Source organism: Epinephelus lanceolatus, chromosome 11 (assembly GCF_041903045.1).
Source record: "Epinephelus lanceolatus isolate andai-2023 chromosome 11, ASM4190304v1, whole genome shotgun sequence".
In the NCBI taxonomy this organism is placed as follows: Eukaryota; Metazoa; Chordata; class Actinopteri; order Perciformes; family Serranidae; genus Epinephelus; species Epinephelus lanceolatus.
In genome coordinates, this window is record NC_135744.1 from 34,231,736 (window position 1) to 34,353,631 (window position 121,896).

Below are 121,896 nucleotides of genomic sequence, written 5' to 3' on the forward strand. Positions count from 1 at the left end.
GTTCCAGCCCACAGGTTGTATGTTTAACACCTCTGAAATAGGCAAACAAATTAAAACATCATTGTAGCCACGATTAATTCACCCACACAGATTTTCAGGTGTTTATTCACACTGTCCAAGGGTGAAAATCTCTGAGAATTCACTCATGAGACACCATTCCTCATCTTGAAAGAAAAAGTACTTTCTCTTTCAACTCACTGTGCTGCCTAGAGCCTTCTCCTTCAGTAAAGGAGAGGAGATACTTCACTCCTTCAGCCGATTCCCTAACCAACATCTCCACTGCCCACTCTTGATTCCTTCACAGAGTGTGTGTTTGTAGATTCTAGCTTGTACCTCTGGGTTAGTGTGTGGGAAACTTGCTCTCCTCTCCACCAAAGAAGGGTTTCACTGTGGTAAAATAAAGAGTTATGAAGGGATCATGGTAGATTTTGGTAAGATTCCTCCTTAGACAGAAATAAAACCCAAACAGAGGAATAAAAAAAGAGCACCTAAAGCTGAGTGAGCCAAGCAGTGTCTGGTGGATGACAAAGGAATCATTTAAGAACAGTATTACATTATAATTTGTATAATATGGCTGTATTATGTAATGTTTTTACCCGTAACAATTTAGCTTTGACATACATAATGCTAAGTATTCAGTATGAATGACAATAATTCTCCCGTCATTACAGGCCTTTTGTCAGCATTCTCTGTTTCGCCTCTCATTAATCTGCCTGAATGAAAGGATTTTACCATTCACTTTGGGTAGTGAAATTGTGTGCGGCTCCAGATTAGAGCAGCTACAAAGACCGGAAACCCATCTGGTCGTGCTGGGGGCGTTCTTATTCAATATGCATGACATAAGCATAATAATTCAGAACATCAGCATACCACAGCAACTCAGCTGACATCATTCCGTATTTGTGCTTTCATTAAATGTGACTCATCATTCATATTCCATTCTTGTGTTGTTGTTTTTTTCCCTAACTTTTATGATACCTCAACTGATTTGTATGAGAATTAACTGCACATAAAAATGCATCTAACTCCCTAGGCTATATTTTATGCATAATAAACTTCCATCAAAAAAAAAAAAGAATGCTAGCGTGGCTCATCCATATTTTAAGTTTATAAACCACAAATGTTGGCATTATTTATGCCTGCGTCTCTTTTTACTTGCAGTACTCGACATGATAAAATATACATTTACCTAATCATCTTGCCTATTTATTTATTAATGAAAGCCATTGCACCCTATTTATAGGCATGCCTGTGTTTTTCTGTAACTTATGTAACAGCCCCTTACCATTACAGCTGAACGATCAGAATATGCCCTAAGAGAAGAATGAATAGGCTGAATAAGTGTCCTTGCTGAAGTGACACACCCCTGGTGCATAATCACTGCATCCACTGGTATCTCAATGTAGTTTTAAAATCAGTCCTTACATGCTATAATATATTTTCAACATGCAATGCATCACAATATAGTAGTATATATAGTATATAGGCAGTCCTGCGGTTGCAATGCTGTACCTCATCTATGTGTAATATGTAAGCATGCACATCTCATGTTGCTCTGCAGTAGAGAGCACAGCACTTATGTATTCTCTTGGTGAATAACTGATGCCCCAAAGGATTATATTCTACTGTAATGCTTTTTTTCTACCAATATTTTTTTTTATCACAGCCTGCCCAACATATAGCAGTCAAACGTATTCTATACTGCTCAGTGGCGTAAGATTAACATCATGATTATTTCAGGAGTCATCAGCTCAGCAGTTTGAAGTAGCACTTGCAATGGCAGCAGCAGTAGTTTGAACCACCCCCTCCTTCCCTTCAGGATCCTGGAAGTAATTGGCAGCATGTTGGCGAGCTGCAGAGAGATCTATGGACCTTATTGCAACTCAAAAGGATGAGCTCAAACTGAAGAAATAGATCCTGACAGAGCCTTGTGTAACCCTGTGACTTTAAGTATTTATAAGACAGCTGGCAAAAAAACATAATGCTGGGGTTGAAATGCTAGACAGAGACACCCAGTAAGACAAAGATAAACCAGAGGAAAAAGAGACAGAGATTGACGGATGGGAAATCAAGTCTGTGCATCGTCTGCATAGAACAGCAGCTAGAATATTTTCTGCATGTTACCTTTGTTGACGTCAAACATTAATTTAGGGCATCAGCGTGGAAGAGATACAGGGTGCCTCAGGGCCCTGGAAAAAAAATGAAAATAAAATAAAAAATAATAATAATAAAAATTCACCAGTGGGCGCCCATCCTATTTTTTTCCGGAGGTAACAAATGAACAAATACAGAAAAAAAGATAGAAAGAGAGAAAGCAAGCAAGCAAGAAAGAAAGAAATACACTTTGCACCCCTGTTCCTCAAAATTTTTCTTCTGCCCTGCCCCTGCACCTGTACTGTGCACACTGAGAGTGGGGTCTGTGTCAAAATCTGGTCAAGATAGGCAGATATTTACGTTTTACCTGCATTTCATAATAATGAAAAGGTCCAAGCCTTCAGGTGCGGGAGGAGGAAAAGAAAGTCCGATATAGAGGTATGTCGTCTGTCTTATGTTATCTTTAAAATGCCATTCTGTGTGTAATGTCGTTAGATGTTTCATTTGTTGCAGCTAGCTAGCTAAGTAGCAATAAAGCTAATGCTACATAATAATGCTACGATAGCTGTTGGACTCAGATAATGTTACAGATTGAAGGATATGAGACTGAATGGCAAGCCAATAGCTAGCTATCTGGATAACTGCTCCTTCTTGTGCTGAAATTTCGCTGACAAATATCAGTGATAATGGCTAACACGAACTTGTCCACAAAAACAGATTTCTGCACTGGCTTGCACCAGAGATGTGAGCGCCACTTGGCATCGTAGCACATTGTAGTAAGCTTGATTGATACTGAAATATATCAATGAATTAGGTCTACACTGGATTACTGGCTTGCAAATTGGCTAATAGCCTATTAGCAATTAGGCTAAATAAAAAATGCTGTTTTACTACTATTAGTGAGTTCTGTGACATTTTATGATTTACACCTACCCCAGCAGCACTTTTTGTCTTGAAACCATTGTGGTCCCTGATGTTTGTGTCCCCAGTGCCGTCAGGGTAATGTCTCAATCTCGCCTAGGGCACCAAAATGGCTAGGGCTGGCCCTGGGGTGTCTTGAGGGGAGGTGGTGCAATTTGATTTGCTGCAACTCCATTTTGTTATTTAGCCGGATAATATACTTGTACAATAATTCTATAAAGCTTTATCTTATTTGTCACTGCGCTCTGGTTTTCAGTCCAGAGTCTGCTAGGTCTTGTTGGCATATCATGCAGATAGGACCCCTTTACACCTGTCATTAACATGTTCCCCATTTCCAGATTGTTGAAGATATAATAAAACCCCTGCACACCTACAGTGGTTGCATATCTCAGTTATCTAACAAATCACTGTTTCCTTTTCTTTTCTCATTCAGGAAACCTCACAGGGAAATGTATTTATGGCAATAGGCATAAGACATTTAAAGATGACAGCCGATCAAAGTATGTGCTCTGGCTCAGCAGATACCGCACAATGAATGGAGAGTTTCCAGACTTTAGTGGAAACAGCTCACTGTGCCAGGAAGTTGGCATACACCAGACTGCTGGGCACCTCGGTTCAGATAAAGAGTTTGTGAATGAGCTCGCTTTATTTAATCAGTTGATTCTCATGACAAGACATTTTTAAAAAAGTAAGATATAGTGCACAGTATGTACGATATCATTCATGTACACAGAGATCTGCTCCCTGTTGTGTACGTGTGTGTTTGAATATAGACTCATGAAGACTCAGTGGTTAGCTTAATGATACAAATTTATGAAATAAATTGCACTGCTTTCACCTTGCAATGAGTTTGTCCTCCCTGCACCACATTCAGTCCGTCAGAGATTTTGCAAGGTCACTAATTACTGTGGAGAGACGGCACTGAATAAATCACTGATATTTAGTGAGTACTATAATGTACTAAAATGCAAACTAATTATTCTTTCAGTGCAGCGGGTTACATACTTGTCAGGGTCTTGGCAAGTAATGTACTAATCGTTTTGTTTGTTTGTTACACAGATACAACCAACACCTTTCATCTTTTACACCTTTTGCTAATATGACAAATGCCTAATCTGTCAAATGATGTTTACCATACATTTTAGGAAACAGGAGATAGGACAACACAGTTAAATGCTTATAAAGACAACACGGTCGAATGTTTATATAACCTGATAGTCAAGCAAATGGTTCTTTCCAACTTTATCCAACATATACTTCACTTACTTCTTGACAGCATTACACCAGTGCTAGCTTCTAAACTGGCTACCCATCAAATCCAGGATTGGTTTTAAGGCTCTTTTATTTGTTTTTAAAGCCATACATGGCACTGATGGAACCGTTCTGTACCGTCCCCATTTTTGGTCCCCCCTCTGTTGGGGTACCTAGCACACAGATCTGGTACTAAAAGGTGGAGCTGTGAACAATGCAGTCCATTGATTGGTCAATAGTGGGCGGTCACTCTGCTCAGGGCTGAGTTGTGGCTGGTTTTTAAGCTCATGTAACCACTGTTCATACCGTGGAGAGTTTTGTTAGTAGACTGTTACCATAATATGAAAGGATGTTTTGCTGCCTCTCACAGCAGCTGGAGTCTGAGTTAAACATAACTTAATTCACTGGGCCGACTGACAGCAACTTTTAAGGTGGAATGTTAACTTGTAACATTACTCAATGCATGAGGTGACAGCGTGAATCCATCAACACACCTTAAATTTCACTGTGACAACTCTAACCATTACTCTACTTTTACTAGATAAACCAGGTGCAGCCTTCCCTCTGTTTCACCGGTAATGAGGAAATACAGTGACTGCTGGACCAGTGAGTGACGGCAACCCCGCCCCCCACCTACAACAAACTACACCACAGTCAAGAGTTCAAGGTCACTACCACAGCGAGGCTGTAAAGCCATGTTTGCCCCAGTTCGGCATGATGACGTAGTCTCATTTAGCCACTTGTCAGCAACCACCTTTTTTTTAAGACAATAAAGCTTCAAAATTCACAAGTGGGGTGTTTACTGGCATGTTTTATGTCATCCAATAAAAAGTGAAAATCTCTTAAGCTTGTGTTAACCACAGACCTTATTGCAGGCATATGTCCAATATGACCTTAAGAAAACCCAATAACTTTAAGACAAGGAAATCAGAGGTGCAGAAATGCGAACTCATTTCCGGGTTTTAGAACTCATTCCTGCCTCACTCTACTTAGAAAGCTAATCATACTCTATTGTTAGCCCTTACATAAAGACCCTGAAAATGTTTCCTTATATACAGTGGTGGAAAAAAGTTTTTGGACACCCTTAAAATTTTACACAATCTCAAATATTATCATGAAATATTTGTGGAAAAATCTTTTTTGTGTTTCAAAAGGTGTGGCTGCATTAACAGATACAAACAAATACAAATTATATTGTTTTGTTTATTGTTTACAAGAAAAACTAACAAAACTAAATTCTTGACAGTTTCAATATGTCAGTTCTCAACATTGTCGGTATCAAAGTCAACAAATAACAGAGAATGTGTTCAAAACTGAACAAAAAATAAATAAACCATCACATCATCAAATTAATATTTAGTAGTCCTGCCACTGGCACGTAGTAGAGCTCTAATCCTGGCTGGCATGTTCCCCACGAGCCTTTCACACTGTTGAGGGATAATCTTGTCCCATTCTTCTTGAATTACTGCTTTTAATTCTTCTAAATTCTTTGGTTTATGCTTTGAAACAGACCTTTTGATAATCCACCACAGATTTTCAATGGGGCTCATGTCCGGGGATTGAGCTGGCCACTCTAAGACCTGGATACTGTGCTCCTGCAGCCAAGTTCTACTGGCCTTGGATGTGTGGCAAGGGGCATTATCTTGTTGAAACATCCAGTTTTTACCTCGACGTAACAGTGCACGTGCAGAAGGGAGCATGTGGGTTTGAGAATGGTACAATACTTGGTAGAGTTCAATGTGCCATCACAGACAGTGAGATGACCAACACCAGCAGCACTCATGCATCCCCAAACCATGATACTGCCTCCACCATGCTTGACAGTAGGTACTGTACATGCTGGAGATAATGCTTCGCCTGGCCTTCTGCGTACCCTCACATTAGCAGGAGGAAGATAAAGCTGGAAACTGGACTCATCTGACCACAAAATCTTCTTCCAATTCCTGGCTGTCCAGTTCTTGTGTGCCTGGGCCCAACGACGCCGGGCTAACCTCTGTCTCTCATTGATCAGGGGCTTCTTGATAGCCTTGTAGGACCTTAAGCCATGATCTAAAAGTCGGCCACGTACAGTGCGGGTGGAACACTGGACACCAGTTTGGTTTGACCACTGCTGCTGAAGCTCCTGTGATGTCATTCAGCGGTTTTGCCTGCACATGCGGATCAGGATGCGGTCATTTCTTGCTGAAGAAACCCTTGGACGCCCAGATCTTGGTTTGTCTTCCAAGCTGTTGGTTCGTCTGTATTTCTGCAGAGTGTATCCAACTGCTGAAGGACTGCATCTGCACTTCCTGGCTATCTGGCGGCAGCTGTACCCTTCCTGGCTGAGAATCTTTATCTTCAGGCGTGTTTCCTGCTTTAGGTTCCTTGTTTTAGCCATTTTTGTGTCTGAAGAACTTTCAAATGTGCTGGCTTTATGTAGACACGAAGCTTGGCACCAAAAATTGTGTCCTTTAATAAAAAGAACGACCTTCATCACTGGTACCAAAATGACCCAATACTCAAAATTTCTTATGTATTTTTATGGAACCAATCAATTTTAAGTTTTTAATGACTTTTTTAGGATTTATTTAGTATTTTGGCTGTGACTGTACTAAAAGAAATTGCACTTGAAGACCTAAGAGTGATTCTTAATGCAATGTTTCACAAATGCATGGGGTGTCCGAAAACTTTTTTCCACCACTGTATATATATATCTGAGACACACTACATAGAGCATTCACGTTATTATGTGGCTATCTTAGTGATCATATTCACTTTCCAAATTGCAGACTAGTAGTAACCACAATATATTGGCTAATAACACACAAGATAATGAGTTGTTGCACAGGTTTAATTGCACATAGTTTGAAGCTTCAGAAAACATTTAGCACCAGCATTGTGATGTTTGAAGGCTCACTATTGGCATAATGAATGAGACAACAAGCAGTTTAGTTTTGAAGCTGAACTTGATATTCATCACAATATATAAATGCAATTATGGTAATCATTTGACTGTTTCACTTCCTCGTCATTATCCCTGTCTCCCTCATTGCTCTCTCCTCACAGTACTGTACAGGCAGTGCCTCTCTCTGTCTTCAGCCATGCATGCATGATGCACAGCTTAATATCAAATTAGATCATTGTGCTCTGATTGTTAGGGCACTAATTACACAGAGAAAGAGAGCCACTGGTGCTCAAAGAACAAAGTAGGCTATTACATGTGTCATGGTACCAGGGTGATGGAAAGTAGATCACATGATGTACCGTCAATGCATCATCAAACTTTCGGGAAACGGTGAATGTTGAACTTTAATGGGCTCTTTTTTATTGGACGTTTATACTAAAGTGAACATGAATGGAGGGATACCTGGGGGCTCGTTTAGGTTCGCGAGAACAACCTCAGCACATAGCTAGACTCACACATGACCTCCTCTTTTTGTTGTGACATATATCCAACACACCCTTTACCATAAGGCGAGCTGTTGAAGATGTTCATGCCCTGCCAGGTCTGCTGTGGTAGATTAGTTCCGCTGTTATGCTGCTGCTGCTGCTACTGAATACTTGTTGCATTTCATAAGCAAGCTTGCTTGCCAACAGCCTGATGATGTCACCTCAGAGAGGCTTTGTGGAGAATATAGTCTCACTTGTGCGCCACAAATCTGTTCATCATATCAGCTGTTGGCCTCAAATGCCTCTACAAGGAACTTGAAGCAAAGTTTTCCTGCCTGTTCGGCTGTGGGCAGTTACAAAGGCTTTATTGTACATTGAGTTCCTATAGAGACCGCTGCTTCAATTCACCAAGCAGCTGTCAGTGCTGGTTTGTCCTGTTATATATACTGTGAATCTGTCCTGGCTCTGTGTATTTGTTGTTTGTGTTGGTGCTCTTGGCATACTCTTGGTGGCTTTGACTCTTGTGCTGCTGCTTTCCACCTGTGTGTTGTATTTGGAATTAATTCAGTTTCTTCAATAAGCTCATAAGCTTGGTGTCTTGGTGAAATATGAATACTAAAGTCTGAGTATTCTGTGTCATATGGGTTGGAATTTTTTACGACAGCTGTGGCCAAAAGCATTATATTTTTGAGTTGTCTGACCGTAAACGCAGTATCTCAAAAAGGCTTTGAGGGAATTTCTTTAAATGTGGCACAAATGTTGGACTCAATTTAGTGGTCAATGGTCAAGGTCACTTTGGCCTCACACAACATGGCCACAACTCAAGAATTTATACTTTAACTACGACAAAGTTTCACACACACATGTCTATAAGAATACAATAAGGGAGAGATGACATTTTATATTCAAAAGGTCAAAGGTCAGCTTCACTGTGCTCAGCAAAAACACTTTTCTTGCCATTATTCAACACCATAACTCAGGAAGGTTGAGATACTGAAGTGGTAACACTTACCTTGGGTGCCGATCTTGAAACTGTGGTAACTGTGTAGAACTGTGCTGCTGTGTTGAAGATGTGTGTTAAGCGGCCATGTTTTAGAATATGTAGCTTCTTTGTGTCAACATATGAGTCTGGACCGACATGAAAACTGTAACTGCAAATAGACTGGTTCACAGAGACATACAACTTTGAGGCGGTAACTCTAGTTTAAGATTTATCTCCCACTCAATTGTTGCAATTGGTTCATCTGGTTTCTATAAGTGGATAATGTAAAGACTCTGCAGCTCTGAAACAGCCTACCGTTGGGAATCACATATCAGCAACTTCAGTATCCTCTTTAAAACTCTCTGAAGACTAATTTTCATAAAGCTTTTATTTCTCACTTTTTATTCCTTCTTTCTGTTTCTATTTCTTTTCTTGATTGCGCTGTATATTGTCAGTTGTTATGCCTGTCAATCACTTTGTAAGTGCTATATAACTAAAGCATATCATTATAATGCCCCATATTGGCTTTAGAGTGTTATAAACATGACTGTCATCTTGCACACAAGTCATTCATACACTGTAATTTTGCCTTCATGGGAAACATGTATGGCTTTCTTCACACATATGAGAGATAATCACAGTCATACTCAGTGTAACATGACAATGCATAAGAAGAGACTGTCAGCCGTAAGATAAATATGAGAATCCATATGTCATTACCACATTGTATAGCAGATAGGGTGTACCATTGTTTGAGGTGCTTTTTTAAGGGACTGTCCACACCGCGGCTGTGTTCAGCCCACATATAGTACATATACTTGTAACAGCTGTATATGTTTATTGTGTTTTTCAAGACACAAGTTTATAACTGGCATTGTGTGGTTGTTTGCAGAAAGCGACACAGTCCGAGCCAAGACCACGAATGTCAACTCTATATATTATATTCATATAATACATTCAAAACCTTCTCTTTGTTAATATTTGGACTCCGCACTACAATATCCTCTTTGTCCACTTAACACTCAGATTAAAAGCACTCATCCTTCTATCTTGGGGCAAATTGTGCAACACAGCCTTCATAATAGCTGTGTCCAACCTGGAGTAGGCATGGGAACATTCTCTCTGGCTGCATCCTAATGGCAGATTAAAACACTATGGGTCTAATTGATGCTAATCAACACAACTAATTACTCCTCCTAGATAAACAAGCTTCTCATTAGTGCAGCAATTAGACAGGTAATGAAACCCTTGTTTTTGGATGACTTCTCAATGTCATAAATGATAAAAAGGGAAGGGACAGATCAAGATCAAATACTTAGGAAACAGGCACATCTCTGAACAAAGGGTGCATTAGGAAAACTGAGTCTGTGAGGCACTTTTATTTCAAAGAAGGGATTTGTTTGCTGGCATGTGGGGTTCTTTGCACCTTTACGAGCCTTAATTGCAAAGAGTGCTTAATCACACTGGAGATTTTCAAGAAGATTTTAAATAAACTGACATTTCCTATTCCAATTGTTGGACTGTCAATAGACAGTCTCAGATACCTCTGACACAAATACAGCTAAGTCCACAGTCCTTTCAGCATAACTGTTTTTTTGTTTGCTCACTTGCTGGTGATGTGCGCTTAGGCAGGGAGTGTGTTATGAGTGTCCTTCCCATAAGTAATACTATGGTGTCGTAAGTTATTATGTTTCCAGGACTTGCTGCTGCCAAATATATTATATTATTATGGCGGACATTGCATACATTGCCACAGAGTTAGTATAGTTCAGTCAAGAACACTTTCAAAAAAACCTTTATTTCCATTTGCAGTTTTATGGCTCTTTTCTGGGGCCTCTCTGCCTCTCCATGGGCCTAGGCAGAAAGCTTCTTGTACGTGCCTACGTGGAAAGCCTTAAGGCAGAGAGAGCACACATCTCTGCCCTTCCATGTGCAAACAAGGAAAGCCTGAGGCAGAGAGAGCACACCTATCTGCCCTTCCATACGTACATAAAGAAAGCCTGAGGCAGAGAGAGCACACCTCCCTGCCCTTCCATGCGCCTACATGGAAAGCCTAAGGTGGATAGAGCAAACCTCCCTGCCTTTCCATGTGCCTACTTGAAAAGCCGAAGGCAAAGACAAGACACTTCTCCTCCCCTCTGCGTGCCTACGTGGAAAGCCAAAGGCGGCAAGAGCACACCTCTTCATCCTTCCACACACCCACACACACGAGGAAAGCCTGAGGCAGAGAGAGCACACCCCCTGCCCTTCCATGCGCCTACATGGAAAAGCAGCAGTAAAGACCCCTCGGGAACAGGGAGAGCAGCAGTAAAGACCCCTCGGGAACAGAACAGACCCAGAGGAAGCAGCAACAGTAGGCAGACCAGAGCAGTTTAAATAAGGCACCCTGAATGAAATTCACCAATTGGTTGCATAGAAAGAAAATGTGATCTATCAGCTGACTCCCTTCCATCAATATCCTTGATTTGGCATACAATACAGGAAGTCCATGGACGTAAAGCATTATATTGGCCAATAAATGTGTACAAAAAAGAAAAAAACTTTGCCTCTTGGTCAACACAAAGCTTTCTTCTTGTTTATATGGCCCTCAATATTGTTCTTCCCCTTGGTGTCTTTTTTGTCTCTTCACTCACAGTTCATTTACAAGTGCTTTAGGTAATGGTGACTCACTATAAAGAAGGCACCACAGAAAAATGTGAGACATATGTTATTACAGAGAGACAGTCACAGTCTGGACTGACCTGCCCAATGCATAATTAAGACACATTGTAGTGGCCAGTGGCAGAAGCATTTTTTTATTTACATATTGAAATGATGTTCTTCTCTCAAATTCACTTCCTTATTAAGCACAGATGGAACCAGATATGTTCTCCACATATTTTGAGTGCATAAAAAGTATGATTACATATCCTATGTTTACAGTAAAAAAAAAAAAAAAAAAAAAAAAAAAAGACTTACGAAAGACTTAAGTGCTTACTTTTCATCTAAAACCTGAACTCTTTAAGAATATGCCAACGCATTCTGCAGTTTTATGTCATCCATTGCTCAGTAAATTTATGGGACTGATTTACAGAAACTCTTTGAGCTGGTTTTGGATGACCTACAGAACATTTAACATTTATCCCTTACAGCATGTTTCTCTTAGCTGATCCAATGCAACCACGTGCATCAACACACCAAGGCATCACAGAATCCTGCAGGTTCGCCACCACACATTGAACCAATACAATTCTCTTCTTACATGACACCCTGAAGAGATGTTTCTCTGTTCTTCTGGAAATCATTATTGTGGTTGTAACAAAATACTTGTGCCTAATTGTTCAGTGAGCTTAAGGCAAACAATTTGGATACCATGGAATATTTTTTTACTAACGATGCATGCAATCTCTGTGACCCTGTGAAAGGTCACTTCCTTTCTAAGATAAAGGATGCAGCAGGGTGTAACAGTGTTTTGTATTTTGGTTCAATTATGCATTAATGAAAAGATGCATTTGAGGAATATAAAACCATGAAGCACATGTAAGTGAATGAAGTATTAAAGCATACATAGTTAAAATGTGTGACTGTTTTGCCCCCGGGGATGAAGGCTACAGGTAAAAGTGCAGCCTGAATGAAAAGCTTATGCTAGTGGCAGCATGATTGCATTTGAAATTAATTAAGCAAAACCTTTGTGTTTAACTCAAGGCTGTAGGACCAAAATCTGTATACGTACTGAGACAAGAAAAGCTGAACTGTCAACGTGCACTGACACACTGAGGGTCATTATGTACATTGCTAGCAAGCTTACAGCTAACCTCTGTGCAGTTGCTACATTGGCTGTTTGTGGTGAATAAACAAAACAAATACAATCCAGCAGCCAAATTTCCACAACTTACAAAAATAAGAAACACTAAACAAAAAACAAGGGGGAAAAAATCTAAATTGCATTTGAGAGTCAAAGACCAATTTTAATAGTGCACAATAAAGTGCGCTCAAATAGCAGTATGTGATTGTTTCATTTAATTGCAGCATCAGATGAAAAGAATGTGTGAATCTGTTGGGACTGGTGGAGCTGAGTCGGAGAAGCAGTTTGGTCTATGATGGAAATTACGGTGTAAAGTTTCAGTCGGGGTGGTTTAGCCGCTGTGTGACTCATCCCATCGCAACCCAGAATACCATTTTCCCATTTGGGTGTGTGTGTATGTGTAGGTCTGCCTATTTGTGTCATCCCCTCACCACCACCGTCAACCCCTCCCTCCAGCGTCAATCTCACTCACTGACTAATATATGAGATCTGCACATTTATAATGCAACACATAGCACGGACAGAGAGGGGAGAAAAAACGTCAAATACCTCGAAAACTGATATAAGTGTGACTATGCTTTATTTCAGAGTTCATGAAGGTGCATATGAATCAGCATGAGCTCCAGTCCAATAAAAATCAAATCACAAATGTGAAACAAGAATGGAGGTGTGCATATTTCATGCACAATAAATAATGACTGACATATCCTTTGGTTTCTCAAGGTTTTTCTCTTCCGACATTTGAATGCACTGCTGGAATGAAGGCTGACTCATTAATATCTTTTGAAGCAATAAACTGCATGTGAACACCCACCTCATTTATTTCAATGGAACCTTCAATTGCACTGAACTCTTTCAGCTGCCTGTCATCCTCTTTGAATAAGATGTAGGCAGTGATGCAGTGGAGAATTCAGAGCAACATTGGCACTCATCTGAAGTCTTGTCTCTGGACATCTGATAAATGGAAGTCCAACATTCACTTTACTTTTAGCTTGGTTTTGGTATCCACCACCTTCTGTGGGAAATAACTGGCTTTTCAGCTGCCAAATGCTGAGCCTAAATGCTAAAGTTGTGAGAAATAACAGAGCTGGGTGATAATAAGGTTCATTACTACGAGTGACCCCTTTTACATTATCATTTGATCCATTGTTATATTTTTATGTCTATATAAAAAAAATTCAAGCATAACGTTAGTTCAGGCAGGACACAATGTCAAGCTCAGCTCACATCCCAGCTACATCAGCTGATCTCAAACAGCCCAATCAACTGATGGAGCTGATTGATGGAAGGGAGTCAGCCGATACATCAAATGATTCCTTTCTATGCAACCAACTGGTGAATCTCATCCAAGGCACCCTATTTAAACTGCTCTGGCCTGCCTACTGTTGTTGCTTCCTCTGCAAGCTGCTTTGCAACCTGCCTCCACATTGATGTTTGCTCTGTTCTGTTCCCAGGGAGTCTTTGCTGCTGCTCTCCCTGCCTTAGGCTTTCCATGTAGGCGCATGGAAGGGCAGGGAGGTGTGCTCTCTCTGCCTCAGGCTTTCCTCGTGTGCATGTGGAGGGGCAAAGAGGTGTGCTCTTACCGCCTTTGGCTTTCCACATAGGCACGCAGAGGGGAGGAGAGGTGTCTTGTCTTTGCCTTAGGCTTTTCAAGTAGGCACATGGAAGGGCAGGGAGGTTTGCTCTATCCGCCTTAGGCTTTCTGCATAGGCCTTGAAAAGGCAGAGAGGCCCCAGAACAGAGCCATAACACCAAATATAATACTACAAAGGGAAATAAAGTTTTCTTTGCCTAAAGTGGCCCTGACTGAATTTTGGTTACTGGAGCTTGCAAGATGTTCAATATAGCAGAAAAGAAGGAAGCATCTTATTTGTCACGCAGAGCAACTGACACAGTATAAAGAGCAAGAAAGTCAGCACAGGGAGGAGGTCAAGAGGACAGATGGGTCAAACAAACACAGAACTTTCACCTAGGAGACTGCTCTTTGTATCCCACGTAAAACTTAAAGTCAGGGTCATTTTAACCCACACTATCTTTTCCTAAACCCTACTAAACAGGGGTTTATTTTGCCAAAATCAAACCAAGTAGTTTTAGTGACAAAATTAATGTATGGAGTATTATTTTAAAAGATACAGTATGCATGTACTGAGCAGAAATACTGCTTTAGGAGTACCTAAAGCATCATAGTTTGAAGCGAGAGTTAAATGACTAATTATTTAAATCGTTGTTGAATGTTTTTCCATAGATCAGCAAATTTATTCATCATTTCAGCAACATTATTTTAATGCAACTATCAGTATGATCCTACTAACCATGAGCTAAATCATTTATTGGTATCATAGTAGACAGTGTCCAAACCGAGTGCAGGTAGGTTTATCCTCAACTGATCCATGTTTGTGTGCACAATCAGTAGACACTGAGCAGTCCACTCAAAACTCCTCCAAGCATGAGTATTAAAAACAATCCTCTTGCTTCAGTGTTTGCTAACAGTGAGTCAGCTCCTGTGTGCATACACCTCTCCCTCTCCTTATATCACTTATTTTTGTTTCTTTTTTGTTCTTTTGTGAAGCTGTAGGCGCAATTTGGCAACCAGGGTTTTATGATTCAGAATGCGGAGACGAGCGCCTCTGGCAGAATGCAGTCATCTCAGATCCTTTGCTTGGAATGAGTCGCAATCTTTTACGCCTTTTCGTTGCAAAATCTGTCAAATTTAAATTTGTGCTTCTAATCAACATCTGCCGGATTTTCAGTTTACATCCTGTTGCTTCCCACGGTTTTAACAACAGAAACATTTGAGCATGCAGGGATGACAATTTATTGCTGGGACACTGCTGCAGTTTCATGATTTGAATTTGTTAGCGCTGCTAAAACATCACAACGGTTAAAGCCCGGCTTGTCTGTTCATGTGTGTAGCACTTTGGGTGTGTGAGCAAGTGTGTGCTCACGTGTGCTCCTATTGTGTGAACCCAACTCCACACTAAGCCGTGTCCTCAGTGCTTAGCGTACACCAACCACTTAGCACATGATACGTCGACCCCAAAAGGTCACAACACAGCATGTATCCATGGTGACAGTTTTGCCAGGAGAAAAAATGAGCTGGGATCAGAGCTGCAAACTGAACTAAATCAACACGCCAATCTACTTGTGCAACCAAATAAACACATGTGTGCACACGCACCGCTGTCGGGACGATGTTGACAATGAAGGAGGAGAATGAGTTAAGATGGAGATGGAGTAGGAGATGGAGGGAGTGAGGATGAAGGAAAGGTGGATTTAACTGAACACCCTGCTGGGATTTTCTACCCATTCTTCACTTTTATCCTCATTGAGCCACACAGAGCAGAGGGACCAGCCGACATTTTCACTTCATATCCACATGGTTTTTTATAGACTTTGGTAATTGAAAAGACGTGTCAGCTGTTCCCCAAAATGCTCTTATTCAGAAATGATTTTACTCTTCCTCTTAGTGATCTCAGCAACCGGGTGAGCTTAGCCATTAGACCGGATGAATACTAAATGGTTGTAGAGACAGAAAGACTAAGATAGAGACTCATTTTTCAAGCTTGCAGTGAGCGTGCATTATGTTGTCATGGTTACAATTAACTGTTGGGCCTTTAGGGTCCCAATCATTAATACAAACATAATATAAACCAGTTGCACTACAAAAAAAGTGGATCATGTTTAGATTAATTTTAAATCCTGGCCACATGTCCTAATTAAAACTGTATAGACTACATAGAGATATGTCTTCACTTCCTGTGCATTTGCTGTATTTCTTTGCAGATAACTGACAGCAGTTGAACCGTAGCTCACTGGTTATCAACATCTTAACACAATCAATCCCTTCATATCCCCCAGAGGAGATTGCCTCTGTTTATGCAATACTGAAAAAAACCTGACAAGTGTGTTGTATCAAAATACAAGCTCACACAGGAAATACTTTATCTTACGCCAACAAAATCATCCTACCACAAGGACACAAACATCAGCACGAGTTGCTATGCACTTGATTTAACAGTTAGCAGAATCAGTGTTGTTTTGTTTAACCTCAAATTTTTTTTATTTGTACCGAACACAAGCTCTCCTCTAAATCAAGCTGCATAATCTGTAAAACCGTGCATTTGCATCCTAACAAATGTGTCCCTTCTCTATCATTTTTTGAGGTAGGTGTTTTGAAAGGTTCGTCTTTTTTTAGACGCACAGGCTGTGAAACCTCTATAATCCATTTACATCGAACTGAGGATTTGTCACCTGATCCTGTTTCACTCTTTTTCTCTTGCATAAAAGAAGAGAGTGGGATCTGTCTCTCTCTCTGTCTCTCTCTCTCTGATTGCCAGGTGAATGAGTCATCCTGTTAAATAGAACATCTGTGTGCCACATATCAGCTGTGAAAACAACAGCTGGCCAAACCCTAAAAACAAAATAATCACATAACCTTAATGAGGGTTGCACAAATGAGACGCGGGTCACCAAAACTATCAGCAGAGAGCGTTCACACACCTGAATATTTTTACTGCACTCGTAATAGGACACTTGGCTTATTAAACAACAGCTCAGTTAAATGTACGTGCTCCATTTTGTGCTGTTGTGACAGAAAACTTATCATATATATTTGATCTATTTTGAATGCCAGTAATTTGTTTACCAGCAAACCAGAGAATCTAACAACCAAACCTTGGCTGGGATTACCCACGAATGGTTTTCTAAACAAGTTTGTAAAGTAGAGAAAATTAAAATGTATTGTCTTTTATTATTTTACTGTATGAATAGCTTGCCACTGTAGTGCCTTGAGGGTGGCGCGGTGATGCAATGGTTAGCATCGTTGCCTCACAACAAGAGGTTTCCTTGTTCAAACCCCAGCGGGGGAGCCCCTCCCTGTGGAGCATGTATGTTCTCCCTTTGTCAGCATGGGTTTTCCCCGAGTATACTGGCTTCCTCCAGCAATCTAAAGACATGCAGGTTAACTGGTGACTCTAAATGACTGTAGGTGTGAACGTGAGCATGAATGGTTGTCTGTCTCTGTGTGTCAGCCCTGTGATAGTCTGGCGACCTGTCCAGGGTGTACCCCACCTCTCGCCCAGTGTCACTTGGGATAGGCTCCAGCACACTCATGACCCCTAATAGGATAAAAGGTTACAGAAAATGAATGAATGAATGAATGTATCCCCTTAAAGCAACACAATGGAGTTTTTAAGCCCTCAAAATATATATCCAAGATCCTTGTGATGGTACATCAACTAGATATCTTGAAGTTATATTCCCTTCACCTGCACCGCGGCCTCTCTGCTGTTGTCTGACTTCACTCTGTTGAGTTTTTTTGTGTGTGTGTGCGTGCTGTGAGGAAGAGGTCAGCCCTGACATGCAGAGAGCAACTAATTTCTGAGTTTCGAAAATCAATCAATAAATAAAGCAGTCGGCCTAGTCATGTATGTACAAAATGCTATAAGGCTACTTTACCTGTTCTGAAGACATGATGATCGCGCATTACACAGCCTGCTTCAGGAAGTTCACCGGTATCGTTGGCTTGTCAACAAATGCACGCACAGAAAGGTTTTGCGACAGTTGTAACAGACAGTATTGTTTTTTGTCTGTAGGGGGACCTCATGAGGTAAAAAACTCAATCCTCCATTGTGTTGCTTTAAAGCAGCTGTGCGGAACTTTACGTTTTCGTTGATTATAGCGCCCCCTTATGGCCGAAGCGGTATGACACCCACAGCCTGGTGTCGTAAAATTCCGACTGCAGCCTTCGGCTTCATTCGTAAAATCTCGACTGCAACCGGCAATTACCGCATGCATTAGTTTTGGAAAGCGAGAGGAAAATTATAAATGTTCTGGTGTAGCTCTGAATTTCTTATAAACTGAGGACAACTGCCTGCTGTATATTTGTGTTCATGGTCACAGTCACAGATAATTTTGTGGCGTTTGTTGTAACGTTACTAGACAAAAGTGGTTCACATCAGCTGACATTACATTTAGCTTGCTTATAACTTCCATGTCGTCATATATTGAAGTGAAACAACGTCTAACAAGTTGCGGTGTATTCTCTAAATAAAAACAAAAATGACATACCTGTCGATTAGGAAAAGGGCCGACTCAGGATCAGTTTTAAAACCTTTCAAATCTCTCAGCTCTCTCCACTTGGTGAATGCCCGACCGAGTTTTACGTGCGTTTGGGCTCAAGCCCTATCACTGTCCCGTTTAGCCTTCTTCTGTTCTTCTGTTCTTTTTCTTTTAGATGGTGCTCCTTAGTTATCCGCCATGACATCGAAAGTACAACCAAGTCCTTATAGATACATCTGCTAAAACTGTTATGTGTTCAGCCATGCCCATTGCGTACCACTTACTCGAAGAACACTCTCTGTAAACACAGCTCTTCTTCTTCTTCTTCTCTCAATTTATTGGCGGATCGCAAACAACTTCCAGGTGCATACCACCACCTACTGTACAAGAGTGTGCAATGTGTCCGAAATCATTCACTACTCCCTACTGCATGTCATTTAGCCTGTTTCTTAAATGCTACTCGTAAACACGGCTCCTTCTTCTTCTGTGGTTTAATGGCTGCAGGCCGCTGCGGGCGTGCAGGCTTACTTCCGCCTCCTGGTGCCGTATTCTGGTTTGCTGACTTCCGCTGCGTCCGACCCGAGCCAGGCTACGCTAAATAGCCATATAGAGAAAGGCTTTTTTGTCGCTGTTGGGTTCAAATAAATATGCGGATCTTCAAGGGGGGTGATACGAACTAGGGAGAGTTTTATAAATGGTAAAAAGTTCCGTACAGCTGCTTTAACTGTGTGTTGTCCAGTAAATTTCAATAAAGTATATGAATGTTACTTGATATGTTACTTTAATTAACTAATTTAATTGCAACACAGTTACTAATTTTTAACATTTTCATGTCTTGTTATCTAACAATATCCATACTTACATTAATGTACTCATTATCAAAAAATACTTACTGTGTAATTCTGCAGTCTCTCTCTCTCAGGGGGCGGCAGTAGCTCAGTTCACATGAACTTGGATTGGGAAATGGAGGGTCCCCGGCTCAAGCCCCCATCCAGACCAGATGTCAGTTGACCTCCTGGGCACTGCTGAGGTGCCCTTGAGCAAGGCACCAACCCCCAGCTGCCCGGGGCACCTGTCCATGGGCAGCCTCCTCACTCAGACATCTCTCCAAATAATGCATGTATACATCCTGTTTGTGCATGTGTGTGTATTTCGGGCCTGTGTGTGTATGACAACAGAGTGAAAAACTTGAATTTACCCTCAGGGGTTAATAAGGTATATCTTCTTCTTAGTCCCTAACCTCTTTTCTCTTGTACTTGTACATTTGTCCTGGTGTAGGTAATAAGTATTTTATTAATACCCTGTATATACTATTTAAACTGTGATTTGTAGACTATAATCTAAAGCTGTAAGCAGAAACTCATTGTTAGATTTTAATTCCAGTTTTCTTGGAATTATCACTATTACCACATAATGACACAAAAGTCAAATTATTGCCCATCCAAATCCCCCAAGTCACACATTTTTGAAACTAAAAGTTATATTTTAATAGTGAAGGGGGCACCCAGCAGGTTTGGATCTGACTTGAGAGTTTCCATAAAGTGGCCATGTGCACAGTAATTATAACCGCCTATTTACACATCAAACACATAATCTGTTTTGGGTGAGCAGGCTTGCTGGTGTGCCAGTTGCCACAATGTCAAAACCCAACTGTTAGTTTTGTTTTCATGTCATGTTTTGGTCACACATTCACTGAAAAGCCTGTTGAGACTGAAACTGATATATTTAAAAAAAAAAAAAATGGAGACCTGAATTTGTTGGAGCAAAAGCTGCATTACATTAACTGTCTGTGGTTGAAGGCGAAGAACATACAGCTCGTTCACTTGAGTTTGTAAACTGATTTACACCAACTTCACAACAGTTTTTGTTCCTCACAGGATTAGTGTCTCTGGCATTATTGTTGTGTCTCTTCTCTCAGCGCTGACGTTGACAGTTAACAGTTGTGGTTGCTTTGAGATTTATGACACAGCTCTAGATTTCCATTTTTTCTAGATGACTCAAGGGATTTTTGGACAACTAATTTTGTGTTGGCCAAAACATGAATAAATAAAAATGTAAAAGTACTGACAAGGGAACAGTTGACATGACAAAAAAAAATATCTGGTCCAAATAGAATATCAGGTCAAGGAGACATTACAAAAGTATAAAGTTACAGAAGCTCTTGATGGGGCAAAAATTCAAAGAGGGTTAGGGTGACATCAGATTTTATTCATTCATTGTTGATCACCTGGAGCTTGCAGATACAACATAGAAGATCAAATAACCAGTCAGAACATTATGTACACCAGTATGCCCACTATAACCAGGGCATTTAAACTATGCATTCCTGTCATCAAGAGCTCCTTTGGTCAAAAGTGAAGTTTTATGACCTAATTTATGCTTAAATGTAAGTTTGTAGTTCTTTAGATGAACAAAATGCCAAAAACACTTAACTGTGTTTGGAAGCAGCGGACTAGGACTAAATCTAATATGTCTTATTTTTATTTTCTCTGTAGGCCTTAATGGTCATTTGATAGCATGCCAAACTGTGACAATATTATAATGCCTCATCACTGTCCTCAGCAGTTCAGTAAAATGTCTAAAAACCACATGTGCAGGGGCGTAAATATGGACAGCGCAGGCAGGGCGGTTGCACTGGGACCCATGAGGTGAGGGGGCCGATAGAGAGAGCAGGCCACAGCTGTGGCTTAAGAGGTAGAGCGGGTCGTAGACCGGGTAGATCAGCAGTTCGATCGCCAGCTCCTCCAGTCTGTATGTCCTACTGAGCCCCATATTGCTCCTGATGGCTGTTCCATCAGTGTGTGAGTCTGACTGTCGTAGTGTAAAAGCACCTTGGGTGGTTGGAAGACTAGAAAAGCGCTATACAAGTTCAGTCCATTTACCGCTTACCAATACGTAGGGCAGAAAACAGGGCCTTTTGGGTAATTCGGATTGCCAACTTAGATTTATATCTCTGCGCTTGCATGAAATAAAAACTGGTGCCATTTGCTAGGCTATATGCTCTTACAAAGGCAAACTCATCCCCATCATGGTTTTCTTTTGTTTTTGTAAAACAGCCAGTTGCAATCTGTGATTAAATTTGTTATGAAATATATCTGTATTCTACATAAACTTTGAAAAAAAAAAAAGCTGTTCAATTCAATGAGTAATTCCTAATTTTGTTTGGTATTTTTGTCATATATGTATACTAGTCCATACCCATTGGTAGCATTGTCACCTTCTACCTATGCCAATCCTCAATGCCTATGTGCAGTTTCACATAGATTGACCACGTCAGTGAGTAGAAAAACGTGGGACAGACAGAATGACACACTGACAGTTTCCGTGATTTATGTACAGCATACCATACCATGACTTAGTCATGCCAAAAATTAGAAAAAAACCCAAACATTGGTCCACAGGGGGAGCCACAGCGATCGGTCGCATTTTAGCCATTTTTAAGCATTTTTCTGTTGTTATAGCGCCACCCAGTTGCCAATTAGATTTAAATTTCTCCAGTCACCTTGAGGCGTCCTGTTCTACATATCTACCAAGTTTAGTAAAAATCCATATGGCGGTTAGGCCTAGATAAGAAATTAGCTCTCTAGCGCCCCCATTTTGTTTGATGGGGTCAATAATGGAGGGGTCCCCTCAGATTATGTGTGGTCATACGCCTACAAAGTTGCGTGGTGATCGGTGAAACCCTTGAGATGTTATACACCTTTATGTGATGAGCCACGCCCTCCGCAATATTCATTGCCTTATAGAAGCTCAGTTTTAGTAAGTTTTCCAACTTTTGCCAAGAGGGAACTTTAGATATTGGTCCCTAGATTATGTTCACTGAGTTTCATGCAGATCGGTCAAACTTCCTAGGAAGAGATCGATTTTAAGTGTTTTTCAAAAAATTCAAAATGGCAGAAAATCTATATAACCGGAAGTTATGGGTTCTTGAGGCAAATTTGTTCGTCATGAGCGCCCCCCCTTTGGCCAACTGATGTAATATTGCTTCATTCGCATCCTCTCATGACCCTCTACCACTGTGCCACATTTCACATGGATTGACCAAGTCAGTGAGGAGAAAAACGTGGAACAGACGCACAGACAGAGTTTTTGTCATTATATAGTAAGACTGTAAGATGCAATGATTATTTCTGGGTAATATGTATAGTAATGTTATACAGTGTCAAGTTTCTATTTGATCATGTGACGAGACGATAAGATTACACAGTAACTAGTTTATGTACCTAAATAGTGCGCTAGGGCCCATCATCATAGCACAGACTGGGACCTGTTGTAACTACCTTCACATGCGTGCCACAAGTGAAATACACACATTTGAAAACATTTTGAGAAACATTTTATGCTCCCTGATCCTTTAATTACATTTTTTGGTCTCTATTTGACAGTTCAATTGAAAGGGGAAAAAAAGCACAAAAAACAAAAGGATTTAAACAACTGCTCCTGGATTATTAAAGTGACCACATTCTTAAGCGTTGGATTGCCCTGATTGTGTTGGACCAAGCACAAGTAAGCATTTAGAGTCCACTATAGGGATTACAGCATCAAAATAAAACTTTGATTTTAAACATCAAATTCTGTTTACAGGTCTCGGAGCGTACTACTGTGTATGTGAAAATAATATGTTGTGTAAAGCTGCCTGTGGCTCCACAAGGGGCTGTGTAAGGTCTGATAAACTGGCTCCTGATGTCACCTGAGGTAACATCACTTGGGGCCAGATATTCCAAGTTTGAAAAACAAAAGAAAATTAAGCCAAGAGCTTGAGGCTACATTAGCATAATTTGCATAACACACCTGAGTTTCTGTTTGAATTTGCTTTGTGGGTAATTTAAGCGCCAAGTTGTGACCAAAAAAGGAGAATGTGTGGAAAAACAAGAAGATATCTCTGGTTCTGTAGCAGCGAGTTTGGTCTGGTTTGTAAACTTTATAACATGAGTCTCATGTGCTCCTTTAATGACTGAAGAGCAGGGATACTCAACTTGCTTTACCCAAGGGACACTTTTGCAAAATGACAGGGGGCCAGTTAATAAATACACATTTTAACATTATTTATCAGATTAATAAACTTTGAGGGCGGCACGGTGGAGTGGTGGTTAGCACTGTCGCCTCACAGCAAGAGGATTACCGGTCCGATCCCGGGTGTGGGAGCCCTTCTGTGCGGAGTTTGCATGTTCTCCCCGTGTCAGCGTGGGTTCTCTCCGGGCACTCTGGCTTCCTCCCACAATCCAAAGACATGCAGATTGGGGACTAGGTTAATTGATAACTCTAAATTGTCTGTAGGTGTGAATGTGAGCGTGAATGGTTGTCTGTCTCTATGTGTCAGCCCTGTGATAGTCTGGTGACCTGTCCAGGGTGTACCCTGCCTCTCGCCCCATGTCAGGCTCCAGCCCCCCCGCGACCCTCAAGAGGATGAAGCGGTTAGAAGATGAATGAATGAATAAACTTTGAAAGCAAATTCATCTTTCCTTTTGTTATTAAATTGCCTGTTTTCAACCTTTTGACACTTGCTGTCCTCACTCATCTTTGCCAAGAGGCATATCCAGTCACACAGCCCCACACAGGTCAGGTGCACAAAGGGGCCTGTCTAGGATTCTAGGGGTCTGGTGGGGGATTCTCTGCTGGCAGTCTTTTGATAAACAAGCTCTATTTTGATGCTCTTTTCTGCACTCTGCCACTTTGTTTACATTCAAAGTACAAATCAATTTATTTTCATTGTTAGTTAGAAAGTGGTTGACAGGCCATGTGGCTCCCTATCGAAGGCCAGATTTGGCTCACAGCCCTAAGTTGAGTGTCATGCTGCAGTGAAGGTTTTGCCTTCTGCCTGACTTTACCACAACAAGATCCTTTGGGGAAACAACCCTTTCCTCAACACGACTGTTTTGAATGTACAGCAGCAGCGGCAGTTGAGTGTTTTTCCCCTCCAGATGTTTATAATAGTACAGTGAGCATACCAGACTCATTCCTATCTTTTATGTGTTCGCCTGCTCACGTATTTGCTGCTCTGTCTCATCCCCCGGTGGGTGTTTGTGTGTAAACCTTGGGTCACACTTGTGTGTGTGTGTTTGTTGTTCAGATTGATGTCAAGTTGCCAAATGATTGGGTAGATACATGCAGGTGCTACATGCAAGTATAAAGGTGGTTTCAGACTGCCCGTAATTTTCTGCTAAGAACACGAGGAACACACACTTGCTCAATCACATGCAACACATACCATTTTCATTATAACATCAGATATCCAGAAATTCAAATTGAGTTTTCTGGTTTAGGAACAGAATAAGAAGAACAGTCTGTTCTGATCTTGCATTTAATATTAACTTTCAAAAGCTGGCTTCCTGTGCTGAGGAAACAGCTATTACTTGGGATCTTACTTGGAATATCAGCAACATTAGACTTTCCTTCTCTGTCACTGGCATCACAGTGCAGATGCAACACACAGGCCAGGGTACACTGAGAGTAAAGCCTGTTTTTCTTCTTGTCATAACTGCACTTCTCTGACCCTCCTTTAAACTATCAGTGTCTTTGTCTCTTTTTGGCTGTACAATATATCTGATTAAAAGTTACCCTACCGATGAATTCAGCGGTTCACTCACAGGGAATGTAAACAGCAGCTCCACCTCAGCTAACCTAACTCCCTGATGCAGTGAACTCACTGACTGGGTGTCCTGATAAAACACACAGAAAGCAAGTTTTAAGCTCTTCTCTGTTCGTTATGGTAATAGGAGATCTTCTATACATAAAAACCCGCAGATCACTTGAGTCAACAGCACAAACTAAGTGATTAAACATACAGTGAGACACTGTAATTAATAGATTTTATTGCATCTTTTAAATGCCGCTTACACACAGAACTATGTGTTCTGAATACACTGCGGGTCAATACAATTTCTGCACTAACCCGACACTGGCTTGGATTCACTCATTCAGCGAGCACAAATCGTTGAATAAGAACATCTTATAAGATGATTCCCCTTGTGTGGAATCATGAAAAGCAGATGGCAATTTTTTATCATTAGAGCTGAGTTTTGGAGCAGCAAAAAGCAAAGTGCCGGCAATTCAGGCTGCGGATGGTAAATCTGTCCACTCTGCAGCCACTTTGTTGTCAGCTAATTGGTGTTTGTGAGGCTGATCTCTCCTAAAACCCTCTCTCGGCGCTAATAGATCATATTGCCCTGTCAGCTATTGAATCCAAAGGTCACCGCGGTCAGTTGTCTTGAAGGTTAGCTTCACGCCTTGCTCTATGCAAAGCAGATACTGATACTGCAGATCTGAGTCTTTTGGCCTTGTTTTTCTTTCACATATTACCAGAACATCTGTAACTCAGGTGTTGTGGCAGTTTGTGCTGCGCCTGCAGAGAACAAGGTAATTTTACTTGTCATTTCTAACCTGCAAAAACTTGAGTTTGAAGTCAACTGAACAATTAAATATAGAGTTAAGACTAAAAGTTATATTACATACATTTTACAAGGCAATCTGTCTCCTAGATTTTTTTTTTTTTTTTACTTGAGAGATTTTGCAGCGTGTGACATTTCTGCCACAACAACGTCGGACAACAGAACGAACTAGTGGGAGTGAACAAAGTCAGACAAGTTTGCTTTTCGTCTGTGTATTGTATGTAACATGAAGTGTGGTTATGTAATAAGCAGCATGCATTTCTTCAAGAGTATGTTTTCAGCTAAATCTGACAGTTGCTACGCTCCACCATTTCGCTGTACCACTTAATGTACTTTAATAGCACAGCGTGTGCAATGGTTATTGTGAATTTTGAAAGCGTGTGTGCCATTAAGTTAACCATACTGGAGAGGCTGTTGTTTTCCAGTACAGTAGCTCCACAGCTGTAGATTGACCCGAAACATAATTGCAACCAAGAATATAGTCTTTTAAACTGCTTTCTATGCAGCCGTGTGCCTGTGTGATGGATGGCTTTTAAAGAATGTGCTTTTGGCTCAAACACACGTTATAAATCAAACTGATTTATGGTTAAATAAGGTGGGAGAAAAGCTTTTGTTCCCATTTTTGATATTAATACATTTTTAATGGTGACCTGCACATTTTTTAAAGAAGTCACTTAATATGAGAGGGCTCCAAATATGTTACTGCAGCGATCATTTCACAAAACTCTGCTGTAATGACTGAAGTGCAATTTAACACATAATATTAAACACATAACACAACTCATATTTTTAATGTGAAGTAAAATGGCCGTGCATGAAATAACTATCCTTAAACTGCCACAGTGATAATATAAACATCTCCTCCTGCCTTCATTTATTCTTAAACTCCCGATTATCATATTTGACTGTTTCGGTGAATGAACTCCTTCACAGGCGTCATGTTTGCCGCCCACTACTCCCGCCCTCTCCTTTTAATACTCGGTTCCAGTACATTTAAGACATTGGTTTGCGATCTTTCCAGTCAAAATTAGAAACCTTTTATGGTTTGATTCCTCGTAGATTTTGAAGACTTAAAAACATATTCTCCAGATGAAAAGCTGTTAAATGTTCCATGCAGCGACCTCAAATCACAGGAGATCATTTCGTTTCATTGTTTTTGCTCTAACATTTTGAAATAACCTCCCCTTCAGTATCAGGTCAAAACAAAACTTGTGCAGACTGGCATTTTTAAAACATGTTACTCTCTTTATTTCTTACTAAAATGTTTCAGTTTTGCTTTTATGTATCATACTGATTTTAATGGCTCTTATAGTTCCTTACTTTTGACTGAAGCAGGCCACACTGGCTGGGCTGATATGAAACACTGCTTAACCTCCAGGATAAGTTAGCTTGTTATGCAGAGAAGTCTTTCCTAAGGATTTTTATTGAGAGAAATGATTGTGGATTTTCTTTAGAAATTCTTGTAGATTTCTTAGAGGCAGTTGCAATTACTTCCACCTTTATAATCTAACCTATTGGATTAGCATGGCTCTGAATTTTGTTGAAATAGATTTCCGGTGATTGTCCAAACTCTGTGACACTCTATTTACATAACCTCCCTATTTGGCACGCCACCCCCATATTGCACGTTCTCTATCTTTGCAAAACATTATAAAAAGATTTGCAACCACAGTTTAACCCAGAAAAGAAGGAGAGACACTTCCTGCAGACATGAAGGTGTTGACGTAGCCACTTAAATACTTGCACAGGCGTAATTACACTTTCCTTTGTACAGCGAGGCAGAAAGATGGAGGGATGTGCCAAATGCCATCCATGAATGTTAAGTAATCATCCAGACTCATCCAGACAGTATCGCCATGTTTGACTACAGCCTATAGGAACTACAGTCAAGTGTGAGTTTTGATTTAACACTAAGACATTTTTACATGATTTACACATATAAATGACACTTCTTAATGTACAAGTCAGTGTTTTGGAGGAACATGCCTGTGCTTCTGTTTTTAAAGGTGATTTACTGTGTCTATTTCCAAAAAAACCTTGGTAAATTTCTCTATTCACATTACAGTTTATTCTTAAATCAGACATGTGGCTGACAAAATACTTCATCCAGTATAAATAACAGCTCAGTGCATAGATCAGTTCACATAAGGCCTTGATTATATTTGGGTCAGATGAGTTCCAGACATTTTATGTCGGGATGGAACTCTCTTTGGATGACTGCTTCTGCTTCTGGGTTGTTTGGGCAGTTTGCACGCACAGACTCGTGCTCACAGACCCACACGTCATACAGAGCAATAACTTGTTTGTAGTCTGTCTAGCAATCCGTCCTCACCGTGTCATTTTTATCCTTCCTCCCATAGATGTTTCATTGTCCTCTTCAGCGTTTCTCCGTCTCAGAAAAGAAATACCAAAGGGTGTGAACTGCCTGTTCACCTTTAAAAAGAAATCCTTCCTTCCTTTCTGTACTTCCCTCTCAAAAGAAATTCTTCTTCCTCACTGTGCTTCTTCCCCAACATCTGACATAACTCAGATGTGTTAGGTAAGTTCTGCTGTGTGAATATCACCAATCCTGTTAGCAGAGGAGTGTGAATGTTTTAATGTAACACAGAAAGAGGGTAAAAGAAACATGCTATTAATTAATTTAGGTGAGATCTAGTTGCTGTTCTCCTTTGCCCTGAAGCTTGATCTGAAAGTTTACCTCTGTTACACTAGAACATTTTGCTTGTGTAAGTTCATGCACTGATAGAGACTTGCAACTTGATTTGGACTTAACCACCAATGACTTGTGATTTCACTTGGACTTGAGCCTTTTGATTTGAAAAGACTTGATACCGACCCCCAAACCCAAAGATTAAAGGTGGTATTATTTTTAAAGTGTGCCATGACTCAATTAAGTTACCTTAATTTTCTAGATCATCTAACGTTAACACAATTCATTCCCATCAAGTCGACTCTTAATTGCCCAGATTCACTTTGTTTGAAACCAGTCTAACAGTGTAATGAAACATAATTTCATTCACATACAAAAACTACTTGGTGGTCAACAAAAAAACAAATTGCAGTATGCAAAACATGCAGACTGAATATTACAGACGACTTCCATCTTTGTTTGACATTTGAAGTTGCACAAAGAACAGTAAGTCAAGGCTAATATAAACATAGTGAGCTAATGCTAAGCTAACACTATTACTCAGTTGTTAAAATGGCACTACATTTGTTAAAGAGCATGTGATGACTTGTTTGGGACTCAAAACTCAAAGTTTAGGACTTGGGACTTGTCAGTCTTAACTTGGGTTTTGACTTGGGACATGAGTGCGAAGACATGAGACTTACTTGTGACTTCCCACCTCTGCAGATATGAAGCTTCATTTATAACGCTGCTTTAACCTTTGTTTACCACAGTTAACTATAAGACATTTATGATGAAAAGTGTCCCAAAATTTAAGATGAATTGTTTCGGGAGACTGTTCATTTAACGTTAGTTTCGGACAAACATGCAAATGAATGTGAGAAAATCATCTGCTGTATGCCATGATAAAGAAGAACCAAATCAGCTACGAAAAGAAAGGAAAAAAGGGGTGTTGAGAGAGAAACCAAGCTGAGTCACAGAACATTATGAATGCCAACACTGAAGACGTCATTACTGTTCATTAAACGGGTGCCCAGCAGACTTTCCTCACAATTATATACAGAATAACAGCAGCAACAATAATGCTGTTTCTAATACTACAGTAATTACTTCCTAGAGCTGCAATTTCTGTGAGAAAATTGGGGAATAGCTTGAGCCTCAATACTCACCCTGCATGTTGCTGCAGCCCAATTACAAACCAGGACTTGAACAAAAGGCCCGTGGACTCACCAGTAGCTCGTTCATTGGATAGAGTTTGGCAAGTGGGCTGCCTGCGAGGTTAGATTTTGGCAGAGGGAAGAGTAAAATAAATCTGTTTATAGCACACTAATAGAATGGAGTCATCCTCACTCTTTAACTCAGATTACCTTCATTGGCATTAAACTACATACTCAAAGTCTGGAAATGCGCCCCTTTGGATTAAGGACAGGATGCTGGTGGCTGCAGTATCGCCAGTTCAAGGACCTTTGCCTATGTGTCTCTACACTCATTTCCTGTCAACAGTTTAATAAAAAATTTCAAGTTTTACCCAAAACGTGTTCACTTGTAAAAGGTCAGCCCCCACCAATTTACAAAACAGCTTTTTCTCCCCCTAACCTTTGAGAGGTCTGAGGCCGTGCAGACACTTCTGGTTGTATTTGCAAAGAAATTGAGATATTCACAGCTTCCATGATGTAAAGCTTTTACTTAACATGAAATCAGTGTCAATTTCGACAGCTAATTTAAATTCTTATTAGTTTTAGTCACACATTTTAGTCATTTTTATCCTTCATAGTTTTAGACTAGTTTTAGTTGATGAAAAATACAAAATGTTTTAGTCAGCCTTTAGTCATTGTATTTTCTATATGTTTTTTAACCTTCAAACTAATCCAAGGCTAATTCAGGTATCACAAATTGGAATCAGGGTGACAGGTTGTATAAAAAATTCCTTTAGACACTTTTTTCTTCGACTGCAAATAATTTCTTCACAGGATTAAGGAGTGACTTACAAGCACATGCTTACTGATCATCATTTGAAAAGCTCAACATCTCTATTTATGCGCTAGAAAACTTCACACCACAAATTACTAATCTGAGACAACTAGGATTTGTACCTAGGTTCATTGTAAACTCTGACTTATTGATCTCACTGTTAAGAAGCAGAAAAATAACTTAATTAATGCCTGAAATCTTTCTTAATCTGCAACATGTCAGTTTGGAGGTTTAAACTCATCTCCTCTGACAGTTGGTGATTTAAACTAAACTTTCTTCTCTGTCAGAGAAAACTCTGCAGAGGTCAGACTATTTATAGCACAGCTACACTCACAGGTAACCAAGCCTCCTACCTGCCTGTCAAACAGCATCAAACCATAAACCTTCTCCAGTCTGGACTGAGTAGAGTCCTGCGGAGATCAACAGATTTGAAGTCCTGCGGCCGGTGGCTGCTTGCTCTGCTGCCATTCAGCGGCTAAAAAGCAGAGCTAACAGCTAACAGCCACCGCTGCAACTAACAAAATCAACAAATCAATTTAACATGTCCACCATCCACAGTCAGACACACACGGACGATTATTTACTAACAAATTTCAACTCACAACTGGCACCACCGGCTAATGCTGCTCCAGAATGTGAATGTTTTTGCTGGCTAGCTAAACATCCTGGCACAGACTATTTACTGGAGTTTACCAGCCTGTCACTCATGTGGCATTTGAAGGTAATTACAAGCACTGCTGTTCTTGGCTTTCAATGTCAGATAGTCCACCACTAACATTTTCGTTATGTCGACGGCTCGTTAATAAAAATGAAATATAGATTTCGTCTCAGTTTTTGTTATCGAGATCTATTTTTAGCTTGTCGTTGTCTCATTTTTGTCATGAAAAAGGGTTGCTGGCGAAAAATGTTCGTCAAAGTTTTTGTCAATGAAATGAACACTGCATGAAAAAGCTCACAATAAATATTCTTGCCATTGACACTTGAAAATTATTTAGAGTAAATTGGACATTTTATCTGGGACACTTTGCTGTTTAGTTTTTCAAGGGACATTTTTTTTAAATATTGTGAGCACCAGAAACAAAATTCCTTTCACTTTCATTGCATTTGGGTTGTGGCAGAAATCTCAGAGACAGATATTTGAAAACCTCAGCAGATAAAACAACATCCGCTGCATAATCAGATACCGCTGGGTTGACTGAGAAACTCTGTAATTTGAATGACCTTTCAACCATGCCTTTTATCTGTTGTTTAATCAGGTACTTATAAAAGCAACTGGGCAGCCAACTGTGTGTGTGTGTGTGTGTGTGTGTGTGTGTGTGTGTGTGTGTGTGTACAACATGTACCTCTGCTTGGGACCAGTGAGTTTTGAGGCAAAAGTTAAAATCAGGGTTGTGGGTTTTTTTGTCAAAGGTCAAGAACATTTTAAACGCAACCCTCAGCCTCTATTAGTCACCAGCACATCATGTGAGTGTACATTATTCAAGGAATATTCACATGAAGTTGTCTCTGCAGCAGCACATTCATTAAAACGAGTGTAACCTACTGTGCATACAGAACGAGGTGTGTTACACAACCACAGTAACATACTTTTCTCCACGAATTCCCAGTTGCACATACATGCACATGAAGCACCACACGTCCGGGGTTTTTATTATTATTTATCGGTAAATAGGATCGCCCATTGTTACCCAGTATTAAAAACTCACAGTGTTCCCTGTGATGTTTTGAGAACAGTGTGGTTTTCTCAGGCCCTGGGGAGCTCCTGCCTCTCTCCAGCCACGCTAGCTCTTAATGAGACATCCACATGCACAGGACACACTCTGCTCCTTCTAATCGAATGACTTGCATGGAGGGCCACACCTGCCCCCCTCCCCTTTCCCCCCCTCCGCCCATTTTCCTTCTTCTGGCCTGTTGGTTTTGCATCTGCCTATCCTTGTTTCTTTTCTTGCAGATGGAACAGCATGGGCGTCTGCGCCTGTCTGCACAGCCTGGACTGTCCACTTTCTCTCCTCACCCCTCTTCTTCTTCTTTACCCTAGGTGGACTCTGCTGAACACATAACCCAAATTAGTCCCTGTTCTGGTCCGCTGAGGTGCCGTCAGGAAAATGAATTTCCAGCTGAAGAAGACCTTGTCTGGTGAAGGTGACAGACAGAATTGTAAAGTGGTGTTACAGTCACTGAAGGGTCACTCGTCAGTTTGTGTTGGACTCAAGCAGGCCCTTTAAATGTATTAAAAGTACTGGGATATTTTGAACTATCCTAAAAGATCATAACTGAACAATGTTGGACTTCTCATGGCCTCATTTCAAGAAGTGTCATTTGTCTTTGTATCGTATACCCCTGAAATAATTAGTCGATTACATTGGTTGATCAACAGAAAATTACTTTAAAGCAAGGTAGTAGAGTGCCCGAGGACTGTCTTTATCAGTAACTCAAGAAAAAACGCAGGTGCTCTTGAAGAAAGGGTTAGAACTTGGGAAGAAAAAATGAACTTCAGGCACTCACGCCTGGAGCAGGAAATGATGCATTTGAACCAACCGGTTTTTTTCGACCCTGAGGTCTTCGTCAGGGTGCAAAAGTGTGAACAGGGGACAAGCAAAACATTTTTATAAGCTTGGTAGGAGGTGTCACTCAATCTTGATTGATACGTGAGCACAGGTGGGTGACAGCAATAGATTCAATCAAAATATGACACGGGGTTTGGGGTCATCTTCCGGGGAATTTTGAGCACCAAAGACTTAATTCCCTGCCCTCTAGTGGATTTCTATGCATCAGTTTATGGTGAAAGAGTCATCTGCTACGTTCATGTTTTTACTGGGTGGAAGTGCACATGCTCTATTTAGACATCTACGCCTATGGGTGTGCTGCTTGTCTGTGTTTTATGTCCTCTTAAATGTATTATCATTCAAGAAATCAATCCACAAATGATACATGTAAGAGATTAGAAAACAGGCTTCAAGTTCCAGGAGCGCTGCTGGCTGTCAGCCTGCCCTTTGACCCCCCACTCTCTGCTGCAGTGAACAACACCGTGCCCTATATGAGCTCCCCATTTATACCTCTGCTTTGTTAAGAGCGGAGAAGGATCTACTCCGAGGATGATTAATGCCCTTGATCTCCAAGTCCTGAAGGCGGTTTTGTTCGGAGGTTGTTTTGCCTTGACAGGATATATAGTTTAAGTGTACTAGCTGTGTTTCCTCGTTTCTTTAACATCTCCCTGTTTGCTTCTCGTCTCTCAATGTCAGCAAGTTTCTCGGCTTAGGCTATGTCTTTTGGCCTGGAAAGAACTCCAGGTGAGTGACACTGAAATTTTAGTACAAGGTGTCAAAACAAACAGTTTTCAAATGGCTGTTTTACATTAACCATTTACCTTTCCATACACCAAGACCTCATATTGCCAAAAACTTTATTGTGATACATTTTAGAAGTTCATCTCTGAGGTGGACTTTTCTTTTTCCTTTTTTAAGAGCTTCATTTCATTGTTGAGGGTATAACAATGGAGCAGGCCTATGAAACCCTGGCTCCTAGCAGCCTAATCGTGATTACATGCTTTGCGTTGGGGAAAGCCAGACCCCTCCTCTTCGCTCACAACCTCATTTGACCCTAACAAAGGAACATGAACTTTGTCAACTCAGAGCTATAAGGGGATTTGTAGGGCTACTAACCCTGCTCGGTTTGGTGGTTACAGAGAGGCTGTAGCAGAACATTTAAATTACAACTTATAGCTGCTTTCTCAATCCCATTATGCCGTGAGGTTAGCGGTGGCCTACGGAGACAGATTCCCCAGCAGAGAGTTTCAGTAGAGAAAGGGGCGTTCACCGACAAGTGTCAAACTAACAGCTGTGTCAAGTTTTCACACGTGTGCACGAGCTGACCGGAAGTCAAGGTATCTGCCTTAAAAAATATCTCGTTTTGAACCACACAGTGAGTTAAAGAATAAGTTTCGTTCTCTGTTTTGGCAAAAGTGGTCCTTGCTTATATTTTTAGCTGCAGGAAGTTCTATTTTTCATCATGTAGGCTCGTGACAGTTGCATCAGCGCTGCTTTTATTTTTGAAAAACAAACCGGAAGTGCTTCACTCGCTCCATGTAGCTTGACACCGCTTCACTAACTGTCCGCCCTGCCCTGCCTGAGTTTGCAGTTGAGTGCGCCAAGGCTGTATTATATAACTTTAATGTACTCACGGGTTTAATGGCGCAAGAGCAGAACAGCGCTCCGCAGATCTGTGGATTCATTGCGGAATTTTCCTAAAGTCGCAAACGAGTGACGGATCGATCACTTTTTTTTTTTTTTTTTTCCTCCTGCCACCGGCGACGTGCGTTAAAAGTTATCGACAGATCGGCGAAACGGCGCACACGGTGGATCTCTCCAGCTCCGGCTCGGGTCAGCGACGTTGTTGACTTTACTTATAGAATTAGTTGCTATTGCGGACGATGTTTTCCTGCCGTGCGGGGAGAGAGGCGGCAACAAATCCAGCTGACATTTCACCACGCAGCGTTACTGCAAAGAAGGGGGTCTGTTTCTGAGCCTGACTGTGTGGACATTGCGTTATTGCACACATTTTTTTCCTCCAACTTGGACGCACGGGAGATGACCTAACTGGCGGAGCGCATCCTTCTTTCACCACAGGTACGGTCCGCTTCACAATGCACCCGCTTGTCTTGTCATTATTTCGCTGGGGAAATATCGACAGAGGCTGGTTGTTTCCCCGAGGTAGGCCGACGTTGAGCGTCGCCGGCGCTGCGTGGAAGGCGCACTGACACTGACAGCCCCCGCACCGTGCGACCCACTCACAATATCACCACCAGCGCTCACGGGAACTGTTTACTATTGTGAGTAAGAAAGAGAAAATGTTGCACAAAGTTCCACGGAAAAGGCAGCTTTATGTGCGTGTCCGGCTGTAGGCGTGTGAGCGCTGCAATTTCCCATCGCAGCCAACAGGTTGCACTAATGCTGTAATGATGTGTCGCGCTGCTCGGTAGGAAAAGTACAGCATAGCAAGTCAAACTTTTTTTAAACTTTGATATCCTGAGGAGTGTCATTACCTTATTTAAAATGCATTAAACTTGCAATTCAATGAGAGAAGCTTGTGTCCCATATCTGATGCTGTATCGATTACAGTGCAGAGCCGTCTATACTGACCTGTGGGCGGGGGAAAGTGGTGAAACCTATAACCAAAGCAGAAATCTTCATAGGCTAATCCTCCTCATTTTTACTCATTTCATCTCAAGACAAAACAAAACAGAGAGTCCCACATAACCCCTTACAGGAGCTGTATGTGCAAAATACGTATATATACTTTGTGCGCTTTATGCATGCTAGTAAGAATGTCACGACCGCTGCTTGAGGCAACAAACATATAAAATAGAGCCAATCACATTGATCAGATATCCACAGGAAGGTAGTCAGTCGTCTTTAACCGCTCAGCCATGCGTAATTTCAAGCATTTTTATGTGACTTAAATATAGCAGATGAAGTTGAATGCTCTGAGCGGCGGAGGCCCTGTTTTAGTGATATTCAGTCCGAGGCACTGACTTTGAAACAGACTAATTGCCGCAAGTGACACCCCCCCCTTAGTTATTTTCTACCCCTCCAGATAGGCAGCTAACTTTGTTAATGATCAACAGTTAAATAAGTGCGCTGCAACCCCCCCCCCCCCCCCCCCGTGCGCGCAGAGCTTGGCTTTGACAGAGGCTGTTGTCACATGATTTTTACTTGCAGCCATTTCATTTTTATTATTACTTTTATTTAAATTTTAAATGTTATAAATGGAGTTTGGACTGCATTGTTAACTCGCGCTCTCTTGCAAATGGGGATTGACAGTTATTGGTGACTGCTGCAAAATGCCCGGAGGCCCACAGTGGGTTAATCTCTTTCGACAGATGTGTGTTGTTGCACACATGCTCGGCTGTATGTGGGACTGTCATTTGCACTGCGTGTAACACAAGTTATGCCTGGGCATGTTTTCCCAACTCTTGACGCTTGAGTTGAGTGGAGGGCGCAGTTCAAAGAAATAACATGAATATTATAGTCGGTTATCTATATTATGTAATGGCTGTGGTCTCCTTCTTACCCCGCCCCCCGTACTGGTTTTGCTCAGCATTGTTTGTGCCATTTGTGCCTCTGCCATATTGCTCCAGTGTGGCAGAGGCAGATATGGCCTGTTTGCTATGGCTACAGTCATTTCTTGAAAAATAAGATAAAGATAAATTTGGAGAATGGTGACGGCTGTGCATGATAGGAGACATGAGCCTTGCACCATCAGTGCTTTACAACTGTGTCATAACATGTTTTTAACGCAGATCTCACCATGAAAGAAGATTTGTATGTTTTTACTGATATATATCGTCTTACTTCCAGCACCAGTTCTGTTTTTATGGCCTAACTTTGTCTCCTCTTTCTCTCACCCTGTGTGTGTTGTGCGCTCTTTGACTCACGCTCACCGTCCTGTCAGGACAAAGAAATGGATCAGGGTGGACTGAAGCGCAACGGTAATCGAGACGACAGCCTGACATTTGGGGAGATGGGACCTGGAGTAGGTAGAGAAATGGGTGACGCAGCGGGTTCACTGCTCCAGTCTGCAGCACACCTGAGCGTCCCAGGGTCTCTGCCCCTGCCCACAGTGGCCCCAAATGGACGGGGTGGAACCAAAGACCAGGGGGACCTTGGAGGCCTCTTTGAGTCCCCTCAGCATCATGTCCTGTGTGAGGGCTCAGACATGGAGGAGGGTAAAATCATCAGAATGCAGAAACAGCACCAGGATATTGGTGTATTCAACATGGAGGACAACTTGCCGCTGTTAAAACAGAGTATTTCTGATCTCGACCGGACATCCACCTCTGTCATCAGCACCTCAGTCTCCTCCGTCCTGGGTAACCTCCCTCTGCCCGATCTTTTTCCGCAGCACATCAAGCAGGAGGGAAGTTTTTCTCTGGATAAAGACTTGGAAACTTACAGTGGACACACAGTCGCTGGTCCATGTGATTTGGGTGGCAACAGCGGTCGTCTACTCGAGGATACCGAGATTTGGCAGGACTTGGACCTTCCTAATTCTCTGCCAGAAATCAGTGATTTTGAGTTGGATTCAGAAGTGGCACATCTGGATAACATCCTACACAGCGGCACTGGCGGCGGCGGTGGTCCTATCAGCGGCTTGCTAAAGGAAACAAAGCCTCTCGTGGGTAATGGAGTAAATTGTACCAATGTGAATGGCACAGACCAGCAGCACCACCCCATACACCATCAGCACCAGCAGCACCACCTTCTACAACACCAGCAACATCAGCTTCACCATCAGCAGCAGCCTGCGTCACTGCTCTCCAGCGTCATGATCAAGGAGGAGAAGGATCCCGACAACTCTTTCATCCACATCCGCACTCCTGGTGTAGTCAAACAGGAGAAGCAGGACGGCGATGGTTTCTGCCAGTCGCAGTGCCTCCAGAGCAGCATGAGCTCTCTCCATGGAGGAGGCGCCATGTCCTCGCCTATGGGCGTCGGTGCAGGACCTAGCTACCACTACAGAGCCAACCCATCCTCCACAGTGGGCCTACAAGACCAGAAGCCTTTTGGCATGTTCTCAAACATGTCTCTGGGTGGGGAGAGCTGGGCCAGGGGGAACAGGTTTGGAGAGTCATCGGGGTTACAGAGGGCTGATGATGGAATCCCCTCCGCCGCAGCCTTGGCGACTTTTTCTGTCAGCTTCTCCAGGTAGGTCTCACTGGATGATTTTATCTTGCTGTTTACTTTTGTCTCTGTGGCTGATTTGGTGTATGCTTTCTTTCATGGTGTGCATGAATTTGTATGAGTGTTCTCTGAGGCCGGTCTTTTAAAATGTTAAAACATGTTAAAATTCAGTGCAAGATCCAAAGAGGTGTTGATTATTCATGCTGTGCAGCAGTCTTAGCTGAGTTTCTCGGAGTACCCTTAGTGACCTGTTGTTTTGTTGTAAAAAAACAGTCAGATACTCAGAACAGAAGCTGTTAACAGTATGACCCTAAAGGTTGAACACATTAAATTTGGCTTCTGATGTGACGTGTTGAACCTTAAATCATGAGAGTAAATTTTAGCAGGAAAAAATTCTACGAACAGGCATTTAATTGAAAAACATGGCAGTCAAAAGCAAGACCTGACAGCCGAGGAAAAAGGCAGGTTACTTTCTCTCCGGAAGAAAAAAGTCTTTCTGCACTTTGGCTCTTGCAACCACAAAAATATTTGATCTCTATTGATGCGCCTGAAATCAAATCAAGCTCAGTGATGTACCAGGGCACTCCAGTTCCCCGCAGGACACTTTTGAGTGTGCATTTGGGAAATGAATGCAGTCGGTGCATTTCACAGCATTTAGGCTTGAGTCTTCCGGTGTGATTCTTGCAGAAAAGAAACAAGCCATAAAACAGATTGCTCAGGTGTTGCATGTTTGTCTGTGTGTGTGTGTGTGTGTGTGAGACAATTCCTGGCACCCCTGGGGTGGAGGGCATCTGGCACTTATCACCTTCAATAGGCAGACGCAGCAGGACACACATTCCTCCAATTTATCCACATCACATCACATTTTAGGAACGCCATGACGAATGAAATGTAGGATTACATTCTCTTTTTTTTACGTGAGCATTGTCAGAGGAAGTAGATGTAAGGAAAGGTGGTGAATTTGTTGCCAGGATACGATGAGGTAGGGGTGAAAAAGAAATCCTGTTGAATAAGAAAGTTAGATTTGGGGATAGTCACCCTGAAGAGATGGGAGTATTACAACTTTGGTGATTTATATAACCCAGAGCAGTTTCTTTTTTCGTGCTTGCTCTGAGTCAGATTTTGAAAATCAACATTTATTTTGGCACAATTGCGAAATTGTTCTCACACAAAGTAACTCAGCCTAATTTCACCACGATCTGCCCCCTGGTACTTTTCCAAAACTGTGCCGCAACACAACGCTTCTCATAAAGATATCACAGAGTTACGTAAATGTGACATTCCAACAGGAAATGATTCATCGAGAAAATGTGATAATGTGCATTTCTGAGGATGCAATGTGGTCATGGTTTATGTGAGGGAAATAAATTCTGTGAGAAAGTCATGTAAGGTGCAGCACGGTGAGAAGTGTCTCACGCCTCTTGTCGGCTCCCATCTGATAAATGAACTGGCCGCGAGTGGAACTTTGAAAGAGAGAGATTTACTTGCTGTTTTATGAGCGTCTTTGTGACTAGGCTTGAATGGGCAGATCACAAGATGAGTCCGATTAACGAGGGGTAATAATGTGAGGCAGTACTGTCCTCAAAGAGCCATTGAGGTGTTTGGCTCCGGCTGCTTTGTAAACAAGTCAAAGATGAACATGGGTGTCAGCTTGTGTTAATCTCCACTGATATGCTCCTGGGCTGTTGTGTTGTTAACCTGTTTAAACTGTGGAGAACTCTATTTGTCACGGTTCATAAGTGCAAGCTGTTTGTTTTTAAGTCGTCTCTATACATATAATAAACAGCGGTGGACTTGATTGCTCCCATAAACACTGATGACAGAGTTGTGTAGAAACACAAAGATGGCATCCTTAAAAATAACTGCCAGCCACTTCATGAAGTCCTTTATCTGTGTGTGTGTGTGTGTGTGTGTGTGTGTGTGTGTGCGTGCTTCTGCTCAGGCTGATGTGGCAACAGGTGTTTTGTCACTTGTTAATTCATTCCAACAACAAACAATGTTGTTTTTTAAAACCCTGTCTTGTAATGCCAAGAATCTGTGCCACAGTGCTACAGTACCCGAGCTACTTCCTGGTATGTTTATGCACGTTGCACCAGCATGGCATGTGTTTTCACACTGAGTTTCTGTGGTGCAGGGCACAGACACTGCAAGATCTAAACAGTGCCGTGCATAAACCCCCATAAACAAGTTAGCATAAAAAACAAATGATGAAAACAAACTGGCTTACTGATGGACCAACAAACAAGTGTCGTTTGGCAATGATTAAATATTCTGATATCTCAAATGATCAAATTTTTAGATTCCCGAAAATTATTTTTGATGCAATTTTGCACAACACAGAAGAGTGATTTCAAAATAAATTGAATGAATATTATGATACAAAAAGTATGTTTTTTTTTTTATTTTACCTGAAACAGGACAAATGATTACAGATTAATTTTCTTTCAGTTGAATAATTGATTACTTATTCCAGCTCTGCCTGAAACTAAATGTGTGTCTATGTTTCACATGCAGACTGTAAGGCTTCCTGTAGACACAGTACTGTTGTGTCAAAGTGGGTATTACAATGTAACGCAATCTATAACATTATAATACGCTGCTATATTAAATGTACTGTATAAGCTGACAGAGTAATATCCTGCCGCAGTGCTGTTGCATTATTTCATGCATACATACGATGCTGAATATGTCTCAAAAGTAGGAATAAAACCAGGAAAATGACTGGCTGCCTGGTTACCATATGAGTTAGTATAGCAACCAACTCCATGTACTGAACTGTATATCATGGAGCCCACCTAGCTGTTCTGTGGAAATTTTCAGCGCAGTTGGAACACAATTTGGCTCATTCACGTTGCTTGGCTCAAGGCTCTCGTTATGTAACTGATAATCAAATGGACAAATGTTGTTGCTTCATGGGTGAAATGAGGCCTTTGAAACATTGTTTAAGATTTATTGTTTTTGATATACTGCATAATGCTCTTTCCATTGACTAGATTTTTTTTTTTAACTCGTCCTTCATTTTATTCTTTTGTCTGCTGCATCACATTTGTTTGCACGCAGCAGATTGCTCTCTGATATATTACGCCTGTTAATCTTTTCATCTCAATATGTGTGAGTCATGCTGACGCATACTAAAAAAGGCTTTAAAAGTTGATGTAAACTCTTCCCTGTTGCTGAGCTGCATGTGTCTGCGTGCGCCAGAGCAAGACAGACTGTGTCTGTGTGTGTGTCTGTGTGCGTGTGTGTGTGTGTGTGTACACAGGGATGCTGTAAGGCCACGTGTACAGATCTGCTCTTGTATTCTGCTGCTGCCTCTCTCTGCTTAAACTGTCACTCAGCTGCTTTCTTCTTCTCACCTACTCACCCCTGATGGGCCCCTCAGAGCTCTCCATATTTCACATAGGCACGCAAAAGCCGTGCACACGCAGACGTCATGCAAACACACACACACACTCTTATGTTAGAAGTGTGCTGCAGAGTCCTGATGTCAAATGAGGCACTCACCTCACTCATCTCTTTTTTTAGACACGAATATTGTGCTTTTGTCAGAAGTTTTTGAGTTTGTGTTGAGTGCCAAATGCATATTTTTGCTAATGCATCATAAAACAGTATTGTGTTTTGCTAGACTGGGGTTTGCTGATGCTTCATAAAGCTGTGGCGGTTCAGTGGACCTCATGCTTCAATAACTTTTCAGCGTATATCTAATTAACGTGGCAGTTTTGACACTGTTATTAAGACCTGTCTGCTGTTTGATGTCCTTCTGGCGCGAAGGACAACTTTTATTTCCAAGCCTAACCCAGTGCTGATGTAAGCACCCCAGCACATGAGCTACTTTAACGTTAGCATTAACACAACAAAGAGACCTTAACGTGCTCTGCAGCCGTGCTCTGCGTGCAATGTCCTATACCGTAAAATGTGCTCTAAATTTAGACTTGGTAAACAACATATTTTGAGGATATTTGTGTGTCATTTTATTGCAGAATGAAAGGTTTACCATAATTGGAACAACATGACAGCTCATAGAGCGCGGTCACAGTGTAAGTCACATCTGGCCTTACCTTCAATACAGAAGCCTCTGAACAAAGTATAAGGCCTGTCCAAGGGGCTAATAGGTGCAGCTCAAATGTAAACATGATTTCTGGTGAGGCATCTCAGCAATAGTCGGGCGTTTACCATAAATGAGAATGGGCAACTTAATGATGGTGATTATGATGATGCGTTAGGTGATGAGTTGCTATTATAAATGCCCCTAAGATAAATTCAAATCATGGTCTCAGTGGTTGTCTGCCCAGCTTACTTCATAACGGCTGAATTTTTTCATCATGTTGATGCCTGTTGTAACTGTAGCTCACAGTTGATTGTTGTTTTACCGAGCATTGCTACTGTATAATAGAGTTTTGTGGGTAATTTACTGATGTCAACACCCTATCCCAAAATGAGTTAGCTGAATTAGATGGATTTATTGACGACATGTGAGGTCTGGCGGATAATTTAAAACTATTGCATAACCATGATCGTATCACCATCATTTCACCAAACTCGCACAAATGCCGATGTCATGAATAACAGTGGAACACAGACTATTGCGCTAAATCAGTTTGATCATTAACTCTACCAAAGAGGTTAGTTTTTTGGTTGGGTTTGTTTGTTTCTCAGCAGGATTACAGAAAAACTTCTGGCCTGGTTTTTATTAAACTCTATGGAAGGGTGCAACATGGGCCAAGGAAGAATCCGTTACATTTTGGAGAGGATATGTGTATCTGCCCCAATCACAGGGCAGATACACAAATTGTTTTTCACTTTCCTTAGCATTGTGAGATCGGACTTTTGGCCTTAGCAGAGGTCTCCCAGTGCCCTTCTATGTGATTCTGCATGTATTTACTGTATTGTGACACAAAGTCAGTCCTTTTAATGTCCATTATTTTACATCAAGTCTCATAAAATTCTTTTACCATGCCATGCATATACATTATCTAAGATGCATACAGGGAATTTCAAGTCCCATTATAAGTGTCCTCAATAGTCCCTTAACAACAGGCAAGTAAAACAAACTGAAGCCAAACTAGGTCAGACTCTGTTGACTCAGTTTCTTGGATTTGTAATCTCTAAGATTATGCCAACCTCAATCCTCATTGTTTGTTTGAGTTTCTGTTGCTTAATAGGCTTACTGATAACCTTTGCTGTATGCAAGGCTACATACATTGCTCTTTGCCTTTCATGCCATCTTCCTGTTTAATTACCACTTTCTCCCTTTTTTTGCCTGTCACTCACACTCAGGTTACATTTTGCTCTCAGGATCAGCTGGACAGGCCTGAGACGTTCATGTGGGACACAAACAGTGTCCGAATATAACTTGTTTTGCTGTAGAGACTCTCAGCATAGTTTTTTTATTACATGACTATTTTGGTTCAAATATTTACCCATCAGTGTGGTGGATAGCCTTCCAAGATTTACTAGTCGAGCGGAAAATCCATCCGCATTTGGCGCCTGGCGGGTGTTAATTCCGGACCCTGGACACAAACATCCATGCTACATGTTGTTGAGCGTGTGGAAATGTGCTGTTATGCCTCATATTACTCTGCGTGGAGCAGCACTATAATGCTATTATTGTATATCCTGCAGTGAGGAAATCTGACTCTGAAGCCTGCTGAATTGTTCCAAACTGAGTTGGAATCATTTGATGGTCCCCAAAGGCTTGTGCAAAGTCAGATTTTCAAAGGCAGCGTCTGTAACTCGGTCGTCATTGTGCAACCGAATGATCAAACCGATTTCATAGCAGTAGTCTTTCTTAAAGAGGCTTTATACATGCGGCCTGAACAGCCTGAACAGCCTCACAGCGGACATGTCAGCTCTGATCATCAGCCAAGACACGTTTCCCAACAAGATGCTCTTTCACTCACTCTGTCTCATCACTCCTCTTGTGTCTGTCTGCCTTGGTCGCTTTCCCCCTACTGTACAGAGGCTTTGATGTAGGCTTCATTTGAGGTCACTGTAGTGCAGAGAGCCAAAGGAGGTCTAGGCCTCTTAGCAGCCAAGCTGTTTATTTTTTAAGGCAGTTTTGGTGGCTGCTGGTATGTTTACGCGGGTGTTAGGTGTCGTGAACATATCCAAGGTCTGTTTAACTGGCCACATGATGGATTAGACCTCTTTTTGGACGGGACAAAGGTCAGGACAAAGCTGGTCTTTTTAATCACTGCAAATTTTGGAAAGCAGCACAAAGGACAGCAAAGAAAAAGAGATGCTTTCAATATGATGCTGATGGCCCTACAATTTTTGCAACACTTTCAGGAAGTGTTGCATCGTATTAGTTAAATTCTGAGGCTTCGGTTTGTAGTATTACAAAGCAATTGTCCATTAACTTAAAATATCTTTTCCTCATGATTCCCAGGACAGCTACAGTACACAGCAGACTCACACCAGGTTGAATATGCATGATTTGGTCCATATGGTGTGCAGGACATTAGTTGAATGTCATATATTTCTAATTTAAGAGTTCATTTTTGACCTTGAAGAGATTAGTTTTATTCTTTTTAACTCAAGGTCCACACACACAATATTTTTTTCTATAGCTTTTAACCACATCCGAAGTTCTTAAGCAGATGAAATTTGCTCACTTGTCATGATGATAGCTCATCAACTGGATCACTTGATAATGAGTGGTCACGTGTAATCATGTGTGCTGATTTTCAAAACCCACATTAAAAACAGCTGTAATGTAAACTAAACCTCTTGTTTTGCACAACTTCGTCCCTCTGTCAGATCAAAAGAAGAGAAACCCATCTCTAACTCTTCCTGTTCTGCCAGCGTTATTTACTGTCAGCAGCATATCGCTTAGCGTTCTTCAGAAATTCAGTATAATTTGCTCTTGAAATGCAGCCAGTGTTGCCACTTCCGGACACTTACGCTTAGATTTACTTAAATAGTGTATTGTTTCCACACACGCATCTGCTGTATAAATTGTATACACATTACACCCACATATCGTGCACTCTGCACAGACAAACATATGCACTGACAAATGCCTCATTGCACATCATATGATGGCTGCGGATGCTTGGCCAAGCTAGCTGAAGGGCACTTCTTGGTGTAGATTTCCATTACTCAGAATAGAGTATCATATCCTTGGATAACTCCAACAGGATTCTTTCTGAACTCATCCTTGTCTAATAAATAACGTGATGGCCATGAGCACTATGCTTTAAAGTTCCTCTGAGTGCATGTCTGTCCCTATGTCATAAATTTGATGGCCAACGCACCAGTCTAACCTTGCTCAACAACTGGACCAGAAATTGGTTGCATGAAGGCAATGTGTGTCTGTATGTGATGGCAGCAGGTTATTTCTTTCCAACCAGTGCAATCTCAGCTACGTTCACATAAAGACTGGTGAGCAAACTGTGTTCGGATAAGTCAGGAGTGGGCATTAATAGCCCCAACTGAACTGACTCACTGTAGTTCATAAACAGAGGATTGGGTTTGTTATATTTGGCAACCACTCTATCAGGAAACGGGAAGTGCGGTGTCTAGCAGCTAGAATGGCTCAGGCTGCTGCCCCCTTTGCTCTCCCTGGACAAAGCATCATTCAGGGTAAAGGAAACAAAGAAATAATTACTATGGGACTATTGTTGTTTTTACTATTGTGTCTGATTTGTGTGTTTACCTGCAATCACAAAAGTACTGCCGTTCTGATTTTTATTAACTTAATTAGTGCACAGTGCACCATGTGGCGGCTAAATTTATCTTTGGCTTTGTGGTCAGTGTGTTGGAAGTGTTACCTTTCGTGAACAGTCATAATGTGTATCACTGAGGCCGTGTGACAGAGCACCAAATGGCTTTGAGGAAATGTGGTGATTTGCTGATGTATGCAAAAAAGTCTCTGACACAAAAATCCCAAAGAAGTGAAAAGCAACAACTCTCCAGAATCAATAGCTACAGCTTAAAAACAAAACACAGACAAAAAAACCCACAAATCGAAACAAATAGGTGTTGGAAATTTGCATAAACTTCAAACCATACAACACCTTGTGGGGTTTTCCCCTGCGGAGGTGGTTAGCTATGCCCCCACCACCAACGCTAAAAAAAGAGAGAAAACAAAAGGTTATAATCTTCACCATTATCTGCTGCGTGCACAAAATGTCCCCTACATTTGAATATACATAAATAAAACCTTCAATTCTGGTGGTGGTGATGATGATGGTGATCACATTATTTCACTGAATTTGCCACCCATCTGTACATTATAGAGCTTAATCAATGGAGACAGTCTACAGAATTACTATATTATGGGATCTTTCTTTTTCCGATTCAGATGTTGAATCAGGCAGATCCAAGCATTAAAATTCCTTCTGCCTCTGCTGTAATGTACTGCACAAATCTCTGCATCTGACAGTGGTTAATTCAGTTGAGTCTGGTGCTGTTAATCTGGGTATTAAATAGGGGTGTAACGGTACACAAAAATCTCGGTTCGGTACGTACCTCGGTACACAAGTCACGGTTCGGTTTTTTTCGGTACTGTAATGAAAAAATAGACAACTATTAAATATCTTTTACTTATTGGTAACCTTATTAAAACATACCACCACAGCAGTTAACTCTTTTTACACAATTTTTGAATGAAACAAATATATATAAAATCCTGCTTTTTCACATTGTTTGAATGAAAATAGAAATATAAAAGTGAAAAATAAAATCCTGCTGTTTTTTTTAACACATTTTTTGAATGAAAAATATAAATTTCTGCTTAAACAGTTTTACTCAATTAAAATAAAAAGTATAGTGCAGCTGGTCAGCTTTAAAGCCTGCTCAGATTCAGTTTTACTAGGAACTTACTTAGCTTTCCCACTTTGTTAAAGTGCAGTAAACAAAACATGCTTCAATATCTAAAGTGCAGCTTTAACAACACTCCAATGGCGTTGGTTATTTAGCGCGATCAGAATGGTCAGGGAAACGCTCTTTCTTTTTAAACGACGACGATATCGTAGTTTGCACCAGATTGCTTTTTCTAGTCGCGCCGGTTAACGTTCAAACTCGGGTGGTGTCGCTTTAGATGCATTAGCATGTTAGACGTGTTTCCAAGTACATACCCGACCGCTGTTCTGCAGTGTCGGCACACTGCTTTTGTCTTGTGCACTTGTTTATTTCCATCTTCGTATTTTACCCGGAGTGTTCCTGAACGGAGGACTTAAGGTTTGCGGGTGGGTCTTCAGGTTCGTCGGGCTCACTTGCCATGTTGTCAAAATGCGAGAATGCACTGCACAAAGTGAAGGCGGAGATTTACAGTCGGACTTGGTCCATCACTCAATTGTGTCCGTCGGGGAACTAGATATTTTAAATGGTTCGGCTCACAAAAAATGGAATTAAAATAAAACAAAATAAAATAAAATAATATCCTGCGCCCAATAATTCGGTACAGGGTCGTGCCGAACTGATAGTTGCATACCGAACGGTTCGACACAAATGCACGTACCGTTACAGCCCTAATATTAAATCATAGATGAATGCTATTTTATCTCTGTGATTTTATTGTTTCTAATTTTGTCGTAGAAGTTAAATGGAAACAAATCCTTTTTATGTTTTTAAAGATTTTTGGGGGCTTTTTTGCCTTTTATTTGACAGGACAGATATAGCACAAAAGGGGGAGAAAGACTGGGAATGACATGCAGCAAAATCATATTTCTGCCTCTCTTTGCGTGACAGTTGCGTTCCATTATCTGTGCTGTTCGAGTGGATTTAGAAATGAGCATTAAAAACACCCCCTGCAGAAACACAAACAGTTACAGCAGGACTGTGTTGGTGCTGTGCTTCACTGCATGTCCTCTAAAGTTTGGTGTGTCATGACTTGTTTTCTGATCGATGAATCAAGTTGGTGGAATTTCCTGCCTCCGCTGCTTTCCAGTGATTGCCTGTTTCTGTAGAAACCCTCAGAGCAGTTGGGCACTGAGCCATTCTGTGTTTTTCTTTACTCTGTCTACTTTCTCTGTGTCTGTGTGCTCGCTAAAATGTGAGATATTTTCTTGTTTTGTTTGCGCCGCATGTCCCATCTGCCAGAATGTGGGTCGTCGTCATCTAAGACAGATGCGATCATCTTTAAGCCCTCCTTCCCGAGTCAGCAAGGAGGGGAATGCCCTTAATCTGTAGAAGGAATACACACATCTCTCTGGCTGCACGTCCCTTGCCTCTGGAGGGTTACTGATTGGACTGAAGGAAAAGTAGTCTGGGTGTCGCCTGGGTGTGATTGTCAAGGTTCAGGGATCACTGTTAGTTCATTTGTTTACCGTCTCCACAAACAGACGTAGGGTATTTTTAAAGAGTATAGAACATGACGTTTGTGTCAGCTCTTCGTTATTTTACTTGGAAAAAATTTACTGCAATATACAAACCATATTTTAGGGACTTTTAGGAAAATTCTCTACAAATAGGGCTTTGAAGTGGAGTGAATTTCTGAGTCCTGTGCTTCTCTACTGGGTTATTCTTCAAGAGAGTTTGGAGTTTTCCCTCCACCTGATCAGTGTCAGCAGGGTGGCAGAGTAACCAGGGAGACTGTCAGCAGGAGGCCATAGGTTCAGACCCCTCTGGCAGCCAGCAAGCATCCAATCTGTTGAAGTGTGAGCAACTTGATGAATCCCTTTGGTCCCAGAGCGTCACTACTTTTGATTTGCTGAGGGTCATTTAGTTCCGGCTAATGTATAATATCACTGACCTGCCAGCTTTTGAGGCCTGGAGATCATATATCTGAGTGTGGAGGTGCTTGTGTGTGGAATTACTGATCAGCCTGAAATGCAACGAATACTTCCTCAAAGCCATTTTTTCAAAGATAAGGAGTTATTAGAATTCCAAGCTTTTGTCCCCACAAAGTAGAAGAAACCTGAAAGTGATCTTTGGTGCTTCCAAGTGTTAATTGGAAGTTTTTAGACGCATCTGTAATTTAAAGTAATAATCTTGAAGATCATCCACTTTTAAAAAAAATGTTACTGTCTATCGCTGAGTTAGGTAACACACAGTGATTGTGCAGTTGCACGCTGATAAAAGCCTTTGCATTTGCAAAAATCACAAGTGGTGCACAGTCATTAATGATCTGTTCTCATACACACCAAATTACTCATACATACATGTGCAAACACAGACACACACACACACACACCATCTAAGCTGTGGTAACCTTTTCATTTCGCCAGCTGCAGGGCTCATAAAACAAGCCGATATAAATAAATTTACCAGCTTCGTTTCAAGCTTTAATCCATAATTATGCTCTCCACTTGGATGACTGCATAGACATGAGCTGACACGGAATCGTGACGAGGAAACGTTTGGATCTTTTAAACTGTGTGGCTTTCTCCTCACAGTAAATCGTTATTCTCCCAAACTGTAGGGGGAAGTGTACTGGAAACTTGCATCTACAGTACAGCATGGTTCTCCATTTTCTCTATTCATATGCATCGAGAAAATGTCGTATGTGCACGGACAGGCAGAAAATCCAACTCAGGACTCTTGCGAGGGGGCGTGTCTCATTGTATGGTGCCACTTAGATGCTCCCAAAGAGGGTGAAACAGAGATCTCCGAGGATGTAATTTTAAATTGTTTATGGCTCCTGCCGGAGGACACAGTTCAGTCATTTAATGATTAATAGTAGCTATTTATAATTATTTATTTCATATTTGTTATTGAGCTTTACCAGCTGGTGTAAGTTGATGCTTGTCCTTGAAGACTCTGCCAGTGGAGGCTGTCTTTTTTCAGTTGTGAATGCCAATGATGTGAAAGTAGTTGGATTGTTATGTTGCCAAGTTCAGCTGAATAAATTCCCCCTGGGGAAATTACTAGTGTAATGTATTTAATTTGTGTAGTGTTAGACAGAAAGGCATTTTATTGCATCACATCAGATTTGCATCACATTTATTTTTTTTTTGCCCGAGTGTGTGAAGATATGCACCCACATATTCACAGAATAAAACAGTTCTCAGTTTGTATTCGCAGCCTTCGATTGCTGTAAATGTGCAGCTGGCTGTATCGTAGGTTGTCACCAGACAACGCAGAGGACCTTGTGCCATAGACTGGTCAATGATTTACCTGACCAAGGTTGCTGTACATGTGGAGGCAAACATTCACCCCCCGAAGCTGTCGTTCAGACTTACACCTTGTATAATCTTATGATCCCTGCCAGCTGGTTGGAGGGAAAACTTGATAATGGCCTCATTTTGCCTTGGTCAAAACACCATTAATGAGATTCAGTACGGGTTCAGCCTTTATAGTCCTAGGTGACCCACTTCTTGTTGTATGTTTGCTGAGCCACTGGAGCACACTTAAATCATGCTCCATCCAGAAATTGAAATACATTGCTATTTAAAGCTGATGGCAGGGTCTGTTCAGCTCTGTGGAACACATAGTAAACTGTCAGAGTTGTTAACAACGCTGCCAGTAGTCACACATTACCAATGGTGGAATGTAACTAAGTACGTTTACTTAAATACTGTGCATAAGTATAAATTTGAGGCACTTGCACTTTACTTCAGAGCCCAACCTTATATATTAGCCTATCACAGATATACCCTCTTTTACTCATTTAAAACACGCATTGAAACACTATTTGACTGATTTAAATCCCATTTTACTCATTCCACTTCAGTCGGTTACTCTGCAATGTCTGTGTAGCTGCCTACATTTTGTTGTTTTGCCTCTGCTGATTTTATTTTGTATTGTAATATGTTTTGGTTGCATAACAGGAACCAGCTGAAAACACCAATAGGAAAAGTTAATTCAACAGAACATGCTTGAAAAAATGCTTGGAGTAATTTACAAATATTAGATTCACATTGAATTTTACTGTTTTACTGCCATGTCATTTTTTCAATTTTTCAATAGAGTTTATTGTTACACTCTAAAGGTTCAGGTTCAGGTTACTTTATTGATACCCAAGGGTAAACTAGTTTTGCAGTCAAGGGTCAAAACATCCATCACAGTTTGAACAATCAAAACAAAAACATAGAACATAAAATACAAGAAAGAAATTTAAAACGGAAGCAATCCATGAAATAAAAGCAAATAATTAAAAACAATTAAAAACACCAAGAGCAAAATTCCCTACAAGACATAGGTGAAAGGAATAAAAACAGTTCAATAGAATAAGAATAAAACAATGAGATAAAAATCAATCAATAAATAAAAAATAAGATACATGCTCCAAAGTGACTGTCTTGTGCAGTTTGTGCAAAGATTCTGCAGCTTGTTTACCAGTGTGATTGCAGCTGGAACAAAGCTGTGTTTGTGTTGTTTAGTTCTACTGCGACTAAAATATCCTTCCTCCATTACATATCTTTGTCACAAGTGTTTGATTACCATATCTAGAGGAATATATATCAATATTCTTTATATGTATAATTTTTTACTCCACAGTATCAGTTTCAGCATCGGCTGAGTATTTACATTTTATGCTACTTTCTACTTCTACTTCACCTCATCTCAGTAGCACATGTTGTACTTTCACTCCACTACCTTTGTCTGACAGCTTTAGGTCATTTCAGATTACAATTTTCATCCCCTTCCTGTCCAGTGCAAACCATGTATCTCCCGACATTTAAAGTGTTTGTAATAAACTGAAGGATGAAGTGTTCCTGTATGTGGAAAATGCATCGCCACAAAGCTGAAAACAGGCCTGTTTTTCTCACGTGTGTGGTTCTCACAGGATAGTGACACTACAAAAATATGATAGTTGTCTAGAATATGATGCGTTGCTGTCGATGAAACTACCCAACAGTATATAAAGGTGTTTAAATGAGCACAAACTTAAACATCTACAGCTGTAAAATGCAACATACCCATTAATACAGCAGTAATGTTAATCTAAGAACATCTGATAGAGTAGTAAAACCACTGGGGACTTTTAATACTTTGAGTACAATTTGCTGATAATACTTACATACTTATACTTAAGTCAGGTTTTAAATGCAGGGCTTTTACTTGTAGTGGAATATTTTTACAGTGTGGTATTAGTACTTTTACTGCAGTAAAGGGTCTGTTTGCCTCATCCACCACTGCACAGTACGCAATGTCTTTACCGGGCATTTTACTTTCTTTTAAACTCACTCCGCCAAACTTTTATAGAAACATTCAGCAGTTAACGGCTGCCTCCTCTTCGTCAAATGGCAGAGAAAATATACATTAATATTTTTGGCCGTAAGTTCAACAGTTCTGGAAAATTCAAATCATGTCTCTGCTGTTTGGACGGCTTGAATTTGTCATGACTAAGCGCTTGATTTATTCAGCTAAATGTGCTTGCCCATTCCATTGCTTTACATCCAGCGAGCAGTTTGTTGAAAATACAACACTGGTTGTGACTGACATCGAGGGCACATTTTGGTTTTCCAAATTCGACGCTGGGAAGCACTGGAGATGCTGTGGTTTGCTGTGAAAGCACATTCTCATTCTCCCCAGCTTTTAATGTATCATGCTCCTCTGATGACTGTACATTAAAGTGTCCACTTGACCCTGCAGCTATATAAATGCTAACAAAAGAAAGAACACAGATGCAAAGGAAACCATACTACACAATGAAGATGATATATCACTTGAACAGAAGTAGGCGGATTTTATTCTGATTGCTGCCCTTAAAGAAACGGTGAAATAAAAAATACATTTTCACTGTTTCAACTCTGTGTCCCCCCTTTTTTTTTTTTTTTTAAAGATTATTTTTTATTGGCTTTTTTGCCTTTATTGACAGGACAGAGGGTGAAATGGGAAGACAGAGAGAGAGAGTGGGGACTGACATGCAGCAAAGGGCCGCGAGCTGGATTTGAGCAAACAGTCTGCTGTAGCTCTGCAAGGCACTAAACTCTAAGCCCGCCCACTTTTAACATCCCAATCAAATGTAAAGATTTGATTTAAATCCCTCTTGTAACTGTATACTGCTCAGATATTCTGTTTCACTGGGAAATTCATCACAGTAAAGAAGCTAAAGATTAAGGGCCGATACCAATGTTTTTATTTTGTTGTTTATTTTATTTTTGTTCTTTATTCCCCCTTTTGTGCCAGGCTAACAATGAAATCTACAAAATTATTTTTGAATTGAGTTTTGAATAACAAGTGTTTTAAAGTCATTAAGCTCTTCATTACACCATGGACAAAAATTCAGTTATACAAATTTATGAAACATTTAATATAAATTTTCACATTAAATACTACTAATATCTATTCTAGTCGATATAAATATCTATTTCATATTGCTGTGAAAATATCAACAAAATTCTCCTTCTGTATATAGCCGTATTTATTCGATTTTCTCGCCAAAATAAATTTTACAAGAATTCCTTTTAGCACATCATGAGACTGTTATAATTTACCTTCGCCTAGTACTCATTTTTACTGGCTTGAGCTTGAATGCTCCATAATGTAATTCAGTGCACACTCCATGAGCTTTTATTTTAACATGGATTCAGTGTGCACAATTTAGCATTATGAGGGAAACAATAGGGTGCTTTCTCTGACGTGACATTAGTGAGTTTACTGCGTCCTTTCCTCCCGAAGGCGTCCCATGAAAGATCTCTGTTTGTGCCAAATACGTTTTCTATTGTCCCCAGGATGATGGGACACCGACTGATACTAGCCAGTGAGATCACAGAGCCCATTTGCCAAATAGTCACTGTATTCTTCTTCTACCTGCTCATTGATTTAAGTTTGTGGCTGCTTTGTAGCCTGCGCAAAACCGATGTGACACGTTGTGAAGGCTGATAACTTCTGTTTCACTGGCACTGTACAAGTTGATGTGTTTCCAAATGAATCAGCTGCATATGTAAAAGAGGGAATTTTAAGAATACTCAGACCGTGGGTGTAGCAGCAGTATAAGAATGGTTTATAATGCTCCATCTGTCCGGATGGGTGGTGTCCGTATCGACACCGCCTGAGGTAGAACAGGCGTAGACTTTGTTTATCGTCCTCACTAAACAAGGAGCTGGTTGGTGACTGTGTTTATTGCTGACTTGTGTCTCTGTAGGACACACAGGGTGAGCTGCAGGGGTAGATGTGTCTTTCTTGACCCTTTTCTTTTTCTGTCTGTTCATTTTCCTCTCACAGTCGTCCCCTTCCCTCCAGAGTTTGGATCAGCTTACGTTCAGCTGAATCATACAAAAAAAAAGAAACATCAGTTCACCTAACAACAACAAAGGAGCTCTTATTCTGGGCAATCTCACTTACTGATATTATAACTGCAGAAAGATTTTCTTTTCCTTGAAGTGCTTTTCAGTCCCTGCATTGACTGAAGTGAAAGAAAAGTGACCCCAGTCCTTCTTGCTACTTAGAGTCGTTTATTTGTCTGGGGATATTGACCCACCTCTCAGCCACCATGCGGTCATTCTTTAAAATAGAAGCCCCTCTGTGTCTGGAGCTTGTCTATTTTCAGCGCAGCTAGTGCTAAGGCCTAACTACTATTTTTAAAGCCGCTTTAGCTTGTGATGATAATGCCTTGCTCTAAGTTACAGTGTGCCAATTTTTGTCTTGCCAAAGCACTGTTGAATATAAATACAGAGTGCTGGAAGAAGCAACGGGTCAGCAGCAATATTATTTTTATTGCTTAGTTATTGCATGAGATGGCCATAATTCAAATTCAGGGATAGTGATTGTGGCTTTTAAAGCTTGTGCTGCTTTTAAGTAGTTGTTGTTAGGGTTAGGGTTTCCCCTGATAACCTACTGCACACAGTGTAGCTGAGGTCAGAGCTGTTGTTTTTTTTTAGTGAGATAAAACACTCATTGTGAAATGATTCTGTCAGAGCTTCTGTTTAAACCATAATTTTGCTCCGGCACAAATCCATTGAAATCAGCCAAACAAAACGGAAATGTACATCATGTCCTATTTAAGTGGCTGCCACACATGTGTTTAGTCTCATAGCATTGATGTGGCCTTCAGTTGTTCCACGGTATAAAGTCCTTTTATTAAGTGATTAATCTGTGTAACAGAGTAAAATGAATGACTTAAAATTGGATCTGTGGATGGAAACTTTGGTCCAGACTCTAATAAGTCAGCTCCAACTGGGTGGATTGCTGAAAAAAAAATTGTCTGGTCTCCAGAGGATGGATTCCAACTTTGGTTATCTCCACCAGCAGGTCAAAGTTTTCACATATCCAGTGAAATATTGCAACAATGTCGTAAAGACATCCATTTCGCCATCGGGATGCACTGTAATAACTAGTAGTCTGGTGTATGACCATTATCTGACTTTCCCGTTAGCCTCCTTTTATACTTAGTGCTAATTAGCAAAGGTTAGCATGCAACCTTTTAAACTAAGATAGTAAACATAAAAACTGCTACACACATTTATGTGCAATAATTTTAAATTCATTTTATGTTCACGGCATATGTTGGCACTGCTTGTTTGTGCATATGTGTGTGTGTGTGTGTGTGTGCAGTGTGTGTTCAGAGTATGAATTAATGATAGCTTATCCCCCCCTTTATTATTTATTTATTACTTTTATAATGAGTTCTGTTTTATTCTGTGCATTACATTTCATTGTATTTATTCACAATGACAATAAAAGGAATCGAATTAAATTGAATTATTAGATCTGGATGCCAGACTCCAAAAAAAAAAAGTTTCTAACTTCTGGGTTTACGTCGGAGGTATGCGGCCCACTGAATATGCACAGTAGTGTTTCTATCACTGGCTCCGCCCACGAGTTCCTGCTTGCCTCGAAGACTCACCATTAAGATGGTAAGACAATTGCGTTTTCTTGGCTTGAGGAAAGTTTTACAAATATATAACCACCACGGATCAAAAACACACAATAGAAAGAGTCGTTATTGATCTTGTTTGCAGTTTGATGTGTCCTTTGACCATTTCTACAGATGTCTCTTTTACAGTGGTGGTCTATGGGGAAAATGCTTCTTGGTCACGTAGGAACAAGCAAGCACTCTCAAAATAAATACACTCGTGAGGTGCACGGCTAAAAACAGTGAAAAAGGGAAAAACGGCAGCCCTCTCAAATGTCCTTTTAGTAAATTTAATCGACCAGCTTGGATGACAGTACCGGTACACAACAGACGTTTCGACAGAAAGTCTTCTTCAGTGTTCTTCTTTCACACACTGAAGAAGACTTTCTGTCGAAACTTCTGTTGTGTACCGGTACTGCCATCCAAGCTGGTCAATTAAACTTACTAAAAGGACATTTGAGAGGGCTGGCATTTTTCCCTTTTAAAATGCTTCTTCTGGCCACTGGGAGAAATTGTAAGCAAGGCTAATTGGCATTCATCAGGGCACATCTGTATTGTAGTGTTGTCATTGTGAGCATGTTAGCATGTTTGAATTTAGCTCTAAGCATCACTGTGCCTTTAATTATAGCCTCACTGAGCCACTAGCGTGGGTGTAGACTCTTAGTCTTGTTTAATGGTTGTCGGACAAAGACATGTCTCTATTAATGTGCGGTGGGCTTTTGTCATCACGTTCTACGTTTTACAGGCTGGACATTTAATCTATGAATTGAAAAATTATTATTTAATTGAATTAAATAAGGATGGATATTTGTTCCAGCCCTGGTTCCTACTGACTGCAGCTCTAAATGTCACCAACATTCTGCTCCAAGTTGTAGGCAAATTATTGCAGGGCTGTGTAACCAACACCCACCCACACACCTTCTTCCTTTTCCTCCAGACTCTTCCTTCCTTGATACCTTGCTTTTTTGTATTTCTTTCACCTCTCTCCATCTGGTTGTATTCACTCTGTGTCCACACGAAGATATTCTTCAAGTATCTCTCGGGGCTTTACAGATAACCAGTGACAGTATAGTTGCTGGATGTCTGAAATGCCAAGATCTGGCAACACAAGGCAGTGCTGAACTGCAGTCCAAACGAGGAAACCTTTTTCAAAGGAGAAAAAGCAAGAGAGCAAAGAAGAGACCACAGAAGGAGAGAGCTGACACATTGCTGCAGTGTAGTAATTGAATAATTTTAATCACTGTGGCTGAGGCCATTATTCAAGATACTCTTCAAGTATCTCTGCTTTATTGCCTTCGTTCTTTCCTTCCACTCTATAAGTCCTCCATTGCTTGCAGTCAACAGTATAGAATAGTACCAATGTCCTTGTAAGTAAGTAAGTAAGTAAATAAGCTTTATTTGTACAGCGCCTTTCACAGACCAGGGTCACAAAGCGCTTTAACAAAACAATACACAGTTAAGAAGTACATACAAATTTAAATTAGGCCAAGACAACTCAGTGACAATCATAGCAGCCCCAAGACAATTAAGCAAAAGCCTGAACAAATAAATAGGTCTTAAGTTGCCTTTTGAAGCAGTCAGCAGACTCCATCGAACGCAGAGAGAGCGGAAGATCGTTCCAAAGCCTGGGAGCAACAGCCTGGAAGGATCGGTCTCCTCTGGTCCGGAAACGAGTGCGCGGAACCATCAGCAGATTCTGATCCACGGACCTCAGAGCCCGAGCTGGGGTGTAAGGCTGGATCAGATCACTGATGTAAGGTGGAGCCTGACCATGCAAAGCTCTGAAAGTTAAAACCAGAATTTTAAAATTGCCCTTATCAGTCTTCTTGTCCTCAGTAATACAGTGGCGAATTGAAAGGTGGGCAAAAAGTGGTGAAAGCAATCTTGGAAACAAGAGTTCGATGCTCTGCACGAGGCGGTGACAGGGTTATATCATTCACCAGTCACACTTTACTCCTGTCAAACATGCTGAACAGGTTCACTGATTGCCTGCAATAAATCAAGACGCTTGACATTTACTGCAGCAGTAAGGTATGGACAATTTACTCACCCCGCCCTCTATGCTTTTTTTCCTACTAATTTCACATGATAAGAAGACGAGGGCAGGCATGTGTGAGAGAAAGTTGTATGGTGGAGGACTTTTAAGTAGGACACAACTAAAAATGGGATTTTTGGGTCAGATACCGACAGTGAAATGGCCTCATTCCCTTGTCAATATATTTTAATTTATTTTGAATTTGATATAAAAACTTTACTGGTACAGTTGTGCTCTGGTGAAAACGTTGTTGTAGAGGCTGCTGTGTGCATGGTGTGAATCAAAGTGGATATATCCTAAGCTTCTTGAAAGTGGTGTTGAACGACTGCGACATGAAGAACTGCGCATCGTCATGGCTCAGTCTTCACACTAGATCAGTCACCTGTTTAGACCCCACCTTGAATAGTGGCCTCAGTTTCCAAGGCACAGTGATTAAAATTATTCAAGCGGCATTGCATCAACACTCTCTGTCTGTCATCTATGTCTTTTGTTCCCTTGCGTTCTCTCTCTTGAGATAGGTTTCCTAGTTTAGACTGCAGTCCAGCACTGTCTTGTGATGTGAGACCTTGACATTTGAGGCATCCAGCAGCTACATTGGCACTGGTTACCTGTAAAGCCCCATAGCTAACCCCAAAGGACCTCCCCAAGCTACAATGGGAATCATCTAGAATGACAGCCATTCCCTTATGAGTGAATTATAAGACTTTTTTTGTATTTAATTCAATGTTATTTGACTGAATATCTGTTGGCTCATGTTACTTTCATGCAGGACATTGATTAAATGTCTCACTTTTTCTCAGTCTGCAACTGAGCAGCAGCCTGACGATTGATTCAAAGATACTGCAGTTGCACCATGTGTGCCAGCATGTGCTGCAAAAGTGCACTGCACCAGTGTGATTGTAATTCTGAAGCAGTAGCATGTCTGTTTACAGTGGGACTTCAGCTAACTGTTACAGCAGCTTCCTGAACTGTTCCGAGGCTTACGTCTGATCTAACCTCCTTAGCTGGACGGTTGTCACAGAAAGCAACAACTGGAGGAAATATGTTTGGACGTGAGCAGACATTCAGATGTAAAAGTATGCAGAATCTGTGTTTATTCATTCTGTTCTGTTGTGACTGAAACACGTTCACAGAAAGCCCTCTGTCACTGTGGGCTCTTTGATTCAGGATACTAAGAAACGGCATCCTGCCTTACTTACTGATTGGCTAGATGTGTTTGCTAAGGATTTGGTCACAGGCAATTTACAGCTCCTCCATATTTGTTTTTTCATGTCCTTTTGCTCAGGCTTGGAAGCTAGCCAGCAGTGTTATGTAACAACTTTCACAGCTGTATTCAAGCAGACTGCTGCCTCAAATTTTTGGAGGTCTGGCGTCAGCCTGTCAAGAATACCTTGAATGCACCACACACGGCCATTAGTAAGCAGCTTGGATTCATGGGTGGCGCCCTTTAGCACAAAAGGTTACATAGATCATAAATAAACATTAGTAGCTGGGTTATGTACATTGACCAAGAGGCTTGTAGTGAGTTATAGGCTGTAATCACAATAACTGCTGTATGTGTGTCAGTGATTGCTTCCTAATGAGGACTTAGCTTATTTCATGGACAAGGTATACCTATTTTCTACCAAAATGAGTACATATGTGGATATTATAAACATGGGAAACCTGCTAAAAATAGTTAATAGACAACGTTTCCATTGCCTGTAGTCGAATATGCATTTATATTTTGTTTTTATCTGGTGTGTCATGTTCAATGTCATGAATGCACCAGAAAACAGGGTTAGTAAACAGTAGAAAACAGCATGTAAGCACGCAAAATTGTTCCCAGTGGTTATTTCTTTTTCATATCTATTATTTATTTAGTCTCTCTTCCAAACTCGGTGCTAACTAATCTGGAACAATGTTGATTGGACAGATAAGGACAGGATTTGTGGCCAAGATGACAGAGAGTCGCAGAGGCTACTGACAGTCACGCTGGACAAGGGGCAAAAATTAGCACGTCCACCCAGGTGTCATTCATGCATTATTTCTGATCGGAGCTGGAGCCAATGAAAACCGCTGCAGGGTCAATTTCCCGGGAAATAAATGCAGCTTATAACCGTATCCACTGAAGACAAAAGCCAGATATTAGTGGATGGTACTTAAACAATCCTGACAAGTACACAGGGACAAAATTAAATAAAATAATTTTGTGTCATTTCATGGTCGGACCTATACGCACGCTGAAAGCCCCTTGCAGCGGCTCTAATCACACTACTCCTGTTTTTCTCACTAATAGGTTGATGTGGGATTTCTTTTAATTAAAGCAGAGTCCAGAGCTGAGCCTGCAGCTGTTTATCTGACCGAGATCACGCTGTCAGCAGGACAGACTGTAGTGAGTCTGCTGCTGACAACTGGGGAGACTGATACTTGAGCTAGAATTAACCAACTTATTCTTATTTGAATCCATTAAAAAATATCCTTAAGAAAAGTACAACTTCTTGTTTGCTCATGAATAATAATTAAATGTAATTATTATGGTTCATTTTTGATGACTTTTACACTTCTAACACTTTTCAAAACATGCAGTTTCCTGCAGCATTTCCTCTCTAATATGGCTTGAGAAGCAACGGTTAAGTACCCTAAAGTCAGCAGGCTGCAGCCCTTCCATGGTAAATGAAACAGTGTTAGGCTACTGAATTCGCTATTTATTCCATGTGTACTGAAGCAACACTGTAGATTATATAACACCATAGTGTATGTTATTGCGTTAGAAACATACTGTTTTGCTGTGCATGTTCTTATCAGTCACTTTACCATGGTTGATGAAAACGAATCAATAACACGCAAGGAAGTACATCTTCCCATTGTACGGATCATGTGAATTCAGCTTTGTCTGAGAGGTGGATCATGGGACTTGTGTGGGAAATCGCAGTTCTTTAAGAATTAGACATTAGACATTTTTAAAAAGCAGTTAAAAACACATCTGTTTAGGCATGCGTTCCATTAATTGTCCATTGTATCATCTCTGTATTTCGCTGCACTTTACTTTTTATTTGTTTTTGTGTATTTTGCATTGTTTCTGTTATTGTATTTTTTGTATTTTATCTTGTGAAGCACTTTGTGAGTCCTCTCTGTGAGAAGTGCTATATAAATAAAATTTACTTACTTACTTACTTACTTCTTGAGATTGATGATCACAAGCATCTTCACAGTGATGCTGAAGTTTATGCCTCTAAACAAAGACATATTTGTGATGAATTGATGAATTTATTTTTGGATTTATTTGGTCTCTAAGGGGCCGCAGAAGCAAGTGGCGTCAGGAGACGAGTTACTTCAGATGGCGACTTTGATGAAGGCTGCTCCGCCATCGGCCATGTTCTGTTTAGCCTATATTAACATGATAAACGATATTAAGAGATGAAACAGGGATTGCTGAATCATCTCGGGGCTTTGATCTAAGAAGAGAAGCACTAAAAAATGGTCCACCATGAATATCATATGTATAATCATATACTTATAATATGCTTAACGTGTATAATCATGTTTATATATAGATATGATTATATATTTTATATATATGTACATACATACATACACACACATACTGTGACCCAGCCAGCGGTCACAGTTTGCTGACTTTTCTGGCTTCAATGAAGACAAATTCTTCCTTGTTCCTTCTGTGACCGTTGTCGGTCTGGGAAAGGAGGGAAAGGAGGAGGAGGAGCCCGACAAGCTCTGCTTTAAATGGGCCATAACCCAGCTGGGCCAAAGCTTCTCTCTATATCTGTCTCTGTCTGCAGCTTTCTCCCTGATGCTTTCTCTCACTCTCTCCTCTTCCTCGCTCTTTCCCCACCTCGTTCTTTCTTTTTTTTCCCGCTCTCCAGCCCCGTTTAACTCTTTGTTTTTCTCTTTCTCCTCTGTTACTCTGCATTGTTTGCAGCTAGCATCTTTTTCTCTGGAACAACCGTACCCTTTTTATTGGACTTTGTTTTCTCTGTTTCCTCAGTAGCTGAAAGTCGGCCAAACTAAAGCCTGCTTGTGCAAGACTCAGCTTTGTTTGTGTACTATTCTCTCATGTTGTTTTAGAGCACGCTCTAATGTCTGTATTGTTCTAAAGCTGCAGACCTGGGCTGCGCTCACTAAAATTCCTGACAAGCTTTCCTTTCGCCACAGTCGGGTCACAGATTTTCTTCTCAGATTTTGCAAACACAAAAGAAAGATGGTGCACTTTCCCAGGTGATTAATTTCCAAACTGTTGAAAGAAAAAAGTTAAAAGAGAAGCCAAGCATGAGCACTAGTGGTCCAGGAGAAGCAGTTGTACAGTACAAAAAGTATTGATCGTTGACTTTTGTATTGAACTTACATGTGGGAAGCAGTGAGTGTTTTGGAAGCAGCTACAGAAAGATCTATACAAAAATGAATCTGTGTTTTTACAGTTATTGTCCTCTCTAGGACTGCAACACTCTTCTTCTTCTTATATAAATTGTCAGAAAATCGTGAGAAATGTCTGTCGCAAACTCCCTCAGCCCAAGACTGTCATCATAAAATTGCTTGTGTGGTCCAATTAACAGTCCATAACACAAAGATTTTCAATTTTCAATTATATCAACCAAAAGAGCAACAAATCCTCACATTTTGGACGTTGGCACCAGTGAATGTTTGGCATGATTAACTTAAATGATTATTTGATTATCAGCATTGGTGTCTATTCATTTTCGTTTTACTGACTAACTGATCAGCAAGTAACTTTTACATGCTTGGATTCTGAACTCGGTACTTTTAAGCGTATTGCCCAAAATATGTCGCTACTACTGAGAACCAGTTTACATTAAGTCCGTCAGTGCCAAGCATCGGTAGGGATGGGAATCGAGAACCGGTTCCTGGGGCGCTGTTGTTGTTAGCCTCCCTGGAGCTGCTAGCCCACTGTGGAGCTTTGGCGCCTCCCCGCTCCTGTTGTCGGATTTCATGGGAACACCAAGGATGGTAAGATGAGGGCAGTTGAGTTGATTTGCACGCTATTTGTTGTTATAATATGCTGGGCTAGCTGCGTTAGCTGCCTCACCTGAGTTAGCTGCACTAGCTGTGTGGTGTTGACACACTCAGGCTGGGGATGCTTTTTTCCAAATCTTTCTCATCATCTTTCTAAACTAGACCATGGCTTTAAGGTTCATAATAAAACATTATGAAAGCAGATGTATTGGGTTACAAACAACAGGAGGTGATACCATTAATTCACAGGAGGAATCGATAAAGAATCGGATCCATGAGCAGAATCGATAATGGCATTGATATCGATAAAATCCTATCAATTCCCATCCCTATCGGTATCTGAGAGCACATCTGGGTGAGAACGTCAGGTTTAGACAAGAGACCAAAGTGTGGCAAAGCACCCCAAAGCCTGGAAGCCATGTATGGAGCTCCACAGAGCTGCTGAGTTCAATTTCAGACAGGAGGCAGAAGTGCCCCAAAGCCGGGTAGCCATTGACTGCTCTGTTGGCTGCTCCACTGGCTGCTCCACTGGCTGCTCCTTTGGCTTCCCAGCGAGCCAAAACTAAAAATAAGGGTTGAGCTCGGATTAAACGAGTATCCATTACAGGTGATGTACTTTATATGAATACTAGTACTATCAGTGCTCCTGATGAGGGGATTTGGGTTCCTGTAGTAACTTCTGATCAACCCGTATCAATTCAAGGCTTAAAATAACAACTTCCAATTAGGTCCCACCCACTTTCGACCTAAACTCATTTCCCATACAGATATAGATGCAAATAGATTTAGTTGGTTAATCAGATACAGACGATTGTGTACTCCCTCATCACTATGAAAACCGGTACCATAGGATACTGGTACCGAATTCCAGGTACTTGCATCAGTCCAAATTTGGGCAGTACCCAACCCCAGTGTTACATAAACTCTCTGTAAAACTTCAAACGGGCTTACAAAGTAATATCAGTTAGTTTTCTCTGTTCCTCACTGAAAGTCTGCCTCAGTGGGGCTTAGATGCCACAACACGCATACACAGCTTATCATGTAAACTCTCTGGGGTGACTTGATCATTCCTCCTCAGCTGCGTTGCCTTTTGCGTCACCTCTCATACACAAGATGCAGATCAGAGTGCTTTGCTGCACATACTGTAGCAAACACTAGCAGTAATCAGACCTCCTGGGCAGTGTTTCGCTTCTACAAGTTTGGATTTTGCTGTTTTGTGTCTTTGCATGATTAATGCTGCGCCTCCTCTGCCTTCGCACATTAAATGAGTTAAACTCCTTCTGTAACCGTCAGAAGCCTCGTTGTAACGTCTGCTGTTCTCGCTCCTCCACATTTTCCTCCTCTCTGATAGATCAGCCTTTTATCCATTAATTACAGCTGACACTCTCTCCCATTTCCCTCAGTCTGCTCTCTACTGTACTCGTTCATTCTTTTCTTTCTTCTCTGTTTTACTCTCTCGTCCTGTTCTCTCTTCATCTTTGCTCTTTCATCACTCTTTCGTCACTCTTTCCTATCTCCACCTCCCTCTTGCGCCGAAATGGTAAACAGCGTTTGTCAGAATACATTAGGCATCAGTCGGCTCTGTTCTGAGTGATTTTAAGCCAGTTCCTTGTTATTACTGAGTAAAATGTGTTTCTTTTATTCTCTGAAAATCAAAAACAAGTTGTCAGTGAAAGCTGTTTACTTTTTGTAGGCCTTTATTGTAGTGGATGCTACAGCTGAAAATCATTTTTGATATTTCTTTTTTATTTGATAAAACTATAGTCGGATTCATGACGTCCTTGGCACATTTAACATATTAAATGCTCTTTTTATTCTACATAATCCAAGCCCAAGCCCTCAGTATTTGTAGTCAACAGTCGTGTATCACGTTGCTTCCAGACTGCTGGACGTCTGCAGGCTGATGCTGGTGTAAAACATTACACTATGAGTGAGACAGCTTCACTGCACTTAGTCATGCTGTTCTCTCAGCGGCGTTGCTATGGAGCTGAACTTCAGGGTCAAGTTTTTCACTATCATTCTGAAATCTGACGCATTTTGGACTGAAGTGAGCAGTGAACTGTCCAAAATGGAAGATTGATTAGAGAGTATTTCCCAATGCTGGGGAGGAATCTGGGGCAGCCGGTGCAGGCCAGCAACCAAAAACAGTCAACTGTCTACAATATGGAGGTGGGCCTGTTCAGGCCCAATGGTTAGCCCTAAATACCCTTCAGTGCCTGGGTGGCTTGAGCATATCCAGGCTGCTGTAAGCTAACGGGTGGTTGACAAATTGTTAAATGTCATTATGGTGTTACAAAGAGGTCAGAGCTCCTGGTTCCAGAAATAATTTTCCCCACTGCAAATTTCCATTGTTAATTTTTCTTCTACTGACATCTCCAATGTTTCTCAACACACTGTTGGTTCTGGCCCTCCGTTTTATTATTTCAACTTTCTACCTGTGAAATCATGGTTTTCTGTCAGTGTGCGTGGTGCATGACTCTAAATACTATAATAACCATTACAGCAGTCACTTGAACAAGAACTATTACTCATTTTGAATTTAGTAGATTGTTACAGAGTGCATGTCCATTTTTTTCTTGTGTTAGAGTGGTAGTTCAGCTTTTGAATAGACGCCCATGAGCCTCGGTCACCACTGGCTCAAATCAGAGCTGTAGAAACAAAACACAGTTCTGTAGTTTCTGGATTTATCCAAAATACGGTTGAGCAATATGGCCAAAATCTTCTTTCATGGAATATTTACCTTTATATCACAGCAGTGCTATATATCACATAGGGGTGTGCCATGTCATCTTATTCATGATCATGCCGGTATGATTTTAATATCATATGAAAAATTCATATTGTGATACTCATGATATTTCAACTTGTTGACATACTGACGTCATACTGTTATCCGCTGCAACAACAAGCATGGCTGAAAGCGAAATTAGTACATGGTGGTTCCAAAAAGAGGAGCAGCTTTAGTAGTGTGGCGTCCTGAATGTTTTATGAAGAGGTACCACTCAGAGGGAACTCATTCAGCAGCTCCTCTGGCAGCAGCACAGCGTCCAGGCTGAAAAAGAATAAACAACTCAGTCATCAGGATTTTGCTTAAAGAGAAAGAAATCAGCCGTTGATTTATCTGTATAGATCCCAGGGTACATTTTTCGTATTTGGGAGCTGTTTAAATGTGTAATTTGTGGTAGATCTTGTTTCACTATTAATTTTGTATTCAGAATCTGAACCTCACTCTTACTTGAGTTAGTGTTGTTGTTGTTTACTTACTAAAGAAATGAGAAATGATTTTTGTTTAGTTTTTACTGAGTATTTGAAGGTAAAATAATGACATGTAAAACTATATCACTTATTTTGTTGCAATTCTATGTTCTTAAATTTGATTTTTTTTTAACTAATTTGTCATATCGTCAAGAATATCATTATCGCAAAAATACCCTGAAATATTGTGATATCATTTTAGGCCCATATCGCCCACCCCTAATATCACAATACAAAAATTGTTCTGTAAATTCAGTTAAGAAATAGTTTAAAATAACCACAGTATACTTCTTCAAATATAAAATTTATGATTTTTTTCCTGTGTAAAAAAACATAAGACAACACTTGAGTTAGAAATCCAAAAACTCAAATTGATTTGCTATATAGTTTGCCTTGAAAGGTTTTAGAGGTAGAAACTGTATAGCCAGATCTCTACCTTTAGACACACGACTGTTGCAGGATATCTGCAGGAAATCTAAACTGAAGCCAGAATCCAAAAGAGAGTTTATTTAAACAGCAAACTCTGTGGTCAGTTTTCTAAAATGTGCCATCTTTAGCTTCCATTCATTGTGAGTAGCACGTGTAACAGAAATGTACCTTTGGGAGTCGTATAATTTCTCTAGTGATGTCTTTATGTACACAGGCTTGTATCTTTGCCTTCTATGAAAGCAACATATTTTCTACACAGTTCCTTATCTTTTGCTCTGATTATTTGGGAGACTTTTATATCCCTCCAAGCACTGGAAGCACTCCAAGATTGCTGCTCTAGAGGACGGTCTTCTTTAGATCAATAACAAGGAATGCAGTGTGTTGTTGGTTTATCTTGTAACAGTTTAACTAAACTGGAATTTGGAAAACTACCAAGGTTTGGAGTTCTCAGTTGGGGTTGTGACAGGCTCTGTGCCTGGGTTGAATGAATCACCTGATTTTCCATAGCTGATACCTTTGGTTTCCTTTTTGACTCATAGCATTATTTGGTAGATGAGTGTGCCGAGTAATGTAACATCTGTCTCTTATCTGGAGCCGGCCAGATGTGAGAAGAAGTAGGTGGCAGCTCTATTTGTAGAAACATCTGAATACCATGAGAACTGACATTACTTGGACACTGATAATAATCTGATAACCTTCACAAGTGGGGGTGAACCCGTCAATTTGCAGTATGACAGATCTCAGTTTGCATGTGCATATTCCAGTAACCCTCCAAAAAATCTCAGTGATAGAATATAATTTCTTCGCAACATAATTCCCTGAACAGGTCAAATATGATAGTTTTCCTTTATTGTTATGTCATTTCTGTCATAAAGCACTTTGAGCTGCACTCTAGCATGGGGTGTTTTTCACTAAAATGAATGATGTCTCACCCTTATGGCAGATAATTGGAAGGCATGCCATCATACTTGGGAACATACTGTACTATCGCTTACTATACTTTAATATTTTGTCAGTTTTGAGCTGCATACAGCTGTGACACACATGGAAAACATATTTTTGCGATAAGAAGAAGGGACTAGGGCTGCATGATATGCAAAAAAAAATCATATTGCAATTATTCTGACACATTTAGATTGCGATTTGAGTTGATTTGAGTGGTAATTGTTGCATTTAATTTTCACTGAAAAAATATTTTAAAAAAAAGGTGATGGCGTGATTTTTGCTGGGGTCTGTGCCAAACAAGCATGTTCCCCTATGTCTGGAACATAATTTGTAGGCCCTGACCTCTCTGTAGCACCACAGTGCTGCATTTACAATAGCATTTTGACACATTTTACCTTCATCAAAAGAAATTGCAGCTCATGTGATTAATGCTTTCGGCCATATTGCAATTTCAATAATGTTTCAATTAATTGCGCAGCCCCAGAGGGGAATCATTCATTTTAATTCAACTCCAATCCCAATGATGTTAACACTGCTGCTTGTAAATAGATCTGCACATAATTACCCAGAACAGACTGTTTTACAGTAGATACTGAAATGTTCAAAACAGCACACTGACAGTGCTAACAAGATCACAAAGTATATATCAGTAGCATGATCTTAACACCTCCATATCAAAGCTAATAACTCCATATCAGTCAGATAATAAGCTGGAGGCTTAGCAGGCCTTTGAGTGAGGGAGGTAAGGGAAAGTACTTCTAGATATTATTGGTGTGGGACAGATTATCTGGACACACTTTATGTAGATGGCAGACAAACACTGTCTCAGTGTGCTGTAAGTGTTTCGTCCGTTCCCTTGTGAGGCTGCAGCATGGTTTTGCGGTAGTCGTTTGTCTTTCTAGCTCCTGCGCGGCTGCTTTGTGATCTATTTTTTAATGGTACAGATTATCCCAGAAAACACTGTAAAAGGCAATCTGACGCAACACCCACCTGCGCTCACTGAGGCGACCAGACATCAGAAATTAAAGTGCAGTTTGAGGGAAGAAAAAAGTCCTTAACTTCCATCCCACCTGGTATCCATTAAAGTACAGTCAAATGGAAAAATACAGTAAAAAAAAACTATACGCTGGTGGCTGTCAGTTCTCCAAACATTTCTCAAGTGTTGGTGGAGTGGGAGGTCTGTCCTTAAAAGATCTTTACTCAGCTGTTGATGTGTTAACTGGACTGTGCACTGAAATGAAAAGAGCACAGAGTTGGTAAGCTCGGACAAACAGTGATTTCGGCTACCTGGAGCACGAGCTCAACGTGAAAAGCTCTGAGAAATAAGTGTGTGTGTGTGCAGATGTTTGTGTGGTATGAAGTCGCACACACACATGCTCTCTGGAGCTCACCTCTGATGCACTGCTTTGTGGAGTCTATGCTTTATTGTGGTTGCTCCATTAATGTTGACCTATGGTGAAAAATGCTACTTTTACCACTAATGGTTTTGTTTACTTCCATGAAATTAGTGCTGCGGGTGACGTTTTCACCGCTGCGGCGCTCGCTGGGGGAAAATCGTAGAGATTCACATGTAGCTAATTTTTCCCCTTTTTACTTTATTCCTGAAACTGCGTGTCCGTACTGTATATTGCAGAACAAATTTTAAACCACTTGTTTCATTAATGTTATCAAAAAAGCTCTTGTGATTTGCGTCTCGAGTGGTGGGAAACTAATAACAAACCAATAATGCTTTAATTCTGCTCCAGCAAACATGCACTATTGTCAGCGCTGTTGACAAAGGCAGAGGTAATTTCCCCCTTACACGCTGTGAGCTTGTTGTTGGCGCTGTCTGTGGTTGTTTGGATTACAATAATAGGAGCAGAGCCAACTGAATCGCCTCTCCAGGGCTCTTATCAAACTCTTTATCCCCCTCTGCTCTTTTTTTGTATATCAGTCAATGAGTTCACCTGAGTGAAAGCTAACATCTGGAGGATCCAGAGATCAGTGCTGAAGCTCATGTTCCACTGGAAGCTGAAATGTTGGTGAGGGAGGGCAGAGGCCACGGGCGCTCATCGTCAGTGATTCGATCTCTGTTGATATTTGCATTAGTTTTCCTGCACTTCTTTTCCTTCTCTTCCCTGTTTCCCGTTGTTGTCACTCCCTTGCTGCGGGGGGTTTTTATGAAATCTGTAATTGTGAAATCTGGGAAAAAATGTGTGCAGCCTACTCTTCTCCAGGCCTAATTTATTTATCTAATCTTATCAAGTGTGAGGTCTTTTCACTCTCTCTTCGCCTTCCTCTCATCTCCTCTTACCCTGCTTTTCACCTTTTATCTATCCACCTTCACTTTTTTCTCTCTCCTTTTGTCCAAATGCCCGGATCACACCACACCTCTTTGCCCTCGTGTGATTTCTGACAGAGGAATGGATAAGAGACTTCATTAGGAGACGCTGAGCGTACTTCTCTGGTTTAATGATTGACCCCTTTCATCGTGTGCGCCTCTGTGTGCATGCATAGGTGTGTCCTCTGTGTGTGTGTGTGTGTGTGATAGAGGGAGAGAGGGCAACCTTATGTGCATTAAAACCAGGGTAGCCAAATAAAAGTAGTGTTGTGCCCTTATGGACTCAGGGCAAGAGTCTGCTTTGTCTCTTTGATGTCACCCACAGAAATACAGCAGGAGAGTAAAGTCGTACCAGCAGGGGCAGCAGGCAGCTGGGATCAAACTCAAAAACACATAAAAATGTAATAAGTTTGCAAAACTGTTATGACAGAATTATTTTTTATTGAGCACTTAATTGGTGTGTGTAACCCTTTGGTTTTAGTTCTGCAGTCAGAACAGGACAAGATGAAAGCCTCACTTGGGCCTTGCTTCATCTTCAGAGGCACTCTGACAGCAGTTAAAAACAAACATTGCTTCAGTTTTCTAATAAATGATAAATATTTAACCGAGCTCAGTTGTAATGCAACAGGCTCCACTGTTTTCAGGGCACCTTGGGCTACAGCAGACTCAGATCAAATACACATGCATGCATTAATTTGCATGCTTTGTTGTCTGGAACATGTTATATAAGTTTAAGAGATGAGCAACCACAGGTGTGTGTGTGTGTGTGTGTGTGTGTGTGTGTGTGTGTGTGTGTGTGTGTGTGTGTTTTCTTTTTCCAAGCCCCAGTCTTATCTGTTTTTTGACCACATTTCTCTGTTTCATTAGTGGTTTTATTTCGACCGTGGAGCTTCGCCTGCAGGCTGGATGAGCTGTGCACCGCTGTGTTGTTTTTGTCCGGCCTACACTACTGTCAGCTGTAAACAAGTCTGTTACAATGAAACAACAGCAAAAAAGAAATAAAAATCATGTTTAGTCATGAAGACGCAGAGTCGCCTGAAGATACACTACTTGGATTAAGTTTTTATAATGAGAGTGAAATTAAAATTAGCTGCCTTTCTTTCTCTGTATCATCCAAATGCAGTGAAGATTTTTTTTTAGATGACTGCTAACATATATTGGTTTTATATTAATACCACATAACAAAGATCTCCCTAACATTTCTGGGCTTGTAATCAGTTAAAAAAGAAAAATATGTACTGCAGATATCATTTATTTATTTTTTACAAGTCGAAAAATGGACAGCAGGATAAAAAGTGACAACATTTTTGTTTCTATAAAATATTTTTAAATGAATTACAATGAACCAGATGCTAAAGACGTCACATAAAACAGTGTTATAGACAATAATCAGATCCAAAGATTGAATATCTTACATAAATAAAAAACACAAACTATTTTCTACATATTGAATTTATTTTTTGGACTTTATTTTGTGAAGAGACCTTTACAGATTTCTTACAGTCAGTATAAACCCAGCATTTCCATCTATGCTGTGAGGGTGTAATTGCATCTAAATAGAGACATGATGTGGACTTTGACGTGTTGTCACCAAATGAGTCAACAAAACAATTACACTACACAGGTTATGGACCACAAATTAACCGACAGCTCTTACCTCTCAGTGGAAACGCTGAGTCAGCAGGTAGTGCGATAAATGAGTTGTGATGCTGCAGTACTTCAGCGCAGGTTTGAAAAGTTAACACACCGAGCTGTGCTGCGGTTGTTTTTCTTTGAGAAGCCTAAATACTGGGCCTGTGTGCTGCTTGCAACATAGAAAGTTAATGTTTTGTATTTCAGTAGAAAAAAATGAACCATAAGTCACTCCCCATTGTGTATTCATCACTTGTACCACCATGTTTGAGTTACTGTGTGGAAGTTTGGGGCAACGCTTACAAAAGCAACTTACAACCAAACAGAGTAATCAGGAGAGTGCACAATGTGGGGTACAGGGAACATATGAACACACTGATTTTAAAGTCACATGCTTTTTAGATCTGGTCAAATTGAAAACTGCAATGATCATGTTTAACATGAAAAAAAAATTCCGGGCAACATGTAAAAATTGGGGGGGGATTTAATTTAAAAAAACAATGTGCTCATGCGACTAAGAGGAGTCTGTGTATTTCAGTGTGTGGGGTGGACTTGTGGAATGAGCTGCATGATGAGTTGAAACAAAGCACAAATATAAATCGATTTAAAAACTATACAAAAAAGATATTTTTGGCAGATATATAGACGAGGAAAGGTTGTGTTTGGGGGGTGCATATTTATTTTGTAACTCTGGGTGGTAATTAGACTGGGTTTATTACTTATTTATTTAATCGGGTGGTAAATAGACTGGGAATAGTTGTGTATTTTAAATACATTTGGGAATTTGATAAAGTAATAATTGTGTTAAATGAAGAAAAGGGGTAGGGACATATAAGTTTTACTTCTACCTACTTCTTTTCGGACACAAGTTGTTTTTTTTTATGTTGTTTTTGGTTTGAAATTAAGTCATTCATTCATTCAGTGTGTCAAAAGGCCATTGCTGAAGCATGAGCTGCATGGGTTTTATATTGCACCATCATTCGATAAAGACATCCCGAATAACTGTATTTTTTATTTTTGTAAAACTATTTTTGTAACTTGTACACACAAAACTGTCACATGGACTTAAATATTTAATACTCATAAGTGCACACACACTCTTATGATGAAGCAAAACATTAGAAAGCAGTGCCTTCATGTGCAGTTTGTGTTCTCCCGTGAACTATATTTGGTAACAGAGCAGCTGCTTGCATGAACTAACAAGCCAACTATGTGCTGTATAATGTATGTGAGTATACTGTTTATAAATACAGTAAGGCAGCACTGGAGAGCTGGCTCCAAATGCAGGATTTCATTCTAATGGTTATTCCTGATCGCCAGTTAGGAAGGAAGTGCAGTTTGAGTGAAGTACATTTTCCAATTTAGAGTCACACATGAATGCATCATTTAGGGAGACGTGTCAGTCAAGCGGCACTTTGAACTACGTTTCCCAGCAGACTTTAGAGAGATGGAAAATACTACACGTTTGCACACTGAGCCTGGAACTCCCAACCAAGTCATGTGCTGTTCACTGGTGATTCAAGATTAAGAGTTGTTCAGATGTTGCTGACTCTGGTTTTAATCCAATTTCTATTCTGCTTATCGAGTCCTGGCTCTGATTCCATACCATTGTTTTACTAGAAGAAACCAGTCTGTGGTCATCAGTGAAAAGGTATTTTGTGAGGGAATGAAAAATGCAAATATGCTCTGTTATTTCTTGCAGCTGGATGTGATGGCATCAGCTTCGTCTGGGCTGTTTGACTGCACATGACGCTGCGTTTCATTCCACGCTGCAGTAAAAGCTTTGTCATCTTAGACAGGCCTCTCTTTGACAGGAAACTAGTTTGGCAATGTGATTACATAGCACAATAGCACCGATCACAGCTTAGATCTACTTGTAAGCGATACCCCCGGTCGGCTATATTCCACTGGCACTGATGCATGCATCGCCGACGACAGAGTAAACAAAATTGAAAAGCACATTCCATAACAAATCCCTGCTTCTCAGAAATATGGAACCTTGCCCCCATTCAGATCTTGTTCTCGATACCCAACCCCGCGCCGTACCCCACGTGGCCACACTTTGAATGCCCGTCTCCTGTCTGTCACCAGCATTCACATTGCATCTTCACCTCCATTAATCCTTTTTGCAGACAGAGATGGTGGGCGTATGTAAATTTAACTCTCCATTAGTCAGCATGAGATGTCACTGCTCTCCTCTGCTAACGTTGCCACTGCTGCATTGGATATTTCTCCGCATTCCTGCCCACCAGCTCTGCCTGCATGTCCGCCTGTACGTATGTGTGACCTGTTTTCCGTCAGCCTGTTGGCAGCAGAGACCAAAATACTGTCCACAGTAGGTTTGGGCTCAGCGTGCTCATCTCTAGTGGCACACTTTTAGGTCTGCAGATTGCCTCCATGTAAAGTTGCGCAGTCAGTGTTTAATTAAATTGTTTGTAAAGATAATTACTGAAAGGTGGCTGCCCTGTCCACACACTGACCCCAGAAATCTAACAGCATCAAAGTGCATAATCTCATCAGAGGTACAGTACAGGAGAAAAGATCAATTTTAAAGCTGCTGCGCGTTGGTTGAAAACGGTGCCAGTTCTATTCATCACTTGCTAGCGGGCAGCGATATAAAGTCAATTGAATGAAAGGAGTCGATGGGGTCCGTTCACTCTATGCTAGAAGCCAGTAATGAAAGCGAGCCGTCGACTGTTTCCTGAGACACAAACATTCATTTTCATAAGCTGTGTCAGGCCAGACCTCAGGGGGCGATACCGGGTGCACATATCGAGTTTCAGCTTCTACTGTACTTTGTGTAAAGCGGGCTGACATTCAACACTCCCTCAGCCCCGGCCTTCACTCTCTGAGGTGTTGTATGTTTAAACCTTTTATATGTTTGAGTCCAGTAAATGTAGGCCAAACTGCAGAATGCCTCATGGATTTTTTTCCCTTTCTCTCGCTACAGCACATCATACCACTCCCTTTTCTTTATTTAGCCTCAAAGGCAGATAACCATTTTTAAAACGCTGCCTTTTTTTCCATTGATGTATTTCCATGTACCATGTGAAGATGTGGTTTAAGGCCAAACTGTTTGACTTTAGGTGGAAATCTTTCCCCCTCAAAAAGTAGGATGTTGATATCATTATTATTTACATGTTTACGGCCTTGATAAATATTTATGTAGCTGGGGTAAGCCTGCTGTTATGTAATCACCGATAGTTTACATGCTGCGTGTCTCTGCTGCTTGTTCGCAGCAACAGAAATAATACAAGCAGTTACATTGGCACATTTGCCCTTTTGAATACATACTTTTGATCTCAATAGTAAATATATTTGTGGTAAACCATTATGAGAGAGGAAAGTGTTCTTTTTGTGTCACCTTTCCATTGAAAGGGAGAGGAGGAAGAAAGATGAGGAGGAGACAGGGGAAAGAGTGGGCGAAAGGGGAATGGGAGACTTTCTCATGGGTAATTTGTGGGGGGGCAAAGCATTAAGGTGCTAAGTGAAAGCTAATTACGTAAGGGCACCAGGGGAAATGGGTGCTCTGTGCCCTCGGGCCCTGGCCATCTATCTGATTTAAGACACACAATGTGTCAGCAGCAAATCGAATCTGCAGGGAGCAATTGAAGGTCCCCCCCCCCCCCCCCCCCCCCCCCCACACACACACACACACACACACACACACATAGACGTTATTACAGCAGACCAAGGATCATCCTCCCCAGTGGTGGAGAAGGGTCCCCACCCACTTTGGCTTTGCGGGCAGGTGGGTCACTGCCATGAGTCCCTCCTCATCCTATTATTATTCAGACACTGTTGAAATATGGCCACCAATAATGCTGAGAACCTCAATGTATCAGACAGGTGGAGTTTACAGCCTTGGCTTGGTTGAATGGAAAGTACCATATTCAATAATTGCTCAAAGGATTGCTCCGTTAATTGATTATCCCACTCCTTCTGTCCCACTGTCCCGAATAATCAAGTCAAGATGTGGTTTACTTAATCTGCTGCATGTTGCTTCATGCTTAAATTTTATTTTGGTATTCAGTTATTTTTCAGGGGGCATTGGTTATTTTGGAGCCAAATGTTACTAGCCCTGTTGTGAATGCCCTTGGTCCCCTGTCAGCTAACGCCCACTGCCAGAAATCTGGGTTCAATATTTGACTCTGACCCATCCTTCCAACCACATGTCAAAAAAGCGTCCCGTTCTGCCTCCTGCATTTAAGAACCATCTCCAGAATCAAATCAATACTTTCGCACTCAGACTTGGAAAAAGTAATTTAGCACTAATTTTTTCCAGGCTTGATTACTGTAAGTCCGTCCTCCCTACATCAACTAAAGGTCACTCTCCCGCCTCCCAACTAGTTCAGGATGCAGCTGAACTCGGCTTTAAGAGATAACATTACATCACCCCAATCCTGGCTTCTATCTGCTGGCTCCCTGTGCATTTTAGAATTAATTTTAAGATTTTATTGATCACTTTAAAGCTCATTTGCATCTGGCCCCAAGCTACAGAGTAGAAATGTTGACCCTATATGAGCCAGTTTGCAGCCTTGGATCATCAGGTGTGGCCCTTCTGGCCATTCCCAAAGTTGAGGCTTAAATCTAAAGGTGATTATGCTTTTACCATCAGGGCCCCTCGGTGTTGGAACAACCTGTCGGAGGAGATAAGGCTCACAGAATCAGTGACTTCTTTTAAATAATTTCTTAAAGGTTAAAGGTCTTCATAGACTTGCTCTTATGTGATGTTGTCTTTTTATTTATTTTATTTCCTTTTTTTATTTTATTTTAATTGATTTTATTATTTTTGCTCTTTATGATTGAATGTATATATAATATCTTTTATAATAATTTTTATTTTTTTGTCTTCTTGTTTTAACTTTATCCTAACTCTATCCTAACTCTATCGTAATTATTATTATTATTATTATTATTATTATTTTATGGGTCTTTTGAATGAATAATCTATTAATTAATACAAGACATGTGATTTCTTAATCAAAAATGGCCATCATAATGTCACATTGTGATCCATATCCAGTCAGTCCAAAATCAAAAACTATTAATTCATACAAGACTGAAATAATATTCCCATTTGAGAAGCTGGTACCGGGAAATTTTTGTAGAAAATGACTTCAGTGGTTTGATCGATCATCAAATCAATCATCATTACAGTTGCTGGTAAATTAAGTTATGTTTCTGAGTTTTGCAGCAAATCAGTCATTTCTTCAGTTTCACCATAAACCCACAAAAAAGCCCCACCTGCTCACAACCATCCTCTGTCAGTGTACATTTTATTGCATCAGGAAATTATGTGCTATCCATAACAGGGATACACAGTTTTATGGTATTTTTGTGAAAGAAATACTGCACATAAAACAGGACAATTGTAAACCTTGCTTGATATAACCACGGGATATGTACTGTATACACTGCAGCTTCCTAAAACACCAAAAGTCCTCGCCTCCTCCTCGTTGGCTGAGTGGATCATCTATATCTTGCTAAACTTTATGATAACACACCCTTATGGTGCTGTAGAACAGAACTCATATTGATCTAACAGGGATAAAGTTGAAGGATTGTGCCCTTGCCCTTCATTCTGATCCCTGTGGTCTGCACCATGTGGCCCAATTTCCTGTAGAGCTCCACATTCCAATACAGCATAGCTACGCTCCGGGGATTTAACATGTGACCTCATCTAGCCTAAAACGTACCCTTGTCAGGGGGGAACAGTAGAAGTTGTGTCTCTCGTCTTTCAGCTGCTCTTTTCTGTTCTGGACATTATCTTGGATCATCAAAGTCACAGAAGAAAGCCTTACTTTCTGTCCCCTTAACATACTTTTCACTCTTTCTTGTAATCTGTTCTTTTCTGGGCTGCTCTGCTCTGCCTACGCACAGTCTCGTCTTGGCCTCTCTATATATAACTGAAGCTTGTGTAAAGAGATGAGCCTCCTGCTGGACTTTACCGGGTGATGCTGCATGTCTGAAATCAATATCGCAGTTTTTTTGTGAAATAATCATCATCCATCTTATTAAAAAGGACGATAACAACAGGCAGGACGTCTAACAATCCTCAAATATTCTTTATCAAGTTTAATAACCTTGTTTTATCAGTTTTTAAATACAATGCACTTGTTATCATCTGTTTTGACAACATAATTGTGCTTCACAATATCCTCAATAGCCACAATATCGTCTGATCGTCACAACATGATTCCACTGAAATAAAAATAAACAAATATTGAATTATTGCGCAGCCTCGATACATGCCAGGCCGCTCTAAGTTTTAAAGCTTCATTTTTTTCTCGTTCCTGTCTGCTTTCAGAAAGATGCATGTATTGCATGATCCCTGGAGCAGTTTGTGTATCTTTGTTATTTATTTACATGTTAAGTGGCACTTCTGCTCTACATAAGAGCAAATATCAATGCAAATTTAGCAGGCAATCACAGTGAAAAGCACCACCACTCCGCTGCACATTTTCAACTTGATTTGTTCAGTTTTTCCCTACTTTATTTGTCATCTCACTTTGCATTGTGTTATATCCGTTGTGGTGTAGTTTTTGTAATCTGTATGAACACTCCGCTGTGCACACACGGTGCATCTACACACTAATTGTATTCATAGAGGAAAAATTGTGTTCAGGCCCAATGAAAAGACGAGGGCAGAGCAGACGGTGGCAACTGATTTATTTCTGAACCTGAATTAAAAGTTCCCTGGTTCACTGCCAGTCACAGTGGAAATTACCGTTAATGGGATGTCATCGCGGCTGCTTAGCTAATGATTCTTTATGAGCATCTGTGGCCGTGTGTTTTAGAATACAAATATGACTGAGACAAAGGGCGGAACAAGAGGAAATGTGAAATTAACAATAGAAGGATCATGGCACAAACATCAGCTGTCACTGCTGCGCCTGAGACGTAGAAAGTCACAGTCCTCGGCTGAATGTGAACTTGTTTTTCTATATTTGAGCTTTCACTTCTCCTGCGCGCTGACTCACCTCACTCCCTCCCTCCCTTCCTCACTCTGGCCTTCACTTATCACACAGTGGTTTGAAAAGGAGCCGGGGGAGACAATTCGCTGCTCAGGATGAAAAGGTTCCTTTTCATTTCAGAATAGTTGAGATTATAAGACTCAATTTACATGTTTTTTTTTCTGAACGATTTTTAGCAATCTTGGTTGAATTCAAGTGAATGAATGTTGTCCAACACTATGGAAGGGGGGAAGTTACTGCCTCAATCAAGAAGTCCTCCAAACTAAATGACAAAATACTGTAGCTAGTTAGAAATAGACCCATATGAGTTTATTCCTAACTGGTGCCCCTATTTGGACAACGGCATTGTTTATCTTTTGTGTCTGATCTATATCTGAGCTATTGTTACATTTTGGATATGCTTAGACACACAAACCATTTGTTTAAGGTTGTAGAGAGGTTATAAGATAGTTGTGTTGACTCTTAGGTGATATGGCTGTGAACAGTCACACAATTTGTTGCCGTATCCACCAACCTGGCCTTGTCACTATAAATACGTTATCAACTTGTACGATGTATGGACATGACCTCAATCGTTATACTGACCTTGATATCACTTGATTGTTTGCATAAGAATGTCACTAAAATTTCCAACATTGTCAACACCCAGCAGCATTAACAGCAGGGTTTTCCCAGCCATCATAAGATATGGATGCAGCCCTTTTCTTTCTCTCCACCCCAGCCGACTTGTCCGAAAACTAAAACAACACTTAAAAGATGACACAGTTTAAGATTAGCCAGAAAGTCCAACAGTTTTTTTTGTAGTTTTATCCCCCAACAAGTCCCCTCCCTCTTCTGTGAATTCTCAAACAAACTACGTGGCTCACAGGCCGTCCATCCCTGGGAGCCAACCAACTGCAGTACACCTGCCAGATAATGTAGAAGGTGACCACTGTGTTCTCGAAGCTTTTCTATCAGTCGCAAGAGGCATCACTTGGTTTTATTTTAGTAGCCAAATTTTGTATTTATTCTCAAATTCAGTAATTTTTGGCTACTCCTGTAAAGGTGTGAATTACTTTTTAAAAAATGTATATGTCCAATGTCTGGATATTCTTAAGAATTAAAAGTTCATAGCTCTTTGAAAGGGTGTTCTTGCTATGTTATTGTTAGGGGTGTAAATCGCCAGTTTCATCACGATATGATATTATAGCCTATAGATTCTTTGGGCAACATTACAATATTTACTGATATTTCAAACTCTGCCACAATTGGATTTCGGTTTGATTCAATTTAAGGACCTGCCATCGATGTGAAATGATAATATCTGCCCATTTAACACAGTCTGTTACAGAAGAAGCTGCCATCCCTTTCCTTTTTTGCTTTTGGCCATAAAAGATTAAAACAACACATGAATAATGTAAGTACTTGTAACTGCTTAAGTGCAGTAAAGTCTACTTTAAACTGACTCCACTAGCGCACATAAAACAGCACATGAGATAAGTTAACCTCCAGGGCTTTCTGTCAGAAAGACCTTTCAGGAAGAAATCTTTACATTTCTACCCAAACCATCATCTTTTTCATAAAACTTCAGGTCCATCTGGATTAAAGTCCTGAAGGCAAACTTCTCCAAACAGCCATATAACAACTGAAGTATAACATTCAGCTCAGTAATAACAAAAAAAATAAATAAATAAATGTTTTTTGCTAGTCACACATTATTAGCTTTAACATGTTCACATTGCATAAATTAACCTAGCGGCTAGCGGACATTTTTCCTTTATTTATAGCTTAACAAATTACATTTTATGTTATTATTTTTCTTACTCCCCGTTGGTTTAAGTCACTTTTCGAATTTCAGCCTGTATGTACATTCTTTCAGCTGAACATTGTTGAAACGGAGCAGCTAATGTTGCTACAGTGAGAAGTTAGCAGGATGAGATGCTCGACCTGGCAGGTAACGTTACGTTGTGTTTGATCTCCGAATAACATTGTTTACATACGGCATGTGCTGTCTGTTGATCCTCATTTTCTCCAAAATCCAAAATATTTCCATACTGCGAATTTATTCCAGAGTAAATGATGTTATCCACAACGTCTTTCTCTTGGCCACCTGCCACCTGCCTGCCACTGTTTGACAGTGACTTAGACTTTCAAAATAAAAGCATATCGACAACGATATGGATCGATGTTTTTACTTTGCATAGATGACACTGGATCTTTAATCATTTGATTGATATATCGATCCAGAGCGATGGATTGTTACACCCCTAGTTATTATATTACCATCATATCAGTGGCATAAAATGGTCTCAAATTGGCAGCAATACTGTTTATTGTAATAATATCTGGGACTGTATATCGTCCAACAGAAGTAGTTATCGTGACAGCCCTATTTCAACCCCCTTACTAACATGTTTTGCAGCTCTATAAAAATGTAACACCTCTTTTCCCTTCTGTTCCTAACAGGCACTAATCATAAGTTGCATGACCACAAGGTTCTAGTCAGGTAACATAGAATCTGAACAAACTACACTCGCCTCAACCTCTGCTTCACTAGAGAAAATGGTGTGCGTGTATAGATGAAAACAACTGAAACTGTTCAAGTTAGCCTACATAGGGGGGGATAGGCTGATGCAGTGAATGATGATTGAAGTGACAGCACTGTGTAGGAGATGCAGACTCTCAGATGTGAGGAGGGGTAGCTGGGTGAGTGGAGTTTAGCGGGAGAAAAGGAGAGAAGAAAAGGGAGAGCCATCACACAATCACATGATGATTTCTGAAACAAGGGTAGCTTTATAACTGCGCTCGTCTGTAGCAACCAAAAGCTCCACTCAGTAATTCAAAGACCAAATTAACACACACGCACATGCACACATACAAGCTTCCTATTAGTGACACACACAGAAAACACACACACACACACATACGCTGTGTACGCTTGTCTCCGGGTAGGTGAGTTGGATAATCTCATGACTCGCCTGACCTCCTCCATACTTCCTGCCAGTCGTGACACTCGATTGGCTGAGAGGCTGAGTGCAGGGTGGGAGGGGGAGTAGGCTGCCCCAGCAGCAGTAATACGAATATTATATAACCTTGGCAGATGAGGTGGGGTGAGGGGAAGAGGAAGGAGGAAGAGGAGGAATGAGCAGTGAGAGAGGACTAGAGAGGGAGTCGGTGAAAGAGGCGGATGTGATGGAGGGAGAGGAAGTGAGAGTTGGGAAAGGCAGGAAGGGGAAAGTACAGTAAGACAGTAAAATTACACAATGAAGACAAAAAAGTCAGAGACCAGATTTTTTTTTAATACATAATGGGCTGACGCATGCATGTAATAGGGCTGCACAGTATTACCAAATAGTTAGACTGCATTTAGCTTGACACATTTTTTTAAAAGAGAAATAACATGATGAAGAATGGAGACATACATCACACCTGCGTTGTTTATACAACATCAGTAACATCACAGCATTTAAATTGATTGCGTTTTTCATTATCTATATGTGTTGTGCTACATGTACGATACAGTTGGATTTAATTTGGCTTCAAATTTAAGGGATGGGCTGTAAGAATTAATGACGTCAGGATTAACAGTGACAATGAAATGCTTTACCGCAGTGACTGTTTATTAATCTTCGGATAGCAAAGGAATAGCCCGTCTTACTCTGCCTTCTTCTGCTTCTGATTGGCTTACCCTGACATTCTTACCCCAACCCTAACCAATTCCACTCCTCTTGCCTAAACCCAACCAAGAAAGGCGAAGAGTACTAGACAGTTTTAGGGAGGGTGCTACAAACATATGGCATTCTCCAGTGTCTGAAAAGTGAAGCCGATAAGAAAGTGCCTTAGCAGGGGGCAACTCCACTGGTTCCAAATTAAGGGCCCGTCTCAATACCCCCCCTTTGCCCTACCCCTTGGCCCTACCCATAGATTTGTGCGTTCCCGTGAGGGGTAGGGGTGTCCCAATTCCTTTTTGCGTGTAGGAGTAGGGGGCATAATGAGGGGTAGTGGGGATGAAACTAGCCCTTCGGGGTGAGGGATTTCAGATGCTGACTTGCCAGCGAGGGGTAGACGTCGCCATGGCTACCACCGAGCAAGAGACAGGGGAAAAAGTTCATACATAGCAAACGTTACCGTCGTCAGGTTGCTTGTTAGCTAGCTAGCTCGCTCGCACTATCTGGCGTCTGTCATCTGTCCTGTTCTGCAAAATTGTCGGATTTTTCACATTACGATAGCACGCCAGCTAGTATAACTATGCTGCCTCATAATGTTAGCTGGTTAGCTAGCTAGCAGAAGTTAGCTGTCGTCTGTCGTTCATCAAACGAAGCATGATGAATACAGCAAACGGGATCGGTAGGATGAACTCATCTGGAGACTCCATTGTAGATGCCAGTTGGAAATGTAGATGGCTCGTGGCGTCCTGTTAAAAATAGTTACGTATGCGTGAACGTAACCGACGCGGTGACATAGTGAGTGGTGTCCCAATTCCTTGGGAAAGATTTCAACCCCTACCCCTTGTTGCTTCATTTCGAGGACCAAGGGGTAGTGGGCAAGGGCTAAGGGGTAGTGGACAAGGGGGGTATTGGGATTGGGCCTAAGTCTCTTTGTAGAAAAACACTATGAGAAAATGACCCTACTTCTTCACTTTATTACCTCAGTAAAGATTTTCCTAATGCGTTTATGGTCTCAATTGCTAGTTTTAAGTCTTCGTAAAATTCAGCATGATTTTCATTTTGTAAATTATGGCTCCATTCAGAGTAAAATAGATGATAAAGTAGTGTATGCTTTAGAGTGTGGCTACCCTGTGTCGCTACCATAGTACCAATTAGTACCATAGTTCTCAATCAGATCCACCCCTCACTCCCCCGCAGTTCCACCCTTTCTTTCTTATGTGGTCACTTCTGGCTCCAAAAAACCAAGATGGTGATGGCTGAAATGCTAAACTCGAGGCTACATAACAGCAGTCCACAAACCAATGGGTGACATCACAGTGTCTACATCCTTTTTTTTTTTTTTAATGCGGTCTAAGGCTATAAAGGATTTGTTTACTGGCACCTGAACCTGTATCATTACTGTCATATTTTCTTCAATTAATCAGCAACAATTTTTGACGGTAGCTTGATCTTTTGAGACATTTTTAAGCTAAAATGCCAAATATTTGTCTGTTCCAGCTGCTTCAATATCAGAATTTGCTGGGGGTTTTATTTATTTATTTATTCTTTTTATATCATTTTATATATTGTTTTCATAGCACTGTTTTGGCGCCATCTTGAGCAGCAGCCTTCTAGCCTGCCTGTTGTTTGCTTTTGCTCCTAGAAAACATTTCTATCTTTTGTACTTGTATATTCTGCCAGACATTCAATACTATATTGTTCCAGTGAGTGACCCTGACCTGGGGTACCCAGTGGTTGTCTGGTTGTTAAAGTTGTGGTTACTGTACTTAGTATTACTGTCATTTGAAGCATTATCTAGCACTAGAATTTCCTTCAGGATAAATAAAGTTCTGTTGAATTGAATTGAATTGTGATCTGAATATCAAAACATGATATTTGAAGACATCGCCTTGGACTCTAGGAATGATAAATGAGCATTTCATGTTTTGATCATTGTAACTGAATCATGTAAGCACGCACTCCAGAAAATGTCATTCCAGTCTACAAGCTGAGTGTGTCTACCCCTAAAATGGGTGAACAAAAGTATTATGTTTTCCCCTTTGAATGTAGATTGCAACCCTTTCTCTGTGGGTCTCCAATAATGGATGGCCTTTCAGGGAACCCACTCATTATCAGAGTGTAGGTAGAGCGTGGAGGATGTTCATTATGTGCCAAGGTTGCCGTGATAAAGATGGAACTTAATATTTTGCAGAAACTACAATGAAATCAGAGCTATTCAGCTGAGATAAATGTGCTTGGAATATACAATAAAATCCATCCATCCATTCAAACAGCAGCTGCGTTAGTCATCAAGTGTTTCATAACTAGATTAAGACAATGTGTTTTCTAACATTAGCTTTCGACATAGTTCCCGTAGACATCTCGATGTTTATTTTGTCAAAGGGAGCAGCTACAACTGTTTTTATTCAACAGTGTTATATAATATATTAATAAAAGCAAGTCAGAAACCACACTCACGCTTACATTATTTTCCCCTAATGTCTGTCATAATGGCCAAGCCAGTCAGTTTCCACGTCTGTGTCAAGCCTCACCACTGTGAATGTTCTCACACATATATCAGCCTCCCACCACCCATCACATACTCTCAGCTCCCTCCTACATTGACCTAAAAAAAACCACAACTTTGATCTCAATGGAAAAACGATCCCCTCATCAGTTCCCACTGTAATCACTGGTATACAATTCCCCAGTGACACAGCTGTGGGTCAGCCCAGTTCAGACAGTCTCCCGTCATAGTTGCTATAGGCGCTTTGTTTGTTGTGGGCTGTCATTAGTGCTTTTGCACCGCCTCATCATGCAGTGTTATGACATTAGGGAAATGTATGTCTTAGCTAGATGCTTTGGTTTGATTTTGTTCTGATGCACATTAGATTAACAGTTGACACATTCATGTGATGAATCAAAAATCAACATCCTGATTACTGAACTTATCAACAGTGAAAAAAAATGTACGACAGGCACCGCTTAAATCCAAACTGAGTCATTGGAGAAATATGCCAAAACAGATTTCCAGCTGTACATTCTACACTATATAAATATGCTATTTCTGTAGAGATGGAGAGGGTTGTGTGTTCTTATTGCAGCAGGATTTAATTTCTTGTTTTGGTGAGTCTGGTTGCCCCTCCAATATTTCTGCACAGCCTGCTAACAGGATTGACACATATTGTTAGCACATGTTTACACACAAGAAGATGTGTTTGTAGGTAGAAGTAAAATAATGAGGGAGCTGATTGGCGGCATGCCTCAGAAAGTAAACACTGTCCAGCCTGCTTAGTCTTTTGTCACATTTGTCTTTTTTAAGCCTCGGTGCTTGACTGGAGCAACCGATTTTGTGCAGTGACACACACGCATAAGTGCTAAAAGCAGCATGAGTGTCGAAAGAACAGCAAAGAGCATTGAACTGCAACCTTATTGTGTATATTCATATTTTTTGCTCAAGTTCCTCCTGAAAGTAATTGTGATGGTGTGTGTGGGTGTGTTTTTTTTAGATTATTACGCTTTAGTTTTCTGCATGTGTGTACCAGACTGTTTGTGTTGTGTGCTAATTACTGTGTGCAGCATGCATTTGTCTGTGATGTGCTCTCATTTATAAGCACATACAAGTCTTTCATATTATGTGTGTGTGTGTGTGTGTGTCAGTGACTGAGAAGGTGCACATTTTTATTGCTCTCTGGTCCGGTATGGAGGCATTCCTAATGAGGCTTGAGTCTCTGCTGCATGGCTCAGAGCCACACTTGTTGGCTCAAGCGATGGGAGGAGCATGCGAGTTAGAGCAGGAGTAAGGGGGGGTTATAAATGTTTAATTCAAACACCACCCTGTGGTCATTTTACATTACCCGCATTTTAAGTCATGACTGAATAGAACAGTATAGAGCTGTGTAACATGCAGCACTTTTTAGCTTCACATAAAATACTATAGATCAAGTCTTGCAGTGCAGTTGTTCCTAATAAAAACTCTAATGAGCTGAAAAAATAAGAAGCACATACCAAGTAAAAGCCTCCACCGACTTCACTTGGTTGGTGATCTCCTGCTTCACTGGCAGTCTTTCTTTTTTCCGGTGGCTGAGCAATCCCAAGAGAGCCATCACAGGTCAAGCGCTGCCCGATAATTAATGTTCACAGCATCGTCATTCAAATCCAGTCATAGAGGCTTTAAGTTGACAAGTAATGAGAGAGCCAGAAACATGAGCTGACAGCAGGACACCATACTCCTCATAACGGAGGTTCAAAGAGGACTGTTCCTATAAATATCCTACTACTGCCATACTGGCGATCCAAAGTTAAGACCAGTACATATTAGAAAGCATCTGCCAAAAGGTTCAGAGTGCTAGTGTCGCAGATAAAGTCTAACCTGTGTACCGTTCAGGATAAGGGTGAGCTGAATTAGTTAATTTCGGTGTCAAGCAACTGTGGAAAACCTTATTGACAACACAGTCTGTGATGTATCCGACAGTTAACGCTATGTGCAGGATCAGTTGCACAACATGGTGATAAAGACTGTTAGGGTACATATTTTGGTTTGTATGTAGGATTTGGGTTTTAAATGTAGGTCAGAGTTTTTTTGAAGTTGATTACTGTACCTCTATCAAAGACTGAAAACGGTTACAGGTTGTGGGTTTAAAAACGTTTCACAATGATCCATACACAGTCATTTGGGTATGAGTCATCAAGTCTGCTAGGTCTGTGGTTGAGAGATGTGTTTCATGTTTGAATATACCTTTGGTTGCAATGTATTTTGTACAACATTTTTATTTGAGGTCACAAAGGTAATAATCTTGTAATTTTTTTATGCAGCAGCACCATGTTGTACTATTTTTTTCTAGTTTATATTAGATTGAATGTGTTTTAACGTCACTGGAAATGCACAGACGGATAATCACTACGTCTGAAATGGCATACTCTGCACTACACACCTAATATATGTACTATTGTATTGTGCAATGAAAACATAGTATGGATCCTTTCGAAATCACTAAGCTGTAATTAACCACTTCACTTACTGAGAGCCTCCTTGTCGGCTGGAGAGACGTAACCATGGTAGCCCATGCCAACTCATGCTCTACTGGTAATTTAAAAATAATTCAAAATTTGTATTACGCCTAGCAAAGTGAAATCTTACATTTCTTATGTACTTAAATTGAAGTATTATCTACGTAACAAAGCTGCCTTGGTCACTGTCTGTTGGAAATGTTGTCTTCTACTGCATTGCATTGTCTAGATATTTAAGCAGGTGTTTCCGGTGTTTGCATACTGTAACTTTTCACTGGACTCAGTATGCAATTCACATACTATTGGTTTCGCACTAAAGCGAAAGAGGTGCGCTATGTCAGACTTAATTCGAACATAACTGTTTCTATCCCCCGTTTTGCAAATCAACATTTTTTCGAATCAACCAAAACCCGGCTAAATCGAGCGTATTTTAGTTTGTGCGAATCAGGGGATTTTAATTCGAATTTTGGTGTTTCCATCATAATTTTCTGTTATTCACTTCAAGTTGCGCATCTAAACAGGCTGATGGAAACATGGCTAGTGAAACCCAGAGTCCCTTTTTCTTTGCTACACGTTTTATCAAATAAACACAGGTCATCGGTTAGATGCCAGGTCTGGTTGCAATTGACACTGTGCCTCTAAAGCCTTTTGGTTTGTTGGCTACATGCTTGAGCTGACGTTAGTTAGCTGCTTGAACGTGCTACACATACTTAGCTCAGTTAGATTCTTCACAATTCAATGGTTCAATTTAATTAGGAAACCATGAGCACCAAAGTGTGCTATAATTCATTTGACATTACTGGCATGGTAAACAAGAGAGGTGGAAAAAGTGGTGACTGCCCAAGTCTGATGTGTCCATTCCTCAGTTATTTATATTTCTTTTGTCTGTAAGGGTCCATCGATCAAAAAAAAAATTAATTAAGCCACATTGTAGATAATGAATGAAGTACTCAATTGGTATTGGTAGTGATGTAAGGGTGCTGGTATTGATAGTGATATCATACTTTTTTAAACGATACCCAGACCTACTTAATAGGATGTTAGTATAGTATGGACACAGCAAATGTCTTGACTCTTTGACTCTTCCAGACTGTGAACAAGCTCCCTGCTCTATCTTCCCCCTCCATTTTAAGCCAACTGTGAAACAGTGTGATTGTATATTTTTCTGACGACTGCCAAAAGTAAAGCTGGAATCGCTTTCTGAATCCCGCCACTATTTGAACCCGTCTGCATGTGTTGGAAATAATCTTGGCTTGTCCAGTGCTAAGCTAAATTTCTCAGCTGGCCTTTTTCCAAGATACACCACCTCTACTCCCCCTTGGCCGCAGTCCAATTTACATAAGCCAGTGTCGTCTTTCCTATGACCATGAGGCTCTGGCCTGTGAATTTAGGTCAGGCTTGTTTGGGGAGATAGGCGGTGGGGATGGCTCCTGGTCTTTAGGACGGACACTAATGAGTACCATTTACACACTGCACTCTCCACTGCTATCTTGCAAATATGGCCCTGTAGCTTGAGAGCCATGGAGAGAAAATGGGTAGATATCCATAGGCCTGGCCTGAATGCAAAATCATTATCAAGCTTTGGAAGCCGACTCAGTTACTTGATGCTCATATGCATTCCAATGAGTTTGCTGCCAAAACAAACAAGGGAGAAATGATTTAAGCCCTTCTAATGCTGTTAAATTCCTGTCATGGATTACACAGCAGTGTCAGTCTAACACTAGTTTGGAGTCAGTTTGGCCCCAACACGCCTCTTAAACCTGACATACTCTCTGCGCACTTTGCCTGCAGTACACCTGACAGATTGGTGTTGGTGTCTAGTTAGGCTTCACACTGCAGTTCAGGTGTCTCAGTTACTTTTTAGTCTAATTATAGACAGTTGGGGATTATGACAACTCTCTGTCTCTCTCTGTATGTGTGTGTGTGTGTGTGCGGGCAAGTTTCTCAAGAGATTTAAATGAGGTCTAATGTGCATCGTAACACAATGGGAGGCTTGGAGTGAGATTTAAAGCTTAGTTACTGCAAGGAGTGCAAGAGCTGTCGCCAGTGATAGGCGTCATTGGGTTTGACTCATTTGCTTGCGCATTAAGTATTAATGAGAAAACAATCAGCAAGCTCATCAAAATTAACAAGCCATCAGCTATATTGCACTTAAGTCAGAGAGTATCATCTGAGGACAACCTCCCAGTCAGTTATACTGAAATGAATGCTTCCTAAAGAACATCTAACTTCCAGTTATTTGCCTGGTTTTGATGGCTGGGTCCATTTGTCTTGTACAGGAAGAGACCTCTGCTGATAATTAGGCTCCCGGTACAAACCTCCTGAATAAAGAACACTGAGGGAATCCTAACTGGGAGTTCACACTTGCCACATGGGAGAAGTTTCAGCAGTCCTCACCACACTGCCCCTTTAATTCTTTACGCAATACCACCACCACCATCTTTTGACCATTCAAGTCCTTCAGATCACTATAGGAAAAGGCATCGATCAGAGAAACAGCGGCACAGTCGAAACATTATCCGTCTTCAGTTCACACATTTCCCTTTGTCAACTGCATGTGTCCACAGAGTTTTCATGTCTCCTAGCAACAGTACGGCATACCATTCAGGCTGTCTATACTCATAAACCAGCCCTCAGCAGCCTGCCTTGAATTTATCATAAATATCTTTGCTGCTTACTCATCTTTACATATTTTCCTCTCTGTCTTTCTGTACATTTCAGCCCCTCACCGAGAACAGGAGAGACCAGCAGTACTGCAGTGCCGGGCCAAACCAAGCCCAGTGGGCAGACTCACAAGATCTGTTTGGTGTGTTCAGACGAGGCCTCGGGATGCCACTACGGGGTTGTTACCTGCGGCAGCTGCAAGGTGTTCTTCAAGAGAGCCGTCGAAGGTTGGTCTCACACGCCTCCCTGCACCCCTCAGTAACTCAGATATGACACACAATTTGTAAATTACAAATCTAAATATAAATTTTAATGTTTTTTTGTTTTTTTTTTTTACATTGATCTTTGTAAAGAAAGAGTTTGGCAACAGTGATAAAAATTCTAAAAGAAGGGTTTTTGTTTAAAACTTTTTCATTTTGAAACGGATGAGTTGTGGCCATATTTACACCGGGCTTTAATCAGATTTACATATTTCACATTCACATTCACATTCACATATAATCATGGAGCTTTTGCACAACAATAAAGCATCTCTGCTGTTTCTCTTTTCTTAGGCAGCAGAAGAATAAAATTATTTCCCAAAGTCCAAGGTCAGAGTGGAATAGTTCGGTGGCAGTTGTTGAACTTCAGTCAACCCACGTCACGTTCATGCACTTTTGCAGTTTTGAGTCTTAGTCCTGACCTTGCATGTTACCGCCTCCTCTTCTTCTTGCCTTTCCTGTTTTTCCTGTATCAAGGCAGTGATAACTTACAAGTAATTATATTTGAAAACAGAAAGCCTACTCCAAAAATAATACGCTATTTCTGTTAACACAGTTTGGCCCCGTAGAGGACTGGTATTATAATAGGCTTGGACAGCCATTCTTCTGCTTTGCTTCAGGAACATTAATATCTTCTAATACTGTATTCGGTTCTGGTCTCAGGCAGTTTGTGCATCAGGGTGCTTGTCTTGAACAAAATCTTGAGATGGGAGGGGAAGGAATGCATCTGACAAACAGAAAGTAATTTATGTTTAAGGATTTCAGCAATGCATTCCATCTCCCTCAGCTTCTCTCTGCTTCTGTTTCTCCATTTCCTGTCTCTCTAAAGCTGCCTCGACAGACGTGTAAGTAGGTTAAAAAGGCTTTTCTGAAGGGTGTGCTACTATTAATTGATTATTGCATTCATCAACAATGGGCAGGTAATGCCTTGGTGAACAATAAATAAACCACTCTCCATTCATAATTGACACTGGTTACTAAATGCGCATACATGAGCCACTCTAATCTCTTGTTTTCAAGTCCCAGTTAGCAGGCAGACAGCATTGTCCTTTTCTTTCATTCTGTGCCTACATTCACTGTCTTTATCTGTCTTTATCTGTAATTAACGCTGCTACTAAAGTAAAAGTAAGTGAAATCATTACTTTGAATGTACGGTGATGGAGTAAACATAGATTGATTGACTTCTGCAGCAGTTCAGGACTAAAACATGGCTGGTGGTTGATGATGGGAAGACATTATTAGCTTCCTGCATACAATCAAAATTATTTGGGGCTACTATTCCTAAAATATGTGCAAAAACAATACTACAGATGGATTGTAAAATTCTAGATATGAACTCTGGACAATCTGCTACAGTTAATTTGTTGAGTTGTATGATTGTTGACTGTTATTCACCATATTAGCTTTATAAAATGCGGCGCTGGTGTAAATGCCAAGCGCTCAAAATGAAGTTTTATTTTTGAAAAGAGCTGCCGACACTAGCACTGAGAAAGTTATATCTGTTTTGTTTTTCTCCCCCCTCTCCATTGTCCGGTCGTTGTCTCTATGGTGAAGGATGGAGAGCACGACAAAACACAGATGGTAAATAAATGCACTTTATATTTAAATTAATAATAATTACAATTATGATGATGATGATGATGATGGTAATACTATCAACTTTGATTTGCCCATGTCCCTGTATTCCTTCAGCACTGAAATATGACCAATCTGCCTAGACACATGCATAGCCTCTTCTGCCAACTATCTGTTAATGCATGCAAATGTTCTGATTTCTTAATTCAAGTCAGCGTTAATTGCCTGTGAGTGATTTTGTGCTCTTCAGTCCCTGCTTGGCACGTTCCACCTCATCATGGCAGGTGGTAGATCCAATAATTGCAATCACACCCTGTCTTTAATTAGACCTATTCTTATGCACTTGAGCCACTTTAACCTCCTGAGATCTGATGTCAAAAATCACCTCTCAGCTCTTTTTGTTTTTGTGTTGTTTTTTTCTCTTGTGCTGCTCATGTGTTTTATGTGTGTGTGTTTCCACTGATGACTGGCCACATTCAGCAGGGTACCCGCGGACCCTTGAAAAGTCTTAAAAAGTCTTAAATTCATGTATCTAAAAGTAAGGCCTGAAAATGTCTTAAATTCATTAGAAATGTCTCAAATTGGTCTTAAATTCATTACTCAAAGATCTTAAAATTGTTGCGGAAGGAATATTTAATCTGACTTTATTTCTTTTCTTTTTTTTATTCTCGCGGCACTTTTCTGTGAGTATCCATGCGCCGTCCAATAACGGCGCGCGCTGGCGGTAGCACATACACAATGAATGGGTTCGTCGGCGGAGGTCGGCGCTTTGTGCGCTCTGTGTGAAAAGGGCTTAGCGGCGCGTGCTGGTCACCTGGAACTCAATATGCTGCTGTAGTGGTTTGTTTTCCAGACATGTGAGTATCTTTGAGCAGTGAAAGTTATTATTTATGACTTTTTACTTGTCGACAGTGATTTTTTTTCCACAGAGCTCTACGTGCGAGCATTTTACTCACATTTGCGACTAAAAATAGTTTTGTGCCAGCAAAATAAATCATTCAGCATGCAGTGCGAGTCCAGATTTCAACCAGCAGCAGAAACGAAAGGCGAATCATGCAGGTTGTGGGTTGAACAGGGGTCACAGACAGGAATACGGTGGTCAAATAGCCTACGGCGGCTCTGCGGCGCAAAATAACGGCTTACCGGCGGCGACAGAGAAATCCGACCCCAGGTCCAGTAGCCTAATTTCCTCTTTTGTTGGCGTCATGACTGCCATTCACATTTCTCTCTGTGGCAGGTAACGGCCCACAAACCTCACCGCACTTTAGGGACTGTTCTTTACTTATGGAGGGACTGTTCTTTACTTGTCAGGGGAGGAGGGTGGCTGGTTGATTTTTATTTTATTTATTTATTTTATTTCAGTCCCCCCTATGTTAATCACTTATTGATGCTGTTTTTGAAGTATGAATAAGTCAATAAGTAATTTATTCCATTGAAATATCATTGATGTATTCTAGAAAAGTGATTTATCTTTTTATAAATGACAAAAGGCACATCTGCCTCATTTTTGCTGTGGTATCGTGATACTACTCAGAACCGTGATACTTTCACTGGTATCGTACCGCTGGGCTGATTGTCAACTGATAACAATATATTTTGACCTCAAATAACAGTAGTCTACAGTAAAATAACATCATTGTGCTGTGAAAACCATGTATCTCCAAAACGTCAGCTTATTATAAGTTAAGAACAGAGGCCCTGTTTTCATCAACAAACCAATTAGGTTTTAAAATGGTTTATGTAATTTAGAAAGTTTGAAAGTTTTATATAAAGGGCCACTTTATGTTTCAGCTTATTTGACATTTTTGAAAAATAAAAACCCACACAGAAATTTTGGCTTATGTGGTTTTAACTGGATAGCAACAATAAGCAATTTCTGCAAAGAATGAGACCCACATTCAACTTAAGAACAAAAACTTATATAACAGAGATATCTCAAATTAGTTACACCCAGCACTCTTAACAGCAATATATGCTTTGTTTTTTTCTAAGGTTTTTCCAAAGTATCATTATTGGCTAAAAATCATCTGTAAATTTAAATTTCTAGTCCAAATAATTTTTTCAGATGAGATTTTAATTATTTTTTGCGTTAAATTCCTCTCCACAGTGGTTTCCACTGAGCAATGTGCCACAATCCTCCCAAGTGTTTTTCCTCCATGCCGTTTAAAACTATGTTTGGCTGCTCTAAGACATAAAAGAAATGAGCTCCTCTACAAGACGTAAAGGTCCAGTGTGTAGGATTTAGGGACATCTATTGGCAGAAATAAAATATAATATAATAAGTATGTTTTCTTTAGTGTATTATCACCTGAAAATAAGAATCGTGTTTTTGTCATTATAGAATGAGCCGTTTATATCTACATAGGAACTGGGTCCTGGTCTACAAAGATCATCATGTTTCTACAGTAGCCCAGAAGGGACAAATTAAACACTAGCTCTAGTCAGGGCCATTTGAATTTCATGTTGGCCTCTGTAGGAAGCAGCTGCCCTGTGACAAGAGCGCTAAATAAACACTGATTTATTTATTTTTTGCGTGAAACTGCTTTATTTAGTGTTTCTACTGGTTTAAATCAGCATGTCTGTTTGTTTTAGAGACATAGAGACGTCCGCGGATCATTTGTCTCCTGGTTAAAAAACCTCCTAAATGTCTGGAACTTACAGTTTCAGAGAAAAAAGGCAAGCACACATGAGCAGGTACTAGGCTACCAGCCCATCTCATCTTAACATAATCGGTACAATGCTTATTTGTAACATGAAACATTAACTTTTTTTGAAGTCTTTTTGGATCGGAGGAGACCTCAGAGGATAATTCGGCTCCTGGTAAAAACCTCCTGAACAATGAACACTGAAGGAATTCTAACTGGGAGAAGTTTCAGCTGGTTACAGTGTGCAGTCCTCACCACTAGATGCCGCTGAATGCTTTTAAATCATACACACTGTTCCTTTAAGAAAGGTATTGAAACAGTAGTTTCAGAACTTTGTGGCAAAATGTAATTTCTTAAATTGCAAAGCAGTTGTGTTTTATGTTATTGCTGCATGGAAGGGGAAGTTAGTTGAGGAAATATGCTTGGATATTTTGCAGTGATAAAACCTTTAATAAAAACATTTTAATTGGTGGCTATGTTAAATGCAGGTTTTTATATCAGTGAGATCCCAGTTAAACTCAGAAACAGACTACATATTTTTATTTTTGCTTCCAGTCACTTACTGTATATGTTCATGGCAATTTAAAATAAAAGTGATTTTCACCATATCAGATGTAATTTTATTGTTTTGGTTAATTATCAAAGACATTTGCTGGTTAAAACTTCCATTTTATTTGCAAACAGTCAGACAAAGTAAATGGTAATTATTGCTGAACTGAAAGGAACTGGTCAGGTCCGAACTCTGTAACTCCTTGCTGTGAGCTGACAGTGCTAACCACTGGCCCACTGAGCAAACACTCATTAGTTGTAGCCCTACATGTTAGTGTTGGCTACAAACCCAGCCAGCGGCTTCACCGACCAGTGCTGAGAGATGCTGCCAGGCCCCTGTTAGCAGATCAGGGCAGGATAAGGGAAAGAGGATATCAGTGTGATTCAGCTGGCACTTTTGACACCACAGATGGCTGTTTACGCCATTGTTTGTAATGACTTCCTGTGATATCAGTGGTGCCTACAACTGGCAGCCCTGAGGCTGCTATCTTGTCGTCACACCACAGACCCTACAGATTAATTTCCAGTCTGTGTGATATATGATTATTCGTAAGTTTAAAGGTGATCCTGTAATATTGATAACCGTCTAGGGAAACATTGCCTTTGCCACTAATATGAATATAAAAATGATTATACATATATACAATTATTAACTAACTAACAACCACAGTTGCATTAATCTATGCTATAAGCTTTAGTCTTTCTATAGTTTTACACTGTTGTGTTAAAGTACAGTACACAGACAGACCAGTTTGCTGTACCTTGATTAGAGAATTTATTTAGCCACCACAAAAAGTGGTTGCTGCTGTTCTGAAGCATCATTAAGATGAGCTAATCATTTGCTTGATGTCCCAGATTCAGTGTTTGCTGGTACTAATAGTTCATGAATTTAGGCTGCAGTATTACACTCAGTATTGACTCACTGTGAGCAAACAGGAGAAGGGCAAAATAATGTAAAGCACTATATGATAACATAAATTGAATGTGAGCTGACTCACTGTTACAAAGGCAACCACACAGGTCAGGGTTACAGAAGTCTGGAAATCAACATTATACAATGCATGAACAGTGGCTGTTCAAACATAAGGACATACTTAAAAAAGGAATTTCTATACTATGTTACTGTCCAGGTCATAACCTTAAAGAGAACTGAAAAAGGCCTGTATGACTCAGCCTAAAGGAAGTATTTCATAGCTGGAAAGATGGACTTTTTGTAAAGCTTGACTGTCTTTATAGTGGGAAGATGCAAATAATTGAAACTGGTGCTACATGATCAGAGAAAACAGAGGAAAAGTGCTTTTGCTCTCTCTCTTGATCCGCTTCTATACTATTTGTATGGTGGTGGCTGGCTTATGAACATTATAATGATTATAATTTTTGGTTTTCTTCTTTTCTAACAACTAGCAGCTAAGTCCTGTGCACAGAGATGCATACAGTATAGTAAAGGTAGCACAGTACACAATTGACCTATGGCTAAGCCACGCCCCCCTCCACTCGCTCGGACGAATTATCAACATTCAGTGACCGGCGCTATGGCAGGTGTCACAGTACACGGCATTTCGCAGGAGCCAATTGATGATTTTTGAGGATATAAAGATCAGATGTCATTGAGAAGTAACCAAAAGGGCCTAAACTACGCATTGGAGGTATATATTCATCATTTTATTGTTGAGAAGGTCGATGAAAAGCTTAAATTACAAGCCAAAATTTACAGGTCACAGTGTACGCTTGTGAACCGCATCTCGTTGCCGTCGCCATCAAAGACAACAAGTTAAAGTGTCACTGAAGTTAAGGTTTTTGGCTCAGAATATGAGAAAAGGATAACGGCCTTTTTACCATCTTTACCAAGAGTGTCTCTCCGTTAGTTTGGTGCTACAGTATTTACATTGAATCATTCAGCATAACGTTTGCCAACCTTTGTTATCTCTGCCATTACAGATAAGTTAATGAAGCTAAGCTCCAGAAGTTAACGTTAGCTTAACTAGAGCCCTTTGGACAACAGCTAACAATGATGTACAATCACCAAAGTACAAAACTAGACCAAAATAGGCTAATGAACTCCCAGCAAACAAGGTGACATGATGAACAACGCAGCTAGGAGCTAACGTTAGGCTAACTTTAGCTAACGTTAGCTAGAGATGTTAAAGATATCTTTATATTTCTTTCCAGCAAAGTGACAATATGTTGCCTCAAACACGATGTTGACTTACCGTAGAACAGATGCAGACATCCTTGTTAATCTTATTCACATTGAGTTGATGTTCTGGTCTAACGTTACCACACAACTTTATCCAAAGGAGACACTTTTCTCGGTTGAGATGTGTTTTAGGAAAGTGTAAAAAATACACCATCGCCCAGCCTCTCAGGATACCTTGTGTCGAAGCTGCATGTACCCCATGCACCATGTTTGACCATTTTTAAACTTCAGATCTCATAAAACCGAACAAACCTGACTTTCTGTAATGCATTTCAATGAACATCCAGGCAGAGCATGTCCGAGTGTATGGGAATGGCTATACACACTGTGATTGGCTCATTGTGTTTGGGGGTGGGGCTTAGCCATAGGTCAATTTCTCTGTAGGCTGTTTTTCCACCCTTTACATATATTTATATAATTGAAAAAAAAAATAGCATTCTTTCCAGTGTTACCTAGACAGATTTTATTTATTTATTTTTGTCTTGGGTTGCCATGATGATATATATACACACAGTGTCATAGTTGTAGCTGCCTGATTCACATTTGTTCACTAAAATGCTGTCTGAATGTCGCTTTAGATGAGCGTCTTAAATATTAGATAACAGTAATGCAAAAATAATCTTTTGTGAACATCTGTGAGAGAATTTTGGCGGCTGACAGCCTAATTAGTTTCGTGTGGGACTGTAGATGAATTAAGGTCATGAACGTGTCAGCTGACATTACCGGCAGGAACAGCAGGTCAAGCCAGGCCAAGAGCCAGCTTTTGAAGAGATGTCTAGCGGCATAAGTCAGGATAAGAAAGATGCCTAAGGAATACGTCCTTTTTCCTCAGTAGTTTTCATTTGTTGTAAGATAGCTGACTTTTAGGAAGTACTCGTTTCAGTTCTAGCATGACAAAGATGTTGGTCAGCAAATACTCTCTGTCTTAGTTTTTATTCACAAACACATATTCATTAACACTGATGTTTGCCAGCTGTTAACCTTAATGGAGAATCTAGAATACAGCTCAAAATTGATTGGTTTGATTATTGCACTGCTTTGTGATGCAATAGCAAAGGATCACAAGACGTTTTCCAAGACGTCACAAGACGTTTTCTGGAACTTATTTTTAGACACATGACTGAACATTGCTCAGAAGTGGTTTGGCATCGTTAAAGTGAGGTTTAAGGCTTTTCTAAGTACAAAGGCTTTATTAGGAATATCATTTTAATATATTGCACTATTCTGCTATCATGCCCACGTGCCTCTAGGATGTAGTGTAGTGATACAGGCAAACAAATTGCACACTGTAGTATTATTTTGACATTCTATTATATGGCGCCAGCGGTTTTATTGAATGCCCTTTAGTTCAAAAAGACGCATCAAACACATGATATTTGGAAGATCAGTAACAATGTTTATGGTCCCAAAGGGCATTTTGTCTTTGTGTAAGGTCTTGTTTCAGGCAGAGATGATTTTTGTGGTCATGCAGAAACTTCTCATCGTGTGTGTGTGTACAATAATTGAAGGGTTGCTGGAGAATGGCACAGAAAGAACAAGTGAAATATTTATGGTATCATCCAGTTTGATGATCCCTCCATCAATTTAGAAAACAGTGGCAAGTTTGATGAATATGAAAAGACTGTACATTACAGGGTTTCTGTGTGATAATTTATTGTATCCTCTTCCTCTGCCGCTCCTCACAGTTTGAGAGCTGTGCACATCGGCTCTATAATGAGTATTGCTATTATGCCACAAGTGACTAATGAGCAGGCCTTCCACCTTACATCTCCATATCTACAGTAATTGGTGATGGGGGAGTATGCTATCATTTAGTCAGCCAGCCATCCAGAAGGGGCATTTGCTCTTTAATAAGAGGTGGCTGTGAGCTCAACATTTTTCAGAAGGAAAATGCAACTTCTAAAGGAGCACTGCTATACAGCTGTGTTTTTCCATCACAGATCTTAAAGCGTCCCCCCCTCCAAAAAAATAAAAAATAAAGGTATAGATTTGTACAAAAGCTGTCCCTCTTAGTCATCATTTATGACCTGCTAGAAGTGTTTGGCAGGTATATTTATCTGTAGGGTAAAGATCCTGCCTTGTGTCTGTATTTTCTGTCTTATTTGGCCGTGTTCGGGACGCTCCTGGGCACAGCATTAGGATAAAAAGGCAGCAAACAGGTACCGCAGTGTAAGCAGAGGAAGAGGAAGCTTTAAAAGTCGCTAACACAGTGCAGAAAAAAAACACATATATAGCTAATATGGGGTTTTACTTTTGCTGGTTATACTGTTTACAAACCTGCGTAGTATACCTTTAAGCTGAATTGCAACTTTAGGTTAGATGATGGCTGGGCGATATAACGACTATACGATATGTTGATATATTTTCAAGCAAGATATAAATTTAGACCGTCTATATCGATATAGGGTCATGTTGCATTACATAACGCATACCAATGTGCATCTCTCCTCCCTCACAATCTCCGCACAGCTCCACCCCACTCATTTACTCACATGTTCCCCAGCAACACTAAACGCGACACAGAGCTGCTAGTCTGTTTAATCTATCTGTTAATTAGTCTACAGTGTGACATCAGTCTATATGTTGCACATGCTACACTAAATCAGTCTGTGAGATGAATGAAATGGCCGCAGGACACATGCAACCCAGTGCTGCGCTGCTAGTTTGTGTGTGAGGTGGATCATAGTGCGTTGCCGTTCCTCTTGGTAGTTTTAGTCTATTTTATGACACAGAGGCAGCGCCTGGATGCAGGCGACAGATTTATTTTAAAAATGCAGCGACAATACAGACATCACATATAGGAGACGTATATAATGTGGACAAAGTGCCTCTAACTCCTTCCTTCCCTCATCCTCTCTGTTGATGCAGTGTGCATAAATAAGATATATAGATTACATCATTTTCCAGCACTAGATTGATTTGAAAGGCTAACAGATGGACAATGACTTTTTAACTCCCTCACAAACATTTTTAATTCCAAACTTCAATGGATTTACTTGATACCTTTATACTCACATTAAAGTTTTGTGTCCTGTGCTGCAAACCTTTAAACCTCTGTAGCTCCAGTGCTGTGTGAAAAAACGTTAATGTAAAGCCTTGCTATTTATTTTATGTCAGTTTTCATTTACATGTTGTGCAGCTGTATATTTTCAAACAGGGAAAAATCCCTGTCTTTGCATTTTATTTTGATCACAGCCTGTTTTTATAAAACACAAATGTGGCTTTGACTTGTAACTGAAAACATGCAGCCTATTTTGTAGAAGATACCAAGATATATATTGTGTATCGCCATTCAGCCTGTAAATACAGAGATATGATTTTTTGTCCATATCACCCAGCCCTAGTTAAATGCAGCACAGATCAGCTGCCAGTTTGGTATCTAATGAGTTACTGGAAGTGAAAAAACGGCCTGCATTCCTGCAGGCTTTTTTTTTTCTTTTGTGGTTGCATCTCATCTCTTTCTCTGCCACTCATTGACTTGTATAACACTTGGCTGTGTTTTTCCCTAACGGACCAGGATCTAAGACAGCTTTTTAGGAATACAGAAGTTGAGAATAATAAGTTCATACAGGCCATATCAAGAGTACAATGTTAACTGTAAGACCTGTGGCTGTTTTGACACAAGAGGCAGCTTTGATTGAGTTTGCAGTGCAAGTAGAGTCCTCCTAAATCACTGCCTACGTTCTGTTTTTTTCCACAGTGTTACATGAGCTCAACAGCAGATGTGAATATCTTTGCTGGGTTAGTGACTCATCTAGCACATCCGAGGTTATTCTGGTTTATAATGGCAGTTGGATTTCATAGAACAACTGTCAGAATGAAACATAAAGAAATGACCATGGCATGTCTGCCATGACGTTATGGGACATCCCCTTATTAATTTTGTCTATTAGATTGATTATGGCTCAGTTTGAACTCAAAAGAATGTGTTGATGCTGGAAAGATGAGATTCATGTGACACTCCTCAGGCTCTGCAGCATAAGTACTCTATGTGATAAAAGCAAAACACTGTTGCTCTGTGGCCCGGGCTACTACTGAGCTGACATGGTAACATCACGTAGATCTATAGCTCTTCCAGGGTGGACCGTGAAGTATACTGCTGCAGCTCCATGGAGGAAGAGGGGTCTTACACTGCTACTGGCTTGTATTTACAAAAATATGAAGTAGTGGTGCATGCCAGCAACAGCTGTGGCTTGAGGCATTATGTTTTGCCTTGTATGTATGTCTGTCTGTCCCATTCTCGTAAACAGGATATCTCAACAATGCTTGAGGGACTTTTTTTTTCAAATTCGGCACAAATGTCCACTTGGAGTCAACAAAAAAGTAATTGGAATTAGGTGGCCAAAGGTCAAAGTCACTGTGACCTTGAGTCTGTCTCATTCTTGTGATTGCAATATCTCAAGAAGGCCTTGAAGGTTTACTTCAGAGTTGAAACAAACGCCCACTTGAACTCAAGAATGAACTGATTAGATTTTGGTGGTCAGGGATCAAGGTCACCATGATCTCACAAAACATGTTATTGCCATCACTCAAGGATTGCTTATTGTGAAAAAACAATCACATAAAACTCTAGTAGGATATAATGAAATGTTGACGGTATTTATCAAAGATCAACATCACTGTGACATCATAATATGATGCAAAAACACTTTTCCAGTCAGGAACAGAAGGGAAACATTTGGTCAGATACTGAATTGGTGACACCAATCTTGGGTCCCCACGCTGAAACTTTGCTGATGGTAAAGATCTGTGTGTGAAGCATCCATGTTTTCACACATATGGATGTGATTTGTAAGTACAATTCAAATGGTTCATGGAGGCATTCAAATGCGAGGGGACAATACTAGTTTTAGTTTAGTGTAGCGTTGCTGTAGTGTAGTGTGTAAATACTAGCACACCAAATCCAGAACAAAAAAAAGATACCCCAACAAATAGACCCTTTACTCCTGTTTGAGTACTGTCTGCTAAAAACTACAGTGCTCTACTGTTTGGGGAAATTACTGAATCTTTTTTTAAAAGTGATATCATTTATTTGTGACTTTATTTTATAAATATTTATATGTTTAGTCATAGCAACTCAGCTTGGGACTGAGAACCACAGATTGGGTAAGGAGGTTACAGTTTTGAATGATCCATTGTTTTGTTCCCTTCATATCACATTTGTTTCCAATATCAGATATGGAAAGTATTGCCAGCTTTATCTTTTAACATCCCAAACTTTTAAAGTCATGGTCGAGCCTGTTTCTCGTAAAAAGTTTTGCTTGCATGTCACTGACAAGTATTTCTTCTAAAAATGTTTGATGAAGTCGACACGTTTTCTTCCCCCGGGCCAGATATCTATTACTGCCTCAAATTAAACTGATCCAAGTACAGTTTCATCTCTGGTTTATATTCCCATATCCTAATCATGTGCGGCATTTAGAGTTATTATGAGAATGGGAAAGTGTTCATGGTATGCAAACAGATGTGGACTATTTATGCTCTTGTACATGGCCCACAATATGAATGTGGACCGTGCCTGATTGTTGGGAAAGAGCTCTGTGCACATTTGCGAATTGTGCCATGTGTTCCAAGTGAGGATTTTAAAAAGCAGAGCTCTCAACACCAGAGGAAAGCCACAGGTTTGTCAGGCTTACTGTTGAATCAGCAGGTGGTTAGTGTGGTCATAATACATACTGCTCAGGCTAATCCTTCTCACACCTTCTTAGCTGGCTAATATGTCTCCCTCCCCCCCCCCTCCTCTTCTTCTTCTCCCTTTCATCCTAACAGGCCAGCACAACTACCTGTGTGCAGGGAGAAACGACTGCATCATCGATAAGATCCGAAGGAAGAACTGTCCGGCATGCCGCTTCAGGAAATGTCTTCAAGCCGGAATGAACTTGGAAGGTAAACAGTCCGACCCATCTTATCAGGCCGGCTTCCTTATAACTGACTTTAAATTCACAGTGAAACAGCAGGTTTTAACTTTCATACTGTGCGGTATTTTCATCTGAAAAACAGGATATGTGACAAATACAAGACAATAAAGAGCTGTGGAGAACTGTTAGCCTCCACCCACACCTCCCTTTGTTACATCAGGAGGCAGAGGATAGGGGGAAAATGAAAAATTGACATATGAATACACACCTTTAACTATGATAACGCTTTTATAGCTACTACTAAGGTCAAGGGTTTTATATGGTGGGTGAGTGACTCACACCCCCAGGTAAAGAGCCACATTTGAAATGATAAATATATGTGTATTCCCCTAAGGTGCAGTCATCAAAAATAGTTTAATATTTCATATACCAAGAGAACAGTTAACACCGGGGTACAGGATTATAACTTTTTTTTTTTTTAATTTAATGGTGTCTATAAGTAGTAGCTCGTTGAAATTCCCCTGCAGTGAGTGTCAGTGGCCCTGCGGCACTGCCACCCACTCTTTCCACTATGGCCTCCAGTATGTCTGGTTTCCACTTAAACCACCGTCACCCAAGTTAATGGAAAGTGGGCAAGTGGCATTAGTCCAATGTGTCATGTCACCACAGCTTCTGCTTCGGTGACTGACTGAGAAAATTCTCATGAGAAATAAAACAACAGGGATGATAGAACACTGCAGTGTTTAGAATCATGCTTGTAGCTTTACGCTTGCAAAGTACACTGAAACTGAAAGTACTTAAGTAACTACAATGCTAATAGCTTCAACTAAGTTTTAGTTATTTGTTATTGTAGATTTTAAACCTTTATAAAACTTTTATTATTATTATTACTATTATTATCATTATCATTAATATTATTATAATCATTATTTTAATATTTTTATTTAGTTTTATTTTATTTATTTACTCATTCATTTATTTATTTTTTATGTTTTGTTTTATTTTCGTTTGTTTGTTTGTTTTTTTTTGCTCAAAGCTGTATTTTTATCCAAAGCGCCAAATTTTTTTGTTGGAAAGGAATCTATAAAGACATTACAATTAAATTTCCGTTCGACTTACCCATTATCGTCCGCTCTGAACGCACAGCCTCAAATTACCATGGCTGATTACAGCAGTCCTGTAAGTCATGTATTCACTTTAACTTTGTTCTGTTTCCCTCTCTCTTACCTCTTATGTAATAATTCTGTTGCCATAGGAATACTGTTTGGGTATTATTACTAACCTCATGTTCACTTTTAGCTAAAAGACAGTTTTTTGCTCAGTACAGTGGCAGTGATGGAGATGAAGAAATATCACCTGTGGATATCGAAAATCCTTCTATAATTTGTGGTTTTAATGCTTCTCAGGTCTATAGATTTGAAACAGTCAAGATGAAATATATTGGAAGTGAATAAATGGCCTCTAGTCTCGCACAGTGCCAGTACTCAGCAATATGTCACAGCTCTGTTGAAAATATGTCTTCTCACCGAAAGCCTTGACTGTGAGCACAGATACCACAATGAAAATCACTTAAAAACTTTTGAATTGGATGTACATTTTATGAACATTTTGTCTCAAACAAAATTTAGAAAGGCTGCAGTGTGGGTTGACTGGTGTTAGTCATCCACCTGGGAACATGTGGCATTATCTATGAATGTGCTGTTTGGTACACGTGTGCTGGTATGCAGGCGAGGCTGAATGAGAGAGTGCCACCTCCACACTTCAATTCATGGATCACGTCTACAGCCTTCCCTGCTGATCCTTCACCTGATTCTTTCCCAAAGGGATAAATGTTTAAGACACAGTGCAACAATGAGGCTCTGTTGGAAATCGGAAGCAACAGGTGGAGCACAGCAACTGTATAAGTGCTTTGAACTTGCTCATTGTGTTATTTCAGCTGATGCTTTCTTGGGGCATGAAATTGCTGTCAGTGTTGGGTGAGATTGTATGTACACAGTGCGGTGTGTGTCAGACAAATGTGAAAGTAGTTCCATATACAGAGAGGGAGAGACAGAGGGAGGCAGGGAGAGGGATTTGATGGACGTCAGTGCAGCATCAGCAGACAGACTCCCACCGAAAAGGCTCTTAGTTGCCATAGAAACGCCAAGAGAGGAAATTAAAAAAGGTAGAGTAGGAAAAAACATGTTTTTTCGTGTTAACCCCACAACCCCTGACAGTCTATATGTTGTGCGCAAAAACACAGCAATTTGCTATTCCTGTTGTTGCTCTTGAGAGAAACTACAAAAAGAAAGGATTAGCCAACTAATGAATAAGCTGATCAACAGAGTATTGACAACAATTTTGATCGTTTCTCTAGTAAAAGGATTCCCTGCTTCTCTGAGTTTTATACAAGACAATATAGGACGTTTGATGACGTCATCTTGGCCTCCAGGAAAATGGTTTTGTTTTTTTTCACCATTTGCCGACATTTTATAGACCAAGACATGACAGATGATCTAAAAATGAAAACAGTGCTTTCTGGTTTCCTGCGAGGTTGAACATCTGGCTGTTTCTCCTTGTTCTGTTGGCAGTCTGTAAATTTGTACCATATAGTACATGCCTCTCTGGAGAAAACACACGACTCTCCATCAAATTAATTCTGGTGATGACCTTGATCTAAGTGTATTGTCTATTAATCCCCACATACATGAATATGTTTTCACTGGTGTGTAATTACCTGAAACTAAGAACTGTTATGTTTTCATTTCCTTAGAATGAGACGTTTTTATCTGTGTATGGAGCGGGTCCTCTTCCACTGAGTTTGCCATGTTGTTTCTACAGTAGCCCATAACGGACAAACCAGATATTGGCTCTACATTTGCACTTTTGTGTTTTCATGTCTGTCACCGTAGTTTGGTAGAAGTCTTGTTAAAATCTGACTGTAGTCTCACCACTAGATGCCGCTAAATCCTACACACTAGACCTTTAAATGCTGTTAGTTTTAAAATTTAGAGATCATTCATTTAAAAAAGTTGAAAAAAGGAACATCTCCTTAATGGCTGAAAAGTAAAATAACGACTGTCGCTGCTCACCAGTTCCCTGTTTCATGTCTCCCTCCCTTTCTCCTCCTTTGTCCTGCCCCGTCCCCCCAGCGAGGAAAAACAAGAAGTTGATCAAGATGAAAGTGCAGCGGCCTCCTGCAGAGCCTATCAACAACATGCCTATTCCAGTCATCCCCAGGTGCATGCCCCAACTTGTGCCCACCATGCTGTCTGTGCTCAAGGCTATCGAGCCTGAGGTCATCTACTCCGGCTATGACAGCACGCTGCCTGACACCTCCTCGCGGCTCATGACCACGCTCAACAGGCTGGGGGGACAGCAGGTCATCTCTGCAGTCAAGTGGGCCAAGTCACTACCAGGTAACCAAAAGCTTCTTACCATGCGTTGCCTGTGGTATAGTTTAGATGCATAATACCGCTCAAGCAAAGTGTGTCACTGGGAGTATTTCCAGCTTGTAATTGAGACTAATGTGTACTGAAGTGAGCCAAGGCATGGATGGAAAGTGAAGTCATTTGTTAGTTTCAATAGATGCAGCTGGTTTAGGAAATTGCATCACCTTTGATCAAATGGAAAATGTGCAGATTGACTAGACATGTAGTACACAATGGCGTAGCTTTCACTTTTGCCCTCCAGTTAACCGAGCATCTGCTTGTCAGCATTGTTGGCATTCCTCAGTAAAACTAAAGGACACGAGTAGCTGCAAGTTAACTCGCAAAATTATGCAAAATAGGTGACGTTTCCAGCGAAGGAACAGAACTTATCATAATTCAAAATGTCACCGTGTTCCCTACAGTATTTTGAACAGGTGTTCTGGCATGATTGAAGTAAGATTAGTAACTTTAATGGGTCTCTTCAGATTTAGACTGAAAAGCAAAGGAGAAGCCATCTTGGAGCTGATTAAATCATGGTCAGGCTGGTAGCCAGTTGGTTATCTTAATTGCTACAGTGGTGGTCGATGTAGAAGTCTTTAACTTCAGACTATACAACAAGACAAAGATTTTTTTTTCCCACACATGATTGCTCTTGGCAGTGTAGACAAAGAACAACAGATGTTCAGCAACCATGTAATAAAAAGTATGACCTCTGTGTAATTGCTGAATCCGTAATTACAGACAGAAGAGGAGAATAATGGCGGCTTGTAAAAGAACAATTTACTTTAGAAACCCGGCCTCTCCAAAGCACTTTGATTTGGATCAGGTCATGACCAAGGTTAATATCTTTTTGAAGGTGCATAAAGATGATGTTTCTACAACCAGCTGAAATCATTATCTCTGTAAAGAAAGTCTTCCGGCAGCGGATGAAATTTTACCCTTTTCATCTCAAAGCAATTTGAATGACTGCATCTATTGTCGCTGTCATCTTGACTTTGAGTGTAATGGTTTTGCAAAAAAAAAAAAAAAACCTGTGTTTGTGCATTAAAGATTTGACTCTCTGTATATAGTTAAATATTACTGTTGAAAAAGTAAAAGGTTAATTGCTGAGTTTGAAGGCTACCTAGTTTGATTTCCACAGAAGCAAAAAATGGAAGCACAAGAGTTTGGAATTTCCAACCACCCGTGCTAGTTTCTAATCATGAGAAAGAAGGCACATGACTTGATAATCGCTCCAAGTATTTGCTTGGAGATTTTTTCTCCTCTCACTGTAATTGTTGCTATTGGTCATACCAAAGATTTAAGATCAGAGCTCTCAGAGAAAAAACCTCTCAACAAAACCATAACGCTCACTTTTTTTTCTCTGTCTGTGACAGTATGATGAGGGACAAATCTGGCTCTAATCTTTTTGTGTTTGCATTGTCCACAGCTGGCAGGCCGCCAAGGTGATAGTGAGGAAAAGCTCTTACTGTAGGGGGGAGCAGCTTTTACATAACAAAGCCACGGTTTAAAACAAATGTAATGTGAAAGGACTTTTCATTTGAAGTTCCACTTTTATAGTTTTGACAGTGTGGAAACGACTGAGCCGCAATTTAATTCCAATTTGGACATCGACTTAACTAGATTGTCCCATTTTGCTTTGTGTAAGCCGGTTTCGTAATTGTGTTTTAATGATGTATTGAGCAATTACTTTTTCTTTATCTCTTTGAAATCAATATATTACGCTGTGCTTTTATATTACGCTGTGCTTTTTAATGATGCAGACAGAATAGGTGAATAGTATCACAGGCAGCAACATACGCCACTACACTAACACAGTAAATCATTATTTTCCAAGCTGCAAAAACACGTTCATTATGCACTCTTTTGAAAAATATGCTGTACAATCATTACTACTATGGTAACCAACAATGTTTAAAGGACAACTAAATGCTCAAATGCAGTAATCCCTTTTTTAGTGTCATATCATCAGCTGCTCATTTAATTTGTGTGATTATGACTGTGTGTTTGTAGCTCTCTGTCTCGCTGGCTGTGTCTGCGTGTGTTAATCTGACCCACTGACGCTCTGACTCTCCTAGGCTTCCGTAACCTGCACCTGGATGACCAGATGACATTGCTTCAGTGCTCCTGGCTCTTCCTCATGTCCTTCAGTCTCGGTTGGAGGTCATATGAGCAGTGTAACGGCAGCATGCTCTGCTTCGCCCCTGATCTCGTCATCAACAAGTACGTACCACGGCCAGCTGTTGGATATTTTTGCAGCCAGTTCTTCAGCATGACATTTTGCCAGCCAGTTTTGTTTTGCATTTGCTCATTTCAGGGTGTCAGTCTCACTTCATTACGTGGTTTGCACATGCGCCCATCGATCTGTTCATGACTCAGCTTGGTGAAGTCACTGGATATAGGTGCGTCTACAGTGTATTGGAAATTTGGCAGTTTCTGCGTGTTAAGTTGTTAAATCAGGTGAAAATAAGCAGCCTATGACAACATGTTTATTAGAGGAAGCACTTGGCTTTCTGCACTCTCCTCAGGTCAGCAGGGGAGTTATGAGGCACAGACTGTGGCACAGGGAACTGAAGGCTTATTTGCCAGGAGGTGACTGGGCTCGCTTGGCCTAAAAACTGGAAGGGAGGGAAACAACTGTCCCTGCTCCATCAAAAATGGAATGCCCAGTTCAGACCAAAGATTACCGATGAGACGAGTTGAAACAGTCAACTTCTTGCAATGTGCTGTTCTGCAATGTTGTAAAAACCTGCCGGTTCACACCAATGCAACTAGATGAGACAGTGTATCATCTCTATGCCACAACTCTGATTTACAGCTTTTCAGGTTTATTTTGTGGCTGAATATAATTTGTAGCTTCTTAGAATATGAATGAGGATAGTGATAGTGAGATACTGGCTACAGATGCATTTGTTGTAGTGATGAAATGGTGAAAAACGCCAGGAGCACCTGTCGCAGCAAGTGAGCTTGACCAGTAGATTTCACTACAAGCAGATTGGCTGTTGAAACAGGTGACGTGTCATGTTCTAAAACCAGCTGCTGGCAGTTTGACCAGCTGAGTTGCAGCTGACACCATCAGCTGGCTTGAGTCGAGCTCAGGTGGAGAGTTCACTCCGCTGCAGCTTTTCTCTGCAGCATTCTTAAACGGTTTCATCTCGTCACAAATCATTGGTCTAAATATGCCTTTATATTATAAGTTTATCTTTAAAGCACACTAACATGTTGAGTGTTGTTTGTTTAAGACCTAAAACCAACATTTGCGGTTTTACAGGGAGTTACCAGGCCCACAGGAAGTGAACCGGGCTTTAAGTCCAATTTTAGTAGTGGCCAAACTGTGTTATAACACTGTCATATGACACCTTGTGGCCCAAAAAGACTTCTTCCCATTGACTTACATGGCAAAAGAGACATCTGTAAATCAGTGGATTAGGGGTGTGCGATATGGACAAAAAATAATATCTCGATATTTTGGGGGATTTTGAAGATAACGATAATTAGACGATATTCTTTTAAATATGTGTTTTTAACAGCCTGAGTTATAGCTCATTAATTGTTTCTCATGGATGATATTAATGGAAAATGTTCTTAACATTTCTTGCTGCTTTTTTACCTGCTCGCTCTGTTTGACTCTGGTGACAGCCTTTTGTAGCGTCAATTCCGGGTCCATTTGCAACCGTTCAGATAGGCGTTTGTCCCGCAGACTCACCACAAGCCTGTCCCTCACCATCTCATCATGTAAAGCCCCGTAACCGCAGTGCTCTGCCAGGCAGTGCAGCGCTGTAATGAAACTGTCGGCCGTCTCGCCCATTTCTTGATGCCGCTGATTAAACTTTGCGCTCTCAAAGATCACATTCCTGCGATCCTCTTCTGCTTGCGTCTCCAATCCAGAAGCAATGCAGAATCTGTCGAAGCGTTTAATCCATTTAGGCCAGTCTTCAGCCTTGAAGGTGAACTATTCCGGCGGGGAGACTTGAAACTGTGTCATGTTGCCGCTTCGTTCAGCTAACTGTGGCTAGGCTAGGTAGCTCCGTAGATGGTCTTCCGGTACTGCGAAATTTAGCCTGACAGGCTGGGACCTATCACTACAGTTGACCCACACGTCTTCCGATGCTGCTGGAGCATCCGTGGGCGGTGTTGCTATGTTGTCTCGCTAATGTTTGTTTGGCAGCAGGCTGACCTGCCGGGAAGGTGCCAGTGAGAGATCATGTGACCACCTAGGCATACTGCGGCGTGCTGCTGCACGCAAGTTACGTAACTCTTGTTCAGTGAATGTGTGGGGTTTCAACCTTTCAACGTGTGTTTTCAGTTGTTTTTGTGAAGTCATTTGCATACTCAATAACGTAAATTTGCACATTGTTAAAACAACAATGACGATATTATCGTTAACGATATATATCACCCACCCCTACAGTGGATGCATTTTTTGGAGCATCACAACACTTGTGAAATGACTTGTTTCACGATCAGGACTTTATCCAGTTGGTCCAGTAACATTTGGAAAGTCTAGAAGAGCTGCACGATTGAATCATTTTATCCACATTTAAGTTAGAGTAGTGCTAAACCAGCAGTTAGCTGCTCAGCTGGCTGAAGTATCAAGTGCACTCGCTTTGTGGACCGCACAGTGCAGAAGCAGTGTTGATTATCTGGTTGAGTTTATATACCGCAGTTGAACTTTTTGGCTTCATACACCACTGAGCAACTTTCATAGGAATGAACAGGACCCGACCTCCAACGCTCTATCCAATTCTCTTTATACATCTGTGAGAGTTACATGCTTTAGGCAGACATGGCTAGCTGTTTCCCCCTGCTACCAGTCTTTATGCTAAGCTAAGCTAAGCTAATACCCTCCTGGTGTATTGATCTTCAGAAAGTAAAAAGATGTAATATATAATTATATACCTAAACCAAAATCCCAGATGATTATTATTCTGATTTTACACTTTTTTTTATATTATAAAAATCACCCTCTCTAAGTAAAACAACAGTACGCAGGTGCTTAATTCCAAATGCTAAGGAAACTGCTGATCAGTGTTGCAGGAGTGAAATGATAAATGTGTTTTAACAATTCTAAAAGTAGTAGAAGTTTCATAGGAAAGAACCCCTCATGTTTTATAATGCAAGTAACAAAGCACAACCAGGAAACCACATTCCTCGCACAGGCAGAAGAAAGTGCATCAATTACACGCTGAACTATACAATAAATAACCTTTTGTGCTACGCAGAAGCCACAGAGAGACTTCTCAGGTACGACTGCAGTATGTTAATTACACAGCCACATCACTTAAAGAACTACTGCCTGCAGAAATTGATTGTGCTTCGAAGTCTTTGTGCTTACCACAGTCTTTGTAGTCCCTGGAGGAAACAGAGTAAAGCAGAGGCTCATCTCCAGTTAGCTTGGCTGTTGCTGTAGTGCTGTTTCTAGCTTTTAAAAGTCAGAGTTTAAATGCTTTGGTAGGTAAAAACATTGTCCAATTTTATCTGTTATCTTCAATATTAATCCATTAAACATTTTTACCCCACGTGGGCTTTTACTGTTCATTTCCCACTACACTCTCCACTTCCTCCCACTGTACAAAAGTGAGGCCAAAATATACCAGATATGGCTGCTGCTATCTTGCGCTGGTCGTGCCATTTGGAGCCCGTACACCCATGCGACCAGTCGCAAGCACATCAAATAGCTATTGATCAAGAGCACACCACATCAAACCCCCTTTTTATAGCATCAAATAACTAAAACCAAATTTATCAGAAATGAACACATGAACATACAGCAGTGTGATAAGAACTACCTAAAAATGTAATTTCAGTCAAGACATATTTGATCAAAGAACATTAATTCATCTGGAAATTACAATACTTGTCTTAATGACCTATATCTTGATTACTTTGGTTTGCTAACTACTTGGCAGGGGTTCTGGTCATGGCTCTTTATAAGTAACCGCTGACTCCCATGTGACCATTTTGCACTTGTTTGAAGTGTGGTGTTCTTTTGCCCAAAGTGTAAATGTTTTTCACTTAGTAGTGAGTGGCAAGAGTGCCACAAACACTGAGCTCTTGCCCCTGACAACCTGCCAACAGCTCATCCTCTTCCATGGAAATGCGTAGAAAGAGTCGGTCTGAGCTGTAAAGAGCCACTCTTAAAGGACGCGCAAACTCAGGGAGGGTTAAAAATAGATATGAAAGGTGAAGAAGTCATCACTGGTAGCACTGCAGTTATACAGAATGAATAGATGTCTCTCAACCCAGGGCTATGTATCAGGAGAATGTGCTGCATTGATCTTAGAGGTAGAAAGTAATGTGGGCTGTGTGTTAGTGGAAGTGAGGTGTGAAAATCTATCAGGACTGATTTCACAGTGCGGTTTTCTCCTGCAAGGTTGTATTGCTCCCCTGCTGGGGCTGTTTATTTAGAATTGAAAAACAGGATGAGTGAAAGAGCTTCAAGTCTAATCTATACATCTCTGTTTTCCTCCTGTTTATTCCCCCGCTGTCTCCACCTGTTCTTCACTTCTCTCTCATATGCACTTTCCTCCCTTGCCCTTTCTTTCCCTTCTTCCAGAGACCGTATGAAGCTGCCCTTCATGACCGACCAGTGCGAGCAAATGCTGAAGATCTGCAATGAGTTTGTCAGACTGCAGGTGTCCTATGAGGAGTACCTGTGCATGAAGGTCCTGTTACTGCTCAGTACAGGTAATGGAACAAGATTCTCTTTTAAAAGTCACAGCTGTGTCTTTTTTAAACTGCAGGAACTTGCAATTATTCTGAGCTTAAAACAAATCCCAAAATCACTATGTTACACTGCTGCAAGCTTTTCATTGCAATGTGAGGTGGGCTGACTTCGTTACAGCAGGGTTGTATTTTGAATGGATTGGCGACAAACTGCATTGTAAATGCAAATTTCTACCCATAATTCAGCGTATTAATGAGGATGGTTGAGTGAATACATCTGGCTCTATGTGCCATCTGCAGACATTTCTGTATCTCACCATGGCTACTACAAGAGCTATGAATGGATTCATCTCCTCATCCAAGAGGCACTGAACATAAGCACTCAGTATATCATTACATATTTTTCTGTATTTTGGTTGAATAAACAACAAACCAAACAATAGCTCTTTTACTCTTGAATATTCAGAGGATTGTGATCTACGGTGCACACAAGGCCAGACATTTGAACAACTTGAATCATGTTGTGTTTTGTGTTATGTGATTATTTTAACTATGTGTGCCATGCAGTAAAACAATAAAAAGTTTGCAGTTCCAAGGAGTGTCTTAAAAAAGGAAGACACAGCTTTAAACATTTACAGTTGTAATCTTAATGTTTTATGTCCCAATTGCCTATTGTCTGACAAGGATAAAGCCTTTGGGGGCAAGGGCCAATGTTTAGGGCTGCTCCAGTGCAGCCAATGGTATCCAGATCATGACTTCCTCTTCTGTGCACTTTCATTTTGGCTAATATCTATAAACAAATATCTGCAAATGAATGCAAAAAAATGTAAATATAAAGCTTTAGACTTGATGGCAATACTACTCAGACTACAAATGGACACTAGAACACTCCTGATACATAAATCTTGTCCCGCTGCCCACAGATTCTGTATAAATATGCAGATTTATGTTTGTAGAGGTGATTTCAGTCCTGGTTGATCTGGCAACACCTGCAGTTACTGGTAGCAAAGGCAAGTGAGATTTGTTACTACAGGACCCAGAATTCTGTTCAAAATGACTGCAGCAAACATAAACATGCCTTGAGCACCTGTAGACACGTGATTAGGGTGCTTTCATCCCTGTTTGGTTTGGTCCAATCGAACTCAAGTTCCTTTGCCCCCTAAGTTTTGTTCGTTTGGGCAGGTGTGACCAAAACAACCGGACCGAGACCTTCTCAAAGAGGTGGTCTCAGTCCAGTTACAAATTAACTCTGGTGCGGTTCATTTGTGGTGAGAACGTGTTCTGACCTCAATTCAAACCAACTGCAGTCACATGACACATTGTTTGGGTTAAACATGAGCATGTTACAGTCCTGGAGGATTATTAATGTGCACCTCCTCCTGTACTGCCTTAATATGCGAATTCGGTGCATCCAATGCATCAAAACTTTGTTTTCTAGTTGGAGCTGCGCCTCGTTTTCAAACTGTATGGTTTGACTAAAATGAACAATGACAGCAATATAGTCCACGATGAGCAGCGCTAAAATCAACCTGCGTAGTTGTCCCTCCACTGTGACATTAGAAAGTGTCACATTTATCTTGCAAGTGTACTCTTCTTCACCGTTTTGTTTACTTCCTGGATTTTTCCCACATGGAAATTCTGACCAATCAAAAGCAGCATTCTGGCAAGGCATTTGATCTGGTTCGCCTGTAAATTCTGCCGTGAGAACACGAACCAACTCCAGGGAATTATGCAACTTGGCAACAAAATTAGTCCCTGATTCGGACCAAAGCAAACGAGCTCTAGGTCTGAAAGCACCGTAGTGATCAGTGTCAGTCAGTGCCAGCCTCAGTCAGGCTTTCCTTTTGTTTACATTGAGATTATTGAATACACCTTTAAATATTTCAAACACTTGCAATACGCCATGAGTCTATTGTTTGGTTAGATGGTGTCTTTTTATCTTGTTTATATTGTGGACTCTTCTTTTGAGACAACAATACAAAATAAAGTCCCTGGACCAGATAACAGCACAAAGTCCCTCTCTGTTGCTGTTACTGTCAAATAATGTAACAGAACAGTTTTCTCATGATCACCCAAAGGCATTTTGTGAAAAGGCCGATACAAACACTTCAGTGTATGACAGATTGATGATCTGTTACTGATCAGCATTTGTCAAAAGGTACATTTTTCCTTTAGTGTCCTTTCAAAGCTTGCCTGAAAACTGTTTTTCACTGACAGAAAAGTACAGTCTGTTCTTCTTCTGTAGTCACTGTCTCAGTTGAAAAGATCTTCAAGTGTCCAACAGGTACATAATCTGTGGACAGCCCCTTTTTTCCCCTCTCTATTAAGACGAACAGTTGCTGCTTTGTATTTTAACCACCGATTTGATCCCAAAGTTTGTTTGAAAATTATGAAATGCACGGTGAGGCAAACAAAGAGTTAAATGAATCCAACTTTCTGTTTCTTATCTCAGAGGACAAAATACAGCCCGCTGTACGGCCTGCTATGTTGTCATCACAATCATCTAAGCCAAAGCACATAATGAAAAACATCATTACAGCAAAACCGTTTTCCATTTTTTATAATTTCAGTTTTGCTGAGCGAAAATTGAGACTTATTCTGGTATTCTAAATTCATTCTGAATGCATTTTCTGTTGGCAGTAATTTGCTTGAGTTACTTTAAAGTGTACAAATTGGCTAGGGTCATTAAAGGAGGGACTCTAACTAGGTAGAACAAAAAGGTAAAACACTCAGCAGCCCTCACTTTACTTTCTTTTAGATTTAGGAAAATAATAGTTATGAATGAGTGGGCTCAGCACCCTTAAAATCCCCAGAAAAACACTACGCAGCATTGTAAAAGTATTACTAAATCAAACGTTTTCCTAATTACGTAAATTCATTTAAATTACCCTTAGCTGAGAAGCAGAGCTCACTTCTTTCGCCTCACTCTTGGTGAATGGAGGAGGAAAGGATGCACTTTAGAGGCGATTTGCAGAGGAAATGACATTTCCATACTGAGCGCTGCTTGCATTTTCGTACCTGGGAGCTATTTCCATCTGTTCCCCTCAGGGATGGAAATACTGTCAGGTCAGGACAACTGGTTTGAGCTGTTTTGATCATTTCACATGTGTGTGTGTGAAAATTAAAGTCGCCTATGGGACAGTTTGATTTACTGTTTAACATGCATGTTAAGTTCAGAAGGCGGACTTCACTTTCAGCAGAGGTAACATCTGCACTACGCATTTTAAATTATTATTCAAAGGTCCAGTGTGTAGGATTGAGGGGGATATATTGGCAGAAAGGGAAGATAGTATAATAAGTATGTTTTCTTTAGTGTATAATCACCTGTACATGAGTATCATTGTGTTTTTGTTACCGTAGAATGAGCCGTTCATAGTTGGTTTTACTGGTTTTATTCAGTTAGTCTGTTTTTTGGAGAGGAGACATCTGCAGGTAATTGACCTTTAGCTAAGCCCCGCCCCTTTGTGATGGTCTGTCAAGCTGTCAGAGTAAGCACGGAGCCCACGCTCTGACTAACTGCACTCCCTGAAGAAATCATATTTTTGGAGAAATGAAACAGTGATTCCAGAGAGAAGCAGACAGAGGGGTCTACAGTCTGTGTTTGAAGGATATATCCAGGATGTCAAACTGACTCAGCAGCAACAACAAGTTAAAAAGACAAAGATAGTTAGAAGCTAAAGCCGAACTATAGGCTACAAATCACAGTGTAAAAGTGAACCACCACATCACTGCTGATCGCCACACAAGACAATGAATGTAAAGGGAAACTTTGCTGATATTGAACCAGCTGTGTGGCATCACAGTGTGTGCAGATGAACAGTGTTTGGCTTCGCCCCCGTGCTGCTGCCAGCACCTGGACCTCTGCCACCAGACGGTAAGGGATATTAGGGGGAAGTCAAACAACGTTAATCCGCGCACAATGTGATGACACACAGCTGGTTGAATATCAGCAAAGTTTCCCTGCTTCCCTTCACTGGTTCCTGTACAGCAGGGTCGGTCTTTGTTTCACTGTTATAATCATTACAAAGCAAAAGCAGCATGTGTATACATTCAGTAGGCTATATCTTCAGTAGCTAGCTAGCTAACCCTACACTTTTCAGGGTTTGATTTTGGTGTTGGAACAGGGAAGAAACATATATCTTTTTCCAACCTCTCCAGGTAACAAGTATCATTAATACACGACGTGCCCCAGACACAACATTTAGCTCCAAATCCACAAAACCAGCCTGAAAATGAAGGAAATCTGAAATGACTGCATTAGAGTCAATGGAGCACAGCTGTGTTGTTGTCGGACCCTGGTCTGAGCTTGCAAGATGCTACGTTATGATTGGCCAGTCTGTGTCCGGGGGTGGGACTTAGTAAAGGGTCAGTTTGGCCCGCGCTGAAAACCTCCTTTACTATGAAGACTAAAGGAATTCTAATTGGTTGAAGTTTCAGCTGGTTGCAGTCTGCAGCTCTCACAGCTAGATGCCACTAAATCTCCCTAAATCTTCCACACTGCTTCTCTAAAAGCAAACTCAAATGGGTCATAGTAGCTCTTTTCCACTTAATCCCTAAATCCTGTTAAATAAGATAACACATTCGGTTATTTTACACTAAATAATCCAGAGTGGAGAGCAGCAAAGGGAATCTGTTTTGATTCTTGCTCTCTCAGCCAAATCTGAACATGTGTAATGAAGAGGCCTGATAGCGCTCGCACTGCAGTATCTCCCATTTATCTGATTATGTAAATCGGACAGTATTTCACCCCGACGCTGCCCTCTGTGGCTTTGCATAATCTCTAGGCCAGTTACTGTGGCTTTGCCTGGGCCCAATGCCAGGCACCAGACTGACGAGGAGTCTGTGATGTGTTGACATGGTTGTCAACACGGCATACTGATGTTTTATCAGCCATTTGTTGGTTGTTAGCTTTTTTAGTGGTGACCAGCACAGTCAGTGTGTGGTCTTCTCAATACATTTAGCATGCAGATTGTGGTTTTTATAAGGTGTGTGTCTAAACATTCACTGGTCCTCTTATACTCTCATTCAGACCACACCAGTAAGTGCACACACTGCACACAGAAGCTATTGATGTTGCCTTTTTTGCATATTTTCCATTGCCTACAGCATTCTGGTTAAGAGGTGTGTGCATGCTCCTGTGTGTATTTATTCAGCATCTCCTAATTGTCCTCTTCGGGGTCCCACACAGTAAGTTTGAATGAATTATTAATGCCCTGTGCTGTTGGTCGCAACAGAGGACAAGAAAAAGAACAGATTAAGACAAATAGTAATATTACTGGTGGATTTTTCAGCTTGAGTCAAAAGTTTAAATGTGCATAACCAGCTGTTCACATCACCAGCTGTCCAGATGGCAGAGCAGAGATATACAAAGTCTACATGCAAAGTGCATGGGTACACTGTAAGCTATTCAGTGCACTTACAATGTAGTTTTTCCTTCTTCTATTGAGGATAAGTTTTAAAGACTGCTCTCACTCCCTGTATTCAAAGACAAAAACAAAGTCCATATCCTCCTCTCAGACAGGGTGTTACAGTCGTGTTCTTTGTCGTAATGAGGATTTATTTTGAGTTCTTAACATAAAAACTGTTGGGTGCTTCCGTGTTAATAACCAGCTTAATATAACAGCAATGTTCTAATAAGATTTAAAGTAGTTCATTTTTGACATCACAGATGTTGTGAGGGGCTCCAACTACAAGTAAAATTTTCAAGCAAACTCTGTGTAACTCAACAATGTGTTTTATTCATTTGTAATTTTACTTTACCAGTCACAGTCCTGCCGATGGTGGCTAACTTTTACACTGATGTTTGTGTTGATGTTTGTGTGTGCAGTACCGAAAGATGGCCTGAAAAGCCAGGCAGTGTTTGATGAGATCAGGATGACGTACATCAAGGAGCTGGGAAAAGCCATCGTCAAGAGAGAGGAGAACGCTAGTCAGAACTGGCAGCGTTTCTACCAGCTAACTAAGCTACTGGACTCCATGCAGGAGGTTAGAGAAACACACACACACTGACATATACTGCATGCTTTGTATTTTTCGTTTCTTTGTTTTAAATAGGATTTTCTTTATATTAATAAATTGGAATAGAATGCATGTAGAGCATTTTACAAGTGAACCATGTAGGGATGCACCGATTTATCAGCCGAACATTGGTATCAGCAGATATTCATCTTGTTGACTGCCACTGGGCTATCAGCAAATAGAGATGATGGCATTCACCCATGGCAGAGGCCAACGTTTTTTGTTGTATCACATCAGTTTTGTGCAGGCTAGAAAGCAGGGCACAAGACTAACAGCCACAAACTCAAATTAACGAGCAGGTACAGTGGGGAACTGCCCATTGGTTCGACATCCCATTGTTCCGACCATATTAAACTCATTGTTCCGAAGTCTGTTCCGAAATCATCATGACGCCCTGTGGTTAAGGTCTGGTTAGGTTTAGGCACAAAAACCACTTGGTTAGGGTCAGGAAAAGATCATGGTGTGGGTTAAAATGAAAAAGAAAGTGGCAAACACATAAGCCGTGAGCCTGCTCCGCCTCAAGCCGGTCGCGGCGCACCATACGCCCGCCGTGAGCCGTTCAGCACCGCGGACAGTCGAACTAATGGGATGTCGAACCAATGGGCTGTCGAACCAATGACATGGACCCGGTACAGTGACTGTTTGGCAAATTGGCTCTGTGATCTCACTGCTGTGTGACAAGACTCTGAGCTCATAGCATCTGGCATCCTGTTTTCCCTGGGACAATAGAAAACATGTTTGTGATGAACAGAGATCTTCCCTGTTGGAATGAAAGGATGGAAAAGACTGTTTCCCTGATAATGTCACATTGCGCGCAATGAATCCATGTGACTATCAGCAGGAGAGCAGGTAAATGTTAGTTCCAAGCAGCTGGTGGCTGCAACTGTCGGCTCATGCAGGCTGCATTGAGTTATGCTATGATGCGTTCAAGCTCTGTTCAGTAAAAATAAGTGTTGGACGAAGCTAAATTATGACACTCTCATTAAGTCTTTAGTATTATCTTGTAGAATTCAGGTTTTATGCTTGGGTGCTGTGTCATAACATAATACATAATCGATATCTTATTCAAAGCCTAATATTTATAGGTAATATAAGTAATTGTATAAGTGATTTGATTGAATTTCCCATCTTTGCTAAGCAAAAATCTTGTGTAAAAGGAATGAAAGGCCTGTCCCATATAGACGCCTGTCTCTAATATAAGCCTGTTGACTTCAGTGATTAAAGCAAATAATAGCCCAGGCTACTAATTAAAGTTTTTGTAGGGTAAATTTCTTTGTTTCTCTAACACAAAAGGGGGATAAATAACAACAAAAACAAAATAAACAACATAAAAACATCCATTAGGTGTCGGCTATCGGCCATATTGCTTGTTTTCTTAAACAGTCTGTATCAGAATCTGCCCAGAATTGGTGCATCCCTAGTACTATGGCTTCCTTTAATGTCTTTTATATACCAGCCAGGCTTTTTCTTTCATATCTTACGGTTCAAATGCATCAATAACTTGGAGTTCCACTGAGTCCCCTGCACCATGCTGATTAGTGTAAAACCCTCAAGAATACGCTCATAGATCCTGCTTAGTGCATTGCTGTATGTTCCAGTCAAATCCGTACAAGCACTCTCTACCAACTGCTCTCTGTAAAGCCTCTTTATTGCTGAAGTAAAGACCTACTGTATATAGACCTGAGGCTAATTTAAGGATAATCCTGCAAATTAATCTATATATACTGTATATCTATAGACTTGCACTAATCAGTTTGTGTCTCTGTCTCCCTGGGTGTCTCCTCCAGATGGTCGAGGGTCTTCTCCAGATCTGTTTCTACACCTTTGTGAATAAAACCCTCAGTGTGGAATTCCCGGAGATGCTGGCGGAGATCATCTCCAACCAAATACCAAAATTCAAAGACGGGAGTGTCAAGCCTCTGCTGTTTCATCAGAAATGACTGCCTTAAACTGTGAAGCAATGCCTTAAATCCTGCCCTGCCCATGTACCTCTCCGGGGCCCCAAGCTTTCACCCCAAGCCGTAAGCCTTTGCTTGTCCTGCCTCCGCTATCACTTGGATTGGATTCCTCAGTTTTCCCAGGCCCTCTCTAGGAATTCTGCCACGCCCCTCCTAGCCTCAGCCATTCAGACTAATCTTGGAGCACAATACCTGTGGCCTCACACCAACTAATCTGGCCCCATGTTGGGCCAAACAAGGACACCCTACCACCAACCTGTAGCCCGTCCTCTTGGCTAAACAAGAAGAAAATTGTCCTCCAGGAGAAATGTTTTGGCTCTGAATGTCTCGTGGGCAGGATGCACATTGTGGGCATTCTGTCTATTTGATTTATTTTCCAGCCCCCTCACCCGTCCATGGCCCTGTCCTCAGGTTTCTAATGCTGTTTCTTTTGGTGGCTGCCTGCCTCTTACTCTCTCCTGCCTATAGTGTTTTATTGCTGTTTTTACTGACAAGCCAACACCTAGAAACACCTTTTCCACCCTTAACATGACACCTTATTTACTGTCCATTGCGCCGGATTAGCAGCCTATTGAGGGTCCCTCCAAGTTCAAGCCTACTGTTCCTCTGCTCACCTGCCCAGCTTGTCTCTGTTTGCCCTTCCCAGCTCCACTGCGCAGAGAATGTAGTGAGTTTTCACTTGTTTCCAGAGGACTGTTGGCGAAGAAGGGGATAAACAAAAACACAGAAAAATAAGAAACATACTTTGACATGACAGAATCTTTTTTTTTTTTTCTTCTGGACCCAAGGACTCTAAGGACAAAAATTTTTCAGCTATGAGTCAGTTATCATTGATGAAATGATATAAATCAGATTTATATACCTGACCAATGGAAGAAAAAAAAACAGCCAGAGGAATATTCATTTATTTTATGCACACACTCACATGCAAAAGTCACGCTTACACACACGGACATAAAACATACCAAGTATTCATAGACACACACACTCAGCAAAATGTTTACACAGGATGTATCTGAGAAGGGAAAAACAGTGCCTTTTAGCTTTTAAAGCTCTTCACAGCCATCCTCTCCAAGCCGACT

The 121,896-nt window shown here is 40.7% G+C and overlaps 1 protein-coding gene across 3 annotated transcripts; it reads left to right on the top strand.

The window, feature by feature from the left end:
- Positions 1-34,569: 34,569 nt before the first annotated feature.
- LOC117264062 (glucocorticoid receptor-like) lies at positions 34,570-121,199 on the top strand. 3 transcript variants are annotated; one of them, XM_033637863.2, is made up of 10 exons: positions 34,723-35,074; positions 36,900-38,152; positions 89,736-89,905; positions 91,493-91,519; positions 102,674-102,790; positions 105,894-106,160; positions 108,251-108,395; positions 112,729-112,859; positions 118,666-118,823; positions 120,644-121,199. In XM_033637863.2, the coding sequence occupies exons 2-10, from the start codon at positions 36,909-36,911 to the stop codon at positions 120,794-120,796; spliced, it is 2,412 nt and encodes an 803-aa protein (XP_033493754.1). In that variant the 5' UTR covers positions 34,723-35,074; positions 36,900-36,908; the 3' UTR covers positions 120,797-121,199. The 3 variants fall into 3 exon arrangements, with proteins under 3 accessions (XP_033493764.1, XP_033493754.1, XP_078028681.1); XM_078172555.1 differs by having other exon boundaries at positions 35,070-35,277; XM_033637873.2 differs by lacking the exon at positions 91,493-91,519 and having other exon boundaries at positions 34,570-35,074.
- Positions 121,200-121,896: the final 697 nt, after the last annotated feature.

Excerpts from the sequence above, each read along its gene's own strand:
- LOC117264062 (XM_033637863.2), top strand. The coding sequence starts at position 36,909 with ATGGATCAGGGTGGACTGAAGCGCAACGGTAATCGAGACGACAGCCTG. Across the intron at positions 89,906-91,492 it reads CTTCAAGAGAGCCGTCGAAG|GATGGAGAGCACGACAAAAC; the intron begins GTTGGTCTCACA and ends TCTATGGTGAAG. Across the intron at positions 102,791-105,893 it reads AGCCGGAATGAACTTGGAAG|CGAGGAAAAACAAGAAGTTG; the intron begins GTAAACAGTCCG and ends CCGTCCCCCCAG.